Source organism: Agelaius tricolor, unplaced genomic scaffold (assembly GCF_023055355.1).
Source record: "Agelaius tricolor isolate 1412-34295 unplaced genomic scaffold, bAgeTri1.0.p SCAF_10, whole genome shotgun sequence".
Lineage (NCBI taxonomy): Eukaryota > Metazoa > Chordata > Aves > Passeriformes > Icteridae > Agelaius > Agelaius tricolor.
This window is the reverse complement of record NW_027269270.1, coordinates 23,760,461-23,880,553: the sequence shown is the minus strand read 5'-3', so window position 1 is coordinate 23,880,553 and position 120,093 is coordinate 23,760,461. Positions and strand designations below refer to the sequence as shown.

General features: G+C 37.4%; 1 protein-coding gene and 1 long non-coding RNA gene across 3 annotated transcripts; one reads left to right on the top strand and one right to left on the bottom strand.

Annotated features, from left to right (window-relative positions):
• Window positions 1-599: 599 nt before the first annotated feature.
• PTPN4 (protein tyrosine phosphatase non-receptor type 4) lies at window positions 600-110,992 on the bottom strand. 2 transcript variants are annotated; one of them, XM_071435233.1, is made up of 27 exons: window positions 110,277-110,990; window positions 71,304-71,458; window positions 64,728-64,835; window positions 61,813-61,855; window positions 61,638-61,716; window positions 58,284-58,328; window positions 57,988-58,040; window positions 55,796-55,916; window positions 54,642-54,729; window positions 53,802-53,890; window positions 48,490-48,553; window positions 42,266-42,438; window positions 38,543-38,611; window positions 31,694-31,828; window positions 30,304-30,462; window positions 25,675-25,834; window positions 22,723-22,806; window positions 22,581-22,637; window positions 21,072-21,228; window positions 19,437-19,603; window positions 17,900-17,990; window positions 17,753-17,814; window positions 16,827-16,973; window positions 14,413-14,541; window positions 12,835-12,983; window positions 9,671-9,806; window positions 600-7,190 (listed from the first exon to the last, which is right to left on the bottom strand). In XM_071435233.1, the coding sequence occupies exons 1-27, from the start codon at window positions 110,287-110,289 to the stop codon at window positions 7,104-7,106; spliced, it is 2,820 nt and encodes a 939-aa protein (XP_071291334.1). In that variant the 5' UTR covers window positions 110,290-110,990; the 3' UTR covers window positions 600-7,103. The 2 variants fall into 2 exon arrangements, 1 of the variants encoding a protein (XP_071291334.1); XR_011680406.1 differs by lacking the exons at window positions 600-7,190; window positions 9,671-9,806; window positions 12,835-12,983 and adding an exon at window positions 15,151-15,269 and having other exon boundaries at window positions 110,277-110,992.
• A 221-nt stretch (window positions 110,993-111,213) lies between these two features.
• LOC139593832 (uncharacterized) lies at window positions 111,214-112,569 on the top strand. The gene is made up of 2 exons (XR_011680405.1): window positions 111,214-111,491; window positions 112,420-112,569. It is a non-coding gene; the product is annotated as an uncharacterized lncRNA (long non-coding RNA).
• Window positions 112,570-120,093: the final 7,524 nt, after the last annotated feature.

The following is a 120,093-nucleotide window of genomic DNA, read 5'->3' as shown; positions in this document are numbered from 1 at the left end:
TTACATCTGTTTTTCTCCTTAAAGTGCTTTCCCACTGGTTTATATTTTTGTACTTCAAATCCAAACACCCTGTCCTCAGTTTAAAGTCCTGTATTTATCAGTAAGAACATACAGGGGTCTCAGACACTCGTCCCTCCCAAGAATTTTGTCTTTATTTGTCTTTCATTATCTTTACCCACTTTTGTTTTGAACATCCCCTCACTTTGTGGCAGCAAATATTTCATCACAAGCTTCCATCTGGAGTTTTTGTTCTTCACATCAGTGTTTATCATACCCTCAGCTTTTTGATTATCATCTCTACTGAACACTATCGCAAATACACTCACTGCATAAAAGGTAATTTAAAAGTTATTTTTCCATTAGAGCAAATCTTGCAGTATTTACATATTTTCAGACAAAAAACTTGGGCTGATGCTTTAACCAAGCAACTTAATTCCTGGTAATTTGCAACCTCTTCTAATGCACAATCCACAGGGGTGTATTTATGTCATACAATGCCAAGAAGGAAAATACAAGGTTAACATTATCTAGCACCAGACACAAATAAATGTGGCACAGCAAAACCGTGTGTACAGTAGCAAGAAAATCACAAAAAAAAATTAAACTTTAAATTACTAAAGCACATCTTTATTTTGCAATTAAACAATTAAGATCCACAACTAAACTATATATATATTTTCAAGTCTGTACCTAGACAACTATTTGTCAACTTAAATTAAATATATCCACAAAATATGCATAACAGCATTTTTTCACATAATAGAATGAAATTTTACTTAAGACTAAAACAAGACTTGTTAAATGTTAATTAGCATATTTATCCTGGGAACTGCTGGTTTTCTGTAGAAGTTAGTGTATAATTTTAATGGCAAGAATTTTAATTTTATCAAAATGAGGACAAATACATAAGGCCCTTTAAAGCATACAGTAGCTGCAGTGACAAAAGCTGAATTTATTTTCACATTGTCCAGTGTTGACCAATTTCAAGTTTCCATCGTTTTCCATCAACCACCCTGGCTGCTTAGCCAAGATGATGCATTTAGGTTGTTGGTTTGTTTTTTCCCTCCCCCTCATGTGCTTTTGAACAAATTTATAGGCAGAAGTCTACTTATGGGAAGAGCCTTTGCATCCCCCCAGTATTAATAAAGATACACAAGAGTTAGTCTAAACAATGCAAGAGCTGTTCAACTCTGAGATGATTTACTCCACACTTGCAGTCCATCATTCAGCAGTATGAAACTGAGATGAAATTTGACAACTGAAATCCACAGCTGGAAATGCAAATTAATTACCAGAAGTAATTGGCAAAAATATTGCCACCATCTGATTGTTAATGATGGAACTAAATAATCCTCTTCCCTTTGTATTTACACACAGTATAGCACCTGTTACAGAAAAAAACCCCAAACCTTACACAAACAGCCCTGCCAAATTGACTGGTTAAAATGGGATCACTGGTAAATGAAGCAAACCAAATGGAAAACAAATCTGGATACACTGGATAAGATAAAACCTTCACTCTCTTACCTTAATTTTCCTGTAACATTATTATGGGTTGTTACTGTGGTGCCCCAATGTACTGAGATAATTGCACTGGATCATTTATAGTCTAGTCCTTGTGGATATATTCTAGTTAAAGAACAAAAGAGCTTAACGTAAACTGTTTAACCCTCTCACTCATGTCTCAGGCCCCTGGCCTAGGTGCAAAAGGGTGACAACTTCCTTAAACTTTGTTGTGCATTATCTTTAGTTATCAAAATTCAAATAAGTTAAGTAAAAAAAAAAAAAAAAAGAATACTGATTTCCAGGTAATTGATCTAATGTTAAAAATAATGCTTAGAAGAAACATTTACAGTAAACATAGCTAATTTGCAGCTAGATGAGAGAGATCACATAAATTTACAAGTACCCTGTAAGTTTCTATTTGCACCTTTTTTTTCCTTTTTTTTTTTTTCCAAATGTAGGCTTCATATTTGTATTAAGACAGGAAAATTGAGATGATAGAATTATCTTATTAATATCTATTTTCTGAACATCCCTCAGAAACACGTGAACAATCAACAAGAAATGGCTGGAACAACAGCAAGCATTCGTACCAGGGTGTAAGCCAAATCATCTCTGTACAGAAACCCATTAAGCATCTCTCTCCAAACCCAATTTATTGTCCCATAGTTCAGTCAGTAGTAAGCATGACATAAAGTGCTACTATTCAAACATCAAAACACTTTGAAAAAAATTATCCTTTAAAATGTGTAAGCTTGCTAAATATGAAATACCACAACCAACAAGCTGCCAGCCAGTCTGTGAACCATCATTCTTGCTACAGCAGACTAGAATCAGACATTTTAGTGGCTTTTTCAAATAAGGCTACTAATCAAAATGTCTAAATCTTAAAAATGGAATATTTCAGCTTTTTTTTGAGAAAGCTGCTAATGTCTCCCCTTTTTACCATTGAAATCTCAACGAGCAAAACACGCCAAAGCCAACAGTCAGAACTTACAGCCTATGCACCAGATCAAAACTTGTAGCAGGAGAAGTCCTATGAAAAGATAGACGCCTGTGGGAGTAACAAGAACAGAGGTAAAATCCAGTGATAAGGACCTGGCCTTCTTTGCAGACTTCTAAACAAACAAGTGACTAAGTGCAGTGGGATAACAGAGACTGGACAGAACAGTTACACTGGAACAAACCAACCATTTCCTCCTTCTAACAGCTTCCAAATCACCACTAATTATAAATACCTGCATATTCATGCAAGATCCACAGTTAATCAATGAATATGTTTTTACCAATCTTAATACTGGATCCTAGCACTAGAAGTAGCAATGGGAAAGAACTTTTTCAGTCTCAAGACAAAAGATGGGTACACTAAAATTGGCAAATACACCCAACCCAGCTGACTGGGGACCTGAGATGTGAGCTATAAAAAAGACTGCAACTGATATTAGAGGACATCATTCCTCTACTTGGTGGAAGTCCAAATATGCAAAATTTTCATGTGGACCATAACCAGATCACTCCTTTTATCCTCAGGGCTGAGGGGCTTGCTGATTGCCTGCACAGTAGCTCTACAGTCAAAACTACAGCATATGTACTGGACAACCTTCTTTTGCTTGGAAATTGTAGAGCTTGGTGCATCTGTAGAGCTTTTCATGCTCATGCTAATTCCCTGAGCCACCAAACATCACCCACATACCTGCACACACTGCATAAGCATAAAAATATCACATAATTCAGCTCCACAGCATGCCTGGAGCTCCAACATCTCTATGCCAGACCTTCCCTTCGTCCTGTTTCCCTGGGCAGCACAACTGCAGCACATCTGCTGCATTTTGGCCCTTCCACAGGTACCATGAAGCTTTTTGGAAGGTCTTCATGGAAAGTTGCCAACTACACAAGTTCCATAACAACCTCCTCATGTTCCTTAATGTCCCAACTGCTTTCTCACCCTTTCTTTACTAGATGGTGTGCCAGACTGTAATCAGATAATCTAGAAGAAGTGTTATTGCTTTATCTATATGGCATATAAGCTTTTGAGATTTAACAGAGAAATGTGGAAGAAATGTCAGCTAGCATTAAATCTAGCGAGAAAAATCCCCAGGCATTCTCTTTTTCATAATGGGGAGAGAATAGATAAAAATAAAATGCATAAAAGCAGTATTTTACTGCTTAAGACCTACAAGTGATTGAAAATACCAAATGCTTCCAAGTTCAGGATAAATGAAATTTTCAGCCCTCAGTTACCTGGGATATCTAATGCAGTATTTCTCAAAGTGGACTGGCTGACAGTCTGTAGGTGGTTTATTAAACAATACCTGTATCTTATTTCATATTTAGCAAAAGTAAAAAATGCTCCCAAAAACCACTTAAAGCCCCCACTAGAGCCCCATGTCTTTCTACTAAAAAACCCCCTTCAAATCCATTTTAAACAAGAGATGGTAGTGGTAGTTTTCAATCTGAACCTAAAAATAAAACCAAAAATCCTAACATTTTACATTGGCACAAATTTGTCATAATATTGCTCTTATTTACAATGAAAACTACTGGTTTGTTTTTTTTTCTTTAACTGGATTTGCATCATGGAAGTGTTAGAAACATACTCTTTCCCACACCCACCCAACATTTTTCCTAATCAAATGGTATGAAAATAATTATTCATAAAATCCAACAGTCATAACACCAATCACATATAGCTCTATAAGTCATTATGTCTGAAAGATACATTCATGTTTTGTACAGCATGAAACATACAAAAACTTCTTTAAAAAACTCTTAAGGATGATACAGATCTTCATAACCCAAAGTAAAATATTAAGCAGTTTTGCTTTTTTTGGCCATATAAAAATATTTTAAAGGCCATTTATACCACAACAGGTAGAAAAATTTAAATGACTGATTTATGCTGCAGAAAGGCTTCAGTGCTATTCTCTTTCCCAAGCAGTTTTTGGTTACCTTTATCCTGGCTTTGGAGAAGCCAAAAGCCACTGAGTTGCTAATGGCCAATTAATTAAGAATAGGTACTTTGTTTCAAATTTTTCCCCAGTGCAGCTAGTTAATAACCTACAAGTCAGTGCAGAGGAAAATTTTGAGGAGATCTACTATTGTTGCCTGTGTTTGTAATCAAAACAGTAATGACAGATGACCAATAATACATATCTCACGCTTAATTGTGGTATAAATGGGACTTTTGAACTTGAACTGCTATGGCAATTTTACATAAGAATATTTAAATATGTGCCATACCAATGCTATATAATGCTGCATAAACTCCATTTCTGATTTCCCTCAGGATAACAGGGCAAATGCTATTTTTGTTTACAACTTAACTATGAAGAAAATTTCTTTCAGTATAATGGATGATTTTTTTTTTATTTTTGGACAGTAAGTGCTGAGTTCAATATAACCTTCTAACTAGCCAGTAACTCAGCTAATGACCTCATCATATGGAAGTTAAAGAATTATAAAAAAGAATTTTCATTTGTTGCAAATGGCTTAAAATATAACTGAGATTAAAGCTACCATATTACTCTTTTTCAGTTCAGTTCAGATCCAGAGATTCTTGTAAAATTTATTTTTCACTGAGGGATAACATTGACTTCAGCATCAAATCTAGAAATATAAGTAACAGGGCCAGAGCCCTCCTAATATTATTTTGTTTTCTAAAAATATTTAAAACTCTATCTTTCATTTGGCATTGTAGTTCTTGTTCATTACTAAGTCATAAGCCAGGATTTCACATTGTCTGAATCCCTTTTCATTTAATAGTTCATAGCTGATCTGTTTCAAATGTCCATAGAACAAAGTATATTATACAATATAATTCTTCAATAGTTAAAAATTATTTAGCGTAGAACTTTCCATTTAAATTCTATGCTATGTATATAGCTTACAACAAAATTTAATGGATAAACATTTTCAGGAAACCAATACAATAAATTAAAACTTTTAAATAGAGGGCACAAAGTTATGCTGTCAGAGGGCAGTCAAATAAGTGACTCTTTTTTTCTTACAGTATATTACACTGGGTACCTTGCTTCTGACTTGGTTTCTGCTATACTAGAAAAATATTTAAAAATGGGGACACTTATGCATCTTTAGAATGAGCTCAGATACTGTATCAGACAGACATTTCTTACAAATCTTCTACCTACTTAAATAAGATGCAACCCATACCAACTGGAACAATTTTGCACAAGCATAACAGAAGGCGACTGGGGTCATTATGAAATTAAAATTAAGTTCTGGGATAACTTCATAGTGTTCTCCTCCCTTCTCCCCTCCAAACAAATAAAAAAAAATAAAGGCAGACCTGTACGAACATGGCTTGAAATCAACTATGAGGACTGAACAGGTTAATTAGAAGGTAATGGAATTAAGTCACATCTGATTGTAAGTTCAACTTAATTATCAGTGCTATTAAAGAGTTATGTCTAATCGAGTAAAACAGCTATTCTCAATAAAAGGATAAAACAAGGTATCAGCTTCTAATGACCTACCAGCATTTTGTAGTAAGATGCTAGTAAGTTACTAGTTGGAAGGAATGAAGGAATGTGTCAGATTTTTGATATAATTACAGCACAGCAGCATACAATGCTCATTCATTATGTTGGCAGAGGTGCTTTTGCTACAGAGTAGCACACAGGTACTTGTAGAACAGAAGAGGGAATGGTATTTCCATGACCCCTTGTGGTAACATACTCCAAGCACCAAGGGCCATTTAAAAAATCTGAACCCATTAAGATAAATATGACAGGACAATACCACCCCCATGGAATCATGAGTGCCTTTCACTGGATGTACGCTGTAAGTCTCAAGGCACTTAAGGGGTTAAGACATAATGCATGCACTAGTTCCCATCACATAATCTGAAGTCACACAAATCAGAATACACCAGTGTATGACACACAAGCTGTGCCAAAGAAATGCTGTTTATTTATGTGTTGGTTTTTTAAAATTTTTATTGTTATTATTTTGTACAAGATGCTGGTAAGTGGGCATTATGCAGCTACTGCTGGGTTAACAGATGCCAGCTCTCCTCTAACAACCAGCTGGTCTCTAGTAAGGGTGTAGGACAAAGTGTGCTGCATCAGTAGGCAGTGTGTATCTATCTAGTATTGGCAATATTGCTAATGTTGTAAAAAACAAAACTGTGAGAGTCTGTACATAGTAAATAAACCTAGCACTGGAAAAAGACCATGGCTTAGTGTATTTTTTCATTTGTTTTTCATTTTAAGAGACATGGGTGTAAAACAGAGTGAAATAATTCCAAGCCTTGTTTGTAGCAATTCAACCAGAAGCGCAGTATATGGCACTACAATGAAATATCGGCGATTACCCTGAACACAATCAGTTCTTTCAGTCCATGGTTTGTTCGGAGCAAATCATGAAAATAAAGTCTTCAAACAGATGAAGGTTAGAAGAGTTTCAGAGACTGATTTTGTTTCAACGTAAAGTGCAACAGTGCTGAAGTTTTCAAAGTCCTTTGTCAATTCTTTGCTGTACTTCACTATCATTTCCTGCAAGCAGTATTATGGCACAAAGAATGTTGCCAGTTCATTATAGAGGACAGGATTCCTCAATTGATATAATAGGTTTTTTGCTCTTTACTTATGCAGTGATGCTTGTAAAGGTTTAATAAATCCTTCTTCATACACCTTCAAAATAGCTTCACATACAAATCTGTACTGACTCTGAAAAGGAAAGTAGATTCAGTAAATTGAGAAGAAATGTAATTGAAAAATGTCATTTGGAAACAGAAAAGGCCTCTAAGATTTCCCCACCCCATTCTCTTGACAGGCCAAGAACTATGTTTCAAAGTTAGTTTAGGAAACATAATACAAAGGGAACTTTAGATGACAGCATTTTGTTTCTCAGCAGAAGAATAGGATGAATGGCACTTTGAAATATATACTGAAAGTCATTACCCAAAACCCCAGTATTATTATTACAACATCACCTATTTAGCCATTTTCTCCTCTTTATTTCCTTGCTGAAATTTCACTGACCTGAGGTTTCCATGCCCTTGGATTTAGAAGCCATATTTTCAAAGCACTTTTTCATACTTACATTAACTCAGGCATGTTACTGGCACCTCCCTGTCAGATCTGATTTAAAAGAAATGTTTCATGTTTTAAAAACCCAAACCTCCCATTTCTTAACATTATATGTCTAACTCTTCAAGGCACTGAAGTCTAGCGCCTGCATACACAGAGGTGACTAAAAGTTTGTTTTATTTAAATAACAGTTAAAAAACCCGACAGTAATCAAATTAGAATATAATGAAAACAAATTGAAATAAATGCAAAGCACCACAACTCACACTGCATCCTGCACAATGAGTCTATGCTAGTTAGAACTCCAGCACACCTGCACTGTCAGTGTTGTGGAACAGCCCTGTCTATGCAGCAGTTAGTGATGTCAGATCTTAAGAGATTAACATATGAACACATCTAGCACTAGAGCCATTATTTGCTGTCCTGTCGCGTGTATATAAAGGAGTTCATTTCTCTCCTTGGGGTCAATCCGCGTTTGTCCCCAGCGCGCCCCGAGGGCGGCGGAGCGGGCCGCGCACAGCGCCCCCCCGCGGACAGCGAGCGAACCGCGCCGTACGCACGGGCCCAGCTCCGGCTGCCGGAGGAGGAACGGGAACGGCGGATGGGCATGGAACCTTAAAAAAACCCCAATTCCTTCATTAGACCTTCTCCCTCCGATGCACTTAACACCTGCTTTTCACTGAATCTTGAAGTTTTTTGTTTTCTAAGAAAAATTAGGAAGCCAGATTATATTGAGCACATACTGTGAAAAAATGCAGTTAGAACTCTCACCAGTGCAACTCCTACCTTTACTAATAACACTTTCTCCCCCTCCACATATGTTAGAAAGACAGCCATCCATCCTAAAAAACTGTGACAAACAGCAAGAGCCATCCTTTGCTATTTTTCATGTATTATCACCTTTCCCATCCTTCCTGTGCTACCTGAATACAACTTTTTAGTGAAACATGAGTACTGGAACATGAATTCAGCACCACTAAATGACTGATGAACTAGAAATGGAGACACATACATACTTTTTGTCAGCCTTAGCACTCTCTGAAGAACAAAAAAAATTTATTCAAATTTTATTCAAGGAACAGCAGCGTGGATATGAAAATTACTACAGCAACTACCTTCAAGTAATTGTGATTCAATACTGGATCTAGTGCCTTTTCTCCTTCAGGATGCTTTCTCTCTAAATGCTATATACTGTGAGTAAAACTACACCAATTACTCATGATTACTCTTTCAAAAAAATAAAAAAACCTGGAACTATCCAAAGTTTGGAACAACCAAAAATCCAATCTTCTTTTTTTCTTTCTGAAAGACAACACAACTCAAACTTTTCACCCTTTTTAGGTACTTTCTAAAAATGTAAACACTAAACTAAAGTGCTCTTAGAGATATGAAATACCTGACTGATACAATAACATGTCTCTAAATCTGTTCTAAAACTCATACAAATCTGAAATATAATACACGAATTATCTCACAAAACTCAAACTTTACAGGTGCACAATAAGTTGTGGCATCTTAAGGTATGAAACCCTCAAAAGAATCCTTTAGTAAGTTACTCTTTTTAGACTAAAGAAAAAGGTACTTAGGATTGCTTTGATGCATCTCACATGAGATTTAATACACTGATGTTTACAAATATTATTTCTCTGATAACTTGTCTTTAAGTCATTTACAGAGCATAATTAAGGCTTTTTCCATTACAACTAAGGCATCATAAAATCACTGAATTTCATCACTGAAGTTTTTTCTTGCATACTTTGGTTCTTTCTGTGTTTATCTTTTATACTACTCCCATTCTTAACACCTGGAATTACGCTCCTTCTTTCTTCTCTGAGTAATTTTTACACTGCTTAAAATTAACCCTTTTTGTCATTATTTCCCAGGTATCCCTGAAACAGCTGTTGCTCTTTTTTCAAGTTTTCTCTGTAGAAATTTAAAGAACTGCTCCTTTCCAATAGCCTTAAGAATTTATTTTTACCTGGAGCCAAGGTTACAGCTACACTGGGTAAAGGTGATCTCTGCATTATGATCAACAAGTGCATTAAAAATCCATCCAGTATGACTGGATCACAGGAAATCATTGTTCTGCAGCCCAGAACAGCAGAGATGATACTCACAGGTGTTTGGATCATCATGGCTCTTTGATCTCTCATGGTTCTTACAATATCTAGAGGATAAACAGGCTGATTGCACTCAATGAGACACATCGCTGTCTCCATCGTGATCAGAACCCCTGTCCGGCCAATCCCAGCACTGGAACAGCAACAAAAACACAAAGTGGAAAATGAAATCAAGTGTCTGGAGTACTGCTCATGCTTATAGATCTTCCTTCTCCTGGATTCTCAGGGTTGCCCATTGTGGCTCCCATACTGCTGGGGCAGGGACAGGACTCATTGTGTCTGTGCCTGGAAGCAGCCTCAGTCCTGCCTGAACAGAGCAAAATCCATCAGTACCCATCAGAAGTGCCCCTCCTTGGAGGAGGAAGTGCCTCACCCAGCCACTCCCCTGAGCAGAACTGACAGAGATAGATGTCTGTTGAGATCCCATTACAAACCACACTAACATCTAGGGGATAACAAAACACGAGTGCATGCTGGACATGTTGTCAGTTGGACCATTGCTGAAATGATTTCTGCAATGTTGGGCCAATAAAATCGTATTCATGTCCTTCAAGCAATGCATACCTTCCTATTTCCAAGTAAGTAAAGGAACAATTACTAGAAACCTCTGAAGGGTGACAATAAGGACTGTTTTCTTGTTATTAAAAGGAATACATGATAGCAATCCCTTTCAAGACAAGGAAGTACCATAATATACACATATCAAAATGGCAAAATTATCGAGAGCTAACAGACAAACATTTTTTCCTTAAAAATAAAACAAATCTAAAGATTCATCTACTTTTATATACACATAGGCTTTTCCAGAAGTGGCAAGCATTAAAGACTGAATATTTAATCTTGAATTCAACGAAGAGTTTCAAATTTTTCAATTAATGATGCACTTTTGAAATAGACAACAAATATTTCCCCATACTGGAATATAGGAACACATACATATTTTGAAATGCCAGCATTATTCTAACTCATATAATAAATCAAAGTATTTGGATCTAAAGTGATTAATATAAACATTTCAAACTTTGAAAGTCACTTGTTCTGATTTTAAAAAGCTACTTCAAATTAAGTCTGGCTAAACTACTATTTAAATCTTTGTCCAGGAGGTGGCATTAAAGCTACTCTATATTTCAGTGATGTCACAAGAATTTTAAGACAAGATGTACATTTGCTGGTTATATAAAATGATTCAGTAATATTTATATTTCTAGAATTTATGCATATAGAACTTAAATGCAGAATGCTTTATCAAATCCAAGTACAAACAAACAGTAACTGTCAAAGAACCTAATGACTCATTTTACAATTTCAAAATATTCAGAGGGCAACAACAATAGAAAATGTGATAATTTCCCTATGACAAACATAAGGTAGGGTAGGACTCCAGCTTAGAAAAGGCAATCGCTGATTGATGGAGTAGAACACTGAGACAGGGCATGAAAATCATGAAGGGCACGGGCAGGATGGGTGGTTCCTATCTCATCTAGAACAAGAATTAGAAACTGTTCAACAAAACTAGTAAGAGCTTGTAGAGATAAAAATAACCACATGACACAACATCAGAAACCAGTGGTTTATGCAGCTCAATATAACAAAAACCTTTCCAACTCCTTAAGGTACTGGTTGCTTTATAATCTCTATGAGTTTGGACCAGTTTGTTTTTAAGTTATTATTATTGTACAAAATAAAATAATTTTCCATTAGCTACTTTGATTCCTCACAATAAAGTTGATGGCTTAGTCCTGAAAACAAATTTTGTTGCACTAATGCCCTGTCCTATTATACTGAAGAGGTGTTAAAAATAGAGTGCATGCACCATATGGAGGAACACCTGGGCTCCTTCTGCTTGACTCCCTGCTGGAATTTGGTTATACTTCCCAACAGCCACCAAGTTGGGCCAATTAAGTAAATTATGTGATAATCCATCTCTTTTCTTCTGTAAAACATAAATTTTTCATAAAGCTTCAATTGAAATTATCAGTTTGGAGCTGAACTGGTGCCTCCTTGAGATGAATGAAACTGTTCCTACTCTCCAGTGTTGTTTTTCCAGTGTTTCTGCACATTTTATATCATAGAGGGTATATTTGGCTGCCCATTTTCACCATCTTTTCACAACCACATTAACCAGAAGTATATCAATAATGGAAGCTGAGAAGCAGTATCAGTTAAGACACTGGCATTCTGGTACTAGTTTCCCTAGTTAGTAAAATTCACCCTGACCTGCATAAAACAGAACTTGAAAGCAGAACTAATGAAATACAATTTCTGATACACAAGGTGCATTTTTCTTTTTCTTTCATCTCCTTCAATACATGTCTAGTTTACTTGTAGTCTTCAAATTTGTTTTATCCCTTACACTTCTCAGCTTCTCTCTGAAAAGAACGATATATGCCTGACTCAGGCACACTGACTCTCTGAGGAGTATTCAGAATTCAGAGGTCAAATATTCACAGAACTGCTCTCCAAGAATTGTGATAGCACATGTTCACTTGAAAACAACTGGTATTATTCTAGTTTGCTAATCAGGTATTTTAAAATGATTAAGGTCTTGAAATTCACTAAAGAAATGGAGAATGCTATAACAAAGTATTGCACAAGGAAAAGAAAATTACATTTCATGTGCGTGTAAAGATCTAAACAACAGTTATTTTAACTCATGACAAAGGTAAATTGTTGAGAAAAATGTTTCATCTTAATATAAGTATCAAAATACCACATAGCCTAAGACTACAGGCCTGAGAGAAAATGTCTTTTAATTGATCTTTTAATAAACCACCACATTTTCCACAATGGATCATTTACATAACTACTCTAGAGCTTTGTAGAATAGGAACCTATTCCTCATGGTTACCAAGCATCTTCTGCCATTCCCCTGAATTATTACATAGATTGTTACCACAAGCATTTAAATTGGAAAAAAAAAACCCAAAACATCCCAGCAAACTGCCTGAACAGATCAACACATGTTGCTATTCAAAATCTTGCTTATTGAAATGTGATCACCACATTAAGTATTTATTTCAAGGTTTGAGTTTTCCTGTCATCCCCAAAGCAGATACTATTAAATATTTATTTCAAGAACAAAGCACAGCTTTTAAGAACAGCTATTTGATGATAAAAAGTTCACTTTGATGATTTAATAAAATGGGGAAAAAATGTGATACCTGCAGTGAACAACAACAGGTTCTTCTCTGCCAGCCCTCTTCTTTCGCACAAGACACACGAAATCGAGGAAATCGCTGGAATCATCAGGAACCCCATGATCAGGCCATGCAATGTACTGGATTTGGGTTAGCTGGCGGCTTTCTTCTTTCTAATCAGACACATGAAATCCAACCAAGGGTAATTCAAGTCCCATTTTAAAAAAGTGCCAAAAATAATAAAAAAAATCAATAGTACATTTATAGCAACTTGTACCATAATCAAAGTGGCTTCAGGCAACTAGCAGTGCTTTGTGAGCATTAACCATCAGTCATCCTGGATTTTACAATTACTTTTTTTTTTTCCTTAAAACTAAAAAAGGAAATCCACAAATGCTTGCATCTTCAACAGGTGAAAAAAATTACAGAGCACGTAATAGAAAAGCCGTTAAAGGATACCAGCAATCTAACTGAACACTAGATGTACAAGAAGGTGGTCATATTCTTAGCCAAATTTAACAGAACAAGATAGCATCTTACAAGATCAAATGACACAAGAAGTGGGGTAAGGAGGGGAGATCAGACATAAAAGCTTTCCTTCAGACCCTGTGTGAACAGCAGCAGTGTTTTGGCTTGATCTGACCCTCCTACACCTAAAAGGCACAATGACTTTGTTTTCCCCTCCCTCCCGGCCCTTGCTGTGATATCACAAATATAATCAATGGCCTCTGGTTGCGGGAGGGGACAGCCCGGGTAACCAGAGTCGAATTTCAAAAGAAGAGGAGCTACTGCACTTTAAATAGCCTTTAGGCACTGAATCATTTACAGAGATTCCACGGCTGATAGCACATGAGCAATTGTCTCAACAGGACACAGGGCAGGAATTTTAACTGCAAATTGACTAAAAGGCAGCTCTATAAAACTGGCTTCTCAACTGGTAACTCAAGCAATGAGAAATAACTACGTGAACTAAATTCCAGATACTCATTTCCAAACATTTCTGACGTTGAAATGCTGGCTGAGGAAGCTCTGAAAACTACATATGCCCTGAAAATCATGCAATGCATGTACAAAAAGGTCCTTGTTTACATGTAGCCACCACTCCAGATTTATCTTTCAGCAGGATTTATCTTCCATCCTCTTGCACATATTGTTCAAGATGGAATTATTAAGAATTATTTGCCTTTTCAAAGACTTTTCATCATCAGTGTGATGATGAAACACCTCTAATGTCTCAAGTTCTGAAAACATCAAGGGAATAACAAGTTTCTCAACTTCTTTTAATACTCTTTTTCTTTGGCCTTGTTATGAAATACCCCAATATAAAAACTTTTAGGATAATATATCCTTCATGTGATCCAATTAATATGATTATGAAAAATGAATCTCAGTGATATTTTCGCTTGTCAAAAGTTTGTTATCATTTTATGGACAGAATTTCTCCTAGGAAAGTATATGACAATTAGTTTTCTAGAGGGTTCTAGAAATAAACAGTCTCATTTATATGGATATGCCACCAAGTTGAAAAGAAAATCTATGCATGTTTTCGGTAGTATCCAAGGATTCTGCAGATTAATACATGAAAATATATTAAGATTTTACCTCCAGATTAGTCAATGTCATTTCTCGAAAGACATAAGCAGGATTTCCTTCTTCTGAATGGCAGGTAATCTGAAAATTTCCATATGATGAGCTTCCTGATGGCTCTGGCCAGTACTGATGGCATTTAACCTAAGGTCAACACATTTTTAAAGATGCCTGTGTTTAAATTCAGAGTATAATTTTCATTTCCTCTAGTTTTTATACCTTTATTTGTTACAGATTATTTTGATCATTTTGTAAACACTATTTAATTACTTACCAAATAGACTTTGTTACCTAATTACTGTTTATAAAATAAGGTATCACAAAGATTTCCTGTTTCTCTTTCCAAGAGGACATATGCACCAGCTCTTGCAGTTAGTTTAATTGAAGATGGATGCCGCCTTTAACATCCAATACAATATTTTAGGACTTTATCTATAAATATTCCATCTTAACACTTGACTGACAAAGATGCTGCTTTATAAATATTTCTGACCTCCAAAATCCTAATCTGATCTTCTCAAAGTACATTTATATGGGAAAAGAACAAACAAAAAAAAAGGGAAATATGCAACAAAAAAGTTGCTAAGCTAATGCAGAAAATAAGGGGATGAGGATGGTGGACTTCAGGGACTCCCAGTCAAGTCCTCAAATGTGAATGAAAACTTCAAACACTGTGGTTTTCTGAAATATGGTTTGAATGCCTAATGACAGAGGTCATTTCAGCTCAAGTGTACTTTTGCATTTCCAACCCACCTGGCGAATCTTTAAGAGCAGCCAGATTTGCAGACTTCCTGCTCCACTGAGACATCCCGGCATGCAGTGGGATAGTGATGTCAGAAGCCTCATGATCAGCTTTAGAGCAGGGAGTCTGCCTATGGGTATAAGACAGATAAGGCCTTTTATTTCATTATTAAGCAGCTCTCTAAAGAACTCCACAAGTATCATTATTGAAGGGGTGGGGGAACCTCAGAGAACTGCCATTGCAAGTCTGTTCTTAGCAGATCTGCAAAGAAAACTCAAAGTAAAAGGGCACTTGTACTGAAATTCCCTCTAATCGTGTTTATTTGGGAGCAGGCAGCATCATGCAAACATTGAGTCACTGAAAAATGGTTTAAAACCACTGCAACTTCCCTTCAATTATTTTAATTCTATATAGAGTCCTGACCTCACAGCAAGTACATGGTTGTTAAAAAGTCAGAATATATACAGGCAGCTGAACTACAATTCAAGTTGGTCAGAACAGCCACAACCCACTATAAATCCATCTTCAAAAGAAACCCTGATATGGAGGAATTTCACTGCACTATTATGGCAGACAGTCATTTCTGTCCACACACTTAACCAGCCAGTGCTACTGTGAATGCTCCAGACTAAACCAAGTAACTCAGGAATTACACTGTGTATGACCACACTTGATTGTTTTGCCTATCTGCAAAGGATAGAACTGCATGAAATCCAAAGCTATTAATGAGAAACTACAGTTTAAACCAAAACCAAACAAGCCAAAAAAATTCACCTGAGGCCTTTTACAGCATCATACACAATTATTTTTACGAATTTTAAGTCTTAATTACTCTATTACTGGTATTCTATTTTAACACATTTCATATACAAATTAAAGGGCAATGATTATTTCACATGATTAAACAAATCTTTATAACAGAATAACATTTTATGGGAAATTTTAAAGTGTTTAAGAAAATCCTTGATAAGACAGCCATCCAGGCATGGGATATTAACCCTACAAAGCTGTATTAGGCTGCATTAAAAATTAATCTCACTACATGTCAAAGAAGTACTCTATGAAAACTGATGGAACTTCTTGGAGTTTGCAGTTTGGAGAAAAAAAGTTGTATGAAGCTAAATTCTAGATGCTTTTTACTTTACAATAAGGAATCAAACAGAGCAGACTGAAAGTATTTGAGGAAATACTTGAAGAGTTAAGAGCATTTCAAGACTGAACAAAGTTTAACTATTGGCTGCATTAACAACACCAGAAGGTTTAAAATCTAAGACTCATCATTGCAAAAGAACTAGGAATGCCCTGCTCTTATGAAAAACACTTAAAGACTGATCAAACAGTTCTGGTTGGAATGGACCTTTAAAGACCATCCAGTGCAGCCCCCTGCAGAGAGCTGGGACTTCTCCAACTAGACTGAGTTGCTCTGAGCTCCATCCAACATGACCTTCAGCCAGAGAGATGAACATTCACCACCTCTGGGCAACTTGTGCCAGTATTTCACCACTCACATTGTAAAACTTTCTTCCTTATATCTACTCTACCTACACTTTTCTAGTTTAAAACTACTTCCTACTATCCCCTTGACATATATGCCATCACAATATATTCCTCTAATCTTTTAAAGGCTAATCACTAACAGTTTGTTAGAAGATTATGGAAGTGACATCTAAGGAAATGTTTTACTTACTCTGCCCCGTTCTACTTGAGTTGTTAACATCACAACCATGGAAGAGCCTTGCTCCCAAGTCATCTGCCAGAAATCAGGACAAGTGTTCGGTAATGGACCTTGGCAAGCAATGTACTGGTTTATTATTGTGGAAGAAGGGATTTCCATCTAAAAGAAGACAAAGTCATTATTTCAATTCCTACATTACAGCAAATGAAAGTCAGGCATCAGACTTTTACAGTTTGGTAACTAATTTTTAAAAAACCATCCATGACATTAATTCTATTTCTTAAAGGCTAGCAAATATGAATTGGCTATTATTTAAGAATAATAGGGAATTCTTTAAGTGTTTCACATGCAAAATTACTACAAAGATTCAAATACACTTTACATATGAACTGACAGTCATGTAGTTGCCATAATGAAGATTAATGGGTGAAAAAAGAAATTACAGAGCAGTTGGCAAATAATTCAGGTGCAACTATTTCTTGCTCTGTGGCTTTTTGACACTAGCTTTTAAAACACAGATCTCAGAATTTAATATCTGGAGTTTTTTTCATTAAATAAGTAGCTGTAAGTTTTCTGTTATTAACAATGAATAAAATAAGAAGCAAAAGAAATTGATACCAAATTAAACTTTACTGTTGTTGAACACAACTGTCAGGAAAGTAATCAGAAAAGAAGAATTAATTGCTCTGGAGAGGGCTGGCTTCAGTTTGCATTTTTTCACATTAAATGCAGGGCTAGACTTTAAACATTTCTGAAAAGATGTGCCACCAAACATTAGGAAGGAAATATATCTACAGGAAATTTCAAATCACCTGACTAGAGGCTTAGTATTCCAGCCTGAACTAGATTTATAAAAAACGATTTTTTAAATCAATTTTTTCATTGAAAAACTATAGAATTACTTAATGTCAGAAGCACTTCTGAAAAATACTACTCACATTTATATAATTTGCATTGATGTAATCTTCATTACTTTTTAAAATAACCCGTGTAGCATCATCTGAAAATAATTTTAGAAATATGTTACTTATTTAGTAACCACAGTAAAATACTTTCAGAGCACATATAGACATAGCAATACTTACAAGGCGAAATGTCTCTGTATCTATTTTTGGAAATGTTTTGAGGTAATCTGGCACAAGACATTGTCATTCCAGGCTTTTTCCTATACAATTGCTAAAAGACAAAGCAGATGGTCAGAACACAATAGATGCAATAGTCTCATTATTATATTATTGCCTAAATAGAATTTGTTATAAAAAGTGGTGCTTTTTAGAACATAAACTATAGAGCAACAGTAGCTTCCACAAACATGAAAATACATTCAAAAGTAAAGCACTATAAATTTAGTTATGCTCTGGGATCACTGAAAATGACCAAGATGTAGCCAAAACTTGGTTAAAGACAAAGTGAACATTAAATTTCAATCTTTCACTAGAACATTGATCCAGAGAAAAAGTAGTATTGTATAGTGGTAAGTGAACTCACTGATTGACATCCCACTTGGTCATTTGGGGCAAGCAGATTATGTTGTGTATAGGCATTGCACTTCTTTCAGTTAGAATTTTTGGTTTTTTCCCCAGACGTCCTTCTGTATTCCAATAACTTTAGAGCAAATCCTGGTTACCTTTCACTTTTCCTGTACAAAATTGCTTTTGAGAGGTTTCTGCCCTTTCATGCCTTAGTCATGCATTGCCACAACCCTTGTGCTACAAAAAATATTAGTGAAACGATCCAGATTCAAAAAAAGCAGTTTAAAAAACTTTTACACATTGAAGCTGCTAGGGAGAATAAAACTTATATTAAAGCAGAATTCTAAATAACTTCGGAAAAAAAATCCGCTCTTTCTAAATATAAAAGGAAATTCTACCAAAGTTCTTAAAGAATAGTATATAAAATGTATTTTACAGATATATGTTGCAAAATACAATGCTAGGTCTCCATTTGGTGAGGAAATCACAGAATTTGCACTGCTGTGTTTTACAAACCTACTGTTTCCTGCTTTAAGCCACTTGATCTCATGCATTTAAGAGGGATATCACCAAGGCACAAGTCAGAGCTGAAGAAAGACCATGGGTATCAGCAGCTTAATGCCCCACAGAAAATGCACTACTGTTCTGAAATATGTCAATAAAAATCAACCATTTATAAAAAACATAGTTACACTAGCCTTTAACATTAGGGCAGTATTTTCCATTGGTTATTTTACCTTCCCTCATCAAGGATGCCTATAGAATGTCAACAGCTCAGTGTCATTCAGTTTCTACAGCAACTTAGGTATGGAATGAAGACCTGAGTACAGAACACATATTTTGGTAGACATTCTTCAACCTTCATCTTTATGAAAGTATTTTATTAGTATGTCCCTGATAATCACAGAAAGTGTAAGTAATCAATAGAACTATTTATAAAATGAAAACCTAGGATTAGGTATTCTTAATTTGCACATACAATACAGGATTGATTTTCCCTTGGTTATTTTTCTTTTGAGAGCATAAGGCAATTGTTTTCCTAAAGGATGCTGACTGTACTGAAATTTAACTGAAATCTGCTTTGTTTAAAATAAGTGCTATCCCAAAAGAGGTGGAACTTGCCCCCGGCTCCAGGCGATCCGGTACTCACATCAAACTGAGCCAGGACAGTTCCAGTGATGAGCCCCTCTGCTAACTGAATCATGGACTCCCTCAGAGCATTATCATCTTGATGGACACCATCGAGGGGAGATTTCTCAGGGATGTACTGAAAATCAGGCTCGCTCTCCAGCTTCTCTTCCACAACATCGTAGACAGCTAGAACAAGAAAAGTTATGAATGCTCTGAAGATGCTGTTTGACTAAAGTTAGCTGTAAGTCATTTATTTAAAACAGCAGAAACACTGCATTTCTCCTGTAGAAAAATACACACTTATTAGCACATTGATTTTAGTCCCCATCAGTAAGGACAGGGAGCCTTTACTGATCATTATAATCCATGATAAAACTATTTTTTTCTTTGGTGTAACAGTAATTTTAAGTGAAAGCCCATCACTGACAGCTAAAATTTTGATCAAAATTCACATTATACCCTGCCTTGTCTGATATAACTCTCAAATCTCAGATTCTCACATCATGCCTCTGATATCATTATGGCTGCATTTACATTTTACTTACAATTCACTTAGAACTCATTTTAGGCTTCAGTAATTGGGCAAGATGTGCAGACCACCTGAGAAAATTGCATTTAATACATGGCATTATAAAACTATCAATGCTCTATGTGTGCCTTGACTATAAGCTCAGAAATAATATGCATCCTCTGCTACACATAACATACATATGCTGTTCAAAAGCCTGTTTTTGAATTATTTTACATCACTACAAAGAAGGAAACTGGCAACTCCTCACTTCTACAACTCACATGTTTTTATCCAGAACCACAAACATAATCAACATGCAAGGGGAAAAACCGTTTGTTTTAGAAAATGTGTAAACAAAGCTCATAATTTTGTCTGAAAAGAAAGTAAGCACACAAAAGCTGCAAGAGAACTTATACACAGAATGACAGCGGATGTAAGTGGGTAGTGCAAATTAGTGAAAAAGGGAAAAATTTTTATGAGGTGAATGAGGTACTCTACAAAAGTAATTGCAATTATTTCAATATTTTTCATTCTGCTTTTTCCTCTCCAACTCCACTGTAGTTAGGAGGTGCAGCAGAATTAAATCCAGTGCCCATCTGCTGGCTATGACCCAACAGTGTATTTTGTGAATACACTGCATAAGCTTTTATTTAGACTGCATTTTAGCACTTCTACTAAGACTCCTCAAGTAGAAATGTTACCAGTAGTCTTGGACTGTTTTAAAAATATATGGAAGGATTTTGTATGTATTGACTTCTAATGTCACCCGAACACTGAGTATTTGGTGAGGGGTTTTTTGTTTGTGTTTGGTTTAAATTTTCCTTAAGAGAACAATAACAACCTTATGAAATACATTCAATATCCATATAGCTTTCTGGACATTTTTATCAATGAGAGTGAGAACAAAATTTAAATTAGCTCTCTCAGAAATATTTGATGGCTGACTTTATTGTTTTGCAACACTTAGTTACACACAGCTCCTTAGATTATGGGATCAATACACTGTGTTGTTGCAATTCTTTTTCAGGGAAGGGAGTTATTTCTTACAGGTTACACATTCCATGCCAGGACACAAAATGGAGGTTAGAAAATGAGACCAGGGTGTGGATTTTTATTTTTAATTATGATGTACAAGCCACTCACCATTGGGTCGAACTAGGAGCACCAGTTCCCCTGAGTGTCTCTCACAGCTAGCTTTAATAAACATTACAACTTGGTCGTGGGTATGCTCTGCTATGTCCCTGCCATTAATCAGGACAACCTGGTCCCCTTCATTCAAACGAGGGACACACAGATCAGCCTGCAAGGTTGAGAGAAAAAACCAAAACCATCTGTAACACAAGCCATTACCAATTTCTTACCTTAAAATAACAACTTAAAGTAACTATACTTGGGCTCTCAAATCCTAACAGCCCTGTTGCTATGGCTGCTGCACTGTATTCAAATGATAACTCCAAGAGTTACACAATCCACAGGCAGTGCCATTCCCATTTGCAGCTGGGAGGTGACTGGCACTGTAATGTATCTTTCAGCAGCTGTTACTCTACCCCTCAGCTGATGCAGAAAGCTCCTCTGTTTGAATCACCCTTTGTACAGGCAATTAAAAAGCAGGATGTTTTTATCTTTGCAGGGAGGGGAGAAACATGGCAAAACCATGTCCAAATCAATTTCACAGGCTTAAATGCTTCAGGTCTGAAATACTGTAATGGTAATGGCAAAAAAACAATGCACAACTCCCAGTAATCCCAGGGAGAGGAATCAGGTGATAAAAATTGTTAATATAAGCATAGTCTAAACATCATTGCAGAAAAGAAAGAGCACAAGCCATCACCAACTATTTTCTCCCTACAGACTGAATGTTTAAAGCCAAAACTATTCATGTTATTGAATATTTCAGGGATAATAATTAACAAGATACATGAAGAATTATTTCAGCAAACATTTCAATACTTTCAAAGAGTAAAAAAAAAAAAAAAAAAAAAAAAGAAAAAGGCAAATAAATGGTTAACTCCATTAACACCTATGGACAGAGCTGACTCCAGTCAGCTGAATACCAGGTCAGTATTTCTGGCAATAAATTGACAAATATTGTGCCTAGTTTGAAGACAATCTTATAGTCACTAAACATCAGTAACAACACACAATCAGACCTGATGAACGATTCATAATGTCTGGTTTTAATCTACATGTTGGCTTTACTCAGCTACATCTGTCACTGAAGTAAGACATTTGCTATTTTAGTTATTTTTAACACTCTTTCAATATGTAATTTATGTGAAATTACTGAATGTCTATATCTAAAAAAAGCAATAAAGTAAAAGTATTTTTAGGATGGCACAGCTCAAGTACCAGTACATACTGAGCATCTGTAATGCCCTGTAATTTTCAGAAATTAAACTTTGTTTCAGCAGGAAAAAAATACTTTTAAAGATTTACATATTTAAAGATTTGACATACTTTTAAAGATTTAACATATTTAAAATATATATTATACAGCCCTATCAAATTCTTACTGCATGTAATTTGCTTTGTTCTGATAATGTTATAGCAAAACCTAATTTTCATAGGCAGCTAGAAAATAATTTATCATTTTCAGTACATCCTTCAAGATACACAGATATTGCTACCAAGTCTGCTTTTTTGATAACTTACAGGTGTTCCTGGAGCTACCCTGGACACTATTACCGGCATCTTCTGATCATATCCACCCTTTAAAAACAAATTAAATTAGTAAGAAATCCCAAATGTCAGAAAATAACCTTAATAAACATAAAGGGAATAGATGTACTGTTACCTTTACATTGAAGCCAAACCTTCCATTTTCATCTGGTTTCATTCTGATCATAACAAGATTGTCATGGGGGACACCACCATTGGGCTAATAGACAAAAGTTATAATACATTAGTATATATTTTGTTCACAGTTAGATTTTGAGGATATTGTATTTAGTAATTCTGCAGTTTCTTTATCAAATAACTGCTCCTGGACACTTGGGAATATATCAATCAAGAACACAAACATCTTGGGTTTGCATAAAAGGGAAAAATTACACATTTAAGAGTCTTGGACATAGCTAATTTAAAGGCCTGTTCTGTCAAAGTAAGCTCAAAGTAAGAAAGAATATGAGAAAAGATTAACTGGCTTCATAACTCTAATAAAAACAGCTTACCAAATGGAAATTTCTTAAATTAATTTTAATTATGACCACAGTGAAGAACTGCAATAAGAATGCAGTACAATGAAAAGGAAGATAATTGAAGATGTCCTTTTGTTTCTTTTAACTGCAATATGCCAGTAGTAAGCAAGGAAATCCTGGTTCCCTATCTCTTACTCCATTTCCAGTCTACTGGAGTATGAGGTGTGACATATGCTCTGCACTGATTCACCTCTGAAAATTTTAGCTGCTTTCTTCTTGGTTTTATTGGGATGACAACAACACTGTTAAAGGAGATGCCAATAAACTCAGGAATATTAGCTACCTTTTTAATCTGAAAAAAAACAACTTAGTGCCATTGAAGTGATTTTTAGCTGGTTCCCATCTATATTTATTTCACAGACTGAACATTAGCTAGTATTTCCACAGTTCCTAAAGTGAGAATGCAAAGTAATAAAGAAATGTGTTTCAAGAAAGTTTTCAATGTTACCAGTTTCAGCAAAGAAGACGACTCATATTCGGAAAAATAAACAAAAAACTTAGAAAAGCAAGCATTTTTATATGTTAGAAAGTTCAGAATCTGGAGTTACTAGGCTAAAGAAGTCTGCACAACTTGGCTCATTAGAAGTCAGCTGCAGGTGGCTTCTGTTCTTGGTTAAAACAAGACAAAATTCGCCAAATACATTCAGAGTAATGAAAAAGTGAAACATTTGGGAAAGTAATGGCACAAGAGATATTAATGGAAGCCTGATCATATGCCAATCATTTCAGCCTATGCTCAGTGGTGTGGGAGATCAGACAGAATGAACATCTACCCACCTGCAGCATTTGGCAGCTTTTGCGCCACTGCATTTCCCAGACAGAAAGGAAATGCTAATTTCCTGCTTTAAGATGCTATTTTGAGCAGAAGTTTATAATGCAAGTGTGCAGAGAGAACTGTATGCCATCCTTAATGTGTTTGACTGAAGGGATTTTGACCACACCTGTTTTCAATTACTTTCAAGCACTTCTGACATTCTCAGACTGGACACTTAAGGATTGCACATGGAGTAAAAAGTTGTCATTCCCATATGTGTCCTACTACCTTTCAACACAGACCCTCCATACATGCAACAAAGAAAACTCAACAGCTTTATGAAGTCAAAATGGTGAGGGGTTTTCTTAAAATATTTGAAATGGAACAGCAGAAGACTTTAGCAGTGCAGGAACCTGAAATCTGGTCAGAAAAGCAATTTTGAAACAAAACAACATTCCAAAAATTTCAGTCATGCTATGTTCCTTCTTCTGCAATCCCCAAAATAAAAAGTCATCAGCAGACCAAATTAGATGTTCAATTACAACAGTGAGCTGCCTTCAGCGAGCCTGCATAAATGTGTCCCGCTGGAGCACAGAAAACAATCACACTGACAATGCACAGAGAAAAAAACCAGCTCATTCACACAGCTGTGTTGGTTTTGCAGAACTAAAAGGAGTTAAAAAAACAAGTGAAAGTTATTTTTGTCAATTTGGTAAAGATAACTGAATACAGGGCAGAAAAACTTGATGACTAAAGTAGTGTTATCTTTCAAAACCGAACAGTACTTTAATGTGACTCAGGTAAGCACTGCCTGAAGACAAAGCTGTCACAAATTTTGTTTCATTATTTAATTATAACAAAAAATTTACGACATTCTCAAAACACTCAAAAACTTAAAACTTTCACTTTTGAGTCTTTCATTAGAACCCCAGCTATGAAATGAAACAGGGGCTTTATGGGAATCTTGACTTTGTTGTAAGGCCTGAGAGATCAGAATGCCATAGGTTTACAGTTCAGGATGCAAAAAAAGCCAAACTAAGGCATTTCTAAATATCAGTTTGGGGAGGTGACTCACACTTTTGAATGCTTGAGGTTGACAAAACTGTTTACACAGTATTTGCTACATCTGGATGTTTTCCCATCCTCCAACACATTTCTTGTCCTATTTACTGTTCACATCAGTATAAAATCTAGAACCACTGGAAAACTTCTGGAAGGACAAAACCCACAAAAGTGATCAGGGAGATCTCTCCTCAGTCACACAACCAACTATCTTACTCATCTCACGCGTGCTTGATTATGGAGAAAGAACTTCTGCTCATATTTTTGTATTTGCTATCACAGGCCTCTTGATGCTCTCTTTCTTGGAAATTCTGATGAGAAATGCAACCACAGACTCAAGAAGCTTCTCCTGATAAAACTACTTTAGAAGCTGGTAGGCATTTTCAGGTTTAGCTTTTTAGCTAAAGCTAGATTAAACACCTGCAATGTCTTCTTTAAAATTGATGGCAAATGACTTCTCAAAGAAGAGGTTAGGCAGAAATTTCTGCATGTGCTGAAAAGCTAATGCTCAAAAGGTTTCCAAAACCATCCCAATGTAGTGATTTGTTGTCAACTGACAAAGCACTACTCCAGCAGCTAGAGTAAAACCAGCAGGAGCCAGTGAAGGAACAGTAATGCTGCAAGGTAATGCACAAACACAGCAGCTCTGAAATGCCTTAGAACCAAGCTCATGTTAAGAAGGACCATCATTCTGGTAAAAAGCAGAATGATTTAACTGGATCAAAAAACTTACGGTGGATTTTTCAGGTGATGCAGGAACATCAAATGTTTCATTAATATGGTTATCCAGTTCTTGCTGTGAGTGTGAATGATGAATTTGGTTCCAACTGTTCTTTTTAAATTGTTTGGGTGGTAATGCTGGAGGCTGCCCATCTATAGGAGTCTCTTGAGATCTAAATACCAAAACAGAAATATGAAGTGGAACAATCATGAGATATTGACAGTTCTTTCAGGGTTGCAAATAAACTGAAAACGTTAGAAGAAACTCAAGAGTTTGAGAGATGGTTATCTGTAGGTATTTTTAGAACCTCAAAATGTAGTGCAGTAGAATATATTGGCAGCTTAAAGTTTGCACCTGCTGCAGCATTTTTCTCGACAAGTAACTGTACACAGAACCAGCAAGTTCATCTTTTACCTATAACCTTCTTAAGAATTGTTTTTAGCATGCTTAACCCATTACTTCTGATCTGCAAACACTCCTTTGTAGATTAATAAAAATCTTCTCTGTGTTTTTGTATAATATAGTGAATTTCCTTTTGTTAATCCTCTTGAAATAAAAACTAAACTCTGTAATTTGTATTACATAGATATATGATTCATCTTTCATTATATAGATTTATATTTAAGAATTAAGAAGAACATTTGGAAAGGCTCAAAAGGGCAGCGAGCTCACAGTTCCCAGTAACTTGGTTTGAATGCTAGTTTCTAAATACCAGCAGGATATATCTTCCTCCACAAGCACCCCATTAAAAGGTGCTATTAAGTCATTTAACGATTTCAGACAACAGCCCACTGATAGCAGATCCATAAACCATCAAGAATGAACTTACAGGTTATAGCTAAATCTAAAGAGAATGCTACCACCAAAAATAGGGGTGTCTGTTCTTTCACCCACATCCCTGGCTGCTTCCTTGAAGAGCTGGCCCTCCTCCCTTGGCTAAGGCGGCTTACACCAAGCAACCAAAACCACTTTTTGGACAAACCTGGGTCCTCTGGTTTATCTCACGGCTGGCCACCATGCAGGGAGGGAAGGACACTCCCAGAGGCAAAAGGAGGACACTGTTCCTTTCATTATCGGCAAGCTGTAGTGGTAACTCATCACCTAACTCCCTCCAAAACACACAAACATGAGCAGCTCCACTGTATTTAGTAGTCTTGCCTCAGTGAACCGTTAGCAGGGCAAGACTTTCAGTATGAGACTGCACAGGATTTCACATTGCTGCAAATCTGAAAACCTAAGGCACACATCAAACTTCATACCTTAAAATTCGTCTCTATGCAATTCAAGAAAGGCAGATCTCAGATATATGTTCAAAAATAAAAATCTCAGCAAAATGGAGTATACAGATTTAAAAAAGAACCTTTTTCAAAAAGCATGAAAACTGGGAAATAGAACACTTCACTTTGAAATGCCAAACATTTTCTGCTTCAGTTTAAAAAAAATTAGTCAATAGTCTTAGAAAACAAAACTGGTAACATTTTTGTCAGTGCATGAAAGAAAACAGCACATTCTTAAAGATCCCAACAATATTTTTCTCTATTTTTCTGCTTTATTTCAACTTTCAGAAAATATTTTTTTCATGAAGTGTTACAAGAAAAAAAGAGCACTAATTATTCAGTCTGATGTCTGAAGAACCTTATGTTCAAAACACAGTTGGGAAGAAAAATAGTATTTCTTAACACTTTTCAGTGCAAGTAACAGAAAAAAGAGCACATTTCATTTTTCAAGATAAGCAGCTTTTCTAAATTCATTTTTGTGGAGAGAAAAATATGATGATTGTCAACATTTGCAAAACAAATCTGCAAGGCAGCTAGAAACTATTTAGACATCGACTAACAAAGGTCACCCAGAGATTTTTAGCTGCCTATGTATTCATTCATTCAAGTTTGGCCAGCACAGATTACTCAGTCTTTTAAGTTATGTATTTTCCTGAAAACAATTACTCCTGAGAGTTTCAAACCAAAGAAAAAACGAACAGAAAACATAAAAAGAAACATAAAAGAAGTTATTCTGATAAAAGCAGAAGATGGATTTGATGTTTGACTAGATGTCTGTACATACATGTCAACAAACACAAGTAAATTCCTACCGAACACACAAACTTAAAGAAAAGATTTGAAAAGTTACTTAAATGAGCATTTTACAACCAGCAATGCAAGTTCTGTAATATATTAGCATAATGAATTGTGAGAACTGAACAATCAAGCCTCGGGCATAAACTTCAGTGCTTTATATTTGCCCAGTCAGCTTTGAATTTCCTTATGAATGCTCAGACAATGGCAGTGAAAGCAGCCTATTTTGCAGGCAAAGCAGCTCTCTGTTACTGAATTCAGCAATTTACATAATAATAAAATAACATACAAACCCTGGCACTGGCAAGCTTTGGGTATTTTTGTTACAGATATCCGGTCTGATCTTTTTAATATATTTAGCAAAAGTTCCATACACACCCCCATAAATTTATTAAACTAAACACTTACCACGTGCTTTTGGAATTTTAGGTTATAATTAGCTAAGGGAACTACAAGCACTATCTCTCCATTTAGTGTTGAATAGGATTGAGGATGGAGAGAAGCCGTGCAGTTAAAGGTTATATTAGCTAAACTATAATATCCTTCTGAACTGCATGCAAACTGTTAATTTCTTTTGCTATGTTGATTCCAAACTCAAAAAGATCACCAAACCTATTGCCAGTCAGGTTAGCCCCTCTTTTGCACACATATAAATTTGATCAATAAATAAGAGTTTCTGACAAATTAGCACATGCACTACTCAAGTCTTTTCTGCCAGAAAGGTCAAATTGATTAAGAAATAGCTTTTTGGATTGTAGAACAGTATAGTTTGAAATTATATAGCTACTATGAACTTCATGTCAACTATTTTCCTTCATAAATGGCAAATCTTGAATCAATAACATCAGCTTAAACCTTCAAAATACATTAATGAAATTCATATATTTTTGAAAGTCAATGTCTCCTTTCTTAAAAGTATCTTATACTAGAGATCTATACCGGAATATTAAATTTTAGTTTTAAGCTTCTAACAAGAGGAAACACACCCCAAAAATGGAACCCCTAACACTTAGCAATGAAAGAGCAATACTTTTTCTGCTTGGGCATAAAAAGTGCAAAAACATGAAAAAGAAGCCATAGTTGTACCAAACCACTTCCTCTCTTTCTAAGACTCATTTCTATGGTGACTTACTCAAGAAATCAAGTACTAAATAAACAAATCCTAAGAACACCCAGGAAGATCTTGTACAACTTCAAGTAAAGACATATGAATAAAAGAGAGTATTTAAAAATTGTGCTTTCTTCACTGTATCGTTGTGTCATTCAGTAGGGGTTTCTCATAAGTGACTTCAGTTGGAAGTCTTAGAACAGAAGGGATCTGACCCTGTGTGGCCTTTGGACAATAAAACTCTAATATGAGAAAAGATTCTCATCTGAGAGTCCTTTGGCACGTGAATATGTTAAAAAGTCCACCAAAAAAAGGAGAATTTACGTGCCTAAGTTGAATTAACATTACATAACCCTGAAAGTTAAGTAACTAGCTGAGTCAAATTGTAAATATTGTAGTCTATTGTAAAAAGCATCATGTGCTATTTTAGAAAACTTTTAAAATTTTGTATTCTATTTCCCTCCTAAAAATTACACAGAGTTGTTAAAACTGAAAGCATAGTCAGTCTAAGCAAGGTTTTACAACTGTGTTTAAATACTTTTTCCAGAGTAATTTTTCCTGAGACATATCATTTGTTTATAAACATGTAATTAGCTACGTGCTGCTTTAGAGTTCTCAACTGAAACCATTTCTACGATTTCCCAGCTAACAGAGATTATGATACAAAACTATGAGGGCATAGCTGGCATTACACGTTAAGCCATACTAAAAGGGTACAGTGCCAGTGATAAAATGGTACATATTGAAATATTTTTCCTAATTAATCTGTACACTGAACACAATTTATTGAGTATTTCAGTATCTTTGAATAACTCAATGGGGTTTTTTGTTTGTCTTCCTTCTGGACCTAAGAGAATAATAGTTTTTATTTCGCCCATTGTATCCTACAGTAAGTAAGCTTACAGTACAAAGAATATTCAGCATTATTAAAAAAAAAAAAAAAAAAAAAAAAAGCCTGACAGTGTCAGCTTAAAAAAATAAACTCTGTAACAATCTACCAAATAACTAGCAATGTCCAAATTCCAAATGCCTGGGTGCCAAAAAGGTATTTTGGCTACGTAGTTTGTAAATCTCACTTCTGTGCCTTGACAAAAAAGCAACATTTCCAGACTTGTGGGAATTAAAACTTTCCTTCAATTCTACCAAAAACCCAACTTTTCATTCCACATCCCGACGATGTGGGACCGATGGTCACATTACAGCAAACCCACAGCTTGGGTTGGTGGGGATGGTATTGTAATCCTGAATCTGGAATATGTCAGACACAGGTGCTCAGCTCTGTATCTGTAGCTCTTTCTCACAGTAAGACCTACACTAATACCCTAAATAACAACCTCTTTTTATTAGATTGCTCGGTTCTCCCTGACCCTACATTTAACAATAAATTTTTCAAGGCCAAGGTCTCTTTCTTCTCTTCAGCAGCCCTGCATGCCACAGTGGCGTAGTAAGAGCAGAACTTACGGGGATGATTCCAGTATGATGCTGTTGGCCTGGGTGGAGGATGGAGATCTGTGATTTACAAACACTTCACTGGGGGAGGTGTGAACCACATGATCCACTAAATGTCCGACTGATGAGGGTCGTAACCGGGCTCCTTCTTGAGTGAAGGCAGAGTTGCGACTAAGAGGGAAAGCAGAGCAGTGCAATGTGACAGTAATAACAATATTATTGTTAATCTACATTTCTGATACCACCCACTAAAATGGGATGCTAAAAAAATTTCCTCTCAGTGCAAGCACATGTTCATACACATATTTTTATTAAAATTTCAAAAATCACTGAAAAAATTACGTTGTCAGATCAACGTGTATTTCATTTTTTTAAGTGTTCAAAAATTATTTTAATAAACACTAAGGGCTATTGAAAAAAATTATTTACTTTTAATTAAAGAAGCCTGAAACCATTATGCTCCATGAACAAGCCGGCAGCCCAGTCAACAAGAGGAAAAATAGATTCCTAAGAAGACAAATCCTGACTCTGCTCATGGCAGAACTTAACCTGAACCACTAAGATGAACAATTTATCCCCTGCATCTTCCCCTAGAAGAATCATAAGCTTTGCACTGAGAGTTTTATAATTTCTGGAATCCAGTATTTTCCCATTTGAAAACAAGCATGAAAATATTAAAATTCTTTCAAACATGCATGATTAAGTTTGTTATGCTTTAAGCATCATTATTACACAATTTTTCAGTAATTTTTAAATGCTACAGGTATTTACAACATTGATCTTGTGACTAGTATGCTGTAGAATCTTAAAATCTTGTCGTTTATGTAATACAAAATTGAATAATACTGATTCTTAAGCAAGTTTCAGCACACTGAGAAAATTGGTCACCCTCCAAAAGAAATCAAGAATGTTTTTTCACTCACTTAAAACAGAAGGCTCTATCATATGAAGAGTGAACATTGAAAAGAAAGGCAGAAAAGCTGAGAGGAATAAACCTGCAAGGATTTCCAATGAAGTAATTTTCCCCAATGTTTAAAAAAGTGGTATTAAGTGAAATAAATTATGTTTAAAATATCACTTAGATTTTATCATCAGGGTCTTTTTAAAACCAAATTAATAACTTAGTCTTAACTGTGCTTAAGAAAACTCAAACTCTCAAATTTAGGGCAGTGTGATACATCCTACACTCTTTATAGGTCAAGTGAGAAAAGTGAGAAGCACCTAAAAATTATCCCTAAAAAAATTTTTTTAATCTGAAGCCAAGTGTTACAGAGAATATTTGGCACACATTTTTTGAAGCTATTTGTCTACATAACACATGAATCCCTTTATTACACAAGTAGGTGACTCACATTAGAGGTAGAGAGTCACTTGTAGGGAGAGAAGATTTGATGCTACTCACTGATTTGGGGTTCCAGGTGGAGACCGTGATGGGAGGCTCTGTGTTTCCAACCTATCATCAGACAGTGAGTTCCTACTCACTACTTCCCAATCCATCCCACTCATTACTTTCCGTGCCAAGGGTTTACTGGGGGATCTAGAAGAAGAAAGTCAAATGACTAACCAAAAATTGTATGATGTAAGAACAAAATTATATAAAACTCACCACAATGAAACTGATGTTCTATCACAGGAAACCAAACCATATGTAAGAAAGGAAATGTAATAATGCAGAGCTGTATTTACATGGGCAGTCCTGTATTTTCTCCATCTACTGTACTTCATTTAATGTACTTTGAAAAGAATGCCATTGAAAAACTAATAAACTACTGTAGGCTGTGAGGGAGACAGGCAAGACAGAATCTGAACTCACTAGACTTTTAATGCCTCAAAGACAACCTGACTCAAACAGCATAATCACTGAGAGATCTGAACTTAATAAATGTAGAACAAAACCAAACAAAAAGGCAAGTAAAAAAATTCCCTCTAAGTAACATAACTGTTTAGCCACCTCAGGAGAAATAAAGCAGCAAAAACATCAGGCCAAAATACTTCCAAAGACTTTCAAGAACTGAAAGTGAGGTAATCAACAACATGGCAACAGAGTTGCAAAGTTTTGTTCAGACATCAGAGATTTCAATCAAGACCACATGCTTTCTCCCAGAACCTGCCTTGTCACTTGCCAGGCAGATGCAATAATATTATTTAACTATTTAAACTTCTTTGTGGGTAACAGAACTTAATCTGGTTTTGTGCCAGTAATGTCCTTCAGGTTAAAGGTCATTCTCAGCAGTGCTTTTACACAAAAGGAATTCTGTTTTCTAGTTGTTGCCCTCTCTTGACATTAACAAAACTTCTTCCTATTCTCCAGTCATTCCAGGATGCCTACAATCTCCTCTGTTTCTTTCGCCTCTTTCTTAAGCACAAATGAAACCATACTTGCAATCTCTCATGAAATACAACATTTCCAGTTTATATTGGAAAGCAGCAAATGAATCATCTGTGGTTGCTTTTTTCTTAGCAATGCATTGGATGGTTCAGTCATCCTGCAACTAAAAACACCCAGACTTTCGTAGCTTGTTGTTTTCAACTGAAAATTCTTCAGCTAATAACAAAAATACTTTCAAACAATCCATACATGTCCTGTACATTTTGTGTTACTAGATTTTTACTTTACTTCTAGTGCTTTCATGGTGCTACATAGTTCAGACTTCTCATCTATCATTAATCAACCCTCTCTAATTCCAGTGATACTTCAATCTTTTGTGACATAATAATTTCATTTCCATTTGCTTTCATATTCTATCACTAAATTCTCCAGCTTTGCACAATGAGGTGACAACATATTATTGTATGAGCAGCTCCATACACCCATATGAAAAAATAATTTCTGCCTTCACTGTCCTTGTGACACATGGTAACTGTTCTTTATCTTTGTCATTATTACTGGTTTACTGAAAGAGTGACTCCAGAAAGAAGGAACCTTAAGAAATTAAGGAACTACCTGCACACAAACTACATCCTCTGAAAACGGGAAACTTGCTAACAAATATATTTTTGCTTCTCAGAGAACTTAAAACTCAATGCAAGTCACCACCTTGAGCAGATAATATTGTCCTCACCATTACCAAAAAAATCTACAACAATAACCAATCAAGTACTACATTGAATAAGCTTCACATACAGAAATAAGTAAGATGTCAATACTGTTTGGTACTGAGAGTGGTAGTGTTCTTGTGGAGGGTTTATTTTTATTTTTACCTCACCAAGCAGTTCTAAACATTTATTGCACTCTGCTTTACTGCTCTAAAGTCTTACTGAGTAATAGCAGACAAATTTCAGGCAGTTAAGTGAGATGGGCTATTTTAAATAATATTATTTCAGGTGTTATTTCACCTGGGGGAAAAAAATCTAATAGTACATTGATATTTGAAAAGAGGGAAATATCAATTAATTCCTCCAGAGAAGCACATCCAGATTCTTAGCATGCTTCACTATATTTAAGGAATATTAATTTGATTTGAAAAATAATTAGCTTGATATCAGATCAATTAAACCAAAATTCAACTTTCTGTAATTTGCTTCAAATGTGAGCAACTCAAACCACTTTGGTATCTTTCTTCACAAATATGTACATGCAAACAGTTCTGAACAGGTAAAGGAACAGGAAACTGAAACAGCAGAACTGAAATGCGTGTCTGATTCCAGCCATTCGTTATTCTTTTATTGATCAGGGCTCTGATCAGCTGGACCCTGCTGACACTTAATCATCTCTTTGCAGCCAGCAGATGAGCAGCAAGAGCCGGCTCGGCCAAGAGGTGGATTCTACTACCAGCAAAGAAGAGTCTGAGGGAAAAATGTAGAAGAACGTAATAAAACCAATGCTGAATTAGATAAGTACAGGACTGCACATACAGTATTTGCTGACAGACATGTAAAGGCAATTACTGAACCTCATTTACCTTCAGTGAAAAAGCAACAAATGGAATGTAGGAAAGTTGGAAGTGGGGCTTTTCTTTATTTAACATGCAACAACAGTATAAGTGCACCATCCTTGCCTGTGTGAAACTAGATAAATTACAAAGAGAGACACAGGAGCATATAGGGTGGGGAAAAAAATCCAAGCTTTTCCAACAGTTACATTTTTGACTGCTTGAAAAACCCCCATTGCTTTGCATCTTAAGCCAAAGTCTGTAACTATGTTTATGTAAACTTCCTCAATCGATACAACAAAAGAACACAACTCCAAAATGAGCAAAGCATCACCTTCTCCCCTATGAAAACGTCCCATGTCAAGAAAACACTCACCTTTTATTGTGGATAGGGTCTGATCTTTCAGAAGATCACCTTACCATCATGATAAACAGCTGCAGTGTTTATCACCAAAGCTTCGTCTCAATTATTTTATTAACAGCTCTAACCTCAGAGTCCCCACCCACTCGTGTTTGTTGCCCCAATTTCCTGTCTTTGCAGAAATTTCAAAGAAAAAATTACCACACTGCAGAACTGAACTTCTTAGTGGTGTGCCAATTTTAGTTCTCCTGTCAACACTTCTAAATCCAACAATAAGGTTTTTTTATTAACATTTAAGATTTGTTGTGAAATATACCTATAATTTTGTATAATTATCTCTGACTTCTAGCAATATTAAAACAATTTTCTCATGCCAGAGTGCAGCTGAGTAGATAGGAGAGGAGAACTAAGATGCATAAAACTTTGAAATTTTTGAATTTTAAATTTCACCTCTGTCTTCTCAACCTGGATGCTTCTATTGCACCTAGCAGAGGGCACTGATAGTTAACAGAATAAGCCATTTACAGATTTAATTTTGGTGTACCTGCAGAGACATTCCTAAAAGTTGGAAGCAGTCCCATCTATTTGAGTAGCGACAGAAACTGAAAACTTTACCTGCCCCCAAGTCTTATGAGCTGCAATGTTACAGCAAATACAAAAAATAAACCCAAACACTCAAAACTGAGTAGCAGGGATGGAATTACATAATGCAACTAAAAAAATCCATGATATTACATTAGCTCAGCTACAGTACAGAAAAGCCTTCAAACTCAGAATTTGTTTGGCATCCACAGCTGAAGGGCTAAAACCTTGCACAAGGTGGGAAAGAATAAAGGTGTTGTTTGGGAATACAGGTGGGAATTTAAAAAATAATCTCTCTTTCAAAAAGAAACATAACCTGAAGCCACAGTCTTGCTTTGTATTTTGACAAGGAGTACAGGGAACACATTTCTCAGCAAATCTGACAAATACTGCTGCAAACCAAGAGAGCAAAACTATGCACAAATCTACAAGGTACATTGCACAACTGACATATGCAATTTAAAGAACCTGAGAAATTATTTACTAGACTTCAATAAGTGCATAATTAAAGCAAGATTGAATTTTTGGAAACAGAGACTCCAATTTATGATAGGGAGTTTGCAGATACAAATGACTGACACCCTCTTACTCAAAGTCCCTGCTCTCAGCCCCCCGTGCACACCAGAACTGAGCAGCCCTAGAATATTTTGCAAGGACTCTAAGAGAAACCCTAACCCTTTAAGAATTCTCTCAATTCATGACTTGACTGAACCTTTTCTATTCTTATTATGTGCTTTTATTAATTTTCTGGGAATTCTTATGAAGTTTCATGGATTGTGAATACCCTGCAATAAATGAGGCCAAGAGAAAAGCTGTAATGAAAATTATAAAAAAACCTTCCCAAAACAACAAAAAACCCTAAACAACAACGAAAACCGAAAACCAAACAAAAAAACCAAAACACCCACAAAAAACCTAAACAACTGCAGCAACAGTCTTCTGAATGCTGAACTTAGTGCTGCATGAAGACTAAGAAAACAACACCTACATAATGTATGAGATTTATTACAGAATATATCCTTCACAGTAATAATTCCATATTTAAATGTTAAATGTAAAGGTTTCTACAACTTAGAAAAAAAAATCCTTCAGCTAATTTTAAAGTAAAATCCTGAGAACAAACAGCTAAGCCTGCTTCCTGTAGATAAAAATTGCTTGTTTTATTTAAATGGCTGTTAAAAAAATTTATTTCCCTGTCTCATGCTCTGCACCCACGTTTCACTCAGCATGTAAAGGCCAGAGCAGCTAGCCATTACTTGTGGCAATCAACATTTCCCAACTTAGAGCAAACAGATCACTGTATTAACATCTCTGTGTAATTCTCTATGTTCATTTTCTTACCATGAAATGATTCAAAAGTTTCCTTAAACAGCATTAAGCAAATAAGGCAGTTTCTAATTAGGTATTGTTAAGAAATCCAAGTGTAAATCTGGATAACTCTACAAAAAACCACCAAAAATATTGCTTGAACTGATCTTGAATTAATCTTCTTATGCAATAATAATAAAAGCAACAGCAATTATTTCAACTCATATGCTCACCTAGTTCTCAGGAAAGACCTTGAAAACCCACTAAAAGAATCCCACTGCCTGAGAGCTTAAAAAGCTGTTCAACGCTACCATGACTTTGCCTGATAAAGACACACCATGAAAAACAAAGGCAGGTTACAGGAATAAAATCCACACTATAGCTGGAAAATCTTGGAAAACAAAATTTATCCTCTGTATGAATACAAAAGGGCTGACAGCTACTCAGCATGTCAACCTGAGATGCAAATGTTTAGAAGACAAAGAATTAATGTTCTAAAATTAAATTTCTTGAACAACACTGCATTCTAGAAATGTCTTCTCTTTCAAGCTTTTTTCACTCTTGAAAATATTAAAGGTCTTTAAAATTGAAAATAAATTAATTACACACTGTCATGAGGAAGACAGAAGAAGCAGCTGATTTGTTAAAAGCCTTTTGAGATGTATTTGTTACAATACACCATTATTTCATTTCACTGATATAAACATATATGCCTCAGATATCAATCATCAACACTTCTTAGAAACTCAAAATATGTGGATAAATGCTCTATTTTTTAATAAAAAAAGCAACAATGGAAAATAAAATTCCTGAAGATGGAAGAGCCAAGCATTTTATTAACTAAAAGAAGCCAAGATTTATGAAAATGAGAGCAGTTCCAGCCATGGCTTTTGATTTTATTAACTTTATCCACTTCATCCAACTATATTTTATAAACTAAAAGTGACCCCCAGCAGCACTTGCTGGGTTTTGCTGCAAAGGGAAGAGTGCCATCTACTGCATAAGAGCTTCTGAAATGATAAAAGCACTCCTCAAAACAAACTATCAGCTCTCCTCCACTCTCTTCACTTGTGGGGAATTGCCAAGTTTAGAGTGCAACAAGAAAAACAGTTTTTAACTGATTCACAACTGTCATTTAGTGAAGTAAAGCTCACCTGTCACAGTGTTGAGATTCCTGAGTACTAAAAAAAGTTGCTCCAAGTACAAATCTAAATTAACTCACATTTCCAAAGCAAATTAAATGGAGTAAAAAACAGTTTTACACAGAAAAAATGGTTTTATAAAATCTATTTATTGAACCAGCATTTCTGCCCCCCAAACCTAGTATGCAGCTATCTATCTTTGGTGGGCTGAGCTAAAACCCAAATTAGATTCTAATGCACAGAAAAGGGAAAGAAGGGGTGGAGACAGGGAAGGAAATCAAGGCAGAATTCACCAACGCTCTTAGGAACAGTATCTGCAGGCACTTGGAAAATGGCAGCACTTTGCTGGATTCACTACTAGAAGTCTGCAAGTGTAAATTTGAACTCGGGAGTTCCTTAAAGGGCAAAAAGACGTCTCAGATCTCTCAGTAAAAGTAAAATCATAAAAAGAGGACAGGGCTGCCCCCTCCCCACAAGGATTCGATTCATGATCAGAGCAAACTGCCAGGTGGATGTAGCAGGTGCTTTACTATGGAAAATAGCATCATAATTTCTGAATACATAACTAAATTTATGTCTTGAATCTTTTATTGTAATCACAAAACCGCTCAGGAGCCTGGAATAAAATTAAGTAATATATTCCTGATTAGCCATCTACTCTGTGACCAAATACCTTCAGAAGCAGCTCACCTTTCATAGTAAAATGCCTCACAGAGACTACAGTGATAAAGCTGCTCTCACAAGTAAGACTCACTGTAGTTATTGCTAAAGGAAATACACGTGTACAGTTGCAAGATATTATCACAGAAAAAAATACCCATTAACTCAGTATTTTAATGGAGTCTTTTAACAGCAGGAGACCATTCTTTGTAATAAAAACAGCACAGAGAGTAATACAGGTAACAACAAACTATGTAGGCTGAAGGCTATCTGAGATTTTTAAAATACATAAATGGGGGAAATATTAAGGAATGCAAACTACTTACCTTGCAAATACCCTGTCTTTATTTGCTCTTTCTTTACCATACTGCACAGATTGGACCTCTGTTCTCCCACTGGAAAGTAAAACAAAATCAAGCCACTAAATCCAACATGATTAAATAACAATTTCTTTTTAAAAATTGAACCATCTCAACAAAATGCCTAAACTCTGTTTTCAGTCATGCTCAAGCAATTGCCCTAGCTTCAGTACAGCATAACCTTAGAAAGCATTTGGTAGAAATGTAGGTCTTCTTTCCAAATAATTTTAGATGTAACAAAAGCTTTCCCTTTTGTTTGCTTTTTTATCCAAAGCAATAAGAAATTTCTGCTTGGATCTCTGGTAACACATAATAATAGCTCCTGTTATAGCCACTGTTAAAAATTTACAGCATCTCTTCCATGCTCTTCCTAAACTATTCCCTAAATTGCTAGTAACTTAGTTGCTACTTAGTTTAGCAAAACAACACAAAAAAATTACATGATAAGCACATCAGGATTGTATTCTTCTATGCAACTTGTCAAAACTAAGTTTAGATCTTGGAACTTGCTGACTTTTCATACAAGACCAGATGTCTTGTGTCAAATCAAAGATTCTTAATAATATTTCATCATTTCTCTTCTAGAAAAAAATACCATTTTTGAGTATCTATCAGCACTTAAGAATTGGTGACAAGATACCAGCAGCACTCACTCTTGTAGCCACTTCTCCATTAATAACTTCAGAACAAGCACAGAGCCTCCTACAGGGATATTTACATAATGAAACCCAAAAATCAGCTATTTCCACCTTCATATTACAGAACTAGTGGATGTGTGAAGACCTGAGAAACAGGTCAGCTGGAATCTCATGAAATTCAGTGAAGGGAAATGCAAAGACTTGCAGCTGAGGAGGAATAACCCCTTGCACAGGCTGAGTGTCAACTGGCTGGAGAGCAGGTTTGCCCAGTGCCTGGTGGAGTTCCAGAGCTCCACAAGTCAAGCAAAGGGCCACAAAGATAACTGAGAGTCTGCAGCATCTGATGGATGGGGAAAGGCTGAGAGAGCTGGGACTGCTCAGCCTCAGGAAGAGAAGGCTCAGGAGGATCAAATGCCAGAAAGGGAAAGTAAAAAATACAGCCAGATGCTTCTTAAGGGAGTCGAGAGACAGGACAAGAGGCAATGAGCACAAACAGAAATACAAGACATCTTAATCAGGGCAGGCAGCAAGGACAGGGCTACAAAACAACAGCCTCATTGCCTACCAAGACAAAAGAACGTTTTTACTTTGAAGATAGTTTAACACTGAGCCAGGCTGCTCAGAGATGGTGCACTTTTCCTCCTTGGAGACACGCAAAACCTGGCTGGATGTGCTCCCAGGCAACATGCTACAGTGGACACTGTAGGAACAGGGCATTGGACTCAGCAGTGTCCAGAGCTGCCCTCCAACCCCTGCCATGCTGCAAACCCAGGAAATTTCTCTTTCCAAACCTGCTGCCAGCTAAATTGCTGTGGTTACACATTTTAAACTCCAACAAGCAGTAAGTTGGCTATATTTGCCTCTATTCCTTTCAAATAATTCCATCATTCTATTTGTCCTTCTATAACTGCTACTACTAACTGCTTTAAGGTTTTCAGAGAATGCTCCTGCTATTTTCTCTCTCTTTTTCAGCACTGAACTTGATCTACTATTTTATTGCCTATTCACCCCTCACTGTGAAAAACCACCAAAACCTTCTACTATTGATTTCAGATTTTACTACTAAACTCTGTATTGCTTCAGTGGTAACTTCCCTCCATTGTGAAAAAGGAACCTGCTTGTTTCCCATCTGGTTAAAAGAGATGCTAATACACAGTAAAACTCTTCATGTTTTTTCACAAGTATTTGGTGAGAAATACTATAAGAACCATTTTGAAAAATCCAATGACAGTGTACAGAAGTCACCTTTGCTCACTAACCATCTTCTAGATCCCTCTTGGAAGCTCTATTAAAAAAAAATCCTAAATATTCTTTAACATTTGATGCATAGAAGTATTTTAGACCAGTAGAAATAGGTTATGTAACAATTCAATAGTTCAAAAATTTCATATCCTCAATTACTTTCAGAAGTGGAGATAATTCTGTCTAGACCAGTCAGTTCTGTATTTTACTGACTCCTTTTGATCATACAGATGTTGGCTAGAAGTCTCTAATCCAATCTCCTGCAAACACAAGGTCACCTCTGGCCATGGCTTTATCTAGCTGACTTTCGAAAGCCTCCACTAACAAAGAACCCACAGCCAGTGCAGGTAACTTGTTCCAGCAACACAGCTCTAGAAAAAACCAAACACTTTGCCTCATGTCCACCCAGAATCTTCATGAATCTTCAATCTTCAGAAATCTCACCTGCCTGTTACCAGCACCTTTGGGTCCATCAGTACTGACATTACCCTTGAAGTAGCTTTAGGATTGCTGCTGAATCCCCCTTTGCTTCCTCTTCACCAGATTAAACAAGCCTAGTGCCCTCAACCTCTCTTTGTGGGCCATGTTATTCCTGTTACACTGCCTCTCAACAATCTCTCAAACTACTTGCAGAAATTCCAGCCTTTTGGCTGTTCCAGCAACTTTAATGACCTTCCTTGTTTTTATGCAGTTTCCCTTTTCATCTTATGTTAACTTAACTTAAATGTCATCATCAAAGAGCTGTAATAGTAACCACAATGATTCAGATTCAAAACCTTTACAGAAATGAAAAAGCTTCCTGAAATTCTCTACAGCAACATTGAGTCAAGTCTCGAACACTGTTCAGATCATAGAATGCTGTTTCTCAAATGGGTACTGTGAAAGCTGGTCAAAAACAGATGCTATAAACAGTTAGCCACTGAATTACTTTCCTCTTTATACATTTATGCAATTCACAAGTGTGACAGAAATAGCCTGTTATTCTGTTGTCTAGCTTTTCATCATGTCCCTTTGTACGTCACAGACACTACTGCCATTCTAGATGGATGATTAGCAGCAGCTCTGTTATTCTCTGTTTCAGGCATGATTTAAACCACTGGCATTCTGCATTACTTGCAGAGACAGTTAATTCAGTCACTGAACAGATTTTTTTTTTTAAATAAAAAGTATAAACCAGCAAAACCCAAAACCACCCACTCCAGCATTACAGGTATTATAGTTATTCCACAGTCATTCTGTGCACCTCCAAGCTTTTTGCCTATTATTTTAAGTTCATCCTTAAAGGTTATGGATTTAATTTCCTCCTCATTTTCTAAAGTTCTGGGTTTGATACAGAACATCTATGTCCTTTGTTTTCACCTAATTCCTATTTGTATGCATGTAGATAAGTGGGCTTTACTTGTACAAGTTTCTTTTCAGTGATTTGTATTTGGTATTTATTTAGGTCTGTTTTGTTGCTGTTGCTGCATGCAGTACCTGAGACTCAACAGTTTTCAAAAAGACCAGGTCAGACTTGAAAATTTTGAGACAACATTTTTAAGATAAACATAACCCAGCAGGAAAACAGGCCAAGAAATGCAGCTTGGGAGACAATCTCAGAGCACTAGGGCAATAATAACCACTAATAATGTAATAATTGTATTTTCAAGCTATCTTAAAAAATTAGTGACATTTGAAACTCAGGCCAACAGGGAAGGGGAACAGTTGCAGGATTCAAAACTTACTTGAATTACATTTGAATGTAGATTCTAGATCATTCCCTGAGCTCACTACTTGTATTTTTTCCCATATATTTCAAATCAGCACTTACCAGTACCGGAACTTGGAACCCAAAGTGAAATAATGTGCAAAAAAGTTCTTCTGTGGCGGGAGCGGTCTGTCCAAACGGAAGAACGTGTGGTGCTCCACACAAGCTTTCCACAAATTCTTACATGCTCGGTAATTCACCATATTGAATCCCAGTAATGTTTCCCTAGATTCATGCTAAAAAATTAGAAAAATGTATTTTAGATAAGAATTATTCAAAGTTCTTTTTGAAACTAAGAAATATTGTTGGCTCTGGGGTATTTTTTTTAATAACGCTTTTTGAAGTGGGACTCTAATTTTCCATTAACTTTATGTACAACAAACCCTTTTGGAATACCTTTACAATTTCTTTAAAGAATTTTTTTTGTTCCCCTGAGTTATTTTTGTTTTAAAAACAGCCTGTTCAAAGGTTAACGGTGTGTTTAGTTATATAGAAACAACTCTCAAAGGTATGACCCAACCTACATGAAAAGAATTCCATGATTTGGGAGCTCAAAGACAATGTGCCTCTCTGTTCAAAACTACAGCTAAAATGAGTAATTGTCATGAACATGTGGCAATTGAAGATTGGGAACAGGTATCGATCTCAAGAGCAACTGACAGTTTCTACTTCAAAATGATTGATTAGATTCCTGGGAAATGCAAAAACGCAAAATGGCAAAGCAAGCTAAGCTGTTCTGCCTGTTGAGAGAGCTTGATAACAACCTCTGTAGGTCCAGAAATATCAGCAGCGTTTTTCTTTCTCTTCACAGTACTAAATTCTCCCCAACATTTTGCACACCTTAACTGATTTAACTTAGCAGTAAAGTCCTTTTCCTAGTTAAGCTTTTGTTGGTCTGCCCATCTTCAGATCTACTGAGAAACCAAGGCACACAGACCTGCAATTCTTCCCCCAGTGTTGTATTCAGGAACAAGAATGACACTATTTTCAGCCACCGGACAAATTTAGAGCAAAATAAAATGGATTTAAAACAAACAGCAAATTCTAACTCCTTATTGATGAAATTCAAGAAATTATATTCAAGAAACTAAATCCTGATCTTTTAATTCAATTACAAAGATTACTTATATCTGTTTTTAATTTCCATGTATCGCCAACTGTTCCCCGTATTTTCTAGACATGTGAACAGAACAATTTAAAAATCAGAAACCAGAAACAAGATAACAGAAATTAAGCCCATTACCTATGCAGTTATAAAAGGCTTTATCAACAACATAGAAGTCAAACAATATAAACAAGCTAGATTACTATTCTGCAAGAGAGCAACTATGTATAATTATGGACTACCTTCATCTGGATCCAGTAAAGGATGAAACAGCTAAAATTTTAGATTCTATCAACAAGTAATCATGATGTAGCAAATTTTCATGTTCTGTCAGCCTTTTAAACAGTTGGAAAAGAAAATCTGACAAGTTACATGAGCTGGTGATCATGCATTTAATGTCATTCAAAGTATTATAATTACGGGTTGGGGAAAAAAAATATAACCTGCTGTTTCCCCTAGTTTGTATTCCAGAAACGAGCTGATCTGAATCTCATTCCACCATCTGATCAGTAGATCAGACATGAAGCATGAAGGAGGAGCTGGTATGGCAGGATGAGAAGGAGCTGCAGCAAGATCAACTTAATTGTAATGCAAGACAGCACTTTCACAGGAACTTGGTGTGCTAGAGCTTTAAAGGTACCTTAACAATAGTTCTATTCACAGCTTTTAAAGCTTTCATTGCAGTGTAGGGAGAACTGATCCTCAAACCCTACCCTTCATCTCAATTACAGCTAGGAAACATTGTTTAAGATAAAGAATAATATATGATACTGGCTCATAAGTGCACTTATCCCTCCCCTAGTCACCCTTGAAGGCTCTGTAATATTCCAGTGTAACTTGGGCATTTGAAATTCATCTTAGCTGATGATTCTGGGATGCAAGATCTGGTTCTACTGCTGGATTTAGAGAAAGGCTGCCCCGGCATTCTTTGGAAACAGTAGGCTTGAATCAACGTGAGCTTAGCACAGGACCCCAAGCTGACATTTGAAATATCCATGGTACTTCAGCTGAAAGCACATAAAGTAACAGGATAGTTACACTGCAGCCCTGCAGCCCAAGGAATGCTTTTACAACACAAGGCTCCAGCAAGATGCAGAATGCTCTATAGTCTGATAATGACATGCAGGCATTTCAGGGGGTTATGTCTGCTGTGTCAGACAGTGTCAGAGAGTCACAGCAGGATTCTGCTCCAAAATTATTATCTTACTAATTGTGTCTGTGGTTTTTATTAAAGAGAGGAAAACAGTCTGCTTGCCATGGAGAGGAAGAGTGAAGCAGCTGGGATGCAATACTGGTAATGAAGACCTGGGCCCCAGCACAAAACTACAGTAAGACAAATAGAGGTAGGATATAGTGAAGTCCAAGTCATCTTTGTGATTCCTATTACTAAAAATGCAAACCCAACAAAAAAGCAGCCTGCATATTGGTGCTCCTCTCACACAGAACACCACAGTACTTGAATAAGCACCTTGAGTGGGGTTATTCATTCAAACCCACCTTCACCTGCTTTGAAACAGTGACTCCAGAGCACTGCTCCAATCTCTTGCTGCTCAGGAAAGAAACTGGGTTGAAAAACTTACTCTTTTACTTTGGCTAAACAAGGAAAAATCCCAGGGGAAAAAAAAAGCAGAATTTCCCTACCCTATCTCAGAGAGACAAACAGACCTGTGCTTTATAAATTAGGCAGCAATCAGGTAGGCATCTAATTAATGCCAGTGCCACTTAAGATCTAGTATGTACTTGGGCAGGTAAGCCCATGCACCACCTTGTGATTTCAGACCAAGTTCTTTCTAAAAGTCAGTCAAAAAAAGTCAGTCAAAATTCAAAGCACAAACTTCAGATACATAACCTATAATTAAAAAAAATAAATAAAATCAATTGTCCTGGCCGCTCACTGAAACTAGGTTTCAGTTATGGCCAGAAACCTATCATATTGTTTAGTTCCAGACTCAAGTAATTTTTCAATGGACATCTGCTTTCTAGAAGAGCAAAAGAAAATGTTGAACAGCTTCTTTGGCTGTCAAAGAATCAAGATCACAAAAACATGCTGGATGCCATTAATGGCTTGATGCTGGCTATTGATATTACTACAGCCAAGCAACTAAATACAACCAGAGAAGTTTAGGGAAACATCTAGAAAAACGAAACTACTGAATTATTCTTTAGCACCTTCAAAGCATGTAAGGGAAGCAGCATACAGAGCAGGCAGAACAAAGTAAGGTACGATGGAAAAAAATGCTATTGTAGTAATAGCTCAGGGGGCTTCTAATGCTGGATGAAGAAGTCCCACATATAACATACTTTTCCCCTACAAAAACAGGGAAAAAAACCTACTCCAGTGGATATATGCTCCAGTCATATGATTGTCAGAATACTCTACCAGCTTCCACTCAAGATTGCATTATACTACCACTGGAAAATGACTGTGACATTCAACTGCTTCATCTCCCTTCATTTAAGTGATTTATTTAAACAGAGATATAATCTAATGAAAGTAGGCAAATAATTCTTTACTTATGTTGATGCCTTTAAGCTGTGCCAAGTCAGCGAATAAATTTAATAGGCGATTATGAGATAAGGCACTTGCACTTTTGAGGACAGTTGCAATTAAAAGCTCTCAGCACTTATTAGCAGTATTTGAAAAATATCTTTTTAGAATTATATAAAAGTGTATGTAACACAGTTGGGAAAAAATAAAACCAGTGGAAAATTCCTTTCCCAAGTCCACTAACTTAATATTCTACAGCATCTCAGCTTTGCATTCAAATAAATGCAGTTTCTCAGATGTACAATTTGTTATATATTTACACACCAGTTTGAAACACATCATCAGCATACCATGAATCTATTTCCCCTGCCATATTGTAAATAGGTGATTTAAAATATGCACTCAAAGCACTAGACCAGAGATATTTTACATACCAAATGTGCAATCACTGAGTCACTTCACCTAGTTTCTGCTGCCTAAAGAGAGTAATTTAGGCTCCCTTTATTGTTAATGGGAGAGAAAACAAAAGCAGAACGAAGAATATACCACCAGAGAACAATTTAATCCATCCTAAAACATACTTCCTGTTCAGGCAAGATGTGTCAGCCTTTGCATGTAGTTATTACAGAAGAAATGTAATAATGAGCTTTGGTGAGCCAAGTATCACAAATCAGAAAATATGTTCTTTTAACCTAACTGAAGCAGAATATAGGTGAGATAGATGAATCTTATCCTATGAATCTAGTCAGGGAAAGTAACGCTGGAAACAATAATTTTAATATTAACTGTGATTAAAAAGTTAGTTTAAGTATGACTTCTTTGGAAGCCAAATTTGAGCTTTGATCTTAAGATAGTCATGACATGGAATAAATGAAAATTAAATTCTTGCCACCAGTTTTCATCCGATACACAGAGTTTAAAGAAAAACACTACAAGGCTTTTTAATTTGTCAGCTTGGATGTCTCAGAAGAGAAATTACATTAATTATATAAACTACATTCTCATGCAAGCATCAATATGTAGAGTACTAAAATGCAACAAAGAAATAAGATAAGAAAGCTATCTTAGTATTACCTTCTATTATAAGCAGATTTATTTTCTGCAAAAAGTAGAGAAAATACTCAAGTGCCCAGTACCCAATCCTATTTTATATCTAGGTATCTTACTCTTCAAGGTTCTGAACTCTGCTACCACAGCATTTTCATCAAGTTCTAATTTAGGAAACAACTGCAGTCCACAATTTCTGAATTCCACAAAAACCCCAAATTCTCATCTCACATGCAAATACAACTTTCCTGCAAATGTAATGGAAGTTACACACACTGGTATAATGACAAAATCTGACCTCAGCCTGCCTTTGAGAAGGGGCCTGTAGCTCCAGTGGGGTTTTACAAAAATACTGTGTCAGCCCAATAAAACATTCCTCCTCCACCTTTTTTGTATCACCTCTTTTCCGCTGATGTTGCATGATGTCTGCTCACATTGACAGACCTGCTCACTTCATGATTTTGAAGGATCTGCTTTTAAGATACACCACCTGTTGATACCCCTTTTAAGACGCTCCTTGAAGATGCTCCTGTTTTCAGCACTAGTAGCAGTCACCAGACATTGGCCTGTCCTGACAGAACAGGTATTTCTCTTCTTTAGCCACATTGTCTCGAAACCTGGAACAGCCTTACAGTACTCAAGATGCATTTCTGCCTAGAGACATCTTTTATATCTAGTCTGTAACCTAGCATTTCAGGTCTTCAAATCACAGAATCATAGAACATTAAGGGCTGGAAGAGACCTTAAAGATCATCTAATCCCAACCCACCTGCCATAGGCAGGGACACCTCCCACCAGACCAGGTCATTCAACCCAGCCTTGAACACTGCCAGGGCTGGGGCATTCACAACCTGTTCCAGTGTCTCACCATCCTCACAGTAAATCCTCTCAGATGTAAGAATTGCAAAAAATCTCTTAACTAATCTGACAGGTTAATCACATACTCATATTTTTAATAAATTCCTCCATCTTTCCCCAGTGCTATGCCTGTGATGGAAGCTCATCTCTCAGGGGCACAGAACAATCAATTTCGTGCTGAATTAAATGCTCAGTGGTCCTGTGCTGCTTCATGGGGTAGCAAACACACATCTCAAGCAGTGAAACATACAGCTCCAACCTTTCTCACGAGAAATTCAGAAGTAGGCATAAAACTACTAAGGAATCCTTATCTCCTCTGTTTAATATAAGTAATAAAGTCATAATGTATTACCAAATCTGAATAATCAAAATCAACGTGTTTATCAAACATTAATTTACAAGCATATATACAACTGAAGCAGCACTAAGCTGCTTCAAAAAAAACCTTGAGTCTGGTTTTTCATGAAATTTAAATATAATATTGATTTACCCTCAACCTTTTCCACATTTATCTTACATAAACAAGTTACATTTCCTGCATACAAATGTAAAACTAGAAGCATCTAAAATAAAAGGCAAATCAAATGAAAAAGAAAACTTATAAAGCATTGTAATGGTCTATTTGAAACATGAAAGAGCCAGAATGTTGGTGAAACTGGACTTTTAATTGCAGAAAAAACAAATAATTGCAGAAAAAACAAATAATCAGCATAGTATCAGTCAGTATAATGCAGACAGGCAGTAGAAGAAATGTCATTGCTTTCAGATCAAATTTAAGACAGTACTCACCAGTTCTTTCCTAAGTTGAATAAAAAACTGCTTGCACTTAAAAGAAATTTTTACAATCTTCAACCTAAATGAAAAACAAAATCACAATATTAAAACATTTCATACACTGAATCATGGTTAAAGGCTTAAATACACCTACTGAAAATATACTTTCTAGAGAGAACATATTTCCCTTCCATGGACAAAAAATAAGGTATCAAAGACTATATAAAATAGTTTGTATAATTTGAAATTTATGAGCTGTGTATTTGCGTTATCCATCAAATACACTTGTTTACATCCCAAACCCAAGGCAGTTGCTAATTTTGGTATCTTTTCCCCATTCCAAAGCCCAAAGAGCTTTTCTATCCTCAGGTCATTCCAGGCAGATGTTCTCTTTTCTCAGGCTGCTTTCATTATCCCTTAGAATATGAAAAAAATCCTTTGAACTTCACCTGATCACTGAAAAACATTCTTTCTCTATGTTCTTACATGTCTTTAAATATTACCAGAACTTGTTTTAGTAAAATAGTTAAGATAAGATGTAAGCACAGAGATAGGACTCACAATCTTAAAAAAATGATCACACTATTAAGAGGAAAAAAAACATTTACAATATCACATGACAGGGAAAAATCTGCCTACAGACACGTTCACCTTTCAGGTTATCTATATACATATTAAATACTGACACTAATTCCAGACTGTTTTAGATGATCACTCTCATAGTAGTTATACAAAATGGGAAAAGACAGGCTGTATTTTCATCACAATCTAATGATATACTTCTTCAAAGAAATGTAATATGAAGACAGTCCATATATTTTATTAAATATACAGGAGTATCACTTTGGTCAAGTAAAAAAGTGAGGTTCAAACTGTAAAAAGAAAAACAAGGTAACTTTTGTTACTTGAAAAATGAACAACTGATAAAATACTGCAAACTGACTGGAATTACTACTTGCATATTTATCACTTGCTGAATAAAAAACCCTTTAGACCAGGAAGGATGAGAAGCAAAACATTAACAGACACCTAAGTTGGATATCTATATATAGAAATTATCTTCTTAACTAAATCAAATAAAGAAATTTTTCTCCAGGGGATTATTCAGAGCAGGAACCTAAGTAGGATGTCCTAATTTGTTGGGAGAGTCTTTATCTGCAGTAACATAAAGACACTCCATGAATATTAGTATTTAAATTATGGTTATTTACATATTTTCCCGTTTCTTTTTTCTTTCCCAGCCTTGCCATTAGTTTAACAGTTAACAATAAAAACATTTTTTTTTAAAAAGCAGCAGCAATAACTGTCCTATTTGTTAGTGTTTTTTTTTTTTTAATTCTTAACAAATTCTTGCTATCAGAGTTAGTTTCTCAAGGATTTGACACTTAAAGGTGTGTTATATCTTATCTACTGAAATCAAATTATTCCACTGGCAATGCACCAATCTTCTTAGAACCTCCTGTGACAAAAACCTGCTTAAGGATAACGTAGGATGGGTCTTATGTTTGCTGGATAGGACATACACTAGTGATTATTAACACTCTGACTGTGGGAAAAAACCAGAAAAAAATATTAGACTCTTTAGGCTGCAGCTAATCAACAAGTATGTTTTTACTAATTTTTCTAACACTTTGGTGTACAGGGCAATTAAAAGAACATTTTAATATATACCTTTTCTAAAAATGGAGCTCCATATACTTTGCAACATATCAGATTTACTTAGCAATTATTCTATTTATAAAAACATTTACTATCTCTCACTCTCTGGGGTTTCCTTTTCTGCTAAAGAAATTACTACCTTTGGTGATTTTCAAACTCAAAGAGAATAATACATACAGGGTTTTAATGTCATCCCATAATTTAGGCTTACAGAGTGAGGTCAGCTGATTTTTAAGCCTGAAACCATTTGGAACAGACTCAAAGCTGTAACATTAGCCAATAAGGTCTAATTCAACTCAAAAGAGCCACCATTCAAGTACAAAGAAATGACTCAGCAAAGCTGATTCCCAGCTATTTCAAAAAAATACAGCAGATGAGAGAGTTCCTATGCAGTGCTAACACCCTGCTAGGCACTGAGTGAGCACATCCATACTCAGCCCAAGGAAAAGGCACCCTGTCTATGCTTCCCATCTCTGACTGTTGGCAATGCTGGATATAAAAGGAAAAGCATAAGGACAAGCAGGCATCAATATTATTTTCCTGGTAGGGTTTTCCCATCCACAGTCACCTCAGACATCCTAAATAATAAAATATATCTTTTAAAATGAAGAGATATTTGAAATCCTAGTCTAAAATGCAGATTGTCCTCAAACACGTGGAAGGAATCTCCTGATACCAAGCCCTGGTTCTCACAAGGGCTTTGCCACCCCAACCCTAGGGAGGGTGATAAAGCAGAACATGAGCAATCCAGCAAATTTATTGAGCAAGACCTCTTGGACACAGGTTCTAAACCAGTCACCCAGGGAAGATGCTCGAGGTAGCTCAACTCACAAACAAGAAAGGACTGTCCAGATTGAGAAGCCAAAGACAAGCTGGCTCCAGCAGCTGGGAGATGGTGAAGCTAAAGATCTGAAAGGAAGGGGATGGATGCAGCAGACTAAACCATGGGTTCAGGAGCGGGAACTCCAGTTTGTTCAGAGCTCTGGTGGGCAAAATCCCACAGAAGCTGCCTTTGGGTCAGAGGAACAGGTAGTCAGTATTAAAGGACAATCTTCTCAATCAAGAACGATCCTGATGTGCTAGAAAATAGGCAAGCATGAAAAGAGGTGAGCCAAGATGCACTCAGAACTGCTGACTGGGCTCAAACACATGAAGAAGTGTACAAGATGAGTAAGCAGGATCAGATGACCAAGGAAGAGCACAGTACCACTAGTCATTGAGGGATAAAACCAGGAGATGCACAGCACAACTGAATTACAACTGGCACTGGGTGCAAAAGGCATCAAACCTTTCCAGAGATACATCAACCACAAACAAGAAGCTAAGGAAAGCACGTTTCCAACTGCTGAACAGGTGGTCTAGTAGCAAAGGAAAGGATGACCTACTCCATGATCTTCTCCTTTGGTCTTCAATCTCCTTGGATTCCCAGATCTCTGTGCCTGGTAGGTAGCAAAGTTTAGGGAAAGGAAGAATTATATACAATACAGGAAGATCAAGTTAGGACACATGGATAAAAGGCAGCATCCTTTGTTTTCCTCTATTCCTCTCTTGTCTTCCTCCTCTTTAATTTCTCCCCATGATCAAAAAGTTCATAAAAAGCAATTTAGATATAATATCAATTAAGAGTGAGAGGGCAAAAACATTTTACTTGAGTCTTCTCTAAGCAATACAGTTAAATCTTTATTTCCTCCTGTGCACATGAATTTCTATCCTCTCACTTGTCTCAAAACTCAGGAGTACTGAAAAAGGGGAATCCAAATCTCTACTATACCTATAAAGCACTAGGAAGACACTACAGAGCTCCAGCTGCATAGGAACAAGAAAAAGTGGAAGCAAAAAGAAGTAGTATCAGTACTAGTGGCACAAGAGCAGCAACATGATTATGGATAGATAGAAAGAAAGGGTAATATGTCTATTATTAAGCTATATTGTGGAAATTGGTATTTCAGATTATTACTCATAGCAAAAGAAAGCCTCTAACAGGGTGAAATGGGGAAGGGTGGTTTTTTGTTTTTTTGGGTTTTTTTGTAAAGACCAATTATGTTGGAACTATAGTCTTCACAGCAAGAAATGAATATCCCTAGTGTCAGCTGATATGGTTGAATACAAAGAAGAACTGTTTAGGTAATTACACACACACAAAAAAACACACTAAAAATTTAGATCAGCATCCCTGGCATGCAAACAATATGAAGCAGAACTCAGAGAAACCTCCAACTTCCATTAGTGACGTGTAGCTTAATTATGACTTAGATTGTATGTACTCAGTAATTTACCAGTGTGATTTACAGAACCTATTTCTACTATTGCTGTTTTCCCAAAAATAACAGTAGTAAAATCAGACTGAAATAAAACCTTCCTGATTATTACAGCATTCCATTTGTAAAGCAGCCTTAGCCCAGAAATGGCTCCAACATCTCAAAACTCTCACCACATGAAGGATATCTCTCCTGGAATGTGTCACTATTATAAGGGTAGGTCTGACTGACTGGTACAGTAGTTTCAGGTTTATCTTTGCAAGTTCCAGTTTTAATTTACCCAATAACCATGAAGACTGGAAATTTAAATGCTTTGTAGTCATCTCCGTCTTATTTTTCTTCAAAGGCATACAGGTAAAATGTTTACCACATTCAGTTGTATTGGCTGCAGATAACACTTTGATATAGCTTCATCTTTTCTTTCTCTACGAAAATCAACTAAAATTTGACCAATGACACTGTTTCTCAGCTTGGTAAACCACAAAATATCTAACTTCCTACAATGAACCTTGAGACTAAGCTTAGCACAGAAAACCAGAATACCTCAGAAATTCACTGGGTTGCAGAAAAGATCAAGCACACATCAGCAGCAAAGAAAAATGCAAAATCAGTAGCAAATGAACAGTTCTGATCATTTCTCCTGAACGAACAGCTTTTGTGCCTGGTGAACTAATGTCTGCTATGACAATCTTATATGACTGACTTCACCCACTCAGAATGCAGCTATAGCAACTCAGCAACACAAGGAATAAGGCTGCCAAAGTGAACTCCAAACCAGCAAAGGAAACCAAACCAGCAGAGGAAACCTTACTTCTGCAGGAACTAAGAAAGGCATTTCCAGAAAGGCGACATAACTTCTGCAGAGCACCACAGAGCTTATAGAGTACTTGTAAAGAATTTAGAGATTCAAAGACTTTCTGCTGTAAATGCACTTTTTTGATCATATAATGAAAATGGTTATTTACAGATGAAGAGATGACAATATCCTAAATGTTCCACCTCAGTTATTCACAAGTACCATAACTACATTATATTTCAAGCACACAGTACAATTAATTTATAGGTCACAAAACAGGTAAAAGCACTCAATCTCTAGTTAATATTTTTCAATTCACCTGTCTCTTTAAAGACTGTAAGCTAGCCCATCACACTGGCCCTGGCTATATAGTTAATTAAAAGTAAAGTATGCTTATAAACCCCTGAAGAAAAAGAGTATTGAAATTCATACAGTTTCAAAGTTGTTTAACAGCACAGCATGCAGACCAGGACAAAACCCCCCTCACAAAATTCCCCATGGCACATGAGATAAATAATTTCAATGGGATACAAAACAACATAAGTTTCAGTCTTTTTAAGAGTGGTAAAAATATTTTGAAATAGCAAATAAAAACATTAAACAGCTGTCCTTACCACTGAAAGGTGTTAATTCGAACGCAGTTCTTAAAAATTAGTATTCCACCTGACATCACTCCAATCGTGATTTCATTGTTACTCTGATCCTTTAAAAGAATAAAGAAAATTACTTGAAGAACAGTATAAATATCTTTTCAAACCTCATATATATTCATTCTCATCTCTCTCTAAATACACAAAATAATGTGGAAGGAAATGTGTTTTAATAAGACAAATAAGAAATTAAATTATTCCCTCCTATTTAGGACAAACTTGCATGTCTGCTCTGAATTCCTTATAAGCTACCTCAAAATTTTAATTTCTCAAGTTAGATCTTCTGTCTTTCAACTACTTTGATGAAATAAATACAAGAGTATTCTGGTTTATTAAGAATAGCAGCACTAATACACTGGGTTGGCATTTGCTACACTAAAAGCAACCAGCAACCTTAATTCCTACCTGAAAGGAAATTGCAATCTCAGAACACAGAGAAGAGAGATTCTAAAACATACAATATTGCAAGCATATTTAAGTAGCACTTTTTTCTTGAAATATGTTTGCACTCTAATCAAGCACCTGCTATAGAACACTCAATATGGCATTCACGGCAACAAAGCTCAACCTGATTAACACACAGATAACTAAGCACAAATATGAGCAAAGAAATGCCCTCTCTATAGTGAAACAGTGGATATTCAATCAGTAAATGCCAGTAAGGCACCTAACAGTATAATATTTTTTCTCTTATTTTCTCTTGTAAGCAAAAGCCAGAAAAGCTCACAAAAAGAAAAGTGTATTTTTCCATAGATCTCAGAGGAATACATTTTTACTTTGCAACAGTAGTTCATCCAAACTTACCCTTGCATAGTGCAATTCAACTCCATAAAGTTCTAAGGTACGTGCTGTATTGAGATAATTGAACTCTGCTTCTGCAGGAGACAACCCTCTGAAAGAAAGCAGCTAAATCAGAAATGTTCTAACATGACCTCCCACATCAGGCTCCCCAGGTGAGTGCAGACAGAAAAATCTGCATTCATTTTACTACTTCTATCCCCACCCTGAAATCTGAATTTCCTTTCTTATGATAAACCGATTGTAACCCAAAAATTTTAACAGAAAAGTATTTATGTTTCCAAAAGAACAGAAGTCTTGACAAGAGCTCACAACACATTTTATTTTAATGTACTTTATCATTTAAATGTTTGTGGAGCCCTAGAATCTGGAAATTAGTTTTACAGTTCTGTATTTGGCATTGGTAATTTAAATTACCATCAGCTCACTCAAGTGTCTTTAACGTAGCTAAGAGAATTTTCTAAGCCTTTATCTGAAATTAATGTAACATTCTGTACTTTTGAAAGCAAAAATGACCTGATCAAGCAAATATTTTATAAATATTGCTTACATTTTGTTAAATTTAATTAACAAAAGGCACTTAAACTCTAAAATAGGAAGGAACCATCACTGGAAAGTACCACAACGTTAAATACTGAAAAAAAAATGTTTTCCATTGCTTCACTGCCTTTTCCTCTTTCTGAAAGGTCAGAGAATCGTACACAGGAAAGAGGAGATATTGAAGAAAAGGACTTTGTTACTTCTAAAGTAACTCTTTTACTGGAAAGAGAATCATGAAAACAAAGCCCTTATGCTCAAAACATTCCCAAAGACTGAAAAGAAATCTTAAAGAAAATATATCTGGCTAAGTTAATATCCAACATAATATGCACAAATGCTGTTTTCAGAGAACCTTTAACTCAACATGTTCATTATTTCACTAATTTAGATAGTCATATTCTGTATAGACCATCAATGGTATTTACTATACAGGTATTTAATCTAGAAAAAGAAAAAATCACATTATCTTAAAAGAAACAACCAAAACCAACCAACCAACCAACAAACCCAACAACCCACCCCAAAACCTTTAGGAAAAAATACTATTTTGTTTTGTATAATAGCACAGCATCAGCAGTCAGGATTTGACAAAGTCAGTATCTTCTGATGTAAATCCTTACATGTGCTGCTGATGTAATTTTGCTATTTCTTTTTCAAAGTCTTGAGGCTGGCTAGGGATGAAAGAATATTCTGAGAGGTAGCCTGGCAAGTTTTCTGAATGGTTGTAGTCTCCCAGCTCGGCTAAAATATTAAAGAGAGAGGTTATTGTTTATCACTGATGTATTTGGCATTGTGCAATGCCCCCAAATTCACATGAGTTTGCTCCCACATAATTTATGATCCACAGCAAAGAAAAATAGAGAAGACATTTGGACTCCCATCTTCCCTTTTGAATGAACAGTCATATTCTCAGTGAATATCATTGAGATTATTTAGAGAGAGCTTTGATTATGCACTTATGAAGGAAGTCCATAAAGTGTTTAATTTTTAACAGACAAATCAATCCATAAATGCTGTCATTACAGCTAGCACTAAGTAGGATATATATATATATACATATATATATATATATATATATATATATATATAGGAAAGTATTCAATTTTCTCTTAATATTTTACTTTTGCTTGTTTTCATGTGATTACACAAGTTTATTCTTTTAGCACTACAACTGCTATTTCATTATGAAGATCTGCAAAGTCTAGCTACTCATTCTGCACCAAAATACACTCAGAAGCATTAGAAAAATATTCTTTGCACATTCAATTGTATGTATGAAACAAAGTACACATACATACACCTATACTGAAACTATTCTACTTGAAACTACTAAAATGTGTGTTTACATAACTTGTAACACTTTCCTAAAATTATAAGAAATAGATTACAATCACATTTGTCAGAAAACAACATATTAACAACATTTGCTTAAATTCTTTGAGGTTTTCTAACCACAGTAGAAAAAAAATCAGCTTTTAGTATCTGCAATCCATGTAGCAGATCCACAGTGAAACAAGAATCCACAAGAAACAGATCCACAAGAAACATAAAATGAAAAGAGGAGAGATAACAGCAATAAATCATGATCTGGGGTCCTGGGCAGGCCTAGCAGCACTGACAAGACAGAAGAAGGCACTTATTGAGCAGGAGGATGAGGAAAGGAAGGGAAGGTCACTTGCATCACCTCTAACAGATCCTACTTTAAATAATTTAAAAACTAGAAAATTGGACCAGGTTTCATAGCAGAATACACTCCTTGCTGAAATCCAAGAGTAAAGGACTGAGATCTGCTATTTACATGTATTTATAAAGAATCCAGGAAGTTTATTACTAGGCAGGTACAGGAATCATTAGAACTCTGCACGCTGGCAAACTTAGTAGCAGCAGGATGTCATGGATAAATGTAAATACAATGCATTGTGCATACCCACCACTTCTACAATATTTCAAAAAAACCCATATTGTGTTCTTAAAAGCTTAGAATGTTATCAAGTTTTCATAGTTCCCGTTATCAAATACTTCATCTCTTCTAAGACAAATTCCTAAGGTATGACAGCATTTGCAGTACATTTTTCAGGCAGCTGAAGTGTGGGAGTTTTGTTTAAGAGAAACTGTTCTATTGATTGACCTACAAAAAGGTGACCACTGAGCAAAACCATGCATAAAACATGACATCACCATTACTATATATTTTTTATGAAAGTATTAACATGGACACTGTTTCTCTGATATGTACAAAGTATACAAAGTACTAACGTGGATGTATCTTCAACAGTAAAAAAACACATGAATGTGAATGAATATATTGGTATTGCTTCATTTCAGCTTATGAAGAAAAATTGAGTGAGGAAGAAAACTAAATCTCAGTTTTCAAGACTCATCTACTCACTGGGTGGCTTAAAATTGCAAAGACAGGTATTGAACCTTTTGGCCAGATAAGACCAGAACTCCCTTTTCCACACCTATTTGGAGGTTCACTGTATAGAATGTTAAACATGTTCTAGTGTCTTAAGAAATACTTTTTAGTATCATTATCAAGGCCACAATTCCATGCTTCAGAATGCACAGGAATTAAAGAGTATTGATTTGGGGTTTTCTAACAGTGTGGCTTTAAGTATTTTTTCCATATCCAATTCAGCAAAACATGCTGGGGGAGGACAACCAATCAATGTCCTTAATCATGAGAAAATTAGCACCATGCCCACAAACACCAAAGTATAATGCTATACAAAGTACATTCTTTGGAAACTAATCAATAAGACTTTTTCTATATTTCAGTATTAGCAAGTACACAAACAGTAATTATACTTACATTGAACAGCATAGGAAGCCAGAAGAGCAGCAGTATTATAAGGACAGGGCAATCTGTTTTGTTTTTAAAATGACAAATAAATAAAATTACATATTTCATATGACATTTGGTTTTGAAAACCCTAGTCTTTTATAGTCTATGGACAAATTTGACAGGTAATTATTATAAACATTTCCACTTGCATAGACAGTGATTTAACCTTAATATGTTTTTATTTTTGCAGGCAAAATCTTCTATTATGAACTTTTTCTTGACCAGATTTGCATTTAATGCTTAACACAAGAAAAATTTCTTACCTTCCAGTAAGAATGTCCTGCTTAATTTGCAAAAAGTACTGGTACCTTATTTAGAAAAGCAAACAAAAAACACTACAATTAAAATTAAAATTATTCCATCATTTTTCATCAATTTAATATAATTTGCTATCAGTTAGTGTAAAACTAACACTGGACATTTTGCATGCTATTACACCTCTCAGTTAACTTCCCTTTAGAAGCTCAAGTTTTCTTTAAATTATGATGTGAAAATGCTTGTTTTAGAAATTAATCTAGCTTTTTCATGCCCACTCTTTCAAGTCAAGAAGGAGATTGATAGAACAAAAAGAACAGCCAAACATTTTAAAACACAAACTACTTCCCACCAAACAGGAGCACCAGAAACACCATGACTTGGAACTCCAACAAGCCAGAAAGTACAAACCAATTTCCCTCTAAATTACTTCCTTTGTTTCTCCAACAAACCCCAAATATTTTGTTAATGTCTCAGAATGAATCTTTTGTTCATTCAGTTTAGTTCCTTCGTATTTCATTCAGAGGTTTTAGAAAATTTGACAAGAGTATAACATTTACATCAAGTGGCAAATCACACCTGCTACAAAGCTTCACTGAACTAGAGATTGCAGTGGGGTACCAAACAAGATTTATCAAGGTGACAGGATATTAGCAAAAGTTTAAACTTTCAGAATAAAAATCCTTAGAACATAAAAGCTGCTGTAGAATTTGTCTCCACTGCCTTTTAAATTTTTTAATAGAAGTATTACTGAGTGGCAAATTTAAACATCATTTCTGCTTTCTTATAAATTTAAACCCTAAATTATTACTATTATAACAATCATGTTTTCCTTTGTGTAGTTCTAAATCAAAAGCTGGGCCATACCCATTCATTACAAACACCAATATTACATATGAAAAGCACTAAATATTTAGTATTTTTTCCCAACAACAACTTCAACTAAGAAATTAAAGCCAAAATATATCACTTTATTACACATGACATCTCCTAACTGTGTAGTCTTCAGAAAGTGGAGTCTTTCTGAAGTCTTCACATTATCTACCACTTAAAGTCTTACACAAACATTTACAAATATCCACAGAGAAATCCAATTATTTAAAAGCTATATAACAGCAGAAAGGTAAAACATTCCATGTTTGTAAGAATATGAGGGAAAACATTTGTGAACTGACAAGCTCAACCCCTACAAAAACATCTAGAGATGCTTTAACTGACCAAAAAGGCAAGAAGCTTAGTTAAAAGATACTAACCTCAAGAAGTTAAAACTTAGACATTCTCCAGACTTTAGAGATCTCAATTATTTCAAATACTTAAAATGCATATTGAAATAAAAAAATAGATAAAGCAAATTTTTTTACTGATTAATAAATGCAATAAATTACATATATTAAATAGATATGCTTCACATGCTTTTCTTGAGCATCTCTTCACAAATATACAGCTGCACTTCCATTTTATTTGGATTTTTTCAGTATAAAGCTTTATTAGAAATATTTCATGGTACTTAAAGGACATCTTGATTAAGGGACACCAAGCAGAGTTCATCTTCTGTCCACTGTTTTCACTGAACAGTGAGGTTAATGGTTTGTTAGCCAATCACCAGTTTGGACACTGAAGCCTCACATATTATTGAGCAAAATGGGAAATCAATAGAAGCTTTAGCAAAGCAGATCTGCAAAAGCCTGAACAGACTCCACTAAAACAACAAAGGCAGCACTGCATGACCATGTTTTCATCGTGCTTATATAGCTATAGCTAGAGAAGGGCAGGACAGAATTACTGCTAATGGAGTCAACGTTAATAAACAATTCTCCCTGCCACGAGGAGCACTAATGAAGCTTCATTCCCTCCCCAGCCAAGTTCCAAGCAAAGCTCTCACTGAGCTCCCACTGACCTCTCCTGACCCAGGGCATTCAAACCTGCCTTGCTCACGTGAACGCACAGAGAGCTGACAAGACACTGAACCTTTCCCTGACAGCTCTTCATGCTGCTTTCATGTGTTGAGCCATTCCTCTGTTCTCATGGAATTTGTAAAAACTGAGCATTTTGGAGCAGTCTCAGCTTCAGCTGGAATTGTCAGAAGTTGCACTGTCTTTTCTTTCCCTTTTTTGAGGCAGGAATACTGATTATGTGAAAGGATCCATATTTGTGACATGGCATCCTAACTTCACTCCAAAAAAGCCCATGGATAATATCTCCCTCTTTATAATAATTCCAAATACAAATGAGTTTTCTCAGGGGCAATTAGGTCTATTAGCAAAAAAGGCAGAGCTGACCTAGATACAGAAACCATACATTATTTCCCCTTTAAAAGAAAGCTGTGTTTATAGCTTTGTATTTAGAGAATAGCACTTCTCCGGTTATCTCCTTCTTTATGGTTTACTTCACACTGATCAACATTTATCCTTTTTTTCATCTCCTCAGGAATACTACATATTTTCCTTTAATTCAGAAAACATGTTTTTCGTTATTCATTATTTTGATAGAGAAAATTGCCAAATTTTCCTAGAGTAAATATTTCAGTAAAACAAAGTCTCATGCAGAATCTCTGGGAGTCATTTTAGTGAATTCTGTCTGCATAGATATGTGCAGAATTTTGTCCAAAATATGACAAATTAAAGGCAATGACAAACAAATGTGGACTCAAATTGTCACAGTTTTGGTACTCAGGTTTCCAAAGCTATCCGCAATCATTTTTTTGAATGGGGTTGACCTGTTTTCAGAATGGCCGACATCCAGAAATTCCAATCTGTCAATTCATGCCATTTTTGTAGAGGGCCAGAAGTAATTAAAAATATGGAAAATTTGAGGCATTTCTTCAAGGACTAATTGCAATTCACAAGCTTCTGATTTTGATTCACACTGAGCATTTTCTTTAACAGATTTCAACACACTGCTATCAAAATAAACTTACGTGATTCAAACTACAACTACAACCATAGAGAGATTAATTTTATTACTATTAAGAAGAAAATTGGGGAGGAAAACATGCAGAATGCTCAGCAATTTTTTTGTCACAAAGGAGAACTTGGAAGGATAGAATTAAATTTGTACTTAGTGGTAAATACTGGGATTAAGTTTTTCCTCTTTTCTCTATTTTCCCTTTTCTGTTTCTACTTGGTAGCATTTGCTTCATGTAGTTACTTCACTTTGCATATAAACTCATAAGTTTATTCACAGAGGCCTTTTGTTATACTGATTTGGTACAACTGCATAGCTCATATCTGTAATTATTAGACAAAACTTAGAAGCTTGTACATACAACAAAAATGAGTTAAAAGAAAATTTCCATGTTATACCATAAATAAATTAATGACTGTTCTAGAGAAGTATTTTATTGACAAAGCAACCAGACCTACCTTGTATATTCCTCTTGGAGCTTGTTTGGGTCACCTACAAAAAACTTAACTCTGAAGTTCAGACTGTGAGGAGATCCTCCTATGGTCAAGAAAAGTTATTTCTAATTAATCAGGGCACCCTGGAAAAACAGCATAATAACAATAGATGAATTGACGAAATACATACATTACTCACTTTTTAATTGTTTCCTGATAGGTTTGTTTGGATCCAACCACCTCTGGAAAGAGACAAATTGTAACACAAACTTCAGAGAAACAAAGTGCAAATCACAGCCTTATACATCAAGAAACTGGTGCTTTTTATTACTTTTTACTTGGTCTTTTACCAAAATGCCTCACTGGCATACACAGGCTTATTACTGATTCTGGAGACATCACCACTATCATCAACAACTGCTACTGCTCTTCTTTCCCCAAGATTAACCTATGTTGTTCAGATACCTGTTTTACAGCAGTAATTCCCCTTTGAGTTGCTTCCGTGATTGTCACAGGAGCCTGAGAGAGGTCAGATGTGTTTAACAACTGTCAGCTACTCTTTAAGAAGAACCACCTAAGCTAGTGAAGAGCTGTAAGCAGGCTCATTTACCCAACTCAGAAGTTAACTTGTTCAACTACTTCCAGTACTTCTGACTCTGGATTTTGTGAGTCTGCCACATTCAGGGAGTGATCCCACTGGCTCAAACTGCCAGCCTGTGTCAGCACTGCTACATCACTAACTTGATCTTGGAGGCCAGAGACTCAGCACTCAGCCTCCTGGATTAAGGACTACAGAATAATTTTACTGAACAGTTCCAAATATTGATTATTTCTGCAAGAGAACACTGCTGTGTACAGGCAGAGCTTTATAAAAATCAATGTGGCAAATTTCAACTAAAAGTATGACTGCCTGGAATGTTCTGCAAGTTGTTTAAACCACTGCCCATCAGCAACCCAGCAGTCTCTGTACACACCAACCCAGTCCAGGTAACTCCTAAGACGATCTTTGGTATAAATACTGTTCAATTCCTTGAGCTGCCTTGCAAGGCAAGTCCACAAGCCTGAGGAAATCATTATATGGGCACAGTTCCTAAGCAGTGACAGACACCTAACCCTTACAGAGTGCAACTCCCTCACACTTATCACAGGGCTTTTTAGTTTTTTCAGGTGAGGGATGAGGAAGCAAACACACAGGTACCTGAGCTACCCAACACACACTGTGGATCTGAAGTTAGTCCTGTAATTTTTAGTGAATTAAAAAATCCATTTTTTAATTCATTAGCCTGAATTTTTTCATGAGGAATAACAAATAATGATGACTAGATCCACATGCTGTATCCTTGTAGTAGTTAGCTCAAGAGGAAGTAAAGAGACTGTTTGATGCAGCCTCAAAGGTGTGAATACCTGAAAAAAAAAAGCCTCAAACAGGATCAATTAACTTTTAAGACTAAATGTAAAAGCTTAAAGAACACTCTAGCCAGGGATATATAGGTAATTTATATAAGAGTCTTTCAAAACATGTCAACAGATACTTTTTTTTCCCTTCGATATTAATACTATAAAAAAACCACAAAGGCTCTGCAATTCATGAAATCCATGTTTAAACACAATGGTAGAGGTTTCACACTCAATTAGCAGAATCCCATTTTCCTCATCATCTTTATCTGCTGCTGCATTAACTATATCTTAGCACTATTCTGGTGTGTTATTTCACAAATAACTAGAATATTCATCAACCCAATATGGTGTCCTTGTCCAAATGAATCAAGTGTAAAAGTAAATGTGCATCAAAACCTGAAATTATTCAAACCCATGCATTCTTCAAGCTTGCATGACTAATATCGGTAATATTTCTTTTTAGCTCTGACACATTGTTTTCATGGCAACTAGATAGTGCTGAAGAGACAAAATATTTAGAAACTAAAAAAATTTAAAACAATCTTTAAAGTATGTTCTTGTACCAAATACCTGATAAGTCACTGCTTCAGACTAACCCTTAATCAGATCCTTGTATTACAGTGTTGTACTCAGCTGCTTCCAGAGAGATAAACTAAAAGAAAGAGAGCTTAGAGGTCTACCCTTGGAAAGCCAGAAAAATTTCTGAATGTTGAGTGAAATATTGACCAATATTCAATTAAATACTTCTTTTAAAAAGATGAAAAATAATTCAGCCTTTCTTCTGCTTGCCTATGTTTTTTAAGCCTGAAACAAAGTTTAGAATAAAAATATTACACAGGCAGTCCACCAATGTCTTAACAGAACTGTCAACAAGTGAATGTGGCTGACTTTTGATGCACAAATTGGGAAGTAATTTTTGACCCCATCATTGTGCTGCACATATAGTAAGAATTAGGTAAGGAACTGTCTTATAAGGAATAATGCTTAGCTAAACTGCACTTTGCAAAACGAGTATTGAGCATTTGATACTTATAAAAGAAAATATCCAAGAACTGCTCTTCAGGCAATCAAGATCCCAGTAGGACCCAGTAACTAGTGCAGTGAATGCTGCATTTGCATCTTTTAGTTTCTATTCATGATTTACAATTTTTCAGTTGTGTAGAATTTCCTTCCAATTAAGCTCATGAACTGTCGTAAATACTCATTTCCAAGGGAGTCCCTTCTTTGTTAAGGTGATAAAATGACTGCCCTTGTCAGATACTGGACTATACCAAGCACTACTGAAAGATCACCAAGGTATCTGGGCTGCCAACAGACACTCCATACACGACAATCTAAAACTCCCTTGTTATTCTGTAAGTCCTAATGACAAATACAACTACAAAACAAATCTAAAACAAATTCACTTTTTTGACAATGATAATGCAATCTAGTAAACAGATAAAATAGAACAAGCAATATCCTTTTAAGATATTACTTCATAAGCACAGAACTCCATATTTTACTCCAAACCTGGGACTATTAACATGCAATTTTATTGTAACTACAATAAAAGATGATAGATACCCTCACAAATGACACAGTTGGGGAAGATGGCACAATCTTGCAATGGCTTCTATTTAGCTCTCTTTAAATAACACAAACCACAGTGATGAACATGATTATGAGTTTTAAAGACTGTACTTATAAAACAGAGTTTTTTAAGGGATAACTTACAGGGTTATCAGTAGATTCATCAGCCAACTGTAAACCAAAGTAATCTCTCTCTGTCAAATCGAGATGCTTGAAGACTACGTCCAACAGAACTTGGCCCTGATCGTGTTTCTGCAGAGAAAAAATACAGACCTTTTCTTTAATCAATAAATATATATAACTGGACACACAGATTTCAGGCAGGTAGAGCACATATAAATTCTTTCAGATGTGCTCTAGCAGCACTTTTTAAAATACCACAAAGTGTATCCCAGCAGCACTATTTTTAAACGAGCTTCATCTCTTTTTGAAACATATGTAAGGAAATCATTTTTCTTCTCTGACATTTTCTGACAGTAAGAACTTCTCACTTCTCAGCTAGCTACATGATTATTTCTGAAAGCCTTTCATTAGCCAAATTTGATATGTAAAAGGAGAGCAGAAAAGGAAAAAAAACAGTCAGGAATTAATAAAGAACTCAGTGCAAACAAGAATCTTGTTTGGGTCACCGAATTCAAATGTACAGGTCTACACAAAATATCCTTCCTGATCTCAAAATCTATTCCTGACTTTAAATGAACCAGCATATTGAAAATGTTTGCAAAGTTTAATAGCATAGACAGCTGAAACAGCCAAATACCTAACCAAGAAGTATCATTAACATACATTCTAAGATAGCACTTCACTCTATATTAATTAATTCAAGGTAACTTAGTAGCAGTAACACTTCTTTTCAGAGTCAAGTGAACAAACTTGATTTCTACTACAGGGACAAATGTTACCCACAAAATGATATAAAAAGAATCTGTAGTTGTTAGTACCTAGCAATTTTTGCCTAACCTGGAAATACTGCCAACATAGTAATTGAAAGTCTGAGTGTGCCATTATGACAGGACTCAATAAATACGTTTGGTGAAATCTGAAGGGAGTTTCCCAAAGAAGTTAAAAGTGTCATAGCACCTTGAAATACAAAAGACAAGCAAAATTCTGCAAGAACTGTCAAACAAGAAGAAATGTGAAAGAGATGATTGATACATTTTCCACCCAGATTTTCTACTTTTTGTCACCAAGCAGAGAAGCTTCTAATAATCTTCTAGGTGCCAAGTATTATTGCAGCTACAGTGGATTTGATACATTGTGCCTTGTTTACTGTAGGCAGTAAGAATAATTTTAGAGTTTTAGAACAAAAATCCCTGCTGTTCTGCTCCCAAAAGACCCTGATTTGCACAGAGATTACATAACAGTTTACCTTTAGCTGTTGAAATGGAAGTACGTAGCTAAAAGATCAAGATAAGGTTGCAAGAATTCCATTAATACCCATACAAGAGAAAAATCTACACATCTACCTTCAGACATCTTTTAACATCTAAGAGCATCCTATCACAACTAACTTTTTTTATTCAGATGAAACTACACTGAATTCAACTGAAGTTTAATAAATTGTCAGAGGCAGTTATTTGAGCCTAAAAACTCCAAGAAGCATGATAATTTATTTCAAAATAATAAACAAGTAGAGAATAATTATACACAAATTATGTCTGAAATAATCCCATGAGGACAATCATACCCATAACTTTGCATATATCTTTAAGTTGAAATTACATAAGGGATATATTTCAGGTCCCATATAAATCTGGCTAAATTGAAGTGACCTAAGAATTCCAGTATTTACTTTGCCAAAAACCTTATTTTTCCTTAAATGGTACAGAGAAGATGTCTTACAAAATGTAGGAGCACCACTGATAAGAAGTCCACCACTGAAAAATTTACTTTACAAATTACTAAAAACAAGCAAAGAAAAAAACAGATGTTAACACAATAAATGTACAACAGCATAAATGCATAAGGCATTTTTTATATACAATCCAAATATAGTCATTTTAATTTTTACTAAATTAGAAGTTTCTGTTATATTTTGAAATAAACCGATAATCAGTACAATTTTTACAGCAAATAAAGCTAATTTTAAAATTACATAGCAACACTAATTGCCTCTTGGCATTTTTCCCACGTAGATTTAAATAAGAACACAAACTAAGAACTTATAACAGTAACTACCAGAAAATGGGAGATGTCTGGAACCTAAGTTTAGTCTTGCAATTACCACAGCTGACATGTTACTTCCTCTAACAGCATGCAGATACCATCTCTGTAGCTTTTTTCCAATCTAATCCTGCCAATGTATACTGTTTCTTAAAAACCTGAACAAACGCTTCCTAATGAAAAAAGCTTAGAACTGGCTGATCAGTTTGAATTAAGAAAAACAAAACAGCATTCCACAACCACAAGGGAAGGTATTTTTCCTGCAATTGAGCAGCAAATTTGGTAAGAGAAGACAGGTTTCAACATGAAGCATTTGTTTGGATCACAATGTTTTACTTAGTGCAAAATAAAGATAAGCATCTAGCAAAACCAGACCTTAGCTTAACCCATCTCTGATATTTATGTAATGATGTTGCAGCTTGCCAAAGCAGGTGAAGGTCACAATTCTGCTTGTTGAGAAAGATCCAAAATACTTGTAATACTATCATAACACTGAACAGCTGCTCAAAAATATATAAAGTATGAAAGCATGTTTAAATATCTGATTTTTTTTATAGAAAAGCAAACCAAATAATTGTAAATGAGCATAATAGGACACTTCCTTTGTTGCTACAGATTCAAGTTAAACATTATTTTCTCATAAAACAAGAAATAATGAAAACATGTATGAAAAATGGGAGCTATCTAAGACAAAACCACAAGAGTTAGACACAAAAATGTCCAATTTTTTCTGAATTGAAGAATTAGAGGGTTATATGCACATACTAGTCATTGCTGGAGGTAGAATGTCTCACAAATTTTGGATTCTTAGGTCAAATTTGACATAGACACTAGACATCAATACATGAACTGCATTTTATGAAGTATTAATCATCTAGTATCACTAGATATATACAGATTAATTTTTAATTGCAAAATGATTGTCACTTGTTCACAAACACCATGTGTGAAAATTGAGGCAGACACCTGCAGGTTTACACATTACACAGGTCTGATGCCTGCTTAGCAGCTCCCACCTTTTTCTCCATCCCCATAACTGACATTCTGGTTTTGCTGCTGCCCACAGAACTGGCTGCACCCACAGCAAACACCACGAGGCATTGCTGCCGTGTCAGCCCAAAAAAATTTGGATTTCTGATGCCAGAGGAAGGGGATGACAGGTTCTGGGCTTTCATGGAGAGGGTCACAGCTCTGCTGCTCACATATTTGTGGGAGGCTGTGCTCCTTCACTACTGGGAACACAACCCCTTTCCCTTGCAGTTCACCACAATGCCTGGGCTAATGCTCCAGGACATGCACTCCCCAACACTGCTCAACTCTCTCCTTTCCTTCTACAATGGATGCTATTATTTTAATTTCTGGGTTTTTTTGGTCAAAGAAAAAAGGGCAAGTATCAAAGTAATACTGAAGATTAAATTACTAAAAATTACTAAAAAGGTCTAAAATTACAAAGGGGTGGTATGGGGTTTTTTTGTTTGGTTTGTTCTTGTTTGGTTTGAGTTATTTTACAGGTTTTTACACTTTGATTCCATCAGAGCGTTAAATTCATTAAGTTTGACGTTCTGGGATAGTAAAGGCTCCAAATTGAAACATTTGTCCATGACCATTAGCTTTTCTCACAGAACCACCCACCCCATCTACCTTGACATACTGGCTTTCAGGGAATATAAGTAAGCCAGCCTGCATGGAAAAGATGTAATTTTAGGTATTTAAACAAGTAATTAAAACAAATTAAAGTAATTTGATCTCGAAGAAACAGTTTTACGGTAATGCAAATCATCCTGATCATGTTGTTAACTCCCATCAGCCTTCTTTCTTCTAGCTGCATGTTCTACTGAAATCTGCTTTTCAGGATGGAAGGAGGATTTCTTCATTTGGTAAGCAGAGCATTTTAAAGAAAGGGTTTTTACTCCTCAAACATAGGCACAGGTTCATTCTAACTGATTCTTCTGCCTGGAAGCAATGCAGCATTTCTCTGGCTACAAACCATGGGGATTATCTGGTTTGATTTGTTACGCTCTCTACAAGGTAAGGCTTAGCACAAAGGTGCCTTTTGTTCAGATCAATGGAAAGGCCTGGTTGAATTGTGAACTTAGAACATCACATAAATTATCGAGAGACATTGTCTGTGATCAGCACTTTGCTGTTGGAGAAGAAATAGCATTTGAGTACGTTTTTATGAACACATCACTGCATCCTCCAGATGATTTTTACAATCATTAGCATACAAAATACCTATAGCAATCACCAGGAGAAAAATAAAAGCTGCTAATTTATTTGATGTTAACTTTGTTCTTCCTATTTTGAAAACAAGTCCATAAATATTTATGGCTAAGTATAGTGTCAACCACAATAAAGTAAACCAAAGTTATAAAACCTGAGAACCTGTACAGCATGTAGGTTACATTTGCTACAAATGAATACTCTATTACTCCCTATTTGTGAAAAAATAGATTGAGGCTAAGACATGAGATCAAGATGTTCAGCATCAAGGAACTTTTAATTCCCTAGACTCAGTTTTAATAGACAAACTTGCAGGCTGATCTGTCTAAGCAGTAAAGCATGATCCATGCAACTAAAATATTTAGTACACTAGGGAGGTGGTAAGAACATATTACATAATTTTTTCTTGGGAGAGACAGAACAGACTTTTGAGGATTTATAGCTGGTGATTCTGCTTTTCTTAGAGGCACTAGTATCCTCTAAAAATGTACAGCTTTTGAACACCTAGATCAGAAGGAAGCACATCTCCCATACCTACTGCCCAGCAATTATTCCTTATTCTTCCCTATTTTTACTTTCTTCATAAGAAAAAACCACAAGACAGATACTTTAATGGAAAACTCATGCACCTGAAAGCAAAGATGACAACATTTACAATTTCTTATGCACTTCTAATGCTTTATATCCAACTACATTCTGCACATACTGCTTTTTGGCAGGCAGTATAGACTGGGAAACTATTAGCAAGGATGAGAAGTTAAGAGATACAGAAAAAGGGAAAGCATATAGAAAAAAATATCTCAGAAGGGAAAGGAGGCTTGATGTTAATAAATTCAGGTCTTTAAAAATCTGTCCCTCAGCTCCATCATCCAAAATTCCCATACTTTACTACTCAGAAGTCCAGGAAAATGAAGTATTTTTTTGAATGAACTACAAAAATGCTTCAAGAGAATATCCTAAACCCTTCCATCTTGACTGACATATCTAAAACAAATCTGCCTCTGAACCTCAAGCCTCTGGCTGCTGCATTCTTGCAAGTTTTTGCCAGATAACAGCTTTCAGTTGTGATCAGCAGCTGCAGGCTCTAACCACTGATTACAGAACAGAAAAAGGCAATCCCTCTCACAAATCTTCCCTGAAACATTCAAATCTATCAATATCCTTGCTGAACACTGGGTTTCAATATAATTCAATATAATTACTGAGCATTAGAATTTCTTCAAATACTCTGAATTGTATTTCTCCATATAGATTTGACAATTGCTTCACTTTCTCCCTCACTTCCCATCTGAAGTGCCACAGCCTTATTTGATACTCCTACACTCCATTTGCCGAAGTTCAATTTCCTTCTGAAAAATTTTAATTATTATGCCACCTGTTAACTTTCACCATCACATTATTCAACCTTTCTCTATATAAGTCATCAATTCTATAGCTTTCAAAGTAAAAGCAGAGTTCTACTACCACAGGAAAACCTACAGCTTCTTTCCTGTGGAGTTCTAGTTCTTCTCACACACAGATGACTTTAAATGCTTTAATGTTTTCTTGTGAGGTCCTTGCCTATTTTTCATGGCTTTTTTTTTTCCCCCCCTCAGGAAGCTGAAAGAAAGGGTTGTGCTTGTGTAACATATACACAACATCATGAACATTTTTATTAGAAAATGGGATGAATAACCTATTTTAAATTCTGGTTCATGTGTAAAAGTTGTTGATTTTTTTCCATTAACAGTTCTCAGTATTCAGCAACCAGCTTTCCATTTTCCTTCCTGTCATTCTCATTAGTGTAGTAGAAGGCGGTGAGCTGAAGTGAGGAAAATCACAGAACAATAATATTATCTGAGGAAAGCAAAGAGCAGGGAGATACTCTAAGATGGCAGCTGTGACCAAGTATAACCATACAGGTGATTGACCACAGCTACACAGCTATGGGAAGAGTTCCCACTCCACCTTACTCGTGCTCAAAATACAAAAACCAGACTGCAGCAGAACAAAAGCTGCACTCAACTCAATGGCAAAACTGTCCTCCATTTCCACTGGACAACTTTAATCCATGAAGAGAATTACTAGAAATAAATTATGCTCCATACACTGGATTTTGAAATGAAGATGTGTTAGTGTGACAGAGGATGCCAGAATGACTAAGTTCCCAGTAACTGTACACACGTGTACAAGCATGCCTGCCTGAACACAACTTCCCCTTTTATTCTCTACTTCACACGGTTTGCACTGTTTGAAAGTCAAACTCCAGCCATACAAACGCAGCAAAGGAAAGCAAGCTCGGGATATTGATCTGCAATGAGCCAGATATTGATTTGCAGTAAGAGCATTACTTACATTAACTCTGAAAGCTTGTACAGTGTTATCCAGGAGAAGAATGTTGCAGACCACCTCCGTATGCTGCCTGTCTCGTGCCAGCTCAGATGCTCGGACATTGTAGGTTCTGCCAGCAGGCAATCGGAAACGTGCGGTCATTACTGTCCACACAGGGTCTGCAGGCAAAAATAACAGAACATTTAAAAAGAGCCAAAAAATGCAAATGCAAGAATGTCTCATTTCAAAGAAAGGTGAAAAGACAGCAAGTCCATTATTTAAAAAGTCCATTACAGACAGAAGAAAAGTGAATACGAAATTCACAGTAGCCAATAAGAAAGCAACGCCTTACATGTTACAACACAACCTTATACCAAAATACTCAGTCCTTTACTTTCTGCCCATTGTCCACACCCTCCCTATTTTAAGGTTGTTTTGTGGGTTTGCTGTTTTCTCGTTGGGTTTTTTGTTTGTTTTTAAAGATTCACAACAACATTTTCAATTCAAAAAGCATTGTAATTGCTAGGCATTATGGCTACTAGCTTCCTGATATTAGATGCAATTAAGTAACTAATTTCAGTGCAAAACAGCAAAAAATGCTTACATAAAAAGCTTTATGGAGAAAAAGAAAACAGCAAACAAACAAGCCTTTGATGCAATATTCTGCAAGGCCTGTGCATTCACTATAAAATCACAAAATATGAGAACGTACAGTGGTAACAAAACATTAGCATTGTTTCTTCCCCCCCCCCCTTTTTTTTTTTAAACTACAACATGAATAGTTTAATGTTTGTCAAACTACTGAATCTTCTGTCTATGTCAACTTGATTGGATTTACACATTTAGTTTGGGAGCACAAACAATTCTCATCCTCTCAGCAAGCAACCATGACCATCACAAGTGTACGCCCTGTGCTGAGAGCCGATCAACAGAATGCAAGAATTGACTTCCACTTTTCTAATCTAAGATTCTTGTGATTATCATCCAGCCCCAGCCTAGCAAAGTCCTTACAGGCCCACCTGAAGCTATCAGCTCTATCCAATGATAGCAGCTACTTTCTCAAGTGCCTCACAGGATCAGGGCCTGTGATTCACTTAATTACACACTCAGCAAACTATTTCTACATCCTTTGACAAGGGCGTAAGCAAACAAAGTTTCATAACTTAAGTAGAGAATATATTGAGACATAAAATTAAAATACCCTGAGAGTAGCAAAAGAACACATGTACATTCAAAACCAAATATAAAGTGATTGATTTTCCTGATCTTGCATAAAATTATGAAGCCTTCAAACACATCTATGTATTAACTTCACATTTGTGGAGGGGGACAGGAGCATATGATGACAAAAAAAAAAAAAAGGACAATTTAGCAGAGGACAGCAAATATTCCAGCAGTGATTAGAGAGCTTGCATGGATCATAAGAGGTATCTATGCTCCAATATACATAAATGAAGAGGGAGGGGTAAGAAATGAAAGATCAATCCCTCCTAAATAGTTGGTAACTCAGTTACATAAGCTCTCATGGGAAAGTGGAATACCAAGAACCAAGCTGGGACTTCACAGTTCAATCAACTTTCCACTGCCTGCAGACAACCTCCTGAGCAACTGCCCTAAAAATCCTGGAGGTATTTTGCTTTTCTAGATCACATCTTCAGCTCTTTAGTATGACCACACACCTGAGACATACAAAAATCTGCTTGATGATCATCCATCCTTGCAAAATGCTTATTTTGACTTACTCAGCATTTTCAGATTAACTAGTACCTGCTTCCTCACCAGACAGCTTTTTAATTTTGGCTACTTGGTCACTGGCTTCAGAACTGAAATGCTGTATTCATGTAGAACTCCAGCAAGTTTATTTTTGTTTTGCTAAACCAACAAGACAAACTGAATGATACAGACACCAGATAAAGCCACCAGCTGCTAAATTTATGACTATGTCTTAATGACAAATTTATGAAAAATTGTGTCAAAACATTAAAACTCTCAAGTAAAACCTAAAAACAAAGCCCATCTGACAACTCCTCATGTAGAGGCTGCTTCTGCTATACTTTCTACAGACCTCAATGATAAAAAGCAGGAGAAAACCTTTAAACACCAAAGAGCAAAGAGGAATTGAACCTCCATACCAGTGATCCAAGCCAACCATGTAACATTTCACAATGTACATTTCAGTAGTAAGGCTTGTAGCTAGTGTTTTGCCACACAATCTACAAGCCTTACTAGTCATAATGGCATAAAAGTTGGCATTATCGGTGCATCTACACAACTGAGAACTACAGCCAAAACGTTAGGATGCTATTTGCTGCTGAGCTGAAACTAAGAAGGTTTCAGGAAAGCACACAATTTGATTAAAACCAATTTCTCCATACCACAGAAACAACCCCTTGGCAGGTGTAATATACAAGGATTTGAAAAAGTAACAAATCAACCAAGAAACAGTGAGTGTCATCTTCAGAGTGCTTTTCCACAAATACAAAGACTAGTGCACAAAGGAATGTTCAGCTTTCAAATTTAAGTACAGCAGTCCTCACAAATGCATTTGGTAGTGAGCTAGGAGAGTAACTCAACAAAGCATAGTTTTGCAGGAGAGGGGAAAAAAAGGCCTTATTAAAAACTAGAAAACAATCTTAAAACCATCATGTTTTAAGAGAAGAAAATGGTAAGTCTCACCTTTTCTCCTATTCTTTCCTCTATTTTTGTCATATTTGCTGATCAAGACAAGACCAGCAATACTTTTTCCTTCCTCATCACTGCCTTAAACTAGACAGAAAACTGGGTTTCAGACACAGCAACAAATCCGAAAGAGTGAGCAAAGAGAAAATCATCCCTTAGTGACCCTCAAAATCCTTTATCACCATGAAACCATTCACTCTGTCCCTTCAATAGACCCAACCTGCAGATCTATCAAGGTTCTTGCTGTAACACAGATCATCTTTGCTCCAGCCAAACAAAAAAATATTGCATAGTTACGCACAATGACTGGATTTTTCTCAATGTACATAAATGAAATTATCAAATTCAAGAAAGAGGCACTGTATTATGAGTTTGTTATGGAAACAGGAGCAGCTATATTGGGCCAGAACAACAGTTTGTGTATCTTGAAGACTGGAAGGGCAATGCCTTCTCCACTCTCTCTAAGGAAGAAACAAACAAATAGGACACACACACCTCTCATGCTGTTCCAGTGGAGTTTAGCATCTTCCCGGTGGGAAGCTCATAGTCCCACCATGCTGGGCATCAGCAATTCATGAATGTTTTCTTCATAGACTTAAGAAACTATGTTTTATACTTTCAGATTATGCAATGAAACATTATATTCTATGTCCCATATAAAATACACTGTAGCTGGAACCACCATCTCATAGCAGACAAGTTTCTTGCATGAAACTAAGAGGTTTTTGCAACTACAGAACACAGTTTAACAAGTATAATGACTCAAATCCTGAAATGCACCTACAAAATGGAAATAAACAGCCATGAAACTAATAGAGAGAAAGGTGACAAGAGACTGACTGCCTTCTGTAACCCACATTCCAAGTTAATCTTTCCCTCTATGTGAGCAAAGAAACTATGGAAGAATGTAAGGAATATGTTAGAACACCTTCACCATCACATGCACTTTCAAAAATACTCCTCCTTCTAAGACCTGCCAGGGTTATTACACAGAACTGCTCTGTGGCCAATCATGTGCACACAACCCATATTTAAACCTCTATCAGCACATGTACACTTAACAAAAAGGACGCGGTTGTTAAGCACAGATAGACCCTGCAATTACTGGTTTACTGACACACTTGTTTTACAACATAATTGGCCCCAAACTGTACCCATATCATCTTTGCAACTTCTTTCAATACATAAGCCAAGAACACAGATAGTATTATGTCTCCCAAACACATATTGTCATTCTTGCTATATATTTTGAAAACTTACTAATAGTGAGATGGCTAGCTCTTGCTTATAAGGTTACAAATTACAGCCGATTTCCTAACAAATAATGATATAGAAAATGAGAAAATCTTACAGAAATTCAGCTACACTCATTGCATACTTCTGCAATAAAAATATTATAGCTAATCTTAGTACAGAACAGAGGACTGCTTTAGGCTCCAAAGTAAAATCTGCATCCCCAAAAGAAATAGGAGTAAAAACATAAGCTGAGACTTAACCAAAAAACCAGTTTGAGAACATCTGGCTTAAACAGCAGGCTAACTTAAGCAAGGTACTACTGTGTGTGCATATCCATGTTGTGGGCAGTGCCACGGCCACTCAATGCTAAAATATTTTTATACATGCAAGTGGATTATTTAAACCGGACTTAATCTTTGCATATGGTGAAGGTTTTCTGCTTATAATTTTTCAGCATCTTCTGGTAAGCATGTAATATTTATGTGAATGAACAATCTAAAGAACATGCTGTACAGCAACTGGAGAAGGACAGAACTCGTGCAAAGTAACTCCACTTACCTCTCAGGTCTGTGGAGGGAGTAAGTTGTACATTTCCTGCCTGAGCTCAGATTTCAAGTGGTGAAGCAATTCCAGGGAGTGTTCCCTATCAAAGGGCAGAACATTCCTGCAATACTGGCTTGGTTAGGGCACTAAAGAGCACACAGAAGCTTCACAAGTGAATTTTCGGCATCCTTTATTCTTTTATGTAAATGTATACAGTATAACGACAATTTGCTTGGGCATACAATAAACTAACTGATTTTAAGCAGCTTAATAAATAAGCAGTTGGTGAAGCAGGTAACTAACTGAAATTTAATTTATCCAAGAGTGCAGCCAATTTGCTGACTTGATGCAAACTTTCTTTAAAAGAACTCTTGATGTAATGCACAGAAAAACAACCACCTTAACACATTACTGTATGCACATGTGCATGCAAGGACATGAGAAATTTCATTTTTCATGGCTCATCTAAAGCAGCTAAAGAAGCTCACGCATTGTCAGATTTCCATTTGTTTGGGAACTTGTATTTTAGCAACCCAGAAGGCACAGATTTGCACTGTAGCCCACCTGCTCATTTGGGTCCAACACAGTACATGAATTTCCTACTAGAAGTAGGAAAGTAGGTCAGACTCATAGAAGACCCATGTCCTTATAACATGATGCAGCTTGAATATGTAAAATGCAGACCCCATTGTTACTAAAATTATCCAGACAACTTAATTATATATATATATAACAAAAAAACCACCCTTTTAAATGTACAAAGACAATTATGAAGGTTTAAACAGAATAATACAACATACTGCAATTCAGACAAACAGTGAGATACACCTAGAGCCCATCTTCATAGAGGTTTATTGAAAACACATTAGTGACGCTACATTAAATGTTTCAATCCAGACTAGTTTGAAAATGCTAAACATTAGCTGGTCATGCATTTTCTGAGGGAATTCCACATTAAGTTCAAAGAAAATGTTCTTGTCTTGTTTTTTGTCTTTAAAAAATTTGTTTTGAAAGCTTTCAGCACTTCTGATGCAGTATACAGCTTCAGGACATTGCTTATAAATGAAAGCAGAGCAGAAATGCATTTTCATTTAAGTGAATCGACCCATGCACTACAATCCTGAAACTGTTCTAATGAGAGTTGGACTTAATGATCCTTGTGGGTCCTTCCCAACTCAGGATAGTCTAAGATTCTGTGATTCCTTCCTGCTTTATGCTGACCAAATAATGGAAAGTATCATTAAAGTTCATATGTAAACACTGACTTATTTCACTTTGCAGTCACAGGTGCAAGGATTCCAGCAAGACTTCTAGCCAGGCAACAGCATCATTAATGATTCCAGGCTCTATCAAACCCTTTTGTTTTATTTCTAAGTTTATTTAATATCAGTTACATATAAATCAACCACATTCATTCTACATAAGGAAGATAATATACTTCTGAAAAGTTATCATATGGCCACTTATTAAACTTTTCCTAAAACTTTACTGAAAAAAAGGGATATCCCATCTTTACTGTTGACCATCAGAACACTGTTGGCCCAACTCAATTGTTGGGACAATTATTCTGACCATACAATGTAACTACAGCCACTGGTTCTTCAGTGCTACTATGTTCCTACACAGTTGTGGGAAGAGCACTGGATACAAGGAGATCTGCCTTTGGAAGCTAGGAAGCTCAAGTTCCCAAAACCTCCACTACTTCTCTCCCCTGGTGGGTAACTGTGCTCTTTAGCCTGGTACCTGCATGGGGCTGGCAGCTCCCAGACTCCAAACTCTCCTGCTCCTGGGTCAGGCATTCCCGCATCCTCCCTTACAGCCTGGCACTGAGCAGTCTCCACGCTTCCTGTGCAAAAACAGCACACAAGTTGAGCTGATCTGCAGCTGCTTCTACACATTCCTCCAAGATCTCTACTATCTGCAGACACTGAGCTGCTTGAGCAAATCCCTCATGGATGCCAGAAATATAGAACAGTAAAGGAAAATCCTACTTCACTTCTCAAAGTCACCAAGAGAAACATACTCATGTTCTCCTCAGAACATCCATTATCTCACCTGCATTTCCATGCATAAGCTACTCTTACATCCTCCTTTTCCACATCCTCAATCATAAGAAGAGCCAAATCTAACAAAAAAAGCATTATTTCTTATGTATATAGGACAGTTCCTGACAATATTGGGCCAAAAGTTCAACAACTGACAGAAAAGAAGTTGAATTTAGCCCCTCTCCTCCACCATCAGCTTCTCCTATACATGAACCAATAGCAAAGAACTAATTTAATATTCTAGCCACTGACTCAGATAAATGAACACAAGGGTTTCATAGGGTTGGCTGTGGATTTCAGTGCAGTCTTGATGCCTAAATTAATAAGCATTCTCAGTTAAAAAATTACTCAAGGATTTTACTTAAACTAAGACCTCCTTGAATAATGCTTTTTATCTACTTCTCTGAAATGGAATTTCTAATTTGAACAACTGCTGTGTGATATCAGCAAGATGCTCACTGTTATAATCACATAATTACTGATAGAGACAAAGGTTAAAGATGAAACACCTTGCTCTGTCACGCCCAGATTTTCATACTTTCTAACATAAAAATAATAATTAATGAGTGTTCAATCACTCTACATAGGATCTGTTAGAGACAGCTGGAGGCTGTACATTAGAACACAGCAAATTAGTGAGACAGTACTGTAGCACGCTACTGTTTTCTCTGAAAAATAAACTATTTGGACAATTTGACAACTCCCTCCATTGCTCCTCCCTGCCCCCAAGAAGGGCACAACTAACAGAGAAGCCTATTATAAATGACACTTCTATCTAATTAAATGTCAATACTCATTATGCTTGAACTGCATGCACCACACTCACAAAAAAGCCTTTCAAATTCAGCTGATCCCTTTCTCTGTTTTGAGTCAGAAGCAGGACAGTACAGGAAGACTGGTATCTGCTTTGCTCCTGTGTGCAACATTTCAGGAAACACATAACAGCAAGGTAAAATTCATTAGTTAGAGATTACAACACCTACTGGCAGTTTAGGAGCAATATTAATAAATAAAAGAGTTTTTAGAAACCATGCCATCAACACTGATCATTATTTTGAACCTAAGCCCTTTATGTCCTCCCTTTCTGTGCTCAGTCATGTTTCACATGCAGACAATAACCTTTCCATCTTCACTATCCAGGACTCTAGATGAGATAACAGCCTGAGAAGATATTAAAATTTCTTTGGCAAGGAAAAAAGAAGTGGGAAAAAAAAGGCAAATAAACTTATAAATTCCAAACAGCTCAATATGGTTCAAACCCATTTTTAAGCTTCAGATTTAGTCTTAGTGAACACCTGTCCAAACACATTACAGCTTTGGATTGTCAGAGTGGCTGAAGAAACTCAACCAATAGACTAAAAGTCTGCAACCAAGAAAGAGCTAGAATTAAAACAGACCTTTCCCCCCCAGCCCATCCTACTTCATCAGGGCCCCCATCTCCTTTTTCACTGCATCAGTTTTACAGGCCAGAGTGTGAACAAATGTAAAGACAACAGAAAACCTCCTTCCAGCTATTCTTGCCAGCTCATGGCTCAGTACTCACTGCCCTGATGATAACAATACTGCAGAAGAGACAAGACCTTTCACACAATACAAGAAAAATGCCTGGAGTGCACATGCCTCTAGGCAAAGCTTCACAGGGAGCACCTGTGGTTATTCACAAGCAACACAAACCCATCTGTCCTGCAGGTGACACACTGAAGCCACAATCAGAGTGGAAACATCACATGAATTTATGCAGCTCTGTTTCTGACCTGGACACTTTTCATTTCTAGGTGCTATTCAGGAGTTAGGGAGGTTTTACAGAACAAGTCACACATACATGTGAAAAAGATGTGTGAAGAACCTCACATGAGGTTTCAGAGATGACTTTGAGCAAAACCACAGAAAATTTCTCTGTAATATGCAATACACCCCTACACACCTTAAGGATCAGAAAAAAGAGCACATCTATCCCCCTGTTAAGCAATGGACTTTAGCTGATCTTCAGGAATCACCTGATCACAGTGTGACTGCTTTACAGAATGGGTTAGGGAGCCATGCCTTGGTGTGAAGAAACAGAGAGAAGGCAGCTGAGGCTAGAAATGTCTTTATCTAACAATACTGGTATCACGTAAGGTCTGTTACATGAGAACACAAGTTGATGGCAAGCACCAGCTCGAGCAGTGCCAGCTTGTCAGGCAGTAAGGCCACAGAGGGGGAAGAGGCCCCAGGGGCACAGCTGTGGCCACTTCAGGCGGGCAGGCAGCAAACACGCACAGGCACCATGGCAGCAGCAACCCACACTCCTGCAACGAGCCACTGAGGATGGAAACAGCAAAGTTAGCAGGGAAAAAGATTAAATCTAACTTTATTTTTTAAAAAGCCAACCAATCCCTGTGGAAGGGCAGATAGCTGAAGCAGTCAGTAAAGGATTTGTCTGCCAGGAAAAACAAGAATAGGAAGAGGAGCAGTGTTTAAATATCACTAAATGATGATTTCAACTATCCTCCTATATTTAAAAAATATTCTAAATTAAACAAATATGCAAATGCATTTATAAGACATAAAACCTCCTTGTTTGTCTGTATGCAGCTCTCAGTTCATGATATTTGGAGGTGTTCATCATGTTAAAGACTACTAGGAATAAATAGAAAAGTTTTCCAAGTGAGTTCTACCTCCATTATTTTAAACTTGATTCTATCCATAACCTGCCCTTGTTTGAAAGTAGCATTAAAAATGGTAATCCATGACCTTCACACAGATGATTACTACATCTATCTCTTCCCATTCCTGGAGCTGGATCTCTTATTCTTGCTTTTATGACTCAAACCTATAATAAGATGTAGTAAATGAAGACTATAACGAAACATTACTAAAATATCTTGATAGAGACTTCTCAAAATAAATCCCCAGTACTTTTTAAAATGTGTTCTTAAACTAGGTTAAATAGATTTAAATAGATCTTTCATTAAAGAGAAATCTGGCTCTGATACAACTCTAAGATCAGGAAGCCTAAATATTACCTATCAAAAGAAAAAAGGGCTGAAATCAGAGTAAGTTCAGAAGCACCAGGTGATAACAACTTAGTATTTAATGTCTTGCTTAAGGGGAGGGAGAATATACACCCCCACCTCAAAACCCCCCAAATCCAAATTTCTTCCTACAGTTTTCCTCAAAGGTTTCAAAGCATAATTAAATTTGATTCCCCTTTGCAATATGACTTTAAAAAGAATTCTCCACCTATTAAAGAAAAGACTTTACAGTTCTCCACAGACCTAGTAGAAAACTAAAGCTCCTCAATATATAAAAGGAGTCTTTTAAATTTTTGAGTTTTTAATGACAATGCACAACTGCCTGTATCTAAAATAACCAAGTACAGTCCTTTCATGAAACTAATTATTAACAGCTCTAAATTTGAGCAACAACCCAACTACACACTCTGAATCGAGGAAATATAGCAAGTGAAAATTAGGTTTTGATTTCAGCTTTTCCATCAACAAATAAGAGGGGTATTTTAACACAGTTTAAGAAATCAAAAAGAGAAAAGTTACATGCAAATAGCAACTGATGGTCCTCAACAGTTGTACACAATTAAGCAGACGGGTAAAACACCAAATGATGCAAAATTACACATTCCAATTTGGTGCGACTGTAAATGAACACAAGTCCCACTGTGTCCTGTATGTTGCACAAGCCCCAACCACAATTATCTGAAAACAACACTGACAGAAAACATCTGATGGAGAAAATCTGTGGGCTTGCCATTAGCCACTTGAGCACCCACGGATCAATACTGCTGCACGCTGAAGGACCCACAAGTCCAGAGCAGCCAGTGGAACCGGCAGCTGTAGGTCCAGCTGTAGCACCTGTGCTGTGAAGCCTTTGAAGTTAAAGGCAGTCTGAACTGAAAACAAACTGGCAAAACTCAGAAAAAGCTTGTATTCTACTCATAGCCAACTTCAAGTTGAATTTTGGCTGGCACTAAAACTGAGGTATTAGACAGGGGGAGGAAAAGTTGTCTGTGTATATTTTGTTCAGAGTTTCTAAACCTAAGCCAAATTATCTTCAATAGATTTAAACACAGCAGATGCTAATTCTATGGCTCAGTGTAACCAATTGGACACTTTCCATCAAAATTAGTTTTTAATCAGAAACACCATTTCCATAAAATAGAAATTTTCACGTGGAAATTTTCAGTTTTGCCAAAACCCACCGATTTTCTGCAGGAAACATTGAAATAATGCCTATCTGGCTACCTGCCTGGAAAACGCTTGTCAACTCCGCTTCTTCCTTCAGCAGAAAACAAGCCAAGGGATGGCTTCTGGCAGTGCTGCCCAGAAAAGTGACCTCAGTCCATCCGTGGCCCTGGCTTTCAGCCACCCTGCCCTGCACTCCGGGCACTCGGCCTCTCCACAGCGCTGGGGCTGTCAAAGGCAGCAGGTCACCTTTTGGTTGGTTGTGGGATGAGCACTCCAGGGACCCCAAAGCAAACCAGGCAACTGGAACAAGGAGCTCCCCACATGAGGCAAGATCAGTCTAGCTGGTGTACCTGTCCAGTTGCAAAAGAACCATCCTATTTTGCATCATCCCAAATTTTAAGGCCTCGTTTCATTTATTTATTTATTTACTACATTTCACAACTTCACCTCAGTTTAAGTTTTCTCCTGAATTCTGCCTCTTCTCAAAGACTTTCTTAATAGGAAATAATTTCCATTTTCAAGCCAGATCAAGATTAGAAATTCAAAATTACCTGAAAGAATCTATCATGCATATAAAATGACAATGAAAATATCATGCATATGATGTTCAAGCAATTAAATCATATAATCATTCACATGCAATGGAATTTTAAACAGGAAATATAAAATCACATTTTTGTGTGTTTAGTTTCTTTAGCAAAGTATCTTAAAGATGTCTATACTCCACAGATTTGTAAATTGTACAAATCCACTTTGTAACAATTGTATCTGTACTTGTAACAAAGTGAAACTCTGAGCCAAATCAAAAGTTTCCCAAAATTGTGGCATACTGACCTCAACAGGCACACCCTTGTCAGGGGTTATGACATGCTTACACATTAAGGGCAGACTGCAGGCCCCCTGCACTCATATTCATGCATTCAGAGGTTTGAAAATTGTTCAATTACACTCAAGTTTGGACATAAGTAAGAAGATAAATGATCTTCATGCATATTTCTAAGAGTACCTAAAAATACTTTTCATTTTGGGATTTATTTCCTTCTCTTGAAAATAAATTGACAAATTTGCAGAAACATCTGTAAAAAAAAAGGGGAATAATGCAAGAGGAAAGACAAGATCCAAAATTACATAAAAGTTTGTAATTCTAACCAGGGTTCATCAAACCAAACTTCAAAAACCCCCTTAAAGTTTACTTTTTGTTTCTGAATATGACTGTTTTCTTCCTTTTAGCTTTTGTTCTTTATAGAATTACACAGTAATACTTGACAGTTTTCACAAAATTAAGTTAACAAAAATAGCAGACACTATTAATGGTGTGAAAAGCAACATAACACTGCAATGGCTAACTATGAATATACTGTGGGGGGGAGGGGGGAGCAGAAATCCCTACATTCCTAAATCCAAAAAGTAAAGGCACAAAGTTGAAGGTATACAATTGGAAAAGGAGGAAGGGCTAAAAACACAAAGTTTATAATGCACTCTAGCTCCAGACTGAAGACACCATGATACCCCAGTGAAACTAAAATTCACTGACAAACTGCATATATACATATTTCTGCATTATACCTCTCATCTATTCAACCTCAAACCTTTTATGAGAAGTTAGATTTCTTTTACTAGCATATTAGCAAATCACTTTCCAGGTATAAAGTATACATGTACTATAAAGAAAAAACCATCTAGTGTATTTGAATTTAATAAAATACCAACTGAGAAAAATTACCTGACCATTTTGCTTGGAGCTGGAAACTTCTATAATCAGCTGCCATTCAGAACCAGCAAGAAACTTTCAATTTGGTTGGTCTGAGATTAATTGAAGTGAATTATTCTATTAACTACTGAGTTTATTTTTAGAAGGAAAATAACTTCTACCATCTCCTCTAATGCATTCATGTTCAGGAAGACACAGAGGCTTTAATGCTTGTTTATCATATTGACTCAGTTCAGTATCAAGTTTCACATCCGTTGAGAAAACAGGCGCATAACCATGGTACAAACCAGTTATTCAACTAAAAACAAAGCAATAAAAGAAACACCACAACTCCAGTGGAATAAAACATTACCAGTAAGGGCAATTGAACCCCCACATGCAGAGTTTGTGTGCACTGAAGTTAAAGAGCAAAAGGCTATTAAAAGGAGAAAGTACTACAAAATTATAAAAGGCTATTTATAGGCTTCATGTCATGCTACTATTTAATCACACTGCTATTTATGCTTTCTCTCATGCATTTACCAACTCTAAGCAAGAACAAAACCTTGAATGCAGTTTATTCACCTGCATGTCACAGGGCCTTCAATTGCATTTACTTCTCTGCTGCTCCCAAGAACTTCCTTTCATCTGGCCAAACTGCTAGGACACAAGCACACACCTCCTGCCACAAACCAATGTGGGGAGAGCTCACTGGCACTGATGATTTTGTGGCAGTAATCAGATTACCTCTTATTCTTCCTTGTAAGACAACCAGAGGTCTGGAAGGACCTTGTAAAAACATGTATTCTGTCACTAAAACTGCAGTATGGTTCAAATCCTCACCTCGAGCCTTTTCACTGTGCTGCAGCTGAGAGCACACAGTTATGTCTCTGCCAAGAGGCTGGGGGCAAGTTTGGGTTTTGATTTTTTCTCCTAATACAACCCTAAATGCCAGCTTGATTGTAACCACAGCCCAATACAGATGTCCACGTCACCACTTCAAATTTTCTCCAACTTGTGGTATGAAAGACCTGACCAATTTTATTTATTTCTTCTTTTCAATAAAGCCTAATCCTAAGAAAACCATGCTGTCAGGGAAGATTACATATCTAGTCACTAAACTCTGAGTAAGTGTAACACAAATTAACTTTTATACTATAGTGCCTATAACTGATATCTATTTCTTCATAATAAAGTAATCCAAGCACAATAGTTGCTCTCAGAAGAAGTCTTAATCCAGTGATTAATTTAGCTTTCTATGCCAGAGAATCATAGTACTTGCACAGAAAGTTACTGTCAAAAATGAACTTTACTGTTCAGCTGTATACAGGAGAGATTGCCATGTTATAGTCTTCAACAATCTTTTCCCACTATAATAAAACTAAGGATATAGCACTCTTTTTTAAATCAAAGGACTAAAGCTGTAAACTTGATTTAGATGCCTTGTATGCAAGCTAATTCACCTTTCAGCATACAGCAGCTTTACAAAATGCTTAGCAAAAAATCCATTAGGACAGTCTCTTCAACTATATTGCAGGCTAAGAGAGATTGTAAGACAACAGAAGCAGTTATAGTCCCCAGGCTGTCAGAAACCAGAACTTTGCAGGGCTGTCCCATTTTCCCTGCGGTGAGTTCTCTGCTGCCCCAGGCAAGTGCTCAACTCCCAGCCCCGCCCCTGCTGAGCCAGGGGCTATGCAAGGCAGCAGGTCTGAATGACAGAATTGAACCGATTCCCTCAGTGCTCTCAGTTCTCCTTTCATTCTACTGAAAAAGTACGTAAGAACGTTCCATGTCTCTCTGTTTCAAATTCGTAACAACGACTGGAAGCATGTGGTAGCCTATAAAAACCTGACAGCAGAGACCCAAAGCAAGGCTTAGTGAGCCTGTCTGCAGCGAAGTGGGCACACTATAAATACCAGAAAGGAATTTCATAGTCCAAGTAAAAAGGCAATGTAAATCTGCAAGGAAAAACAAACATCCCACAATTTCCAAAAGTATGCAAGGAACACACACTTCAAGCAGCCGATCTACTGTTGGCAATGACAGCATAAGAAACTGTCACAGTGTAAAACTCACCCTGGTATCATATTTGTTATTTTTATACACGGGGCAACATCCTGACTCCAAAGCTACTTGAGAAGCATCTCAGTTACACAAGTCAATGTACTTTTATGATAGTAGACCTTCAACATTTGGTAATTCATACGAGCTTTACGTAGACATGCTGGTGTTAAATCACTATGAAAGGCAATAACTCCTTGGTCAGAACTAAGCACAGAAACTGTGCTGCAGTCCTTAAATCTAGGACATAACTACATCCTCAGGTGTAATTATGGTAAAGCCAAACACAGCAATGGACTTACATCAGTAGACAAGTTTCTGCCCAGCATTACAGTTCTCAAGGATCTCTGACCCATACTTGCAGTGTGAACTGCTTTGTGAAGATGCAAATCTCTGACAAATGAACTCTGAAATTCCTCCAAGCCTGTAGAGCCAAAAAACCTCAAAACTCTTTACAGAAATTATAAACCTAAGTGTCCTTACAGAGAAAAAGATTTGCAGAATGCACCCAAGTTTCCCAGCTTCTTATCCTTTTGGTAAAGGTGAGAATAAAGATTTTTAGCTGTTGTCTATAAAAGCAGTGGAAGGGAAGCTGCCAGCAAGTACAATCACCACTTCCTTAAATACCTTTCCTTTAAATCCACCATTAAACACTTTTTTTTCTGCTTAACTGCCAAGCAGTCAACATTCTGGGACAGGTTCATTTCTCTTTTCTAAAAGGGAACAGAAGCTACTGTGGGAGAAAAAGGAAAAAAAAGCCTCCACCTCTCAAAGTACAGAGCACAAATGACTATCTGTCCAGTGCAGCCCTCTGAATAACAAAAGTGCAGAGGTTGTTGATGGTCAAAGGAAGGAACATCTTCAATTCAACCCGGGGTCAGCCTGGGCCAGCCCCAAATTACCAGCAGTCCTTAGAAGAAATGTCACCACTCGATCAGGTGTGATTATTCACCGCTAGTGCTACCTTGAAAAAATGAGAAATCTTACCTGCAAGAACAATTCAATAAGCAAACATCAAAAATAATGAACGGAGCAAGTTCTGACAAAATTCTGGCTTAGTTTTCCAAAAGCTCTAAAAGAGCTTTCTCAAGACATTTTTGTTTTATATAAAGGACAGTGCAGTTCTAATATTTCCCACTACAATTCTTGCTTACATCCAGAGTTTGTTAAGTCACAATAAAAAGCTCAAAAGTATCAACACAAACTTGCACAGAAATGAAAACAAGTTACAAAAATGAATATTTCAGTTATTTTTATGAACACCATTATGGTCAAAAACCAGCCTACTAAGGTGATAATATAAAAAAATACAATTTTTTCCAATATACTTTCTTGTTTCATAATGACACATGGTGTCCCTTGGGAGAATCATTCTTCTATAAATATTTGACATGAAAAGCAAGATTTTCTGTCTTAGCAAGTATGTTGTGATTCCTGACAGAAATAACAGATAACAATGGACAGTGGAGATAGCACACTGTTAAGCTGAACATAAAACATAAACTGTTTAGATTTTTGGACATTTCAATGGTGTCCTTTAAAAGTCATTAGGCATTATTAAGCAATTTAAACAATATATTAACTAATCTTAAAATAGCCTGGCTCTTGCCCCTGTTGTTTTCCCTGGATAGGCAAGTACAAACATGGGTCAGATTCACAGGTTGATGAGGTAGCTATGCTGAAACTACAGAGGTAATAAATTCATCACTTAAACCATCAGTTTCCTACCATTCACTTCCTCAAATACTCCAGATCTCTTCCATGTATGTTCTTTCCTTCTTAAGGCTCTAACAGTCCCCCTTTCTAACTGTTCAGTTTCCTTCACCACTCAAATCCTTTCCTACATTTTGTCCATTTCTCTAATCACATTTCAACTTTCCTCTGGCTTACTCGATGCCCTCCTCCTTTGGGGTGGGTACAGAAGATGGAACAGCAACAGAAGTCACAAGAATGTCCCCAAAACGCACAGAAAATCAAACAGGTTCTGCCCGAAGGCAATAAGAGAAACTGTAGCCAAGAGACAAGAGCCATGCCCAAGTCCACTCCCAAGGTTAATACCGACCTGCCACGTACATCCACAGTCACAGTAACAGCACAGATGTCTGATGCATTCTCCTGAGATGCTTTCCATGTGGTTATGAATGGAAGGGATAAATGGCAACCTAATCATCTACGCAGCATTACCAAAAATCATTAAAAGGCTGTTAAATTTCACATATTTTAACATGCAGTACAGAAAGATTTCCAAACCATTACATAAATCCATTAAGAACATGCAGTCAAGTTATTTCACCCTAGCAGTCTCCAACATACATACATTTTTACTTAAATCTGTTTTAATTTTATATCATTTTCACCAACAAAATTAAGTCAAGCTTGTAATGCTTAGGGACAACCTCCTTCAAAAAAAAAAGACTTGCAAAACAGAAGACCCAAAAGGAAAACTGATTAAGTACACATTTATTCTCAACATGCACAAACACATTGACAGTGACATGAGTAAGTTGCTAAGTTTTCTGATACCTAAAAAGAAAGCTTTTTATCTATCAAGCTGGACTTAGCTATCTAACTGTTTGACTTTAGTGATCTTTCCAACCTAAACAATTCCAAGATTCTAAGTGTGAAGAGACAGATGATAAAAAATAACACTCACCTTTCTTTACAGTGAAAATATTGTACCAAGTGCACTGAGAAGGAACATTTTACCAACATACAAATGAAGATGGCATTAAAAGGCAACAAGCTGAGTCAGCACATCTGCACTGCTCCTCTTGGGCACTGTGTTTAAGAACTCTGTTCATTCATGTGCCCCTGCAGTCAGGCCAAAATGGCTTTCTCACACCTGCTTCTTTAGGCACTCTTTTGTAATTAAACTCAGCTTCCCCAAACTCGTTACATCTATAGCATCCCAGAATTAAAAGGCTACAGAAGAGCGACATATGGCAGGATACGGAACGTGCACATTAACAAAGACAACCAAGCAACTGGTTTCTGCTATTTTCCAAGTCTATTCACATGCCCTTTTCCCTGCTGGCAGCTCTGCAGCACAGCCCAGGTCCCCTAGAAGCAGCTGCAGGAGCCACAGGTGGAGGCAGCAGGAATGTTGGTCTGCAGTGAAGGTCTCTCTGAACAGTGGTACTATGGACACAAAGTTCTTCCCCATGCTCCCAGAAATGCTCAGAAGAGGTATTTTCCAAAAATAAAGACACTAGCCATAGCCATCACACTCACCAGTGAGACACAGTCACTTTCTCTCTAAACAGCAAGACAGACTCAGAGTATCAGAGATCAGACTCAGTTATTCTGGGAACTCAGATCTTTCACTGCAAAAAGTACTTTAAATTGGGACCTTAGAAAATTCAGTACTTTCAAAACTGCATTGGTAAACTCAGTTAGCAACAAGCTTCCTCTTAACAAAGATGTACAGGACAGCCCAGAATAGCAAGGCTCACCAAGTGCAGAGCACCAAACCAAAACCACTGGCTTCTTAGTTCAGTTTTCCCAGTTATGTCTTCTCTGAAACAATCTGTGGATCAGTGACAGAGATGAACAAGCTTGCTGTATTATGAGAAGGCAAAAAACTTCAACCCACAAAAAGGAAAGCATTCTTTTTCCCATTACAGGTTAAACCTGGGAACAGACATAGAAACTACATTTTTTAACAGAATAAAAAATAAGATCTGAAGCCACCACATTTGCATTATGATTATGCAGAGCACTCTGTCTGACAAAGTCCAGATTGAATTGATCCTTCTGAACTCCAGCTACCACACCAGCAGCATTAGCAATACTGACTACAGAACAAGTACACACTTAAGCAAGTGTCTGTTGCCATAGATAAATACATATGGAGTAGTCACCTAGGTACAACCATGCAGTTGTTGAAATGGGATGACAGGAGAATTCAAGAGTCTCAGAACTGTCAGCACACTAGCACCAATGATAACATACCATGAAATTGTTAATACCTTCTGTGGAAAGACGTGACACGACACAATTTGTTCCCTAGATCACAGGAAGCAGATCCTGGTGACCCATGACTGGAAATGTTTTGGTAGCTGCAGGAAGTTGCAAAGAGAGTAAAAACAAACAGATGAATGAGCCCCTTTACTGTCCAGTAAAGGTTTGCCAAGTTTTAGCTCTGTCCACTGCTGTAACAGGTCCTCTCCTCAGAAGTCAGTCTTAGTGTGTCCAAAGCTGGAGTCTGTGAAACCAAGGAAGAAGTGATGCAGCTCCAGATGGATCACACAATTACTGAACTGAGGCTGCCAGGAATATGCACTGCCCATGGAACAGTGGGTGGTCAGTGTCATGCACCATGACTCCTTCAGCATTACTCGATGGCTGGGTGTCTCAAGCTGAAGAGTATCTGAAGGGCTCTTAAGTTCTGACTGTTCAGAGGGGAGAAATGTATCAAGGCTTGTCCTTTCCAGATGCAGAAACTGGTGTAAGGGTGCTCTGGCAACTTCTTAAGAATGATGAGCATGATGTTATGTACATCATGGAGAGAGGCAATGGTAAAGAGCTTAATATCACCACCACATTATCCTTATGAAAAGTAGCTCCCACCCTCCAAGAACCAGCACAGCATGCCTATTTACCAGGTCACCCAAAAATATCTGAGGGAGCTTCTCAGCAGCTAAGAGTATGAACAATCTACAATGCCCATCTGAGAATTTTCTGTTCTCAAATTCTGAACCGAGAGCCCAGAGAGCAGAAATCCCTGTTATTTAACACAAAATCGGCAAAAAGCTTCTGTCTGCTACTGACAGGCAGGCAGACTGCTACAAGCTATTCTGATTCCTCATGAAGGATGTAACATAAGCATTATTAAATAACAGACGTGTCCATCTGTCCTCTGGAAGTATATAAAGAGAAACACAAATTAGAATTTCTTCACAGTCTTAGATCATCCGCCTTTCTGTAAGAAAATCTGCTGAAAAAAACAGAGAGAAATGAAAAGGTGCCAACTAGACTGAACAAGTGCTGACAGAGCTCATGAAAGTGCAGAAAAATCTCATCTAGCTCTCAAGAAATCCAAAATAAGTAACTCAAGAACACATACACCAAAACCTACAGCTTATGCATACCTCGTGGTAGGCTTTGTTTTTTAACAGATATAGAGGCTACACTACCTGGACATCTCTGTCACATGGTGGTCACTACAGCAAAATAACTTCAAAAATCTATGACCAGCCACTAATATTTTTGTCACTATATATTCTATTAAGCCACTCGGTAAGATGACTGTAATAGTCCTCTGAAAAATGATATGGGAAGATGCTGGTAGCTGGAGTAGGAGCAGCCATGCCACCATTACATAGCAAGTTTTAATACCACTACAAATCTGGTTCTTACATCTCATCTTGCAGTTCCATGGACTGATGAATTTTTAGTCTCAACCACAAGGGATGAGAAAAGTGTTAAAATTGTAGGTGTTTGAACATTTATGTAAAATTCACTGTTGTAGTTAGCTTGTTTTCCTGTTTTGTTGGCTTCACTAAGAAGTTTCTTTCCATTTTCTATTGAATATGGTTGAGAGTTTAAGCGAATAAAAAATTGCTTTCCAGAGTAACTATATCAGAGTTAGAGATGATCAGAGAGCTATTACTTAAATGCTGTTTTCAGAACATTTACAGATAAAAACACAACATCTATGGAAACTATATGAAATCTAGGCAAGGCAACAGGAGACAAAGCTGAAAATTTGTCAGCAACATTAAGGTAAAGAGAACACAACCATTGTCTCCAGTGGCAGCAGATCCAGGAAAGTATTACCTGAGAAATCTGAGAGCAACTCCTGAATGAAGATCATGCCTTCCTTTCAGCTGGGAAAAAAGAACAGGGTTCAAGGGCTTATGGAAAAGAGCAGGCAGTAGGATCTATGTTATCAGCAGGCACGAGCAATACAGAACTGATACAAGCTAAAAAGACATTACACAACTACTGAGAACAGGAGGGAGGTGATGGAAAGAGCTCCCAGAGGAGTGCTGCCAGCCTGATGATCTGAGCATCAGATCCCCAAGTGTGCACATAACAAGGCCATAGGATATTTTGGGAGAAGATCTAGAGAGGAACCCACAAAACGTCATATTTATTTACACCTTATGTGCCACAGACAGTTTGCTTTCTATTTCCAATTTGGGATTATACTTCAAGACACTGGAATTTGGTGGTTCACTTTCATCAGGGCAGTGCATCCATTCCTGGTATTAAACTCTGGAAAATGACCTATTTACTAAAAAAACCCAATACTGAATGATCATGTGTAGCCTGAGTGAGCTCATGTCTGTTTTGGTGCATTAAGCTCACGTTCTTGTTTTACTTCTTAGCTCAATCTTTGAAAGAACCAAACATTGACTCGTTTGTATAGAAACAAATGGAAATTTACAAAGTCAATAATTGGGATTATGATAGCCAGAAAGAAGGCATGGACAAGACAATGAACTATAGCTCATATGACTGACCAGAGGTTAACTAATATCACTCCTTTCTGAAAGGTTGTACATCACACTGTTAAACAATGCCATTTTTCTGTTATTTTTTTCTAAATAAGTACAGGAATAGAGGGAACATAATATACATGAATTTTTAAGAACAACTATGGAATATTAATCCCAATATTACCGGGTGGGACGTGCCTGGGCCTGTCTGACCCTTGCTGCTGGGCCAAAGGCGGCAGCTGTGGTGTTTCACCTCAGAGATACCCTTGGCCGGCTGGGTGCTGCAGCTGGGCACTCGCAACAAATCCAGGCATAGTAGGAACTCAGTTTACCTCTGGTGGAAAAGGTTCAGGCGACGGTGAAGAGAAAAAGGAGAGGATTCTGCCATAGAGTTTTAATCCAGAGTTTTATTCCAGGATGACAGACCTCTGAATCTTGTGACAGCTCCCAACAGAATGCAGATCGCATGGTCCCGTCTCCTTTTAAGCCCAGGGACAGGGGGAGGGGAAAGGAGAGGTTGGCACACCTGGGGGGTTGGGATAGGTGAAACAGGAAATGGCATCACACTGCAACGTACAACAAAAAGTTACTCTGCTCTTACATTAGCTGAGACGTTTTGAGACTTCAACACTTGTAGCCACACCATTACTCACAGGCTTGGAACAAGTCTATTTACATGGGAGAATGCAGAATTGCATTTAGAGGGGAATTCATATTTTTGGTGCACTTTAACCTACGTTCAGGAAAATGATCATATTTGCAGGTAACTTAAATTCAGATGTACATTTTACCATTTCAGTATCAGTTTAATATCTGTAGAGTAAAACTAACATCCCCCAACAAACACAGAAAGAAGAAAAAAACACCAAACACTTTCATGCTGCTTGTTAATAACTTGACTGTAAAGTAATGAAGTGCATCTCTGCAGACTTAGGAAATGGAAGGGATTATTTAGTGCATTGGTTTGCCAAGCGCATCTTGTGATTAATTTCAGGGACATGAAATATTTTGTTATCAAGATATCCAGTCACTGTTGGAAAGACACTATGAAAGCAGGTTAGGTTTGCAACCTTACATTTTTTTATTACCAATGATTCTACCACAATGGCTAAAGTTTTTCAAATTTCACAATAAGCAGGTACCATACCGTACTGATTTGGACAACTACTGATTTAAATAATTTTTTTTTAACTTATACATATCTAAATCAAACAGCTTATGAGTCTAAACCTCACTGTAATTATTTTATGGGTATGTACCAATGACAGTACAGGTTTAACTCACAATGTCTACACAAGTTATTCAAACAGGTTTTCAACCTAACCTGAGAGCAACAGGCTCCACCTCCTGAGCACACTGAGAAATGGAGGCTTTCTATTGATGTTGTTATTGATCACTTATTCTAAGAAAGATATAAACAAGGAGCTTTGTAAAATATGTCAAACAGTAAGGGGGAGAGGTAGAGAGGTTAAGGAAAAAAAGCAGCAGAGATCATGATTTCTAGAAGTAGGATGTGACAGTATCACAGACAACTAGACTTTACTCTGACAAACTCTTTTTATTTTGACATAACCTGGCAGTGTTAGCTAACACAGCATCCCTGACCCACTCCTGAGTCTGGCCTCTTGCTTCCAGCCTTGCATCATCCTCTCCCTACTGCTGACATAGCCATTTGTACAGCCATATGGTAAACCAGAGTGGGGAAATAAGAAGCAACACAATTCTGGCAAAATTATTCTTCAGTCAGACCAATTCCCCAATATGACTCACTGTGCAGCGGCAAAAGCACTACAGCAGCACAAGGAGGGCAGCAGGTGGCCATGAAGAGAGGAAGGCTTCCTTCATGGTCAAAACAAGGAAAAGAGTAGTGGTATGAGCATCCAGCCAAATTTATATAATTCACTCGTCCATTTTGTTAAATGCCTTTTCAAGAAAAGAACAAAAGGGTGGAAAATGTTGAAAAGGTGAGGAAAATGTGAAGATAAATTCAAAACTGAAGCTTTCAACTCTGCATTTCCTGAATCTGGGGCAGAACACAACCAGATAAAATGGGGTGATAACTAGAATCATCTACAGGATTTTTTTTAAAATTATGAAGCTAAAGCAAGCATTTAATGTGATCAAAAACATCTAAGAAAGTGAGCAAATTAAAAAGGAATTGAGAATGATGACAAACAGAATGGAAGGAGATGAAGGTGCAAAAACAGCACTGGAGACCAGAAATTTCATGTATTTCCCACTTGTTCCATAGGTACCTATAGACTATCACAATAAAAGTACAACTTTATTAAAAAAACAAAGCACACATCAAACCTGTTGATTTCCATATGCCAGTGCTGAAATAATGCCTTTTTTTGTTTATCCAAATCATCTTTTATATATATATACACCTGAAACTGTTGCATCATTTTCCTACTTATCTGCTACAGACCTCCCTTAAAATTTCCTGCCTTATTTAGGCCCTTTCACCACAGAACACACAAGGGCTTGCATACAATACAGCAAACAATGACAATGAAGAATCATTGGGAAGAAACAAGTGGCATGTGATTTGTTTTGTGGTGTCTGAATCACTAATTTGTATTTTGTTTCAGGAGGTGCCAGGGGAAAGATTAAGACTATAGTGTTAATACAGACAATTCTGAAAAGGTCAAGTTCCCCAAAACATTATGAAAATTCAGTGATGAAATGCAGCCAAAGACATAACATGACAGAGGTGATGGAGATTGACAGTGAGCTACTCTAAAGGGCTCCCTGTACTGTTTCATCTGAAGGCGGTGCAACGTCTGGCATATCAAAGAAAATGGAATGGTAGTTACCAATGCAGACACCAGTGCAGTTTTATTGAAGCTGTACTTAACTACAAAAAGAAACTGAGCAGAATATGCCCTGAAGTGCTGAATCTGACCAAAACCCCTACTTTTCTTTGTGCATTAAGAGGTCTTCAAAAGTGCAACGTGGCTTAATACAATCCATAATGAGCAGCAAGGCTCACCCTACTGTGTCTGTACTGGTAAAAGACTTGCACAGAACCTGGTATTTGCTGCACTTTCTATCTTCAAATTTATATACTCAGTAGGCGTACAAAAAATATCTTCTTTTATCCAATGATCTCAGAGTTTTACTGGGAAACTATTTCTCATTTATAGAGGAATAGAACAAGATGCAGAAAACCAAGTAATTTGCCTGTCATTACACAGTGAGTCAGTGGCAGCAGCCCACACTGGTCATACATCTCTTGCTGTTCTTATCAGGTACTGGCATTAGAATAAGGTCTTTTATAATAGTTACATCCATATGTATCAACAACATGATCCTCACAATTTCAAATTTATGCTCGTTCTTTCTTTTGCTCAGAAAATGAACACTAAGCTTATACAATGCACTCCATTTAAAAGATAACACATTAGTGCCTTCTTTTTTCAGCCCAGTATTTCTTTGACTGAAAGATACCAGAAATGCTTTTGTGTTTGGGTTTACAATGAACATTTAAAAATAGTTAAATATTCTACAGAATAAAAGTTATAGCTATGAGTACTACAAGTTAAAACCACCCAAACCTAGGAATGGATTTATAATCAGTTGTATGTGGTTACATCAAGGAAGATTCTCTGTATACAGGACACGAGTCTGATACGTCTCCACGTTATTCATCACTGTCAGGATTACTGAGTTCCGGATCTTTTATCTGATCCAAGAGTGCACTCCCATTCTTATCTGCAGCACGTGCTGTGCCAGCCCTTTTGATGCAAAATTTTTCCCCCTGTGGTATGAAAAGTGACTAGTGCATGAGAGGTGGGGGGCGAATGACGATGACAGTACAAATGAACAAGGAACAGTAACACATAAACAAAAGATGAATTGTTAGAAAAAAGGTTAATTTATGCAACTCAAAGAAAAAAAAATCTCCTCTAGTTAACAAGCAATTCTTAAAACCCACAGAACTTGGCATCAATTCTATGATCCCTTTAGCATATCATCTTTGGCACACAACCACAGGAAAGACTGGATTTTATCTTCATCAATGACTTTGGAGACCTTTCCAAAAAGGAAGACTGTTTTAATTGGTGCTAATACATTTTCCCACAACTAGTCTCTGCAGCAGAACTTTCACTGAAGTTTCTTACTGTGCATTCAGTTTTACCATTTGCCAGAATATTGATGGAGTCTAGACTTTTAGTTCACAATTCTTCTTATCCTGCACATGTCCAAGTCCAAATAGATAAACTCATATTGGACATAATGATTGCCACTTTTGCCAATGAAAAACAAAGAATGCCATTCTGATGTATGGAAACACAGAGGTTGGGCTATGAAGAGTTTCATGCCAGTGCATTCAACGTAACTGGCTCACAGCTTTCAGATCAGGCAACAGAGGGTGAGTAGGCAAGGCCAAGTTGATTATGTAGCTGCTTGATACATCTTCTCCCACCTGAAAATGCCATGTAACTGTACAGACACAGACTCCAAAGACCTGTTGTGGGTAAAGCAGAAAACCACCAGCAGCTGAAGGAAGAGAGAAAGCAGGATCTGCTCCTTCCTTTCCAAACATCTGTCATTATTTCAAACAGATACGGTATGGCTCTTTCAAACAGATATTTAAATGTAGGATCCTGGATCTTGAGCCCCTACGTGATTGTTTCTGCTGCACCATGCCAATCAAAAACCTATCAATCCACATCAGCAATAAGCACACACCCTTGTCACACCCTGGTGACACAAGATCATGACGTGCTGAGATGGTGGCACTGGACTTACAAAGGCAAAAGCAGTTGGATGACACAATCTCCCTCCAGGAACGCTGCAGGCTCCCACAGGTGAGGGGAGCAGCCCCTCCTGTACACATGCTCTTAAGCTTCTCATGTACAAATACAACTCATTAGTTGCCAGTAAATGTATACATTCCCTTGAAAAGCCAAAGTATGCATAACATTTAGAATAATTCTATTTTTTAAACAGACATTGGAATCCGCATAGCCACAGATAACCTTGTTTCACAGGATCTGCAGTGCTCAAGGGATGTATAACTGCTATAGTCAATAGAGGCAATACAGCAGTGAGAATGGCTGAGGGGACATGGGCTTAACTATGCATGGCTAAGCTAACATCTTCTGGAAAGTGACTACCTGGCATGGAACAGTAATTGCTACAGAACAAAAATATTTATACAAAGTAGCCAATGTTTAATTGGGCAAAGGGAAAGGAGAAGACATATCCCTATATATTTTTAGGTGTACTTGTCTATTAGACAGCTTAGTTAGCTACGGGTTAAAAATTGAAAGATGATTTGCAGAGAGCAATGTTTTCTTTCTAAAACGGAGACTGATACTAAAATAGTATTTTAAATTTACTTTCCATAACAAAAGTTTTAAGTGCTTAGGAGTCCATGTCAAGGAATAGAAGTTTTTAACTATCAGCTGACATGAATTAATTTCTTACTTGTTCGAATATTATGTTCCATACATATTGATATTTTCTGCATCCCTCTATTTTTACACATGAGATGTTCAAGATACGTAAAAAGACTCCACAAAATCTTTTTCCTCAAGAAATAAAAACAAAAAGGCCTCCTCCAAGATATCAAGGCAAGTGGCTTCAGATGTTCAGCTTTCAATCCAGAATAATAAAAGAAAACTATTTTCTGAAAACATACATTTCCTCCATAAGTTTGGAGAATTTCTTTACTCTTTCAAGCAGGCACGATTCACTACAAAAATACCGGAATTGCATACAAGGTGGTTATACACCAATTCTGCTGAAAAGGATCTTAGAAGGTAAGTGGGAAGGCAAGAGAATATTTTTAGTAGGTCATAAGATACAAACATAAACCAACTATGTCATGCTGTTGTAGAGAGGGAATTCCTCATTTGAGGATACGGAGTCAGGCGCACAGCCCACGGGACAGATGAAGGTCCTCTCTCATGATTCTCAGCATTGCAAAACCTCAAATGGACTTGGTTTTAAGCTTCCTAAACCAGATGCAGGTCAAATAAGAACAGTCTGGTTACTTCATACAATACTGCAGAAATTGAATGTATTACAGCTTTCAAGCACTTTGAAACAATTTTTATCCATATATAGCTGATAGAATGCTTACTAAGACATTCAATGTTACATCAATTAGATATTAGACTCAGTTCTTTTCTTATGGTAAGGAGGAGTGCAACACACTCACAAACCCTGCCCTAGCAGAAGAAAGCACTTCTGGAAAAGGGATGACAAGTACAAAACACAGTAAAGTGGTCAGGGAAGGATTTAGTTCAAATTTAGGACTGTATTTTTGTCCCTGAGATAAATTTTTAACTACCTGTTCCACAAACAAGACATATACTTGTATATACTTCGAAACCAAGTTCAATAAAAGGGATTGCCTGACAGTGGGGAGCTATGAAACACACTATGCTGTATCAAATAATAACTTCTTTCTTGCTCCATACCAATACTATATTTTATTATATCTCTGTTTCAGGTTTTCTGGCACCTACTTGCATGAGTTGGATAGATTGCTGCTTTCCAAGTCGTCCTCATCTCCTACCACTTCTGGCATTCTCTGGTTTTTCCACTTCTGTTTCTTCCTCTTGCATTCAAAACAAATTATAAATATTTGATGCAAAATGTATCAAAATGTTTTCTGATATATTTGAGGTTGGCTGTCTAAGAACAGCACTGCCAAAGAAGATTGATAATCCCCACAAATATTTGACCCGTGTCAAAGAAAATATGAGGTACTGGGTTTGTCTTGCTTACTGCCATGAACTGTTTTTCATAAAGAAACAGAACACAGATAAACCTAAAAATACAGAGTGATGCTCACTTTTAGAGAGATTTAAAATTATTTTTTGCCCTTTAGCAGAACAAAGTTTCCCTAACTAAACTATTTTTAGATGCCCATGATTATTTCTTCCAGCTTATAAATTTGTGACATTCAAAGGACCTAGAAGAAGAGAGGAAGGGGCAAGAATGTGTTTTAAGAAAAAAAAGTCATGTTTAATAAACTTTAAACATTAGGATTGCAAATTGTGCCAGCAACGTTCCATTATCTTGTTTTGATAAATGCAGAACAGCCTGGGAAATTAAAAGAAGCTTCATGTTGCAGTGACAAAATTAAGATAGGTTTTGGTGTACCTATCAGTCAGTTGAAATGCAGACATTAACATACTAACTTTGTGGATCCCTGAATGACATAAGTGTCAAGATGAAAGCAGCTGACTCAAATGCAATCTGAATTAGAAGTGGAAAAGGAAATGGGGAAGAATTTTCAGGAACCAACAGAAGATCTAATTTCATTTCACTTTTTTTTTTTTTTAAGGTAACACCATGACAGGATTTAAATCCCAAATGCATATAATTCCAAATGAGAACAATGAACACCAGTGGCTCTGTAGCTATGATATTGTCTGTGGTACCAATCTTGCTCCTCACCATACTCTACCTTGCCCCTCTTTCCCCTCATCACCAGCAAAACACTTCTCAGGGTGCAGTGTAAATTTCAGCTGAAGAATGTTTCCACTCCAAGTGTCAGGACAGGGAAGGACTAGAGACAGGCCATGCTTCCCTACATCTCTACCGAGCTGAAATGCTTCTCAAGTGCCAAAACATGCACCTGCTCATGCAGCAAGGTAGGTGAGGAGGGGACTGGGGGTCTGCATCTCAAGGTGACTGGACTGGTGGCAGCAAGTCTCAGCATTAGTTGGTTCTCAAGATGAAATTCCAAAAAGAAGCTCTTAACACCTCCTTCTCCTCACACAGAACTGTCTGGTGAGGAGGAATTAGGAGATTGGGAGGGTGGGGAAAGGCAGCTATCATCTAAAAGGTCCTGCTGGTACCTTGACTTGGTTCTCTGAATTATCAGCAACAGTGAAAAGTAAAACTAGAACACAGAAAAATCCATTAATCTGAGTACCCTGCTGACAACCAGAACAAAACTCTTCCTTTGTAGATGTGCTCCCCACCCCAGGTGGTAACACTGCACCATTACCTGAGGGGAACTGCACGAGCTGCCCAAAAGCAACACCACTCAAAGGGCTCATTTATAAAAGTAAAGCATTACTGAACACAGAGTGCTGTATTTCACATCACATCATCTTGGGACTACTTCAAAAGACAAGCATCAATTTTTCTAAAGCTTCTGGTGTGCTCAAACCACGTCCCTGAAGATAATCTCACTTCCTAGAACCCACCTAAAAACTTCAGGATCAAAGGAACTGTTCCAGATGACATGGCCTGAGGTGTAATATGAACACTAGAGGCTGGAAGTAGTTCCAGCATAACCCTGCATGATCACAGGTTGGTCACTTCTATGATTGCTAGCATCAGAAAATTGAGTGTTTTGGAGGAGAGGATATGCTTTACACTGCATGAGTTGAACAAATGAAAATTAACCAAACTCCACTCTTTGAAGACTATTTTTACATTTTCATCACAATATAAGAACAGGAGATTGTGCCTAACATTTGGTTGATCTCTGAGGAAAAATCCACCAGGGAATATTTCACTAACAACCTTAGCACAGAGCTCAACATGCAAAATAACATGAATAGAGCTTGAGAGAAAAGATAAAAATTACACTGTTTTGGAATGCCGAATGTAAATACATCATTTTCAAATGAAACTGTCAAACATCTTGTTGTAGTGGTAAAAACCAAATCACTATGCAAAATCATAATACAAGAAAAGTCAATTGTATGTTTCTAATAATAAATGCTCTTGTGGCTTTTGAAGTCACAAAAAAACTCTTGGCTGAATTGAAGCATTGATTTCTGTAGTTATTTATGTGCAGTTCCTATTAGAATTCTATTGAATTCCTTGAATGGTGAATGGAAGTGCTTTTGAAAACACACACAAAAACTGTTAAACAAGGGACAAAATAAATGGAGAGTGTCACATTGCCAAAAAGTTTCAAAAAGTCAACAGAACATTTCAATGTTTTTTGAACGGCAAGCATGTATGACATGGCTTGACAGAAAATAAGTCTAATACAAAAACAATATTCAAAATACATTTCCCCATCACTCCTGAAGAGGAAGCACAAACACTGGTATTTGCTTCTCAGACATTATTTCTAAATGACTTGCAATACTCTTGAAATATAATCTATTGTAAAACATAGTTTTATTTTACAGAATTTTAAAATGCAATCTCTCCATCTTTTTATCCACTATACACCCAATGTGATGATATTTTACTTACTATGCATACAGATATATCCAAAGTGTATATTATGTTAATTATGCTAAGAAAATTAGGATATTTATACAATGCCAAAAGAAAAGGTTTCACTGTGGGTTTTTCTGAGTACTAATAAGAGACATTTAAGTCTGGAAAGCAGATTTTTAGAATGTAGCTTTCTGTTTACAGCAGAAAAATAGTAAGATTAATAAGTTTATCTTCAGAACTTCTGTATCAGCCTATTTTTATTTTAATAGAAACCACATTTGTTTTCTCATTGAAAGTAATGAGCACTTCTAAAATAATCTTACCACAGAGTGCTCTTCAACAACTTAAGTAGTATCTTATTTTGAAGCAATTTAAAAATATTATCATTACAGCATTACTCAATACATATATTAATTTTTTTTCTATTTTTCCTAATTATTCATGGCACACTCTTCTGCTGAACTATAGCAACTTCTTTGAATCTGCAGTTACACATCTTTGTCCCTAACATGATGACATAATTTGCTATCATGCACTACTCTCCAACGAGGGATGGATCTCTGATCATGTAACACATCCCAGCTTATTGTACACAACTGCTGGAGCACACACAGTTATCATGGCACACCACAACACAAAATATATTCAAATGAATATGAAAGACTTCAGTGGAAAAAGGCTTTTGCAGATACCAGAGCAGCTACAATCATTTCCCACAACAGTTAGAATGAATCTGTTTGTCTGGCAAACAAAGGGAAAAATATTGTAAAGAGGTGGATTGGAAAATGCTTACATCAATGTAACTTAGAAATAGAAAACAGAGATTTGACAAAGTAGCTTTACTGGCAACATAAGTTCTATTCAAAGGTGGCTGAACATGAGCTGAAGTTTCAGATGTTAATCAGGTTTCTCTTTCAAGCTACTCTCTCACATACATTTCATTAGTATAATTTCTACAAAGCACTTTTATTTCTGTTTTCTCAGGACTGTGTATGCGTTTCCAATGCCAAAGAAGTTATAATCTACATCACCCTTATTCAGAGACGGATGCTTTTTATGAAAATCCTGCAGAAAGCACCCAGCATTATTGAGCTCCCATATAGCTTTCCTGTAAAAGGAGGGAGAACATATGTAACTGGGGAGGGGACAGCACCACGGTCATTAAAAGGAGTCAATGCTTCTGCTACTAACTACAACTGAGTCTTTTAATTGCTCACTTCAGTTTTATTAAATAGCTTACAGCTATCTAGAGAATTTCTAATCTTGCATTTAATTAATCTCAAGAATGAAGTTCTCCTGCAGGAATTTCCTCTTGCAGGACTTTTTGTCAGATGTTCATTTTCAATCTATTTTCTAGCCCTCTACTGAGGAATTCTGTTCTAAGTGTAACTGTATGTACACATCCTTAGTGGTTACTCACACCTCATTTTCTTACTGGACAGCTCTCAATCCTTCAAGTGGCATGTCTTTGAAAGCAGCGATATTTTAATTAATATCTTTATGATGTCTGTTATTCAATCCTATACAATTTACTTAACTATTGAAAAGCTTGAATATAATCCAGAGTTTCTGCAAGCATGGGGATTGTGGAAAGTCCAAAACAGCTTTACCAAAAGAACCCAGGGAACATCCGGCACAGTGCATCCCTCCCCAGGCACACACTCACATGGTCACTTCCCCAGACAGATCCAGGAACTGTTGAACAAAATACTCAAATCTATACTATGAGAAAAGGGAAGAGACAGTATCACCAATACTGCAAGTCTCTTAAGTAATAGCAAACCATTTAAGGTGAAGGTGCCAAAAAATTGTAACCACATTACACCACCCAGAAAAGCAAAGCAAAAATAACCTTTTCCCAACAACCAACTCCAAAATTATTTCCTTAGTCCAAATTTGAATATCTAAGACCATTTAGAGCCTGAGTAGTTTACAAATCTGACTACATGGTATATTTTAATATATCATACAATGAAAGGAGAAGCAAAATATTAATTAGGGAAGGGTTAAGAAAGGTAAGAAGCTTTTGCCACCATTAATGTTCTGTCCCTCCTCACCCAGCTGCATGTATAGCAAACTTGAGAAGAGGTGACAGAACCACTAGCAGCAACTGCATCACCTCTTAGTACTGGAGAATCTAAATCAGTAGTCTCACTTAAGCCCATAGGAAACAAATAAGCCCAAAAAAAAATTCAAATCACTTGGAGGTAAGACCCCATAATGTAACCATCTGGTGTGTTTGTTCCATTGTAACACAACTTCTGCATTTCAGTTTCTCCCTTCTGTGGTGGTGCGTGCCACAGTTATTTCAGCACAAACTTCACAACAGGTCATGAGATTTGCAGACAATAAAAAAAAAAAAAAAAGTATTTACCTCTCCTTCTTCATTACATTTACCAAAACCCAACACACTTTAAAATTGTTGCAGGGCAGCTGTCCTTCTCTTTCCCCTCTTTTCTATCCCAACTTAGACAAAGATGATACACCCCTTCAGTTTTGGAGGCAGACACACTTGAGTCTTTCAAAACCTTCTTTTCATAAATACTACACCCTTGCAAACATTAAAGAGATCTGCTCCATGGAAAGCAGGTGCACTTGGATGAGCTAACAGGATGCACTCTCTCCTTACAGAATCAACACACAAGCCTAAAACATAGGAAGTGGGGAATTACTTGTAGATTAGGATTCCCATCCATAGCCTCATTTGCACTCAAGTACTAAAAACAGACTGTGGCATCAATCCTAACTGCAGCCTGCCTCCCAAAAAAAAGGCAAGAGCCTCTTCCAAGGGAAGTCTTGATAGCAGCTCCTAGTTTGGAGCTTACAGGCCACAGATTTAAAACTCAAATGCCAAGTTCCATAAAATTTTATCTTTAAGTCAAACAAATTGATACACATCCCTTCTCCAAAAGTAAAGCTTTTCTAAATAGGGGCACTCAAACTCAGAAAAACATTTTAAGTGCAGTACTGAGGCTCTATGCAGTTTAGAGACAATGCAAAACTGGCATATGCAGTGCACACACACAATTCGTATGGGAAAAAACAACTTAGAATGCAACACATCACTGGACATCAGCACTGGTCATCTTTAACCCTATTTACACATCAAAAGACAAAAATATGTCTCACTTTTTCAGATGACACTACAAGCTTGTTGCACGTATCAAGACAGACAAATGCAAAGTGACATATGTTAATTTTAACTCTCTCCAAAGCCAATTTTTCATGGGAAGACTGCAGGTTTTTTCCCCAAAAACATCTCTGAATTCACTGACAAGGCTAATAGAAACAAAATAAACCCAGTTTTATTATGTGATCTTCCTCATAAATGGTCATTTTTAAAAGCATTGAATCAAAAGCATTGAATCAAAGCTGTAAAATCTGACAAGCATTTTTTTTCAGTACCAAAAGAAATACATTACATTTTGGATTTTTTTTGTTGTTGTTGTTCAAATCAGTTATAAGAACTTTAATTACAATTAACATGTTTTGCAACTTCATGGCCTAGGAAAATATAAGGGAAAGCACCATCAAGAAATTCTCTATTGGCCTGGATAAAAAACTGTGCTAAGTTGGAATTTCAGAGAGCATCAGTAGCAATAACTGTTCTTCCACTGACTGGTATATTTTCCAGGTGCTCTTACTGATCATGTGGTAATTTCTCTACCTGAAGGACAGGAATGAACAACATTTCCAGTTCTAGTCAAGCCTGAACTAAGTATGAAGTTACTTCAGCACTGTATCTCTGTTGGCACATACAAGAGAGCACAAGCTCTGGTGTGTCACACTTGAATTTCTCCTTTGAAAAACACAGCTTTGCAGTGTTATCAAATCCATTTGCTGGACACTTTTGCACATACCACCTTCCACTGTGGCCAGAAAAAAACAGAAATCTCGCTTGTTAACCTCCTCCAAGACAAAGTATGCCAGCACATCTCTGAGACAAAGGAGCCACAGCAGGCTCTTTTACCAGCAGCTGCGTGGACAGCGATCTGCTGCAGATACAGTTTCAATTTCTGGTTTTAAACCTGACATAAAAAAAGCAAACAACCTAACTAAGAGTCGTTTTCGCATTTAAGAAAACACCTCTTACGTAACTTTCATTGCACTCAATAATTGACACAAGCTTCAGAGCACTACTGATATAATTTGTTTCTCATTTCTGTCATTTGCAGCAGACACAAAACACTCCTTGGAGGTTTGGTTGGGTGGGTGGGTGATTTGTAGGTCAGAGACACGTCGGTACACAAAGGCAAAAAACTGGCCAAAGGACTCCGGCAAAGCTAAAATACACTCAGCTGTCTTAAAAGTTAATATCCTTCTGAAGACAAAATGAGGATCATTTGCTTAATCCAAGCACAGCTAACAGCACAAAACCAAACCAATTAAAATTGTTACTTCTAGCAAACACCAGAAAAGAGCTTATATTTAATTTTTTTTCAATTTGGCTTACTAAAACTATTAAACAAAATAGCAAAATCATATAGAACTCAATACCTTCAGACTTTAACTGATGTTTCCCCAAAAAAAAGCGCCAGTAGAACAAGGTTCTGACTAGCAGATATTGAGCAATTTTTAATTTAAAGTCCAAAATCCAGGCTAATAAGAGAACTGAATACATCCTCCTTAAAGCTTATCTACACCATTCTAATTTTAAAAAAGTAAAAATTCCAAGTATGAAAATGTTAATCTGTAGCAGCACTACATTTGATTGTCATTTGAAGATCTGGGCTTTTGGTCATGCAAAATAATTCAGTTATTATTCTCTAATCTAGTTACCCTGAAAAAGATAAGAAATACTCAGAAAGGCAATGTAAGAACGCACGTGCCATAAGAACTGGATTGTCTATTTCTCCCTCATCAATCTTAGGGTCAGACTGAAAACTGTCAAGTGGCAATGAAGAGCTCACTTCACACTCCAATCAGGAAAAATATTTCCCAGAGCATTCTTCATTACAGATCATAAATACTCATAATCAAAAGACTGTTTATTTTTAAATGGATATTAGCCATTTCCCGCTTCCTCATGTAACTGTAGAGATGGCAGCGTCTCATAAACCACACAAATGGAATTGCATTTATCATCCAATAGTCACAGTAAACTTGTCCAAGAGTAATTGCAGTGTTAGACAAAGTAGGGTGCCAAGAGAGGCCTAATTGCATCACCCTACCAAGTCTTTGTTTGAAGGTGCATAAGCTGAGAAAGGAGAAGCTGGTTCAATTCTCACATTTCAAAGAGAAATTCATCAAGTTATGTTTGTCTGATCTACTGGGAATCTCTGTGACCACCAGCTGTAACATTCTGTGGCATGTACTGGGACACTGCATACAACCAGCACAGACTTCAGTGTGCTGTTAACCAGATTCTTTTAACCTACACATCTGGACCCTGAATTCCGGTATGTCAGCACATCAATAAAACTTCTGTGAACCCTTTAACTGCTATAAACTTGAAGTAATTTATTTTGTAAATAGAAAACAGCAATAGTTTTCTAATTCTAGTTTTCTCCATCTAAATAAAGATGGAGAATTTGAATATGTACCTGCATATACAACACTGTAATAATTATATATGTGTGTGTGTATATATATAGACTTAAAAGTACTCCAAAATTTTAGAAATTAAAGGTTTTCAAAAGCCTAGAAAAAATTGTTTTTGTGCTACTTCAGTGGATTACAAGTCCTGAAGGAAAAACAGCCTCTGTTCCCAAACAAGCATATATGAACAGCTGGTCCAGACAGTAAAGACCTGCTGTTGTATTACCAGCACACTGCTGAGCTCCTTGGGTTTTGTCTCCTGCTCAGGCCATTCTCCCCTCCCGTTGCTCTTCCACCTTCAGTTCCTTCTTTCCCCCATGAACAATTCCATATTATATACATATACGAACCATTTTTACAGTTATTTAGGTTGGAGGACATTAATACCCATGAGAATTTTGTCTGGGCATTTAATGAAAAGTGACAGCACCAGAGTGAAAGTGTTGTATTTAAAAAAAAAAAAAAAAAGCACAGTCAACCATCTGCTGAAAGATTCTCTTGTTTGGCCATTTTTTAATTGGTGAGAATGGAAGTGAGGTGACACAGAAACAGGATGTGAAGGCATGGGATTCATATGATCTTGCACCAAATTTAAACCCAAACTGGGGGAGGGGAGGAGCAAGGCACAATCATGATGAATCAGAGGATCAAACTATTGGTAGTAAGAAGACCCAAGGAGACAAACCACAGGAATGCACTATTTATCAGTTTAGGGAAAATAGTCTAACATTGATTCCAACACCAAAAAAAAGCCATGCACATGTCTGCTGCTTGTTTTAATTAAAGATTTGACCAGTTGAAAAGTTAGAACAGACTATTAATCCACTGTAATTTTAAGAAGACATTTACCCAACCCACTGACTACATCCAAAGCCTAAACTGCTCCAAGCAAGCTGCTCTTTTTCCCACACACAGGTGAGCTGATGGCTGACCCATCCTGGCTACCTTCCCCTCCAGTGTAACCTCCCCTCAGCTCTCAGTGTGCATCCCACCTTCTATATGTGCACACAAACCAATGCACAGAACTCCCATGTACACTCAACAAAATCCTTATGAAGTAGCAACCATAAATAATGGCCCAGTGAAATGGAGCCCCCAGATGCTGCTCAGGATCTTTCAGCAGTGCTGTTACAATATGAAAGCAATCTTTTAGAAGTCCCTTTATCCCCAGTAATCAAGTCACACACTATTGTATGAGGCTGCCAGCCCTGGAGGTCTGCATGCCCAGAAGCCCCTGTGACATCACACAAACACAACCAAACATTCACACACAGCAAATGCCCAGGACAAACACAGGCCTGATGTCTACTGAACCAATGCTGGAGCTCAAGTTCCTGCAGCAACTTCTGTGCAGGTGGATCCATCTGCCCAAAGAGGGGCCGCTGCAGGATCCGAGCCAAAATGATGTACCCTGAGTATTAACTTACCATATATTTCAAATATGGCAATGGCAGTAACATGTAAATAGTACTACGTGAACCCTGCTCATTAACAGAGAGCTCATCCACTCCACAGAGCCATTAGCATTACTTCTAAGATTATAGGATTTTGGTTTTTATTCACATTTTAAAAGTATGGCTGCTAATAATTAATTAATTCTAGTCACAGAAAAACGATATTGGCTGAACTTTCCTACTACTATGGTGTAAGTGTACCCAACCCTGAAAGTATTTTTAGCAAGGGTGTTCAATCAATACTGCTACGTACAACCTAAATTAGGCATTAACAGGACATGAGAATTGTAAAGCATGACAACAAACAACACATTCCATGGACAATTTTGTTGAACACGAAGTAACCATCGAAGTAAACTCTAAACAGGTAAATCTGATTCCAAACAAATTTAACTGCAAACATAAGGAAAACATACTGAAAGGTAAAATTATTTAATACATTTCTGCTTGTGAAGAATATGCATTTGTATTTCAATGTTTAATCTGACTCTGAAAAACTAAAATTAAAAACACACACATCTAAAAATACAAAGAAACTGTAATGACAACAAAATTATAGCAAAAAAAAATCGGACCAACAGTACACTTCTGAGTTCATAAAGTATAAACTTGCCTGGGAAACATATTGACACACATGTACATATTTGTAAGCTTATCACCCAGAATCATATTTTATCAACATGGTGCAAGCCAGAGTCGTGCCAATTTGTAAAAACAACTTTTTAGGTCAGTGAAGCAAGAAATCCATTGTCAAGAAAATGGCACCCATAAGATTACAATACTGAATATATTATGTTCAAGCAATGAACTGGAAAACTTTCCTACAATGTACATATCTAACAAAAAATGGTTTTACCAATTCTAATGGAACTCCTTCCTGTATTCCTGCAACGCACATTTACAATGTGACGAGCACACAATGTCTGCATGCGTGTGAACACGTCGGTGCCTCCCAACATTACAGAGCATTAATTTGCCAAAACAAGCAGGCAAACGTGCACTCACAAAACCCCCTCAGCACTGAACTCTGAGTTTAGCTCAGGGCAAGAGAAATGCCCCGTGGGTGAGCAAATGCATGTGCACACTGCAGTCTGACAATTATTCTTCAGCTGAGATCCATTAGCACTTCTGTAATACACCAAGTCACACAAATATTTTCTATCTCACAGTTTAAAAAATTGTAACAGCTTGGCCACACTGAAGTCCTGGATGGGTGTAAATAACAGCATAAAGTTCGTTCACGTGTATTTTACATCCGAACGATGTATATCCTTCGAACAGACCAGAGACGGGAACATCTCACGTACACTGGCAGCTATCTAGTTTTAGCTACTAGCTCTTGGAGATTTTTAAAGGAAAAAGACGCTATGGCTCTTCCAGCCGGTGCTGCAACAGCATGCACGAGTTAACCCATCGCCAGGTACACGAAAAGCCTCTGTCGCATATAGACACAGCGATTATACAAGCCTTCTGCTCGAGGGAGACACTAAAAATGTACCAGAGGAATGCAGCGACAGCACTCAAACCTATTTTCCCTACCCATAACCAGGGCAACGCGCACATGTGCCTAGAAAGCACAGGATCGCAAAGTTTTTTATTAAACACGCTAAAATAAAAATCCGTTTCGGGCGTTCGGCAGAGTTCACTGCATTTTAGACCCCGACCTGCCCCCGCAGCTCGTTCCCCTCGAGGCTATTTACGCCCCCCACCCCCACACAGCCCCACACCCCCTTGGCCAGAGGGGAGCCGGCTCTCCTGCTTTTTCGGAGAGGGAAGGGGAGGGATAGCGCACACACAAACCCCCCCGCCACCTCCCAAAAGGGCTCAGGGCAGAGTCGCTCTCCGCCCGCGGCGACCTGAGCGCGAAGTTGCGGGAGGGGGACCGGGGGGTTACAGCACCCACAGACGCGGCTCGCAGCACCCCTCGCCCCGCCAGCCCGGAGCCCCGAGCGCGCCGGCGGCCGCCTTTACCTTCATGTAACATCCACGTCCTGGTTCCAGATGGAGCGGGGAGCGCGGAGGGAAGAGGCGCGGGGGCTGCGCGCTCGCGCCGCTGCCGCCCCGCGCGACCCCCAACCCGCCTCCGCGGGCGCGCGCACGGGCACGCGCGCCGCAGACGCTCGGGCACGCGCAGCGCCCGCACCCCCCCGCGGGATCGGGATCGAGACCGGGAGCGGAGGCGCCGCTCGCCGCCCCCCCCTCAGTCTTCCCGCAGCGCCCGCCGGAGCCGCAGCCTCGGGAGCAGCGACAGCAGCCGCCCCGCGCCCCGCCGCAGCGGCGAGCGCCGCATCGTACTGCAGCGACTGGGCCGAGGGAGCGGGGGGGAGGAGAGGGAAAAGAGCTGGGGGAGAAGAGGACGGAGAAGCCCCGGGGGGAAGGCGGAGGACACCCCCACCCTCCGGCCTCTCCTTCCCCCCTCTCCTCTCAGCGACCGGCCGGAGGGGCCGCAGGGGCCGGGGCTGTCCCACACGGAGTGCGGCACTGCCTAGCACGGACCGGCGGCTGCCCCGCACGCAGCCCCGGCCGGGAGGCAAAGGGGACCGGGGGGAGGTGGAGCGCCGGGGCGCTGCGGAGGCGCCTTCCCTGCCGGCGAGCGAGCGAGCGCCCGTGGGAGAGGAGGGGGGAGGACCTGCAGCCTCCTCCCCTCATCGCCGCCCTCCTGCCCGCCTCACGCGGGCAGCATAGCAACGAACATGGCGGCTGCGCAGTCACCCGGCGGCGGGCGGGAGGTGGCCTCTGAAAGCTCGCGAGAGCCGATGGGGGGCGGGCGCTGTGCTCTCCTTTCTATTGGTCCGTCATGTGTCCGTAAAAGGGAGGGGGCAGGACAGGGAGTGCAGATGGCGGTCTGATTGGCTGTCTTTACCATGGCTGAATGCGGCCGTGATAACTGATTGGTCCGCTAAGCCGTCACTCACACCTGTAGCGGTGCGCTGGGGCAGGCGGCCCTCAGCGGCACTCCGTGCCTCGGCTTGGTTCCCGCCGCCCTCAGCTCGCCCGGGGAACGCGGCCTTCTGAGGGATCCTTGTGCCCGTGGGAGCCGCAGGCCGCTCTTCTGACCCGCTCCGTTCCGAGGGAAAAATGAGCCACAGTGGAGCAGTGGGGGTGTGTTAATGTCGTAACCCTCCGTCTTGGTGACATGGCCACCCAGCCTCACCCTGCAAATGTCCCAGAGGGTCATTACTGCCTGTAGGTCCTTGCCGGAGCTTTCCAGAGCATGAGGTGTATTGTGCATCCTGGCCACATAAACATTTTCATATGTGGCCCATGGGAAGGTTTGCATTCAAAGACGTGGTTTAACACAACCCGGTCCTTTGATGTACTTATATTGTGTATGAAAGGGTTTGGTTAAAAATGTCTTTAATGTCCACTTATTAAAATACAACCTCTCACAACAAGCTCTTTACCGAGTAACAGACACGTAAAATATATAGAATCATTTAGGCTGGGAAAGACCCTTAAGATTACTGAGTCCAATGTTTGGGAATGAGTTCTTGGATTTCACAATTAAATTTCTAACCATAGCAAGATGTGGAGTAATACTGAAGGAGTTTGCATGTTCTCTTCTAATTAGGAAGCTTTCTAAAATCTTATTCGTTTGATGTTTGCAAACCTTACATACATTTCCAGCCTAAATTGTTCTTGTGCCAGTTTTGTTCTTTTGCTTAAATAGCCCTTCCCTCTTAGCAGTGTTTTCCCTCAATTACTCTCAATAAAGCAGTCATACCCCCTCCATGTTAATGGGCTAAATAATCCAAGGACTTGTAACCTTTCCCATTTCCCTAGAGTATTAGGATATGCAGGATACTCCACACGACTTCTTTCAGGAACAAGTTGAATCAGGGGTGAGAAGACCGAATTTGGGGAAAGCAGTCAAGCAGAAATTTCAGATCACCATCTCTGGAGCACTTTTAAATAATAGACTTCTTAATGATAATGAATAGAAAACAGTTATAAATTGCTGAGATTTACATTTTATTAACAAAAGTCTAAAAGCTTGAAAATGTGAATGATTCCCCTGGATTGAACACTTCCTAGACTGATGATTTCATAAAGCCCCAAAATAATACACACAGCATCAGTAATGCCATTCTTTGTTGCATTCCTGTTCCTGCAGCTCTTCCTGAACATCCCTGTAGTTACACTGACAGACTGATTGTGGTGCAAGCAGAGACATCCAGCAACTGTATCCTGCATTTGTGAGCTGCTGCCAGCCTCTCGAGCAGGGCATATGTTCCTCTGTGCATTAAAGGCATCCTTGGCTGCAGAGTTGTCTTGATTTCCTGATAAATTTTTTTCAGTTCATGTCAAATTTAGGCACAAATTGCACATGTGCATTTCAGTCAATTTGCATTTGAGATTCCAATTCTGCCTCTCACATTTTCATATCACTTTCTTGTGCATGGTTTGTGTCAGACATACAGTTATGTTCCATCTGAGAAGAGCAATAATTAATACATTGCTTTCAACAGAGTGTGTGATGGAGGAGCAACCCAAAGCACTCCATGTGGTGACAGTGGAGCTACACAACATCATTTTGGCAAATGCAACCTTGCAGTGTTACAAAGGGATTTGTTTTGCTGATCTAACACAAAATTAGTGACACATACAGATATTATATGTGCATTCCAATGTTAATTCCTTGCAATACATTGTCTTTTCTGAATTTTCTTGTTTAAAGAAGACTTGATTGAAAGCCCTAAATCAAGGCAGGGGAAGATTCCCACCATGTGCAGAGTACTTCAGGTCAGGCCTTCATTGCAAGAGCACTAAACAGATATTGAAACAGAGCTCTCCAGCTCAGGCTCTTACAACAGCAATGGAGCAAAATTGCACTGCAGAATGTTTGAGTGCAGATATTGCTCAGATGAATTCAGCAAAAAACTTACTTTGCAGAATTCTGAGTTACATGTTATAAACCCTGAGCAATCACTTCCCAAAATTATGAATGAAAGAGAGAAAGCAAACTGAAATGTCATTTTGTCATTATTTACTCAAAAGAGTACATTCCTTTCTCATGTAAAAAATGCATTCAGCTCAATTCTCTTTCAATAGCATGGCTCTTTCATATAACAGCAAGTTTCTGGCTGTTGTCTGCCTGTGTACATAAGCAATGGAAGCTGCATTTTGTGAAAATATTTTGCATAGCAAGAGTTTAATTTTCAAAGCAGTGTGTGGGGATTTATCTGTACTCTGTTGATGCATTTTGGGGAGGATATGTTATCTCACGGCCTGTTGTGTCCTGCTAGTAAAGCACCTCTATCTTAAACCGTTTTGTACAAGTTAAACCTCTTGTGTAAATATAGAAGCAAACAAAAGCTTCTCCTTTACCTAACAGACCCATGGTATGTGTTTGTGCCAACAACCTTATTACTCATGCAAGGCCTGCCAACCAAGCTGTGATTAATTTATGTGAGAAAACTGTATATTAAAAATGTGAATGGGATTTTAAGCCTCTCACTGAAATACATGCAAACTGCTTTGTGGCCAAGAAGACATACTTAAACACTGCATTAAAGCAATTCAAGATAAATTACTCTCACCACAGGTGGAGTTTAGCTGTGAAAACAGGAGACAAGGCACTTAATCTTAACGCTAAGCTTGATCAAGCATAACGTGTTTGTTAGCAGATAGGTTTTCTATAAAGTAAGGTCCTAATTCAGCAAAGCCTTTTAAACATACACACATTACTCAAGGAACAACCTTAAAGTTGGCCAAATCCCACGTGGGCAGTGCCACTGCTCAGCATTAATGGCAGAGAAGTTTGTGCTGGAGCATGGCTCTGGAATCACTGTTACTATATCCATAGAGCATTGTATGGACATAAATACTGAACGTGAGTGTTCAGCAGTGTCCTAAGCTATGGGGACAGAAGAATTTTGCTGCTTGGGACAAGGACTCACTTTCTTTTTAAGTTTGTGCAATACCTGTGCCATAGGGCTCCACAGTACTAATTGTTAGAATACTACAAAATAGTAATTTGTGGTAATAAGCTTGTTGCAGTTATCATCCAGTCTGGAGGCTGGCTGTATTTATTTTATAAATATATGTTATAGATAATGCTCAGAAATGCACCGAAACAAAAAGATAATGGAAACATCAGTACTTACAGTTTCTGGACCATGTTCCACCAAGTCCTTTTTTTCTCCAGCCAGCCTTTGACAAACTTCTTTGCCTTTAATACACATCAAAGTACCACAAGGTTGAATTGCTAGATACCCACTGCAAACAGCCCAATGATTTTGTGAAGTCCACTTGTGCATTCACTCATGGACACACTGTTATTTTCTGCTTCTGTCCAAAAGAAGCATAAACGCTGGCAAATAGCAAAAACTGGCAAAACAAAACCATAATAAACCAGGTAAAAAAATACTTTGAAGCATAATTTTTTTTCCCCAAACACATCAAGAACAGATCTGCCACAGAATGTGAGGAACTAGCAGGCAACAGAGATGTAACAGAAGCATTCAGGGAAAACGGGAGAAAATGAAGTAGTTTTTTTCCTGTCACTGTTCTTTTTGTCAGATTTTGAGGTGATTGCTACAACAAAACCTTTTTTAGGGGCGTGGTCAGAAAAAACATATTTGCAAAAACTGGGTGTCTGTGGTTTTGGAGCCAGTCAGTAAACTGTACAGTACCTGACTGCCAGGACAATGTATTTTTCACCCCAGGGTTCAAAAGGAGCTTGGATCTGAAATCGCCAAACTATTAACTGTGCTTTGTAATTTATGGTTTGGAGTGAACCCAGTTCTGGAAGAATAGAAATTTTTAGACAAGACTTCAGAGAAAACAGAAATGACAACCCAGTCAGTCTAACACATGGCTCATCACCATATAATGAGAAGAAGTGGAAACTGCAAACCTGGTAGTGCTTTAAAAATGTCAGCAAAGTCAACAAATATTGATAAAGAGGAGCTGGCTTATGTAGACTTTGTATAAATACTGGGACTCTGGAGTCTTCAGCCTTAATCAACTCCCTGTTGGAAGAAGACCAAGTCTGTACCAGCTTCTGCTATCTTCTTCCTCCTCTCCTCCTCCCAGTTTGCTTTTACTCTCAGTCTAATTGCCACAGAAAGGAAATCCAAATGTGTGGCACCAGGGGAGACAGAGCATGTTTGGAGTATCTTCCCAGTCTGATCCATAAAGAAGCTATGGACATGATTGAAGAACATTTAGCATGCAGCCTGGATGAAGCAATCACATACGAAGATTTCGCCAAACAGTTTTAAAAAGCCCAGGAGGTAAGCTCTCTTTGTGATTGGTAACTGCTTCAAAGGGAAGATGGATGGGTAAATGATCACAAAGGGAGTAACCAGTGAGATTCCAAATGCACCTGAGCTTTACAACATGTTCACAAGTGGTAAGTGAAACAGGATTGGACAGTGTTTACTAGGGATTCACAATTATTCAAGAAAATCAAAACCAAAAGGGCTGACACAAAGTAGCCAACAGAAAAAAACATCATGATAAAGATGGAGTAGGTGATAAAATACCAGCTAAAATGAAACGATCAGATGCCAATGAAAGGAAAACAACAAAATATCTACTTGTGCAACATAGTAGGCTCTAATTAGTTCATATCAGTCAGCAAAGATATTTTGAAGTCACTATGGATAAGTTTTCTGAAATTGTTATCTCAGTGCTCAGAGAGGCAGTTTGGACTGATAAGGACAGAAGAGAATTAAAAAGCAACAATAAAATAAAATGCTACTGTATAAATCTTCAGGAATCGTGTTCTTTCCTTTAATACAAGACAAAATTCTGCTTATAGCATTTTGACACGTGGTAGCATCTTAAGCATTGGAAAAACATGAAAAAACAGGAAAAAGAGTGCCCAGATTGATCAGAAAGATAGACTACTTTCTAAGACAGGTTAATTACTCTGGAACTACTTAGAAAATAGATGAGAAATGGCAGATGCAATACAGGTACCAAAAATCAAGTCTGACATGGGAAAGGTGAATAGGGAACAATTACTCATTTCTTATGAGAACAACGATGAATCTAATAATATTTTTTCAAATGGAAGTGTAAAAAAAGCAAAAGGAAGTACTATTTAAACAACATCTGCTTAATTTGGATAATTCATCATCATGAGATCTTTTAGATGCCAAAAATACTTAGGGCTGCAAGAAGTTCCTAGACAAATTTGCAGAAAAACAGGCTGCTTTGCAGAGAAATGGTGAAGGCCTCCAATTCCATCCTTAGATAGTCAGAGATTGAACTGGTAAATAGGAGGAGAAATTGAGCTGTAACTGCTCTATCCTTATATTTCCACTCTAGGGAACTGCAGGGCACCAGGTTACCTGGACTTTTGGTGTGGCTTGGGTCAGCCTTTCTTGTATTGCAGCTGCAGCAGAAAGATGTCCCCACCTCAAACCTCTTGCTTCCTATCATATCCTGTGGGGTCTGAACCTGAGAAATCCCAGTAAAACATTTAAATCAATGGAACATCTAATGAACGTTTTTAGAACTTTAAAAGGGATTTAATCAACATTTAAGATCTTAAATTTAGCAAACCCGTTGCATAGATACAAAGCCAAAAATGATGGTTTAGTTAGACCTTCATTTTGACTTAGCCCAAAGAACCTCACCCAGTAATTTCTGCAACAGCCTATAACTTTGGTTTGAGCTGTGTTGCAAGTTTTAAAATAATTTTTTTCTTTTTCTAAGCCCATCATTAAGCAACCCAGCACTGACAACTGCCACTAAAGCCTTCTGGATTTGGAACTCTTCAGAAAATTTCTGGAGTATTTGGAAGGAGAGAAAGATACATGCAAAAAGCAGAGTATAAGTGGGCTCCATTTGTGTGGAATTGGTTCAATCCTACTATTGAGTTCTTTCTACTAGTGATAAAAAATAATTGAAGTAATATTTGAAATGAGCAGCTGACACATACAGATTTCACCTTCACAGGCTTCGTTTTATTTTTCCCTAACTTTACATCGACCTTTATTTGACTGACTTGTAGGTAACTATCCAGAAAGTAGACAGTTTTCTTTCAAAGCTGAGAGTCAGATAGCACTGGTTCTAATAAGAATGATGTAAGTGCACAGGTTGCTGTGTTTTATACTCAATGCTATTTACATTTCTGTTGCTAAGATCCCTGAGTGAAGGCCACAGCACTTTATTCTCTTAAGGTGACAGCAACTTGTGTAGATAAGCAGTGCACACTGTACATCGGTAAAGAAGGTGCTTGAGTTGGTTTTGCTTCCTTGATCTACAAGACAAACATTGGAATAAGCTCACACTTTCAAATGGGCAGTTTCATATTTCAGCCCTGTTTCCAGTACAACATCAGGAAACCTTTTGAAAAATACCAGTACATACAAAAGAAGAGAGGAGAAATGGCCTTTCTGTCATCCCTTCCCATGTTTTTTTTCCTGAGGATTTAAAAAAAATACTGTAGTGCTTGGTTACCTCAGCCTTTCCCAGGCTTTATAAAAGTTTGCACAGAACTCCTCACTCATGTGAGACCCAGTGGAGACCGTGTGTCACCTCTCACTGCGCCGCAGTTTCACAGTTGTGGTTTTGAGGTTGGCATTGTCTGCCAACAGCCAGCAGCAGTGCAGGGCTTTTCCCTCACTGGTAAAACATAGCCAGAAATGCACCCCCAGTCCTGAAAATGCCTTTCTCCATTGCAGTATAACATGGCATGTTTCCAAAGTGTTCTTTACAAGTATTTCTGAAGAAGAAAATAAAAGAGCATGTGTTGACTGTTGTGGTTTGTTCTGACCCTGAATTAGAGTGCAGTACAGAAAACTGCTAAATTTGGCCTGTCCTAAGAAAAGGACGAAGATGGCACAGCAGCAACTCAACTAAACAAAACATATGTGCAAAATACTTCCTGGTACACCCTCGTTCTGGCCTCCTGCAAAAAAAAATTGCCAAGACAGATTTTTTGACCAGTTAAATTCTTCCAAGAACTGTATAACCTGTTCTGCACTTTTGATTCATAGAATGTTCACTTTCTGGCTTCCTGAAGTGGTTCCAAAGTTCATGTCATAAGCAGAAAAAATTTTAGAAAGCTTGGGCTGATCATGTAGAAATTAGCCAGACTAATTATAATAAAAAAGCATCAACATTTACAGAAAATTCAGCTCACTGCATTTTCTAATCAGGCAGAAAAATATTTTCAGATCAAGAATGCAAAATGTTGTACGTGTTGCTTTTTATATAAAAATATTTGTGTCCTAACAATAGCATGGGTAGAGTGTACCAGCTGACATCTGAAACTTTCAGCAAAGACAAGAGGACCAGAGAGCCATCGGGAGTTTTCAAACTGCCATTTGGTGAATAGAACCCGGAAAGATGCCTTCACAGACACAAAAGTGGCTTCTGGGTTACCAGGGAATAGAAGAAGAGAGATGCCAGTAAAGGGTAAGTTAGCAGCCCTATGGACTGACAGCATTGAAACCAGCAAAGCACAGTGTTGCTCTTACACCACTACTCTACCTGCACCTTCCTTACTCAACCCCAAAGGGACCACACATGGAGGACAGGATCTCTCAGTGCTTCATGGCTCTGGTAACACCACCAGCAAGGCTAGCATTTATTTGCACATTGAATGTGGCTTTTATCTGATCTAGAGCAGGTCTGTAATGTTACCCACAGCTCATAAAATTTGCTTGTTATCTAAGAATCTTAGTTTTCGTGTGCAAGTGTTACCAACAGCCATGGTACTGATGATGAGTGATAATGACGAAGTTTCTAGTCATAATAGTTGTGGGGACTTGGAAACGTGGAAGTTTAATAAGTCAGAAAAAAACCCAGAGAACAACAGAATGAAAATTAAAATGCACCTACATTATTTCACAATCTTGGAAACAAACTCTTTTTTGAATGCTTGCCTTTACCAGTAATGTTGTTACTGATACTCCCAAGTCACTTTTAAGACAGTAGAAAGTGTGATTATATTCCTGTCTGCGTAAAAAGGTAAAAATCTGTAGCTCTTTCTCTCCAGCTCCAGGCTCAGCAGTCACTGACTGGACTGCAGTGAGAGGGGTTTTTTGGTGATGTCTGCTGCCATTTCTTAAGTATTCAAAAACCAGTATAGTTACCCTCATTGCAGTGAACTTGTTCTGGGATCACAGGACAGGACTCTCAGCAGTTCAGAGGAGCAGGAAAACATCAAGTAATGAGGGGCTGGACAGAGATTAGGACAGAGCTGAAAGGTACTTTAGGAGATGACCTGGGAGGCATTTTGGAAGACAGCTGGGCAGTCCCACTGCTTGCAGGCAGCACTATCAGCTCTACTCTTTGCACCAAGGTAGGAAAATAGGAATCCCCCCTACTTTACACCTTCCAGTGTGCTAATGGGGATTAAGGAGGTAGCAGATCTGATCTATCTTGCTCCCAAGATTTAGTAAGGACAAATACAGAATGGGGAACCTTTGAGTCTGCTGCCTATTGGTTAGTGCCACAAGGCTAATGTAGATTCTTCTGTAATTGCTTGCTACACATATGTGGCAACATACAAAGGCCCCATGAATTGCAAAGAAATTGTATCTTAGATAATTTTGGATTAATCACAGTTTTCTCTAGAGGTACTTTTAATGAGGGACATACCCTCTACTTTGTATTCCTGCCCAAGGCAGCACATTTCCATGCCATATCATGAGGAACTGGCTCCACAAAGCCATCATTAATTTCATAGCTGTCTCCCCCCCTCTAACAGTGGAGGACTCTTCACAATGAACTGTGCCTAGAGGCAGACTCTGGTGTATGGATTTGTGCTTCTTTGTTCACCTCCCCATGAAATACTGAAGACATTATGCACTTAAAAAGTCAC

Bases quoted from the DNA above. Each gene is read 5' to 3' on its own strand.
- PTPN4 (XM_071435233.1), bottom strand. The intron at 48,554-53,801 runs GTAAGGACAGCT...TTTTTCATTTAG, and splicing joins CGAATTAACACCTTTCAGTG to GTTGAAGATTGTAAAAATTT. The intron at 19,604-21,071 runs GTGAGTGGCTTG...TTCTTGTTCTAG, and splicing joins GCTCCTAGTTCGACCCAATG to CTGTCTACGATGTTGTGGAA.